The 143,832-nt window shown below is 46.2% G+C and overlaps 5 protein-coding genes and 2 pseudogenes across 5 annotated transcripts; 5 read left to right on the top strand and 2 right to left on the bottom strand.

Moving 5' to 3' along the window:
* The first annotated feature begins 16,854 nt into the window (after positions 1–16,854).
* On the top strand, positions 16,855–18,859 carry LOC115327001 (annotated as a pseudogene).
* Positions 18,860–33,086: 14,227 nt separating this feature from the next.
* Positions 33,087–34,099, top strand: LOC120843241 (annotated as a pseudogene).
* A 10,304-nt stretch (positions 34,100–44,403) lies between these two features.
* LOC115319592 lies at positions 44,404–48,445 on the bottom strand. The gene is made up of 5 exons (XM_040214520.1): positions 48,160–48,445; positions 47,508–47,605; positions 46,563–47,120; positions 45,724–45,841; positions 44,404–45,653 (listed from the first exon to the last, which is right to left on the bottom strand). The coding sequence occupies exons 1-5, from the start codon at positions 48,443–48,445 to the stop codon at positions 44,404–44,406; spliced, it is 2,310 nt and encodes a 769-aa protein (XP_040070454.1).
* Positions 48,446–49,091: 646 nt separating this feature from the next.
* On the top strand, positions 49,092–97,796 carry LOC120843233 (BEN domain-containing protein 5-like). Its single transcript, XM_040214519.1, has 9 exons — positions 49,092–49,284; positions 49,375–49,517; positions 49,612–49,705; positions 49,784–50,002; positions 50,816–50,929; positions 53,445–53,491; positions 53,557–53,785; positions 53,854–53,972; positions 97,470–97,796. Exons 1-9 carry the CDS (start codon positions 49,092–49,094, stop codon positions 97,794–97,796), a joined length of 1,485 nt encoding a protein of 494 aa, XP_040070453.1.
* Positions 97,797–106,401: 8,605 nt separating this feature from the next.
* LOC115323137 lies at positions 106,402–107,988 on the top strand (the record flags this gene model as incomplete). The annotated part of the gene is made up of 1 exon (XM_029983486.3): positions 106,402–107,988. A coding segment is annotated over one exon (1,473 nt), but the record flags the coding sequence as incomplete, so codon positions are not given.
* An 18,268-nt stretch (positions 107,989–126,256) lies between these two features.
* On the top strand, positions 126,257–128,402 carry LOC120843240. The gene is made up of 5 exons (XM_040502454.2): positions 126,257–126,650; positions 126,740–126,992; positions 127,724–127,895; positions 128,080–128,171; positions 128,351–128,402. Exons 1-5 carry the CDS (start codon positions 126,617–126,619, stop codon positions 128,400–128,402), a joined length of 603 nt encoding a protein of 200 aa, XP_040358388.2. The 5' UTR covers positions 126,257–126,616.
* A 12,046-nt stretch (positions 128,403–140,448) lies between these two features.
* On the bottom strand, positions 140,449–141,514 carry LOC120843232. The gene is made up of 2 exons (XM_040214518.1): positions 141,490–141,514; positions 140,449–141,422 (listed from the first exon to the last, which is right to left on the bottom strand). The coding sequence occupies exons 1-2, from the start codon at positions 141,512–141,514 to the stop codon at positions 140,449–140,451; spliced, it is 999 nt and encodes a 332-aa protein (XP_040070452.1).
* Positions 141,515–143,832: the final 2,318 nt, after the last annotated feature.

Raw genomic sequence — 143,832 nt, forward strand, 5'->3', positions numbered from 1 at the left:
TAGCTACAACGCACTTAAACACCGTGTGGGTATTGGTTTCAACTTGCCCGCAGTTGACACACAAATAGGAGTTAGCGACACCCCATCGTGCTAGACGGTCACGGGTATACATAGAACGCCCCACCCAAGCCGCCAATGAAAGTCAGCAAGGCCAGGATGGATGTCTAGGGAGAAAGCGCTAATCCAGTTTGCAGTCCGACTTTGAACCCGGAGTAGAAGGGGCCCCTCCGGCTCGCAAAGGGCCTCACAAAGACGTGAGATAGGTACCTCAGAGACGTCACGGTCAGACGTGGCCGTTTGTAACTGCTGGTAGACCTGAACTACCGTCGCGTAGAAAGACAATGGGGACTCCGCCGTCGGGCACGAGTTCCCTAGCCCCCGAGGCACCAGGACGCGACGGTGGGTGCTGAGCCAGTACAGCGTCAGGCTCCGGCCGGGATAGTCAGGGGCGTCTAGGATGTCCAGGACGTTCCGAAGGGCAAGTAAGCGGCTGAAAGTAACAAGGCAGGGGATGCTCAGGCACCCATCAGAGCAGGACATTCCAAGGGCCGAGCGAGCGACCAGCTCAGGGCGCCCCGCCCAGAGGAAGGCAAAAATCACGGAGGTTATGCGGCGGACGACAGACGGAGGGGGGAGAGCGACCCATGAGGCGTACCACAGCCGGGCGCACAGCACCGACTTCACGATATAAGCTCTATCACGCTGGGGCAGGGAGAAACGCGAAGCAGCAGCGGCCTTGTGCACGACGTCTGTCGAAATGCTGTTCCATGTTTCTGCCGACACACCATAGCAGTCAAAGAGAACACCTAAGACCCTGACAACCCTTGTTACCATGGTCCTACCCTGAAGTGGGTCGGCAAAACCTCCAAAGAGAACGGCTCTACTTTTGGACGTGTTCAGTCGGGCCCCTGAAAGGACGGCGTACTCTTCATACAACCGTAGGGCTGATAAAACTTTTCCGGAGTCCCGTAAGAAAAGAGAGACATCGTCCGCATATGCGGATACTTTGATGGATCTTGAGCCAGGAAGAGGGAAGCCACGTACCGAGGGTTGGTCGTGAATTCATCGGAAAAGCGGGTCCAGGCAAAGGACGAAAAGTATGGGTGACAGGGGACAGCCCTGGCGTATCCCTCGCTCAACGGTAAAGCACGGGGTAATCTGGCCATTGACAACGACGTCACTGACCAGATTTACATACAAAACCTCAAAGAGGCGCATGAAGTCTGGAGAGAATCCATACGTCCGAAGGACCGAAAACAAAGAGCGGTGGTCGAGACGGTCGAATGCCTTCTCCTGGTCTAAGGAAATGAAAGCGCCGGAAAGGACACTGGACTCTGTGAGGTGGAACATGTCACGCGTTAGCGTGAGGGACGAGAATATGCTCCGTCCAGGAACAGAGCAGGTCTGAAAAGGGCTTATAAGTCCTGGGGTCCTTCTGTACGCTTGGCGAAGAAGTCGGCGAGAAATTCCGCGGCTCTGATTGGCCGGCGCCAAGGTCAAGTGCGACGTTGGCCAATCACGCCCGCCAAATTTCTCGCCAAATTTCTCGCCAAGTGTCCAGATTAGGGCCCCTGGTAACACGTCGCGAGGGCGGTGAGCAAGAGTGGTGGCCAACAGTTTGTAGTCCGCGTTGAGGAGAGTGATGGGCCGCCAGGCCTGCGGTGGGGGGGGGGGGGGGGGGAGGGAGGGAGGGGGTCGCCAGTCTCCTTCGAAACGAGGACGATGCGGCCACTTCGGAAGGAGTCGGGAACGTTGCCACCTCAAAGGAAAGTATTGAAAACGCCGACTAGTGCCGTACCAACCTGGAGTCAAAGCTCTTTTTAAAACTCTGCAGGCAGGCCGTCGACACCAGGCGTAGAACCCATCTTCATGCCTCTGAGAGCCTCGTAAACCTCGAATGCGCTGACAGGGAGGTGAAGAGTATCACGCAGGTCGAGCGGGACTTCAAGTAAGGAACCACAAAACTGTTGGACGAAGACATCGGATATGTTCCGGGGGGAGTAATCTTCTATCCGGAACTAGGCTGCAAAGTGCTCGAAGAAAACTTTCCCGATGTCAGGCGGATGGGACGACTGGAAGCCATCTGGTGTGGCGACAGACGGAACCCAGCCCGGTCGATCCCCGCGGCCCCGAGAGACGCGAAGGTAGAGGAGGACCTCAGGGTCTGACACGGGACGGCTGTCCCAGGGATGCAATGCCGCGGTTCCTAAACTTTCCCGCAGAAGGCGAAAGTACCTCACCCGCAACAGGTTCAAGTACTCAGACATGAGGGGCGTGAGGGTACCACCGCGCTTAATGATCCGGATGCGTCGCAGGACGTCATTAAGCTTGTGGAGAGTTGACGCCGACTCCACTTGCTCTCGTGGACGCACAGAGAACGCCACAACACCTTCAAGCTGTCCCAACGCGCAGGATACGGGCCCATGACACGTTGTGCCTCAGTGAGCGCTTGGCGGAGTGATTGAACCGCTTCCTTATCCCGAAGAAGCCGCACGTCAAAACGCCAAAAAATGCAGCGATGCTGTTCGCCCCCAGGAACGGGCAAGGAAATCAGGACAGGACGATGATCCGAGATGTACCCCGCCGCAGAGGGAAACGAAAGTGTCTCACATCAAGTGAGACATGTAGCAAGCCAGGTTGGGAGGTACACCCAGTCTAAACGACTGCTCGAGTCGGCACGAGACCACGTGGACGCAAAAGAGGAGCCGTGTAACTCGCACCAATCGTCTCGTAAGTCGAACTGTTCAACGAGGCGACGAAGCTCACGAGCATTCCAATTGGCCCTACCCTGACCCGGACCCCGAACATCGCGGTTAGCGTCTAAAATACAGTTAAAATCCTCCAAAAGAAAGAAGGGGTGGGGCTCCAACAAATATGTGTCCAACTCTCGAAAGAAGCTAGACGATAAAGAGATATCTGCGGACGCATACACTTTCACCGCGCGCAAGCGATGCTGACCAAAAAGGAAATCAAATGCAATGACGACACCAGCGGGATCAAAAATGCTTCGACATCCTCGACTGAGTGCTCGACGCTCAGTCGAGGATGATAAGAACGCCGACGCCGTGACCGCGCGTGTCTCCGAAAGAAAAAAAATGACCGCATCTCCACGTGGTGAATGATGTTGTTGGAGCGAAGCTCTGGTGCTGCGGATGGTACTGATTTTATTGTTCATAGGTAGTGCTGATGGTGCTGATTTTTTTATTGCTCCTAGGTAGTGCGGAGTTCCGGGTTGCGTTTCAACTTCAATATTACTGCTTTATGGTCGGTGAAATGCAGAGCCAGTGGTTCTTCTAGCGGATCAGCTTGGATCCGCTATACGCATTTGAGCGTTTGACCGCAGCGCCTCTCGTTGAGCCAATGCATGCAAGGTTTGACGCGATATATACGCATTTGATCGCAGCGCCCTCTCTTGTATAGACGTTGAGCGGCTACATGCAACGTTTCATCCTTGAAAGAAACCCCAGCTCTTCAGTTACTACCACATCTCAAAGCCCTTACTCATCCCGCAGCCGTGGCCGAGTGGTTAAGGCGATGGACTAGAAATCCATTGGGGTCTCCCCGCACAGATTCGAATCCTGTCGACTGCGCAAATTTTTTTTTTTTTATGTGCGCACGGACACCCGCCGGGCGGACGGACGGACAAGGCTAGACCTTAAGGAGGTTCGCCCCTAAGAAAACAGTCAAGGCCGAAGCGATCACCAAAAAGCAGTGCTGTCGCGTAGAGAAAAAAGACTTTCTTGTTAAAAGACAACGTCTGCACCAACCGATCGCACGAAGTAGACGACCTCACGCTGCTTATCGGGGTTTCTAAAGCCCTGGACATTCTGCATGAGGACATGCAGGAGCATGGCCATAAAAATAAAATCCATTAAAAAAATAACCTAAGCGAACATACCGCACTAGAAGACCAGAGAGTCGGAGCAGTCCTCTGAGTCGGATGGCTTTGCGTGACCCAGGCGTTTTTCCTTTGTCGAGGTTCCGGGGGCGTCAGACGCGCTGCTGGTGCTTGTGAGGCCGCGTTTAGTTCCAGGACGGTCGCAGCAAGTGTCGCCGTCGTCGTCAGACCTTGGGTCCAGAGACGCGTCGCTGTCCGGTAGCAGCACTAATGTGCCGGGGGATGCCGAAGCCGAAGGCAACGTAGGTGACGGGGGAGGGTTTCCTTGGCCCGGGGTGAAGTCAGCAATCTCAGCTGCGTTGGGGCAGGCGATGAGGGGACTCGGGGTGGCGCCCTCGGCAATGAGGAGGTCTTGTCTGGCGTCCCCAGCCTGCAGAAAACGTGGGGCCGACGTTGCCGCGTGCGCAGGAAGCACATCGGTGGTTGAGAACTGTGCCGCCGGTGGTGAGACTCCGGGGGCAGTGGGCAAGCGGGTAATTGCGGAAGGCGGCTTAGCCTGCTCAGGGGGGCCGGAAGCTTGGGTCGCAGGCGGCTCGGAAGTACTGACCGGTGGCGGAGATCCACGGCGGGAATCTCTAGCAGCTGCCGAGTACGTCTTGCGCTGAACGCAGTCTGTGGTGGCGTGGGCGTGGCTGCAGCGTTGGCAGGGCGCAGCACATCCTTCTGTCGGGTGCCCAAAGACGCCGCACCTGTCACAGCGGGGAGTCTTGCAGGCGGGCCCGAATTGGCCAGGGGCGAATCCAAGGGGGGGGGGGGGGGGTGGAGGTGAGGGGGGCGGCCGCCTCCCCCCAGACTAAGTCGACCCCCTTCCCCCCTTCTCGGAGGGCAATTTGACATGGGTAGACCCCCGACCCCGACCCCCCCCCCCCCTCAAATAAAACCGATTACCGGCCTGCCAGGTGCTAGAAGGCTCGGTACTCAGGGACGAGGGTTCAAAATAGACTGGGTCGCACTCTAGCAGGCACACTTCTACTCTGAACTTGGAGAAACACTTCGTCAAATGGGAGAATAGTATCCTTACAAATTTTTCCGCCCCCTCCCCCCCCCCTGAAACGGAGTTCTGGATCCACCCCTGAAAATGGCCCTCCTGACCGCAGCGGCTACAGACCCGGCGCATGCCGCGGTAGTCCACCATGACACTGTGGCCCTGGGTGTGGATGAAGTTGGGCACAGCCTTGGCCATCTCCAGCTTGACCACCCACGTGCCCGTATGAATGTCCGGTCGGTCAGGGTAGGTAACGTGGCTCAAGCCCTTTACCTAGCCGTACTGCCCGAGGACCTGGACGAGGGCGTCCTCGGACACGTACGGCGGGAGTCGGTAAACCGGCACGTGGACGACGTGGGCCCCGACCGGTTGGAGTTGGACCTGGACGTCACCGAGCAACAGGTATCCCTCTGCTACCAAACGTTGGGCAGTGGTCATGGAATTGACCGCTGCCACAAAGCTTGCACCACCGTGATGCTGAAGATACAGAAGGCCGGCGTCGGCGACCACGTGTTGGAACGCGTTCATAATGGCGTCCACTGGCGTGTCCACCGGCACGTTGTTGACGAAGCACTCCGCCTTAGAATGCGCCGCTGACTACGTCGAAGCCGCCATGTCGAAGACCGAAGCCCTGGGACCGCGATGTGATCTGGGTTGCACGGAACGGTGAAAAACTGGAAGGCACAACGCTAGTGAACGCTAATTTTGACCAATTCCATTGTTACACAGTTTTTGAGCGTAATTCGGAGTCACCCCGAACAGGCGCTTGATATACCCCAAGGACCTGTCATATCACTTTCAAAATTTCTTGTCAATGTGAGCATTGTTGATACTGTGAATGCGATCCCCCTTTCAACCTGGCAGAGCTTCAGAAATCTCTTACAATATTATCATTCTCGTGATTGTTGTTTGAGCAGGAATTGCTTAAAAAGCCGAGTAATCACAACATCAAAAATCAAGGTTTAGCTCGGAGTCCGCGGGACTGTTTATTGCATTTGAAGCGTCTTTGAAGCTGTACGAGAATGATAATAATGTAAGAGATTTCTGCAGCCCATCCAGGTTAAAAAATGGACAGCATGCACAGAATCAAAACGCTGACATTGAGAAATTTTAAAAGCGATATGACAGGTCATTGCAGTATATCAGGCGCTTGTTCAGGGTGACACCGAATTACGCTCAAAAGCTGTGTAACGAAGAATAGGGTCGAAGTTACTGTTCACTATGGCGCTGAACACCGTTCCCATGATTCTTTTAGCGCGAGCCGGGGCGCTTGGGGGATGCAGCAAATGGTCTGTTGAGTTCGCCGCCGATTGAGATTAGGCTCCTCCCACCGGCGACGTCACGATGAAGTTTCTTCATCGCTTTTTCCAGCATAGACAGACAGATCACTTGGCAGCTGGACAATTTAGGACAGGGGTACGTCTTCAGTTGGGGATTATCCGGTACATTGTTCTCTCGACAATAAACGTACGCGCGAAACGCCAGAGGGTGAACAGGTGAAATGAGGGGTGTAACAGCAGAGAAAGAAACTCAAGGTCGCAAGCGACGGGAAAAAGGGTTTCAAAATCGGCGCGCAGGTTCCGCAGCGTTTGCTCACACTAGGGAACCTTCGTACGCGCACACGGCACGCCTGTGTGTGTATGAAATGAAGGCTCCCTAGCTCACACGGACAGCCAACGCCGCCCTGGTGGTTCAACTAATGTCTTGTTCAAAATGGCCGCCGTGGTACCGTAGCCTATCGTACACAAGATAACAGGAGCGGTTCTCAATGCGGAGCGAATTCCTCGCTGAACACGTCGCCAGCCAACCCATCAGCCGTGGAGGATCAGATGCAATAATTTAGGAAGAAACTTCATCTGCTGTTGGCAATGAAAACAAGCATATACTTTCTCCTCTCACTTCCGGCAAAGGTGGGTGAGCTCTTGACGCTGAAACCTACAGTGGAAAGATTAGAAGTCAGCTTGCAAGAGAGGGATAACAAGGTGGACGGGCTGACGGCAAGCTATAACTCGGTGCTAGAGACCGCAACAGAAAATGAAACTAAGATATCTAAGCTTGTAAAACAACACGGGGAATTAAGTGCGACTGTAAAAGGCCAAGCAGAAACGATTCAGGCATTGCAGGAGCAAATCAACAATTCTGAACAATACGGTCGCCTGGTGAACTTGGAAATTCACGGGCTGCCAAAAACTGCGGAAGAAAATCTGAAACGAATTCAAAGCGAGTTGGCAATCAAACTTGGAATATCTAATTTCAGAGACGCAGATATCCCAGCAGCCCACCGTCTCCCTGCTAAGCCGGGGTCAATCCCAATAGTTCTGGTTCAGCTCACGTGAATTAAAGGATTGCTGGCTCCACGCCCGTGGCAAACTGTGTGATCTTGCGCGAACAGCAGACGCACCAACGCTCTTTTTCAACGACAATCTTACGAGGCAAAACAGAGTGCTGTTCTAGATGGTCAGAGAACGAGCAGAGCAAAAACAATATAAGTTCACGGGGGTGAAGAACGGGAAGATGTTTGTGAAGAAGAGCGAGAACTCACCAGTGCTGCGCATTAACCGTGCCGCAGACTTCGACGCAGTAGTTTAAAGGGGCAATGCAACGATTTTCAGACTTTGGTCAATTAACTGCGGAAATTAATCTGCGTCACCTATGGAACGAAAAACCGAAAGCCGCATTTTCTTGTGAGTGCTAGTTCTTATTAAAAAAAATGAAACATATCGAAAGTCGAAGTGCCTCTCAACTCTCCACGCCGTCTTTCGAGTGACGTCTCTGGGGGTTCACGTGGTTTCCCCTTGGGCCCTCTATTCAGAGACCCCAGCCGCTTTCTCCGCGATTGTCGACTTTAAAAGGATTAGCCTCGTCGAAGGTCGCGGCGAGCGATGGACACAAAGGACCGTTCGCCACGGGGCTGACGGCGACTGTAGCAGCGGAGGGGGACAGAGTTTGTTGACTTCCGCGTACCCCCAGAGACGCCGTCATTTTAGTTCCCGTAGCCACCACCGGCGGCTGCAGATCGGCAAATAATTCGTTTTTTGCCTAGCAATTACGCAGCAGAATAGCCGTTTTTTTCGGGAAAGGTGACGCGTTTTCGGTCACTTGGGCTTGTATGAACAATATAAAAAATGCAAGCTAACAAATCTTTCAACATTAAAACCGTTGCACTGCACCTTTAAAGGGGCCCTGCAAGGACTTTTACTGTTTTTTTTTTTTAATTTGCACCGAACCTGAGCGCACTGAACGTAGTAACTTAGTGAAACCTTTCTTTTCGCGAAATTCGCTTTATTTTAAAAGTTATAGGCAATTTAGAGTTGCAAAAACAAGCAAAAAATAACCTCCTTCATGACGTCGTAGGTCCTGGCTTGAGTGGCCGTGAACTAGAGGAGGAATAGTGAGCTCATCGAGCGCTCACGGCCGCCGCACTCCGTGTCGACGGCGCCAGAGGGCGCCACTAAAGAATGTTCTGGATAGGCTGTATGCAGCGGGCAGCGGGCAGCCATTGCGTTTGCTTCGCGATTAAACACTAATTCGGCATGACACTTCATTGGCCACAAACGACAGCAAACACGGGGTAAAGATCAGTTCAGAATGGGAGCCGCCTCGCGCTGCCATACCGCGAAACGGCGAAACCGCAAGACAAAGACTCTCGCCGAAGGCCTTCGGAACGCTCGGAGCCGGTCGGATTCTCCTGTTCATACGACTGCAGCGCCACCGCGTACATCCGGATAGGCGCCTTATCCCACTACTCCTTTCTAGTATGCGCCGCCTTTTCCACCGCTTAACGGCGGGTATGTCGACGGGTCATTTCTTGTTTCCGTACTTTATAAACTGCATTTCTTTCTTTTTTTCATCTATCATAGTGAAGAAAAACTACTTTTATAAATAATTGAAACGGTTCGCGCCACTTATATTTTGTATTTCGACCAAAAAGAAGTTTTTAGTGACTCTGACCAGTAGTAAGCCCAGGACCAAAGACGTCACATTTTGCGCGCTTTCGGTACCGCGAGTCGCCCTCGTCGGTGGAGGAGATTTCCGTGTCGTCCGGTTAAAATATGACGCACTGATATTTAGCTACTCTTTCTGTGCCCGCGGGCTTGCCCGAACCCCAAGTGACGTGGAAACCGTATAAAAGGTAGACGCTTAAATATGATTGCAGGGCCCCTTTAAGTGCAAGCCATGGATTTTTTTCGGTTTCCGAGCTGTTCGTTACTACAAACTAATTTCGAAGAGCCTTCGAAATTTTCGTTTAGTTTTTTTTTTTTTTTATATTAATATTAGAAGTATTCGAAAGTACTGGGACCACTTCATGATTATTGTTCGAGATTTGAACACTGTCATCGATTCATTTGTTCTTACAGAAATAAATGCTACTGAGGGTATGATAACTCTGTTGTCTATTCCCGGTTATAATCGTTTTGCCTATACAAGAAGGTCTGGAAGGGGACGGGAAAAACTAATATCGAGATAACAATGACGCATGCGGAACAGGTAGGTCTGAAGATTAGCTGCCAAGATTTTTCTGTCATTTGGATTGCCATCTATCGCCCCCCGTCCAGCAACGCGAATTTGTTTTTGGAAGAACTGTCTAAAGCTCTATTGGAGTTCAGCCCGACAGGGGATTTGTGTTTGTTAGGCGACTTCAATATAAATACAATGGGTTCCTCGTGTCATGTAGTTTGTGATCATCTAAACTTATTCGCAACCCACGGTATCGACAGCGTTACAGGCACCGACACGGGAGGAATTTTTAGGCGACAATTTTGTTTCTTCTTGTATTGACCAGATTAGCCTCCGGATTCTCGACAGCGCCGTGGAAGCGGCTGTGATATCAGAAAAGTTGGAAGATCATTATTACATAGCCTTCCAGGTTAAACATAACAGCAAGGGGAAGGGCTACGATAATATAGATAGCTATTGTTGACCAAGCGCAGTTTAATAAAACAAATGAATGACTACGACTGGGATGGTCTTTTAACTTCGGTGGAAGCACCAATTCTATACGGTATAATAGTAGACCTATTTTCGCAATTTTCGCCATCATGCAAAAAACAAGCAATCATTAAAACGCGCAAGGAGGATCATGAATGGATTATGTCAGACATTTTAGGTGCTATAAAGTATAAAGATTTTCTCTGGAGACGCTGTAAACGTTCGCCAGGTGATTTAAGTTTAAAGGACGAGTTCAAAATAGCCAGGAACAAGGCGGCCTTGTTCTTCTAAACGCAGACATTTCAAGGGAGAATTTGAAAGGCATCGTTTCGATACCGCAAAAACATGGGAGTGCGCTAATCGGGTTCTAGTTAGGTCTTAAAAACTTACTATTGACGATATGATAGACAAATCTTTTGCGCCTGATACACAGAAAACAATTGACGAATTCAACGCCTCATTTTCTCGCACATCCTGGGCACTCCAGGGTAGTGATGACGTTAATAACATTACCTTGCATAAATATTATGAAGTCTCAGCCTTTCTTCCTCCAATATCGGAAAGGGAGCTACGCGATTATTTATTTTTGTTTAAGGAAGGGAAATGTCCAGGTTTTGATGAGATCCGGATGCGTGATCTCATGGGGAATCTTGAAAAACTTAAACCTACACTCATTGCAATCTTGAACAGTATCATTGACATGACAGATTGGCCGTCAGGAATGAAAACCGCCATTGTTAAGCCACTGTATAAAGGAGGGAAAGTGGACGGTGTTAAAAGCTATTGTCCAATATCAATTTTATCATGCCTTTCACAAATTCTGGAGAAACATCTGTCAAAAGTAATGACTATAGTTTCGTAAAACGGTTTGTTTTATTGTCTGCTCACCAGTGCGGTCTTGTTGTGGAACGAGGAACGCGGGCCCTTTTAGAAAATTTCAGCGACTGCATACTCACAGGTTTTGATAATATTATGCTAACTTGTGCAGTCTTCTTGGATGTATTACAAGCTTTTTATAGCATACATCACGAAATTCCTCTTTTTGCAAAACTGTACAGACTCGGTCTCAGGGGCCCTTTTCTTTCGACTCTAAAAAGGTACTGTTCAGGACTGTCCCAGGTTGTGAATTTTAGAGATCATAAGAGCAGTAGAGCTTGCCTCACGGCCGGGGTGCCGCAGGCTCAGTTTTGTCGCCTTTATTATTTAATTTATATGTGAATGATTTTCCCTCCGCTATTTCCGAGCGTAGAGTATTTCAATACGCGGACGACACGGTTCTGGTTTCAAGCCATGGGACTTATGCTGTAGCTATTGAAAAATTACAAAAAGACCTCGTTCTCGCAATGGGCTGGTTCCAGTCAAACTTAATCAGAGTGAATTCCTCGATGACTAAACTAGTTTGCTTTAAAAAAACCCTTAAAAAGGTTGAACTAAAAACTACTGTAGGTCTTCACACTTCTAGTTGCATGTCATGTGATTGCATTCCTATTCAGTATGTCAATTTAGTAAAGTACTTAGTGATACATTGTGATACCGATTTATCGTGTTCTAAGCATATGATGTACTTGTGTAAGCGGTTAAGAAGTGTTTCGTACTGTCTTTACAGTGTTAATATGTTCACGCATTTTTCCGTTCGGAAGATAATCACACACGCTTTGGCATATAGTTACATACGATACGGTATAACCCTTATGCAGGGTTTTCTTTTTTTTTTTTTTTGCGAAATAGAGTTAACTCTTTATTGAAGGTCATCCTGAAAAGTATTGCGTTTGACCGGGCCGAAGTCTCTAGCCTCTGTATATTTAAAAAATAAACTTAGCGCCTTTTCTGGGGTTATTTAAGGAGACCGTAGTACTGCAACACTTTTGGAACTCAAATTTTAAAACTCCGTTAAACCCTAGGCCGACTAATGAGACAATCATTTCGATTTAACATGCCGCGAATTCGAACTAAATATGGGGAACGTACGCGTATTTATTATGTGCCTCACATATTCAACAGCATGTCAGAATCCCCATTTGCTGCCACATCAAGACAAAAACTTGAAAAAGCACTACGGAATTAAAACCAGGCAAGATGTTGGTTACTATTTTCCCTCTTATTGTTTTTTTTTCCTCAGGACAGTTCGTATTGTTCTGCAGTGTGATGCCGTCTTTTGTTCTTCTGTTCTTAATCCCTGCTTAAAATCGTTTTATTTTTCTTGAATAGTGATTTCGATGGTGAATGAGCATTTTAAACTCATGTTACACATGGTGAATCCGCCACCCACTGTGCCGATCCAGGTACGCAAGCCCTTGAGGCTTACACCGGCTCGTCATTGTACTTTTTGAAAATGCATGTATTGGAAATAAAACTATTCTATTATGCTTTCTGATAAGTAAAAATAGGATATCGAAATAAACAGGTTAATTTTATTGACCATGATGTAGAATACCCGAGACGGTGGTAAAAGTTCGGAAACCGAGTCGAAGAAAAAAGACAGGGGAAAAGAACGTCTCAACCTCAGCTACTGCGTTTATTTCCTCAATGCCTTATAAGCTTATATACCAGCAACCTAATCACCGACCACCGACGTCACAAAGTCAACCTTTGTTATGCAGTCCTAGCCACACTGGTCTTCACCTCAGCCGTAAAAGGTGACCTCAATCCCAAACTGAAAACTCGGAACCTTGAACAAAACAAACACAACAAAACAAACACACCGACTCACTTCCCTTACAGCCGGAGTCTGAAAGGCTGTGCTTTATCTAAACGAGAACTGATACGTCCTCCAACTGAACCCCTGCCCGCAAAATGAGTCATTGCACTGAAGTTACAAAAAAAAAAAATAGATGGACGAAAACATTCCCCCCCCCCCCCCCCCCCCCCCCGTTTAAGAAACTTCTTAGAACTACTTCCGAGTTGCATTGAAACATGGCTGATACAGTTAGCCATGGATTTGATACGAACTGTCTCTCTTATGAGCCTCTTAGGGTTGTTGCGCTCTCCGTGGACAATGTACGTTTGCGAGCAAAGAGCCGTACATTGGTTGCACTCACTAATGTGTTTACCAATCTCTGAATTGGGTGAGTTTATTTTTACATTTCTTTTGTGCTCTACCAATCTATCATTTACACACCTTGCCGTTTGACCCACATACTTGAAACCGCATTCCAGTGGTATTTCATAGACCACCCCTTTCTTGCAGTCAACCGACTTATCACGGTGCGCTTTCTGACACACTTTCTGACTCGTCTGAAACGGTGTCAAACGGTTTAGTTTAAAGTCGGACCTAAACGCTACACCTATCCCAAATTTCTTTGAGCATGCTTTAAGGTTGTGAGAAATTGCGTGAAAATACGGAATAACCGCAAAATGCTTTTTCGCTTCCTTTTCTGGTCGTTGTTTAGCCTTTTGCTGCAATTCCAATTGTCTTTTTATGACCTCGCTGTCATAGCCTGCATCTTCTAACCTTGACCACTGCCTTTCTACCGCATAACCGATAAAATGGGCACACGACTTGTCCAGAGCGTTGCAGATTTGCCTACACCTGCTTTTACTGATTTAGCATGACAACTTTTCCTACTCAAAACGGGTTTTGCGGCCATTTTTCTGTAGTCCCAAGACAAAACCTCCTCCACGCCGCTCCCCTCACTGTCCGTTCCAAATCGAGTACATCCTCTATGCGAAATGAGCAGATCAATATGTCATTGACATATCTCCATACAAAGCCCGTACTTGAGGAAATACAATTCAATTTATCCGTTACGGTAGCATCCAAGTTGTTAAGGTATATTTCCGCTAGCATTGGAGCAACCGATGAACCTATACATACGCGATCTCTTTGTAGGAATTTGCGTTCATTGTACTCGACTGGTTGCCTGGAGATAGATCCAGAATGGACAGAAAACCATCCACCGTTCATCATAAGATGGATTGAAAATGAACCGAATTCAATTGCAAAGATTCACGAACCCTCAGCATTAGACGTGCCTTCTCTAGCCAATAATATGTATGTTATGTCCATTGAGACTACCGAACTTCTCTTTCCGTGAACTCCTTCCAGGATACTGACCAATTCATTCCAATTCTTACGGGCACGACTTTTCAAGCTGCAAAAGATTCAACCCTGGTTGAATAAATCGCGAGATGGTGTGCTGCCACGTTCCGTTCTTGTTCAGCACTACACGAAAGGGCATGTCTACTTCGTGATCTTTACACTTAACGTAATTCCTGCTTAACTCATAACCTTTTTTTTTTTTTGCTAGTGCGTTTAATGTCTTTTTTTAAAACCGTGACAACACTTTTTTCACTTTGCCAATATTTCCCCTCCGTTCAAGAAAAAGAGAATTCAAAGCGTCAAACGATTTCCTTTCGAACATCGTCGACGGAAGGATAGCGAACTTGCCGGATTTATCTGTCTGCAGAATTTTAAGCGAACCTCTTTCCAATTCTTAACCGAAACCACGCCCCGTAAATTCCTTCGTTCTGCTGGATAAGACTTATCTAGAAGATATTCCATTCTATCAACTGCCTGATCTACAAACGCTACCCTCTCGTAAAAATTGATCACCTTCGCAATGTCCTGAATCGGGGAGAAAACATCCAACCTCGAAGGTTTAACATTTAAACAAAGCTTTGGGCCTTTGCTTAACACCTGTTCTGCTTTGTCTGAGATGCCCGTATTGCAAGGGTTAACAATGCTACATTTAGATCCGTTCGTCACGTGCCCCGTACTTGGTGTACTCTCCTTCCTCTTTTCTCTGGGCTCCGTGCCCTTAAAACTGTCTAATACAATTCTTCGCTTCACATACCAAAGCCGCTCGAGGAGTTCCTTTTTTCCCCCCGAGTTCTAGCAAAGATTTTTTTTCTGATATTATCGGCCACCGTAGGGCAGCCAAGCTATAAAGGATACATCGATCAAGTTAGACGAAAAAGCAAGCACAGTGTGTGGTAGCGCAGCAAAACAAATAATAAAAACACTTCACATATATAAGGAGAAACACACGAAGGGCACAAAAATATTTTTTAAGGGGTATCAAGGCCTGAAACCTCAAAACTCTGGTAGTTTGTTTACCAAGGCTAGAAACAATGTTAAACAATTTGAAGAGACAATTGGTTCGGGTAACGCACTCCAGGCATGGAGATAGTACGAGAAAAATAAGAGTATTTGTAATAGTCAGTCCTGCACTTTATTTCAGTGATTGATTTACTGTGTTTATTTCTCGTGACCCTAGATGTGTTGAAGTGAAAGTAATCTTGATAATCTAAGTTGTAGCTCCCATTTATTAGATTAAAAATAAATTTCAGTCGATTGATCTTTCTACGTTTTTCTAAAAGCGGAAGGCCGGCCTGTACATAAAGCTCCGAAATCGAGGTGTTTCTGCCATACTTATTACAAATAAATCTTAATACCTTCTTCTGAATTATTTCTAATTTGTTGATATTACATTTTGTGTAAGGATCCTACACAGCGTCGGCATACTCGAGTATAGATCTAACAAACGTATTGTACGCGGTTAGTTTCGTTTTGCTCGAGCAGTCCTTCAATTTTCTTTTTAATGCCCATGATTTATTCATTGCTTCTCGGGAGATAGTCAATATGAGAGTTCGAACGCAGACCTGAAGTTATGATTAATCCTAGGTATTTGTATTTACATACCGTATTTAAAACTGTTCCTTGAAGAGTATAATTAAAATTTAGTGGTTTTGTTTCCCTAGTTGTCGTCATATGTGCACATTTTTAGTTATTTAGAGACATTTGCCAATCATCACACCATTCTCAGATCATTTCTAAACATTTGTTTAAGACTACTTGGTCCTTTGAGCATTTCACTTCTCCTGGTGGTGCCTGTATTCCTTCCTTCTGAGGAGTGTCCAGGTGCAATCACAGGCTCTGCGGAACTCCTCTATTCGTGTGCTTGTTCCTTCTCTGTAGACCTTGATTATCTTTTCTTATTTTGGCGCTCCAACCAAACCCCGATGTCGAAAGATGCTTGAACCAGACCGGATCGACTTAGCGTTCCCTAAAGCAAATAAATGCCGAAGAAGGCGATTTCTGCTCCCAGCCCAGCCAGACGGCGTCCCAGGTTGTCCAGTACAGTGAAGGCTTGAAGAAGTAACTTAGTTGGTTGCAGGTAGCTTGTGGATTCATAGGAAAAGGGAAATAAGCCTGCTTCCAGAATTATCAATGAAAAAACAGTGAGTGCGCAGGCGAGCTGGTGGAACTTGATCAGGATGTAGAATACCCGAGACAGTGGTAAAAGCTGGGAAACTTCGTCGAAGAAAAAGACAGGGGAAATGAACGTCACAAAGGTTGACTTTGTGACGTCGGTGATTAGGTTGTGGGTATATAAGGCATTGAGGAAATAAACGCAGTAGCTGAGTTTGAGACGTTCTTTTCCCGTCTTTTTTCTTCGACCAAGTTTTCCAGCTTTTACCACAGTCTCGGGTAATTTACATCATAATCAAATTCCACCAGCTCACCTGTGCACTGACTGTTTTTTCATTAATTTTATTGTTGTTTAAAAGTGAATAGGTCACGTGACCTTACGGAGTTTTAGACAATTTATCAATTTTTTGCTATTTTCTAACACTACTAGCCAATATCATGCGCCATCAAAATAGTATCAATACGTGGCTTGCACATGACGTCATTTCCGATGACCCCCAGAGAAAAAAGGAAGAAGGAGCTCCCCTCTTTTCAGGATCCTCCTTCGTGCCTCCCGGATTTGCACAGGCGGCGCTGTTCTCCTCCAAGATTATAGAAGATTAACCCGTCACTCGAAATTCATACAAGAGCAGCTTCCCTCTCCTCCTTTTACTTGGTGTTCAAAAGTATGCGATGTGACGTCAGTGCAAGGAGCCTATAGATATACATAGTTCCCACGTGACGTCACTTCCTCGACTTCCGGCCGCCGGCCGCCATTGCCCGGTACTGAGAAGCAGACGCGGACGCTGCTGCTGCCGCATCTGCGCCGCTCAACGTCTGGACGACGTCTGTGTGTGTGGTTCGATCGGCTCGATGGCGAAAGCCAATGACCAGGAGTTTTGTACCTCGTACTTTGAGGAGCTTGTGGGCCCTACATGGGCTCGCTATGAGGCGAAGATTAGTATGTGCGACGGCGTCGATCCCTACACACTACGCGTGGAAACGAATACGACATCAGATGCGGACTTGCTTCCAGCCACTACACACGTGGACATTACTAACTATCTGGTCTTATCGACAAGCTACATTTCCCTGCTACAGATGAAGGCCTACAAGTCCTTAGAGGCCCACAATTACTTCACAAGCGGATGGGTGGAGAGCCTCACGGCGATGCGGCTACCATCCAAGCGGATCGTCGTTCTGAGCGAGGTAAGTTGATCGTCGTTCCTTAATCTGCCTCCGTATGTGCGTCTGTGTTTATTTGTTCGCGGCAATTTATAATATTTGTTCCTGTGCTGTAAACGTTTGTCGCTAAAGGGTGAACCGCATGTAAGCGATTTAGCGAGCGACGAGGCGAGCGTAGGTGAGAGGAACGAGGGTCAGCGACGAGCGACGGAGAGTTCTCACGGTCGCTCGTCGTGTCGCTTGGTTCTGGGATTTCTAGAAATCGTCGTTCATCGCCCCGGCCGCTTGCTCCCATCGCTTTCATGCGGTTTGCCTCGTCGCGCGAGTGACCTACCGACAACGAAGCGGGTCGCCATCGCTTGTCTCGTCGCTCGCTAAATCGCTTACATGCAGTTCAGCCTTAACGCACCGCCCGGTCCCCACGAGTTGACGAGATCCATTTGCTGTAGCAAATGTGGTCAGATCCGAGTTGCACTCCCGCTTGAGAGCAAAGACCGAGCGACGCGACGGGCGACAGTGAGAAATCTCCGTCGCTCGTCTCGTCCCTCGCTAAATTGCTTGCATGCAGTTCAGCCTTTATTGCAGGAAATGTAATTGTGAATACAAACTGACAAGTTCGCAGTAAAGACATAAACAAAATGTAAATTCAGTACATCAAAATAATACATGCATATCGAGTTTTTAATCTGTCACTTCATCTTTAGGTCAACCACTCCTAACGGCTGCGAGAGGCGCCGCTGAAGGCCTGGTTGCTGGCCGACGCCGAAGGAAACGTCATCACAGCTCACTGCACCTGCATAACAGGAGCAGGCGAAGCCTGCTCGTACATTGGAGCAACACTGTTCGCTGTCGAGACAGCAGTGCGTTTCAGGAATTCAAGAACGTGCACGGAGAAGGAGAACGTCTGGCTTCCTGCAGACAGCTCTGGGACGCAGCACAAAAGGCTTCGGGACATTGACTTCTCATCTTCTAAAAGAAAAAAGAAACAAATGGATGGGATTCACCAGAGGCTCAATGCTGAAGTCGTGCCACCATCGCACCCAGTTGTGCCACCTGCTCCTACAGAGGAAGAGCTTAGAATCTTCCATTCCAGACTTTCGGATGCTGGAGCAGTACCTGCACTCTTCATGGTCCACCCGCAGTACAGTGGCAGGTTCGAGCCACCTTGCAGGAGAGAACTAAGACTTCTCCGCAACTTGTTATGTGCAGAAGCACGATCGGAGGACTTGCCAGCTCTCGTTTCCCGTGCCGACAAGGTGCTGGCCGAACTTGTTGTAAGTGAAGAAATGGTAGCAAATGTAGAAAAGAGCACACGGGCACAGTCGAAATGTGCAAAGTGGTATTCATATCGTGCAGGTACTGCATCAGTAATGAAAAGTGTCTGTTCAACTAGTGTGACCCAGCCCTCAATAAGACTTTTGAAAAAAGATCTGCTATCCTGAACAGAATACCTTCACGAGTGCAGCTACAGAATGTGGTCTCGAGCACGAGGATGATGCAGTCGCCAGCTATGTCGGTGTCATGCTGCGGCAAGGGTGTTGAAGTTAAATGTCCACATTCCTTAGCCATCAACACGATACAGCAGGCAGTAAATGACTCAGACTTCTGCCTAGAGGATGTCGACGGCAACCTGCACCTAAAAAGGAAGCACCCTTTTTTCTATCAGGTGCAGACACAGATGGCTCTGTGTGGCGTTACTTACGCGGATTTTGTTGTATGGAGTCCACTGTGAAAGCCTCACATTGAAAGAGTGCTGAAGGATGACGCATTTTTCGACAGTGTCATTCCAACCGCGATAGACTTTTTTAGACGTGCAATCTTGCCTGAATTGTTTTCTCAATATTTCACTAGAAAATGTACTCCGAAGTTGAAAGCGAGCGGGAACAGCTTTTGCTACTGTCAGGGACCCGAGGTGGGAAAGATGCTTGCGTGCGATGCCAACACTGCAAATACGGTTGGTTCCATTACAGTTGCCTAGGCATAAAGCGTGCTCCAAAACAAAGCAAGTTGTTTTGCGAAGATTGCGTTACTGCAAACAGTAGTCAACAGTGAATTTCATATTCTGCAGAGTGAACAGCAGCCCCTGCACATTTATTGGAGGACTGCTACAGTGGGATCTCGGCATCAAGCCGGATGGCAGAGTGGGAACATTCTAAAGAGCTGCTCTGCTCGCAGCACATTTGCTTCAGCGAAGATATGCAATGGAAGAAAAAAAAAAAAAGAAGACAACACTGCGGGAGCTTGACTGTCAACATTTATTCCTGAGGAACAGTGAAACAGAAGTCTGATTACATACTTATTATCCGCAGATTTCGTTCGAGACAAACATAAAAAGAAAAGAAAAATATTGCTGCGATAGAGATATGCTAGTAAATTAATTACACAATGCAAAAATAATCACACATTGAGCAACGATTCAAAAGACGCTGTAAACAAGGCAAATTCATGGCCGAGTTTGTATTCATTGACACTTAAGCAAGAGACACATAAGCGATGAAAACGGGCGCCACGCGGCAGTATAATAGCAACCGGTGCTGGCGCCCTTACGCCACTTCCGCACAGGCGCTTGGATCTGGTTGATTCAGATAAAGTAAAGCCAACACATACTGAAAGGTAAGGCAAACCATTGTCTGAAATGAGAAGAAAATTCTCCTCGCCACCCTATTGAAAAAAAGTCATTTGTATGAGAAATTCCTTGCGTGCAATAAACACATATGAATCATACAAGATATATAAGAACATATAAGAACTATATATATATAAGAACCATATAAGAATTATAAAAGATATATAAGAACAATATAAGAAACTTATAAGAAAATGCACACAAGATTCTTATATGGTGCTTGTATGTTCTTATAAATCTTATATAGTTCTTATATAGATCTTATACAATTCTTATATATCTTGTACGATTCATATGTGTTTATTGGACTCACAAATTTCTCATACAAATGAGAATTTTCGATAGGGCCAATGCCCTTTCTCTCTCAAAAGTTCTTTCCCCTCGCTTCAGTTGGATTGGGCGCGACACGTGACCGTTGTTTTCACATGATCCCGCGCGATTCGGTGGTCTGCTAGAAACCGGCGCCATCTTTGTGCGAGGCGTGGCTGTGGCAGCGTTGCCTAGAACCCAACCGAGAGATTTTTTTTTTTATTACGATTTTTGCGGCAACGCGATGCCATCATGCTGCGCTGTGCATTGTACAAACAGCATTGCGAAAGGGAAGAAGCATTTTACCGTTCCGACGAGAAAAGAAAATCTTCAGCAACGAAGACAATGGCTACACTGGATCGGTCGGAAAAGTTTTGACAGCCTCCGACGGAGAGTTTGCGAGGTAAGACACTGTAAAGCTCTAGATCGCACGACTTTTTTCTTTTGGTTTCGCCAGTGAAGATCGCCAAATTAGAGCATGAGACGAGACAAGCACGGAACTAAGTTACCGTATTTCAGGAAAAATGAATCCGACCTTCTGAGTAACGAAATGAGCCTCCCAGCTCTAAAAGAAACAGTAAATTGAGCTCGTTGTTTACTGCCAATGCCTTTCCCACACGCCACGAAGTACACAAAAGGTTACGACATTGTCTCTGCGAACAAGGATACAGGTTCTTGTGAAGAAACAATGTCAAAGCGGACCGAAAGGGAGTGGCGTCGAGGAAACCTAGTAGCAGGAGCATCCCACTGAGATGCAGTCAAATGTGCGATAAATGCTTTTGTTTTAAGGTCGTTTTTTTTTCTTGTACCACTAATTGTGTATAATTGTATACAATAATCGAAAAAAATGACACTTATAATTCTCTGCAATGACGAATTAGAGTGCAGCTCTAGAGAAGGATGGGGAGGGTACAGAGGGGAGGGTGTGCCCCTCCTCTGCTTCTGCTCCCCTCCCATTTAGCGGAAAATGTCTGCTAAATTTCCCGCTAAATTTAGCAAAAATTTCCTCGCTATATTTAGTGGGAAAAAATTGTCGCAAAATTTAGCGGGAAATTTCGAAAAAATTTTGGTGCTAAGTTTAGCAAAACAATTATCGAAAATTTCACTACTAAATTTAGCAAGGAAATCTTTTCGCTAAATTTAGCGGAAAAATTTAGCAAAAAGTTGCCCGGTAAAATTAGCGGGTAAACTTTACTCGCTATACACCTTTCCAAGAAACACTCGACCCCAGGGGCAGCAAGCCGTTTTCGAGCCCAGTCAGTGGGTTTGAGGCTAGACTCTCAACGGCGTCCCTGCTAACCCTAACCGAGTGGACTGTGATTTCGAGAGGCGCAGCCTTCGTAGGAGCAGTTTCAAACAGTGCTGGCGGCTAAATTCTCGTCTTTTCCCGCTGTATTTTGCGTTTCATGGTGCTCGTATTTCCCCGAGGTCACTAAGAAAGCATTGTACCACATTTGAAAAAAAAAAAAAAAAAAAAACGATAAACAATTTTTGTTGGGTACGCGCGCGACAGAACGAAAGCGACTTAAACGCATAGTTCAATATTTTTTTTTTTTTTTACGATAAGTTTTAACGGCTTCGCGCGATTCGCCGCATGTCAAACGACAAAGTGCTTAACTGTCGAAAATAAATTACAACCGAAGATCGCCGAAAGGCATGCATTTTTCACGCTCACAAATAACGTGTTTACCGATGGACAGGACACGGACATACAATTTAGCTAGTGTTAACATTCGAACAATAAATTGTACGTACCACACGATGTAGCGTTATCTGAAAACAATTTATTTGAGAAAGGTCTCAAATAACACGGTCACAGTCGACGACAGTCACATCTTGACGATCGGACAGAATCCAAGCTGACTTCGTTTTGGGGCGCGTTTTGAGAGAGCTTCCTTTTTTCACAACAGCACCAAGGCAAAGGAACGAACGCGACTCACCCGCTTCCCACCCCAACCCGGACGACTATTTTTGCAGATGACTGAGTATTCTGCGCGGATTATCTCTGGGAGGGATAATCTTCTCCATCAAAAAGAAGATTTTGAAGACCTACAGGGACGGTGCAAGTCAGAGAATCCAGGACGTGCGCAACGCAAGCGATAGACGTGGTTTTTGCTTCTGGGAAAGGACTTAAGGCAACATCGAGACTTCCAGAACTGCAACGACATCAAAAGGGCCCACTTCAACCGGACTTGGTGCGTAAAGCGAAAGTATGTTTTGGACAGTGTTAAGAGATTAAGCGCGTGCGGGAGAATGGATGGAAGACTAGTGGATAGAAATCTTGTTAGACAGATATATATGGGAGTTCCCCATGAAAACAGCAATCTTGTTGTGCCCCATGCGTCCCTTGTAAACCCATGTAGAGAAGCGGTATCCCGGGAAGACTGAGGAATTTTTAAGTAGAGGGCCGAAGTTTTGTTTAAATGTAAAACCGTCGAGATTGGACGTGTTCTCGTCGATACAGGGAGTCGCGAAAGTTGTCACTCAGGATGAGAAGGACCTTTTGTTGATCAAGCAATTGGCCGAATGGAAAATGTCATGGGCAGAGATTACCCAACGGAAAGAAGGAACTTCAGTGAAGTAAAAGCAGTAAAAAACGAGTTCGATTGTAAATCGCTAGAGATGTTGCAGACGGACAAAACTGGAAAGTTAGCAATCTTACCCAAGGCAGTTTTCCGGAAGAAGGCGAAGGAGGCGTTGGATTCCCTGTTTGTGGAATGAACCGGGAATATTGGAAAGTTGAGAAAAGAGATTTGTAGGTTCTTAGGAAAGAGGAATTTGAAGGGACGGCAAAAGGAATATTGAGCTCAAAACACCCAACATTGAGCCTGAAGTTTTTTCTAAAAGACCATAAACCCGAGCTTCCTTTCCGTACAGTGATAAATGAGAACGGGACTTGGCAGAAGGTGGTGCCTAAATTCCTGCAACAAGGATTAGAGTATGTAAGGCTTGAAGATTCGCTCTCACTGAGAAACTCAAACGAATTAATTGACATCCTGGAGGTCCATCATGGCAGGAAGTGTTCGATATTTTCTATTGACATAAAAGACCTTTATTATTCGTTGGAGAAGAGCAGACTGTTGAAGCGTGTAAAAGAGGCCCTGGAGCGTAATCTCGTAAAAATTCAGTCAGGTTCGGGCATTTCGGTAGACTGTTTCCTGGCGATGTTGGATTTGTATCTTCGTTCAACGGTGGTAGAATACGATGGGAAGAAGTTTGTGCAGAAAGAGGGAGTGCATAGGTTCATTGGTAGCACCAGCTTTGGCGGAGATATACTTGAACTCACTTGATTCTGCAGTGGTAGAAAGGCTAGGAAAAATGCCGTCGGGTAGCTGTATAGTCAGGAGATATGTCGACGACATTGTGGTATGCAACTTTCAGAGTGGAATTGAGGAGAAGCTAGAGTCCCTAACAGTGTCATCAGCTCCTGAACTGAACTTCACAGTGGAAAAACCAACGAATAATATGTTACAGTTTTTGGATCTAAAACTTCATGTGGGTGAAACCCTATGCTGGGAGTATGGAAAAGATGAACCCGAAACCAGTACTCTTGAAGAAGAGCTGCCACTCTAAGACGGTAAAGGCGAGTGTCGTTATATCGCTGTTCACCAATGCTTTGAACAGGTCATGTGTTCATTTCGTGGCTAAGGCAGTGAGGGGGCAGTGGCAACGATTGATGATCGCAGGCTACGAGGGAGATTTCATCGGGAGGCAAATGACATTAATGAACCGGGAAAAGGAAAAGACGGAGGAAAAATCGAGAGACAGGATCGCAGTGATGCCGTATTCTCACACCGTGTCACACGATATAAAAGCGTGTGCAAAAAAATTTGGCGTTAATGTAGTTTTCAGTTCGGACTTTAAGTTAGGCAACCTCAACCCGTTCCAAAGAGAGAAAAAAGGGTGCCAAAAGGGCCACAAGGAAAAGTCTGTGCCTTATGAAACTGGTGTCGTTTACCACATACCGATGACGTGGGATTTTAAGTGTGTAGGGCAGACCTCAAGATGCTTGAACGATCGTCTGACAGAGCACAAAAGAAACATAAAGACAAAATCGACTAATTCCGAAATTGCGACACATGTACAAGAATGCAGAAACTGCTCAGCCGAGTCGTCCGGTACGACAGTAGTATGCAAAGAGATCAATGACGTCAAAAGAGTTGTAAAAGAGACAGTAAAAATTAGGTCGATCGGCAATTGCATAAGCCAAGCGTCTATGCTTCTTAATGATAGGGCGAAAGCTTTTCTACCAGTATGAATTGAACAGGTCTCGTGTTTTTTCGCCAGAGGTACCTCCTTTGTCATGATCTTGTTCCGTTTGTTTGCGTACGTAAAGGAAAAAAAAAAGGTGTAACAGGGTGATGGGTTCGAACTGGAGTCGGTTCCGTGTGGTTCGCTTCTTCGTTTTTTGCAAAAATAATAGTGGCTGCGAGGTCAAAGAATGTTCCCTTCGGCTGACGTGTTGATGTGTCTCAAGCGTTTGTTAGTTCAAAGTGATTTTTTTTTAACATCATTGTGGCTGCGAGGTCAAGGCATGTCCCCTTGGTGCCTTTGTCTGAAGTGTTTTTTATGGTGACGATTTGGGTTGAGGACGTATAAAAGGAGGGAGAACTGAATAAAGTGGTTAGCTGTATTTGAGACGTCGTCGTGTTTCTTCCACCCACTCTCAGGTGGTCTGAAATATGGTAAACTTACACCAGCTCGCCTGCGCCGTAACTGTTTTTTCATTAATCGTACCTGAGGCAGGCTTAGTCCCCTTTTCTCGTGCATCTTCGATTCCTTCATCGCCACCAACCGCTCTACTACTGGAAGCTGTCACGGTCCTAGACAAGTTGGGACGTCGCCTTGCGGAACTGGAGGCTGAAGTGGCGTTTTTCGGCATATGCTTACGGAAGAGGTACGTTGACCCGGAACTTTTCAAGCATCTGTCAGCATCAGCGAGTTCTTGGTCCATATAGAAGAAGATATTGAAGACTTACAGGGACGGTGCAAGTCAGAGAATCCAGGACGTCCGCAACGCAAGCGATAGACTGTGGTTTTTGCTGGTGGGAAAGGACTTCAGGCAACATCGGGACTTCCAGAACTGGAACGACATCAAAAGGGCCCACTTCAACCAGACTTGGTGCGTAAAGAGAAAGCATGTTTTGGACAGTGTTAAGAGATTAAGCGCGTGCGGGAGAATGGATTGAACACTAGTGGATATAAATCTTGTTAGACAGATATATCAGGGAGTTCCCCATGAAAACAGCTATCTTGTTGTGCCCCGTGCGTCCCTTGTAAACCCATGTAGAGAAGCGGTATCCCGGAAGACTGAGGAATATTTAAGTAGAGGGCCGAAGTTTTTTTTTAAATGTAAAAACCTCGAGATTGAACGTGTTCTCGTCGATACAGACAGTCACGAAAGTTGCCACTCAGGATGAGAAGGCAGCTTTCGTTGATCAAGCAATTGGCCGAATGGAAAATGTCATGGGCAGAGATTACCCAACGGAAAGAAGGAACTTCAGTGAAGTAAAAGCAGTAAAAAACGAGTTCGATTGTAAATCGCTAGAGATGTTGGAGACGGACAAAACTAGGAAGTTTGCAATCTTACCCAAGGCGTTTTTGTGGAAGAAGGCGAAGGAGGCGTTGGATTCCCTGTTTGTGGAATGGACCGGGAATATTGGAAAGTTGAGAAAAGAGATTTGTGGGGTTCTTAAGGAAGAGGAATTTGAAGGGACGGCAAAAGGAATATCGAGCTCAAAACACTCAACATTGAGCCTGAAGTTTTTTCTAAAAGACCATAAACTCGAGCTTCCTTTCCGCACAGTGATAAATGAGAACGGGACTTGGCAGAAGGTGGTGTCTAAATTCCTGCAACAAGGATTAGAGTATGTAAGGCTTGAAGATTCGCTCTCACTGAGAAACTCAAACACATTAATTGACATCCTGGAGGTCCATCATGGCAGGAAGTGTTCAATATTTTCTATGGACATAAAAGACCTTTATTATTCGTTGGAGAAGAGCAGACTGTTGAAGCGTGTAAAAGAGGCCCTGGAGCGTAATCTCGATAAATTTCAGTCAGGTTCGGGCATTTCGGTAGACTGTTTCCTGACGGTATTGGATTTGTATCTTCGTTCAACGGTGGTAGAATACGATGGGAGAAAGTTTGTGCAGAAAGATGGAGTGTGCATAGGTTCATCTGTAGCACCAGCTTTGGCGGAGATATATTTGAACTCACTTGATTCTGCAGTGGTAGAAAGGCTAGGAAAGATGCCGTCGGGTAGCTGTATAGTCAGGAGATATGTCGACGACATTGTGGTATGCACCTTTCAGAGTGGAATTGAGAAGCTAGAGTCACTAATAGTGTCATCAGCTCCTGAACTGAACTTCACAGTGGAAAAACCAACGAATAATATGTTACAGTTTTTGGATCTAAAACTTCATCTGGGTGAAACCCTATGCTGGGAGTATGAAAAAGATGCCCGGAAACCAGTACTCCCGAAGAAGAGCTGCCACTCTAAGACGGTAAAGGCGAGTGTCGTTATATCGCTGTTCACCAATGCTTTGAACAGGTCATGAGTTCATTACGCGGCTAAGGCAGTGAGGGGGCAGTGGCAACGATTGATGGACTCAGGCTACGAGGGAGATTTCATCGGGAGGCAAATGACATTATGAACAGGGAAAAGGAAAAGGCAGAGGAAAAATCGAGAGACAGGATCGCAGTGATGCCGTATTTTCACACCGTGTCACACAATATAAAAGTGTGTGCAAAAAAATTTGGCGTTAATGTAGTTTTCAGTTTGGACTTTAAGTTGGGCAACCTCACCCCGTTCCAAAGAGAGAAAAAAGGGTGCCAAAAGGGCCACAAGGAAAAGTCTGTGCCTTGTGAAACTGGTGTCGTTTACGACATACCGATGACGTGCGGTTTTAAGTATATAGGGTAGACCTCAAGATGCTTGAACGGTCGCCTGACAGAGCACAAAAGAAACGTAAAGATAAAATCGACTAATTCCGAATTTGCGACACATGAACAAGAATGCGGAAACTGCTCAGCCGAGTGGTCCGGTACAACGGTAGCATGCAAAGAGATCAATGACGTCAAAAGAGTTGTAACAGAGACAGTAAAAATTAGGTCGATCGGCAATTGCATAAGGCAAGCGTGTATGCTTCTTAGTGATAGGGCGAAAGCTTTTGTACGAGTATGAATTGAACAGGTCTCGTGTTTTTTGCCAGAGGTACCTCCTTTGTCATGATCTTGTTCCGTTTGCGTACGTAAAGGAAAAAAAAAAAAAGGTGTAACAGGCTGATGGGTTCGAACTGGAGTCGGTTCCGTGTGGTTCGCTTCTTCGTTTTTTGTAAAGGTAAGAGTGGCTGCGAGGTCAAAGAATGTTCCCTTCGGCCGACGTGTTGATGTGTGTAAAGCGTTTGTTAGTTCAAAGTGATTAGTTTTTTTAACATCATTGTGGCTGCGAGGTCAAGGCGTGTCCCCTTGGTGCCTTTGTTTGGAGTGCTTTTTATGGTAACGATTTTGGGTTGAGGATGTATAAAAGGAGGGAGAACTGAACAAAGTGGTTAGCTGTGTTGGAGACGTCGTCGTGTTTCTTCCACCCAGTCTCAGGAGGTCTAAAAAATGGTAAACTTACACCAGCTCGATGAGCCCTAACTGTTTTTTCACAAAAATGTAGGTAGAAAACCGTGCTGAGCGGGTCTTCACAGTCCGAGAGAGTGGCAGAAAATTTCTAGCTAATAGAGGGCGCGAGAGTCGCACCAGCCGCATCAGCATCCGCAACATGGAGGCGGCCTAGGAGCGTTTTTTGGAAAGGTGTATATTAAGCGGCGGTCACACTGACGCCGACGCCGCTCAACTCGGAAACGGGCGCCTAAGAGCTGCGCTCTAAAAAAAGGTTGTTTCGGATCCTCAGCCACTGCAGAACACTGAAATCCGACGACATCCTGAATAAAAAGCGTTGTTTTGCCGTGCTTAAGATTTTTTTTTTGTGTAGGAGGTTGTGTATGACAAGAAATGTCCAGTAGTTATTTTGTGACAGACATCTTTGTAGCTGAACAGAACGTTTTCTGGAAAGGGCAACTACACCAGATAATGACAAATGTGCAATGTGTTGCCTTGTAGCCATCAATATTTTGTGTTCATCGTTGTATGTGATTTGTCCTCTGTAAATATTAGAACAATTTATTGACAATAAAAAAATTGCTCGTCTTTTGAAGTCTTTGCTGAAGGACCTCCCTGTCCTCATTTGTGACTCACGCAGTAAGGTACGTCCGCGGGTGTGTGGCAAAGCTTATACGCTTTTCGAGTGAACTCAAGGGCGTACGTTGCGCGTGAGAACGTCAAAACAATATCTCGAAACAAAGTAAGGATGAAAGACCGCCTGCCTAAAAAATGGGATAAATAAGAAACGCACTAGATGGCATTCGACAACGTGCCATGTTTTATTTTAATCGAGGGAAAACGAGTATGTGTATTTGATGGCAAGTTTTATGCTCGAGGCGCGTGAATAGCAAACGTCACATATTCCTCCGTGCACATGTGCACAGTTACAGGTAGTATTCAACGTTTATCAAATGTGTACAAAGTAAACCAAAATGCTGGTACGGCAAGAGGGTCGGTAATGCTAAAAATTACCAAAAAGATCTGGTTTTACACGTTTGGTGGTGCCTTTTATTTACCTAACTCAAGTGATGCCGAGTCTGTAAATGAACTTCGTTCAAGGTACGACAAACTTTTAGTAGAGCACACGCTAGGATTGTGAGCCTTGCCGGTGCGTGCCCAATTCATGCTCAAAGCGACGGCACGAGCTCCCGCAAGCATCACAGTTTGTGCCTACGAAACTCTATTTACACGCAGGGAGAACCGCATTCTATCGTGTGCCTTCTCTCAGCTCTTCCTGCAATAAACGGGTAAACGCAATATATTTTTGGCAGTGCATGCCGATGTCCCAAGATACTCAAAACTACATTGCCATTTCTTTTTTTTTTATATATCGTCAGCGTTCAGAGGAATTAAAGGAAGTTTTGTCTTTGCATCCGAGCATTTCCAACTCCGCTGTTAATATTACATTAGCTGATTGAGACGTCTTCCCATGCTTGGCAACTCCAATAGAGGTGCACAGGGGCTAGGTCCTCACGATAAAAAACAAAGCTGTCTTCATATTTGAAAAAAAAAATTCTCTAGTCCGCCGTATGCCAAAAAAAAAAAAAAACAAGTACGGCCTGGCACGCAGGCGCGCGCCTTGTGGGCCTCGCAAAAACAGGGCAGCGGGGGTCATGGCGCAGAAGGAGGCCAAGGAGGATTGCCCTCGATAGAAAGGAGAAAAACGTGGCGAGAGGAGAAATCACGCTACCTTTCAGTATATAGAGACAAAGCCGTGCGGTGCGTCTGTGGCGCGCCTAGCGCCGAGGGGCGAACGGCGCGCAAAGCCCAGTTTTACCACTTATGTGTTTCATACTTTAGCTTCACCGACAATTTTCATTCCTTTAAAAAAATGTGAGAATGCTAGCCATCAAAGAAGCAGAAAAACGAACTATTCTGCGTCACACAAAAAAGCAAAAACCTTTTTAGCAAACAATGACACCTACGGTTCGAAAATTCTGATAGAGACAGCCAGGCAACACGGAAATAACTGCCGGGAAAATGGGCACGGAGCAAGAAAATATTGGGAAAACCTTACAAACAGGAAAACGATATTTGAAAGCAGGTAACATAAAATACATGACTGTAAAGATGCCAGTGCAAAAAGGGAAGGCAAAAACACTTTCGGTATGAGCATGTTAGTTACGAATTTTCCACAAGTTTCGCCAATGCAGTCCAGAAGGCGCATGCAAAATGGATACAGTGCCAATTTATAGCAAAACCAGCTGGGCAGAGTGAGGGATTCAACTAGCAACGTCCCAACCGGTAGCAGCAAGTTTTGCGGTGTGCACACAGACACGGCAATTAGTTCCCCACCGAGGTAACTGCTAAAATGAGGTCTTAGCACTGTACAGGATGTCAAAATGAAAATCTTGAAAAAAGTTACTTCACGCACTTACGTTTGACTACAACCGACTGAGACAAGACCAGTTTTCAAGCCTCTTGTGACTGCTTACGACCGGCTGCACAGCAGTGCAGAAAGTTGTAAACCCTCACAAAAGGCTTAAAAATGGGTTTCTTTGGTCATATGCAGTCACAAGCATGCAGACCAGCCCTTACTTCAGTACCATAAACCGCAGCAGCTGAAAGGAACAAGTAACGGTTGATAGTGGAGCTTGTTGGTACATACTTGTATATATATTTGACAGCTTGAACAAGGGGAAGATATACTTTCGGTCTCGGGTAGCGCCGCAATTGTGTGACTTATTACTGGGGGCATGCGGAAAGATCATCGCAAGTAATCTGACAGATACAAGGGTCACAGCCATCTTCCGATATGTGGACGATTTTTTAGTACTTTGTGCCACAGAAGGTGACGACCAGAGTGAAGAATGCAAGGATACTATTCTGCAAGTGTTTCAAGAAAGTTGCCCCGACTTGGTGTTCACACATGAATCCCCTGTGGACAAAAATATCAAATTCCTAGACCTCGCGCTAATTTTCCAACAAGGGCACGTTTGCTGGAGGTACGAACCCCGGTCAGCAAAAGGGTTTCTGCCGTTTACCTCTGGCCACTCAAGAACTATTAAGAGAGGTATCGCCAGCACGGCGTTAGTTTCTGCCTTAAACAATCATGTAAACACCAGATAGGGCAGAGCTTTGGAAAACAGATGTCACGATTACGGAATTCGGGATACCCAACAAGTATCTTGGTACCCGTTTGTGAGACCATCTGCAGAAACTTGAAGAGTGCAAAGTCGGGCAAAAAAGTAAACGAGGAAACCCGAAGGAAGATCGCTGTGCTACCATACGTTCACGGGATTACGCACAAATTGAAAAAGATCGCCGCGAGGAATGAGATCCAAGTAGTATGCTCCGCGCCTAACAAAGCGTACTCCATGTACAGACGAGTTAACAACAGAACAGGCAAAGAAAAAACGTGCGACATTGCCCACAGAACACAATATGTACCATGCATGACAGGAGTGGTTTACAACATTCCCCTTTCATGCGGGAAGTGCTACATCGACCAGACGGGCCGATGCATTAACGACAGAGCCCGCGAGCACGCAGCATCCCTTAAAGGAACGTCGGCAGGGCATCTTGCAGCTCATTGCAGGACTTGCCACTGCAGTGCAGCGTTCAAGGACATAACCATCCTAGCCAGTAATAACAATACTCATGCGCGCGAGATGCTCGAGGCGCTTGCTATCGAAGAACAAGCGAGTGGGTGCGTCAGCACCCCGTCCATCACTATTCACAAAAAGGAGAGACAATATCTACGGTGCGTCACGGTCCAGAAAATGGCAGTATGAGCTTGTGGCGGGTGAATTTAAAATATTAGTTTAGGTTTAGGTAATGTGAAAATTTTGTAAACATACACATGCATTATTATATTAGTATAATAGGTTTTAATATGTAATAATTTTTGTTGGTGTCTGAAAACACGCAAGGAAAAAGAAGTTCCCACTAAATAATCGTTGGTAGTCAGCTGTCTATTCTCTCCTGTCTCAATTTCTCTATATCTTCCCCTGGTTCAAGCTGTCAAATATATATGAAAGGAACAACAATGTAAAAGTTGAAACTCCACACTTTTTTTTTAATAATCAAGATTGAATATTAGTCACACATCAACTTTTGGCACGATTATATCTTCCAGGTAGATAAGAGTAGTGTCAAAAGAAAACAATGAAGACATTTTTACAAACATATTAGACCTCGCCTCAATAAGAATACATCGAGCAAGTTGAAGAACACAGAGTTGCTGCTTTGAAATTCATAAAGCAATGTCTGCTATTCATTGACCCAGCTCCTAGATCAGAGCCGGAGAACAATCATTTCCTACGCACCAATACAATTGTGTGATGACAAATGATGGCATTCGGACGAAAGGCCGCAAGGCAATGCCAAAGACTCTGACTGTAGACAACCAAGATGGAATAATGATAGAAACTTCTTGAATATTGCTGGCATTTAAAAGGCCTACCTGCTGCAGGCTTTACGCAAATGCCCTTAGGGTTTGTTAACCTAATGCGTTAGCATGTGCCCGATGAGGCAAGGCCGTTTAGAAAACGGCCTGGAACGCTGCTGGGATTTGTGAGGCTTCTTATGCTTATGCACTTCATTGTGGTGAGCTTCACTATTAAGCTGAGCAAAGGCCTTGGGACCTATTTCGCACTCAGTTATATGCATACTTTGATTGAAAAGGCATTGTTTTGCACGAGCTAAAGGATTACACATGGGGCAGGCTCAACTTACGGGTTAACCGCAAGGCCTTCCGCACGTGCGCATTTGGTTCTGGCGGATAAACAACTAAACTGAGCAAAGCTTTTGGGGCATTATTTGCACTTTTAAGGTTTTTAAGGTGATACGAGTCTTAACATTTTTTATTTTTTAATTATCTCACTGAAATTTAGTATACTGATGAATTTCCCAGTGGTGATTTTAAACATGTAATTAGTTTTCAGATAGCTTTACTAGATCCTGAGTTATTAATAAATATAAAATTTTAATTAGGTCCTTCTTACGGGTCGTTAGCATCTAATTAAGGCTTTAGAACTAATTAAATAAAATTATAGCATGACATAAAGCAACAGAAATAGCATCACCGCACAAAGCATGTCTTGGTGAATGCAATTCTATAAGCAGTTGATATATTATAAAGAATTTTATGCTAACGACCCATAATGAGGGTCCAATTAAAATTACAAATTTCTTGATAGTTCAGGATCTAGTACAGCTATCTGAAAACTAATTGCGTATTTGAAATCACCATTGAGAAATACATCAGTATACTATATTTCAGCACGATAAATGAAAAATTAGAAACCATTAAACAATCTTGTTTCCCCTTAAACACTGTTTTCGATAATGGTGGATCAGACTGGTATTACGAGAAAAGGCTTTGGGGCACTGCTAGCACCTAAATGCCTTTTCACCTGTATGCATTTGATTATGGCTTTGTAGAGAGGAATTTTGAGCAAAGGCTAAGGGGCACTGCTTGCACTTAAATGGCTTTTCACCAGTGTGTGTTTGATTATGATTTCTCAGAGAGGAACTTTGAGCTGCTTGCACTTGAATGGCTTTTCACCAGTGTGTGTTCGCTTATGATTTATCAGAGAGGAATTTCGAGCAAAGGCTTTGGAACACTGCTTGCACTTATATGGCTTTTCACCTGTGTGCATACGATTGTGGTGGGTCAGGCTGCTACTCTCAGCAAAGGCTTTGGAGCACCACTTGCACTTGAATGGCTTTTCACCAGTGTGTGTTCGATTATGATTTCTCAGAAAGGAACTTTGAGTAAAGGATTTGGAGCACTGCTTGCACTTAAATGGCTTTTCACCAGTGTGTATACGATTATGACAACGCAGATGGGAATTTTGAGCAAAGGCTTTGAGGCACTTCAAACACTTAAATGGCCTTTCACCAGTGTGCAAATAATTATGGTAGGTCAGACGGGAATTACAAGCAAACTCTTCGGGGCAAAGCTTGCACTTAAATGGCTTGTCGCCAGTGTGTGCTCGGTTGTGGTAGATCAGATTTCTACTCCGAACAAAGGCTTTGGGGCATTGCATGCACTTAAATGGCTTTTCACCGGTGTGCGTTTGATTATGGCGTTGTAGATAGGAATTTAGAGCAAAGGCTTTGGGGCATTGCATGCACCTAAATGGCTTTTCACCAGTGTGCAAACGATTATGGTAGCTCAGAAAGGAATTACAATCAAACTCTTTGAGACAAAGTTTGCATTTAAATGGCTTGTCACCTGTGTGTGTTCGATTGTGGTACATTAGACTTTTACTCTGAGTGAAGGTTTTGGGGCATCGCATGCACTTAAATGGTTTTTGACCAGCATGTGTTTGATTATGATAGGTCAGAAGGGAATTATAAGCAAACTCTTGGGAGCAAAGCTTGCACTTAAATAGCTTTTCACTCTTGTGGTTCTGAGTGTTGCCGAGCACTTGGAATGAGCCAGACATGGGAGGATGCTGGCACCTGGATTGTTCATCACCATGGGCAGCCAGATGGCTCAAAATCACACGCTGATCTCTGGTGACATAGGTGCAGGAACAGCATCTGAACAAGATGTCCTCCATGACTTTCAGTGGGCAGCTGGTTTCCCGTAACAATCTGGCTCCATGATCTACAAGAAAATACCATATGTATTGACTTACGAGGAAAACTCAACCAAGATCCAGATGAAGCTGTCCTGTTTAATAACTTGCTGCAATTTGGAATTCGATTCACAGCACTCAATTGCAACTGGCACCATTAAGGGGAGTCTCCAGTCGTAAAAATTAAAATCATAAAAAGAATTTGAACATTTTTATTGTTATTTTTAAATCACACTTTACATATCTTCTTTCTTTCAGACTTTTTTCAGTATCTTCATAATTTTTATTTTATTTTTGTCAGAAGTCCTAATCTTGAAAAGTGAAATCTGGATCTGAATACTTCTTGGGAGCTTAATACCTCATTACTCAGAGAGCCCACCAAAAACAATATTTCAGAAAACTGTTAGGTATGATTTTTTTCTAATTGGCCAATTGCTTCGATTATGGCAAGTCAGATCGAAAGTCTTCAAAAGTCAAAGTCAAAGTGAACATTTTATTGATTTATACAGCATAAGGTCGATCTGCCAGGATCGAAAGTCTTCCTGAAAGTTATCACGATTAGAATTTCTACATGTGATGCAGTCATGTCTCACTGATATGGATGCTCCACTGTATATATCAATTTTGGGGGACCAATCCCTCCTCACACAACCCTGCTTTGTGAATATTAAAACCTGCAGTCCAGACTAAGGACAGCTAGTTTTGGGAACAAGCTGCATAAATACATGCAGGTTTGTCTCATTATTACAGACACAAGAAGGTTCACTAATAAAAAAGAAAAGAGCTTAGTTAAGACATTGGGTTACTGAGTTCACAGAGTTTCACTATTTTTGGCTGTCAATTGCACTTGCTTCAAACTGAACAATGGCTCTGTTTATTGGGGCTTTCCAGTCAAATGCCTAAACTGTACTTCTCTCCTTATGTTAAGATGTTCCTCAGGTTTGTGATATGTGACCTTTTTCTAGATTGTCTTGCCTCTTCCGTCTATGCACATTTACGGGCAGCCACGCTTTGGTTGAAAATCAGTCCATTAACCGTGTGCACACCTTGGCAAGGCAATAATTCCAGAGAGAGCACTTTGCTGGCTCAGGCCAGGACAGGAAACTTAAAAAACACATGCAAAGAAAAAAAAATATTTTTAAGCAGCCTGGAGAGGAAAAGGACGTCCTAAAACGGATTTATAACAGGAAAAGTATTTGTAGAGCTGCATTTACGGCGGGAAACAAATTTGTAGTTGGCACCCGCAGGAGCCCGCGGAAGAGTGGCCGCTAAGGTAACGTGGTGCTTGCGCTTTTTTGGGAGCTTCCTATGGTCTGTAAAATTTACTTATTAACCTTTGTTTGGAGTGCAACAAAAGCATGAAGATTAATAGATAGCGTTCAGAACCCAAAGGAAACTCTCGAGAGCGCAACCACCACGTGATAGACCTCTGCACCGCTCAGAAAGTAACGGCAGTGGCGCACCAAAGTGTTCCCCTATGGCGGCGGTGGCCTGGAGAAACGCATTCAATCAGTTCAACCGGCAGCCTGCCACGCTAAGCGTCCGGCGGCGGCATAGAAGTTCAGGGGACTTCAGCGGCGGCACTGAACGCCTCTGGCACTGGCACACAGGTCTACCACGTGACCAGTGGCAGCTCTCGCATTTGCAGACTACAAATTTGTTTCGTGCCGTAAATATAGCTCAAATATTCTTTTTATTATTACTCAATTACGGTACACAATTATTAACCTGGCAAATTCCTAACCTCCTGAACCTTTACCCTGCCTTAGTTGACAATAGCTCCTCACTGTTGTCATTCAGAAAATAAGCAAAAATGTATTTTCTTCATCCATAGTAGTTTGCTCTTTGTCTGTTCTCATCATACATATCAATGTATTTGTAATTATGTTGCTGTCATATAATATTTCACTAGATAATTCTATGACCTCATAGGTAGTATATGTTGATTGCTGCCTGTGATGTGAGTAAATAAAACAGGCAAAATGTATCTATTTATCTATTGTAGTTTTTGTTTTGTTTTGATACGTATTGATGCATTTGTAATTGTGTTGCGCTTATATAAATTTCTTTTGGTAATTCTGTCCTCGTAGGTAGTATATGTATCTTTTTTCACTTTTTTTTCTCTTTTTGTTGTTTAGCTGTATATTTGCCTACTGCCTGTGTTGTGAGTGTAGCCTGGTACTAGGGGCCTAGTCAGCCGACTTTATTGTCGCCTCATTTCCCAACTCCAAGGCAATCTCTGTATTGTCATAAACTCCAAATGAACAATAAACAAATTCATTTTATATCATCCTTTTCCCGTCCTGGCTGTTTTCAAAAATGTTTTTGTTTGTATGTGTTTCTTAAAGAGGCACTGACACCCCAAAGGATGTATCTTTTGTTTTCTAAAACAATGCAAGTTGTAGTCATAGACACAAAAACTACACTGCAAAATTTTTTTTATATGTGCGCACACTTTTATTTTTGGTGTCATTTCCCTTTTCTCACCTCCTCGCTTTTCTTTATTTGCGATGTCAAAAATTATGAAATTTAGAAGCTTTGTGTGACATTTCTATAATATTTAATAACGGAATTCATAAAACATGTTTATTTAATGCAATTGTGAATGCACTACGGCCCCTCTTTTTAAAATACCGAAACTCGAAGTCCGGAGTGATGTCGCCGCCTGGTTTTTTATCAGCGCCTCCTCTAGGGTAATTCCCATCAGATCCCGCTCTTTCCCAGCAGGGCTGGACTGTCCGGCTCTTTGCCTGACACCAGGCGGGGTGCACGCGTACCATCCCAGCGATCCAAGCCAGCGGAGCACACAAAGCTGCTCGCACAGCTTTTCACACTCTTCCGTGGGGCGTATTCAAAATAAAACATCAGATGCAGGGAGTGAATCTGGAATTAAATTTACACTGACGTGAGGGAAGCAAAAATGACAAGTTGGGGGCAATTTAAAGAAACTATGATAAAAGTTTTGTTTCTAATACCATAAAAAAACGCATGTGCAATGGTTCAGTTTTATTCCTAATGTTACTTAAATGGAACTTAATAGCACAAACGTCACTATGCAAAAATGAAGATGGTATCTTTAGTTGATCCCCGCAGGGGGCACCTGTGAAAGCAGGTGTTTGGAGAGTGGCGTCTCCACGGACCCCGAGCCCCGCAGGGGGCGCCTGCACCTTAGGTGCTAGGTGCTTGGTGAGTAGCGTCACCACGGACCCCAGCCACATGGGCCACCATACCCGCACGCAGGGGGCACCTACTTTGGTAGGTGCTTCGTGAGTGGCGTCACTACGAACCCCGAGCCATGGAGGTTCGCCCACCCACGTCTGGCTGTGCGTGGCGTACCCGTGTCCGGGGAAAAGGGGACCCTGGTGGTTGAGCTGAGCCCGGGGTATGTTTGGACCCTTCGGGGCCCCCCGGGCAAGGCAATACACCGCTTCGACCCCTGCTTCTCGCAGACGGGTGTCCTGGCTTGGCTCGACCAGGATGATTCAGTCAGTCGCCTCTTCTACCCTCTTCTTCCTTCTTTTACTTTTCCTTCCACCTCTTTCTCTTTTCTTCTACACTCTCTTCCTTCCTTTTACACCTTCTTAGGCGGCAAGGGCTAACCTTGAGTGGGAACAGGTCCTGTCCCTGCATCCACACTCGGTTATAGTGCCCGGGCAGCACTGGTAGAGTAATTGTGTCAGCCAAGCCTTTCTTGCTATGGCACATTACCTACCCCGTTGTTGGGCTCCGTGGTGGGCGGTGCACCCGGGTACTGAATCTCCTCCAATCTCTCATGGGTTCCAAAGCAAAACCTCCCTGATCGGGCCCTGAAAAGGGTCCGCACCGAAGTCCCTCTGAAAGACACGACCTCATCTCCCCCTACATTCCCCAAATTTTTGGTTATTCACTCTGAAGACGATATACCACTCTCCAAGATGTCCCCCTTTCTAGTTGCGAAAGTGCTAGAAAGTGTGGTCGGAAAGAACTTCAAAACCAAAAAGATGCCCTCAGGTGACCTTCTCGTAGAAATTGAATCCAGACAGCAGAGTACTGCACTCCTTGCTTTGAATTCTGTGTCCGATCATAAAGGGAATGTTTCACCCGATCGTACACTTAATACTATTCAGGGCGTTATCTCCGAAGATGACCTGATTGAGTCCTCTGACACTGAGATGCTTGAAGGGCTCTCTGAACAAGGAGTTGTAGCTGCGAGGCGCATCTCCATGCGTCGGGACGGTCAAGAGCGGAATACTAAACACATAGTGTTAACCTTTGAATCTACCACGCTTCCCGAGGCTGTTAGGGCTGGCTACCTCCACTGCAGGGTTAGGCCCTATGTGCCTAATCCTCGAAGATGTTTTAAATGCCAGAGGTTTGGCCACGGCTCTCAGAGCTGCCGTGGTAAGGCCACTTGTGCCAAGTGTGGGAAAAATGACCATTCTGCTGACTCCTGCTCCAACGAAGCCCATTGTGTCAACTGTAGTGATCCACACCCAGCGTATTCTCTCTCATGCAAGACATGGAAAGAAGAGAAAGAAGTGCTTAACTTGAAGGTCAAAGAAAACCTCTCTTACCCGGAAGCGCGCCGTCGTTTTGCGTTCTTGCGCAAGGGTGGCTATGCGCAGGTGGTGCAGCGGGGACCTGCACCACTGAAGGTTGCAGTGGCAACCCAGACGTCCTTTCTGGACTATGGGAAGCCACGGCAGTCACCCACGTCCCAGCTGAAGATTCAGCTTCCGGGGCATGCAATCTCGGCTGGACGGTCTACGGACCCTCCCAGCCAGAGTGCGAACCCTCGCACTCCAACAGGGCAACAGCCTGTATCTTCTCAGGTTGTTTCCCAAACCCTTCTCCTTCCAGGGAGAAGGGTCGACACTCTCGCCCACACTCCCTGGAGAGAGCATCATCGAGGGAGCGGCATGGCTCTCGTGCCGCACCTACAGCGTCTAAGGGACAGGAACGGGTGGACTTGGGCGACGCTTCGCCCAGCACCTCCTCTGCCCCTTTGGCTGGGTCTGGTCGCGGGCGGCGCATGGCGCCCCGTTCCCCGAACCCGAAGAAACCTGCAGAAAAAGCCTTGCCTCAGGAAACTGAGGCCATGGATGAGTGTGAAGTCTCCACTCCTGCGTCTGACCAAGACGACATGGAGTGGCAGACTACTAAGAGTAAGCACAAGAGCAAAAAACCGGTGATCCCACCAACGTGATGTTGTACATTCTTTATTGCCCTGCGCGGCAGAGTTGACGTTTTTACTTTTACTTGTACCTTACTACTTTTACTGATTTACTAATTTTTAACTTAGTTTTAGAATAATGGCTAAATTTACTTTTATGCAGTGGAATTGCCGCGGCCTTTTAAGGAATATTGACGATGTTAACTTTTTTATGGACAACCTCCGTCCTATAGCTCTCTCTTTACAAGAGACACACCTTAATGATCATCATGTGTCTATTTTATGTCGACACGAAGTTTTTAGAAAAGATCGTTTCACATCAAACTCATCTGGTAGAGTAGCGGTAATCGTCCAAAGTGGACTTGCTTGTTCTCAGATTCCTCTTTCTACACCCTTTGAGGCTGTAGCTGTACATCTCCTTTTGGACCGCCTTACCACCATTGTTTCCATCTATATTCCACCAAATGTTCCACTGCATATTCATGATCTTCATCATTTAATTACTCAGCTCCCTCACCCCTTTTTACTATTAGGAGATTGTAATGCCCACCATCCCTTGTGGGGTGGCACACGCCAGGACTCGCGAGGTGGGGTCATTGAACGGTTTTTACTGTCATCAAGTCTCTGTCTTTTGAACAGCAAAGAGCCTACCTTTTTTAGCGCAGCTCACAACTCATTTACATCCATTGATCTTTCCATTTCATCTCCATCCTTGGTGTCTTGTTTCACATGGAGCGTTTTAAATAATCCTTTTGGAAGCGACCACTTTCCGGTTGCTCTGGAGAGCGTGAAATATATTCCCAGTCTTATGAAACGGACTCCACGTTGGAAGCTAGAAAAAGCGGACTGGGCTCTTTTTAGCCAAAAATCCAAGCTTGTTCCCTCATTGTTCTCTTCATTAACTCATGACGATGCCACAGCCTACATCACAGAGCATATAATTGGTGTTGCTCTTTGCTCCATCCCTCAAACTTCTTCGAACATCCCCAAGAAATGTAAGCCATGGTGGAATGAGGAATGTTCCACCACAAAGAATAACCAAGATAAGGCTTGGGGTGTCTTTCGTAGATACCCGACATCTGTGAACTTAATGGAATTCAAGAGACGCAGAGCTTGTGCCCGCTGGACTCGGAAGCAGGCTAAAGGAAAATCTTGGCGAGGTTACTTGTCCTCCATCAGCAGCTATGTTCCAGCAAAGGAAGTGTGGGACCGACTTCACAAGGTCGAGGGGAAATACCGCTGTTTTACAATCCCCCTTTTTCCGTCTTCTGGAGCCTGATTGCTAGAGCAGGCTAACGTGTTGGGCACTCACTTCGCTGCTGTTTCAAGCTCCGCACATTACTCTCCAGCATTCCTGAAGCGTAAGGCAAACATGGAAAAGACGAGGCTCTGCTTCACAGGGGGAGCGTCTGCACCTTACAATCAGCCATATACAATGGTTGAGCTCGAAGTGGCTCTCAACTCCCGCAAGAATTCTGCCCCTGGTTCCGATAGAATTCACTACGACATGATCCGACACTTATCTAGAGAGTCACTTAGTGCTCTTCTGACATACTTCAATGGCCTGTGGCGTGATGCCTACTTCCCTGTTGAATGGAAGCGCGCTGAAGTTATGCCGCTGTTGAAACCTGGCAAGGACCCCTCCCTTCGTGCAAGTTACAGACCAATAACATTGTCAAGTTGTCTGGGGAAAACCTTTGAAAAATTAATTAACAGACGTCTTATTTATTTTCTTGAGCAACATAATATCTTGGATATTAATCAGTGTGGCTGTCGTCCTGACCCAGGTGAAAATCTGAAGTGGTTTTACAAGTGGTCCCACTTGTGAGCAAGTGGTCCCACTTTATTTCTAAGTGGTCCCATTTTACTTCCAAGTGGTCCCACTTGGGTTGAAATGGCCCACTTGCTCCCCACCACTTGAATCTAAGTGGTCCCACTTAGAGTCCCAAGTGGCCAGGTTTAGAAAACCACTTTGATCTGAGAATACCACTTTGACTGAACTGGTCCCAGTTGCACTTCAAGACCATTCCGACTTTGCCCCCCCCCCCCCTTGTACCTCTTAACTATATACAGTGTGTTTCCATTATCATGAACCAGGCATTGAAAAAGACAAAGTGCTCTGGCGAATGGAATCAACTGTATGTTGTTAGCATGCACGTTGCCTAAAGGCCAGTAACTTTTTGAGTCTATTTAATTATTTAAAGGTAATTGTCTAACTTTCTAAATATTTATTTAAGGGTAAAGATGTCAATTGGAAAGTGTTTAAGGAAATTAAGAAATACCCGATACAGAACAACAGCAATACCTTAACCTATTTGCAGCATGGGTCACCTTGCATGCTTTTCTCCAGCCTTGAAAAAATGCATGCGAAATGCAAAAATATACCATGTGATAATGCACTTCCCCCATCATGGCACTGGGGAGTGTTGTGAATGACTGTTCTTTGGAGGACCGAAAAAAGAAGCAGGCAAAGCATACCATGTTCCAAATACCCCTATTAGGTGTTTCTAGGGTTCCCTACAACTGTCCAATTGCCACCTTTCCACTTAAATCAATGCTTAGAAGAAAAAAACAATAGTGAGTGCTGGAGAGGAGAGGAACAAACCACCAACCATGGTAAGAAGAGGTGGTTTCCTCCTCTCCACTCTCCTGCTATTCTTGACATACTTTTGCATTTTTAAGGGAGAAACTGTGCATGTTTTTAGAGAAAAGAACACATCTATAGGTTTGTATTGTGCAATCTATGGGCATCCTGAATGCAAGTTTTAAACTTAACGCTTCCTGTCAGTGGAGCAAGTTTGCCTTAAAAACAGAATGTCAGTGGTGTGGGAACAGGGGATGGCGTCTAGTCTCCCAGAGATTGTAAACAACTATAGACCGGCAAGCTGTTTACAAACAAGCGCGCGTTTGCCCATACCGGGGGTGGGCACTGCGCGTGCGCAGAAATCGAATTCGCGTGAAGTGAAGCGTCTGCGCATGCGCAGTGCTGTCGACAACGCCACCGCAGGTGCATGACGTCAGGGCCGCGTGTTGGTCTATAGTAAACAATGTGGGGAGGGGGTGGGGTAGAGCTCAGCCCTCCACCTTCTGAATACTTCAGACGCCACTGTTCAAGCTTTAAACCCTGAAGAGCAAACTTCCATGTTGTATTGAGATGTCAGCTTCAGCTTTTTCTATGTACTATCATTGAAGTCAGGATATAAAAATATACATGCATGCAAGAAACTGTTATAAAAAAACATATGGATTGAATCCAACAACTGCAGAAAATAAATTTATGTGCCAAAAAAAACTAATGCTACCTATTGCACCCTAAAGAGGACTATGAGCAAAGGCTGTGCAAAAATAACAAAACACTGCTCATTCTACTTGTTTCAGTTACAGTTTCAAGGGCCATCTAATTCATTAATGAAAGTGCCTTTGTGCAAAGCACATTTATGAAGGATGGACAATGGACCTTTTGTAGAAACATCGGTTCGAGAGTAAATGAATCCAGTAACCTCTCTCTCTTCCTTCTGGCCGAACAGAGGGAAGACGGTTTCGTTGTGGCGACTTCGGGGCGAAGTTACGCACGATTGGGACAAAGGCGAGTTTGGGGGAGCAGTATCTAGGTCACAGGCGCCTCAATGGGTGAACAGGATGTAGCTGACGTTTTGGGTGTGGAACGGGAGAGGCCTTGCGCGCGCGTTGTTTTCTCGCCACTTAGCCTCGAACCCATTCGCGTGTCTAGGTGGCAGCACATATTCGCCAAGAGGTCCATTCAATATGATAGTCATTGATTTATTTGGTTACAAATGACGCTGTCTCCTACAAAGACTAAAGAAATGAATACAGAAAAAAAAATGTTCAGGGGTTTAAAGAAAGTCAAAAACAAATCTGTACACACAATTTGCACAACAAAACCTAACACCTTTAGCATAGTCTGAATAATGAAATATGCAAAACATTGGCTGCAAAACAACAAATCCAGGATAAAATAACAATAAAAGACAGTGTCTGCAGTTTTGCGGTTACATGAGGTGGGCAGTCACACGCCCACATTCTTTAATGCTAGCTTTTAAGGTTTTATTTTCGGAGGAGCTTAGGAAATAGCTACAAAGCTGTTGCTTTGTAGGTATGTTTTTAATATCGGTGGGTAAATTTCACGTAAATTAGTTATGTCAACAAAGTTTGGTTGGTTGCACGTCAAAAGATCCCCAGGTGGTCGAAATTAATCCTCAGTCCTCCGCTGGGGCGTGCCAGATGCCCGTCGTTGGTTTGGCACGTAAAAACCCCAAATTTGACTTTTAAAGTTTGGTTGTAATTTACCCACCAATATTTAAAAAATGCCTCCAAAACAACAGCTCTGTAGCTACTTTCCAAGCACCATAAAAAATAAAACGTTAAACACCAACAATAAAGACTGTGGCTGTGGAACTGCTGGCCTAAGAGGAAAATTAAAGGGGCACTGAAGTCGATTCTCAGATCAAACTTTTGTGGTGACAACTCAATCTAGACGCTCTAAGCATCTAAGAAACCCGAAATTACAATCGTGCATAGCTTATTTCCTCGTTAAAAGCATGTTCAAAAATTGCGACACGCCCTTTTTGGGAAGAATTTTCTTCCGAGTGAAGTGGTCGACGAAGGACGCTTGCCGGCGAGTTGCAAGCAATGGCCTCGCTCGCAGTGAAAAAGAGGAGTCTTATCTGAATATGTACCTATCAGACTGTCTTCGAAATGAGTTATAATAAAATCATCCAGAATTTGCACGTGCTGTTAAACTTCCATCGGTCCTCACGATGTAGTCCGTGAAAAAAAAAATCCACATGTTTTTCTATTGCCCCGAGATAAATAGGCAGGTCTGTAATATAGGACTTGGTATATGTGGGAACTAACAAATTTTAAATAATAGAAGATCAAAAACTACCTTTTTCATAAATGACTTCAGTGCCACTTTAAGGTTACAACCGGAAACTCAAACCAAAAACTGCATGCTACCTCAAACTCATTTGGAACAGTGTTGGATAATCTACGACCACTCGTACCTGTTACACAGCTGTGCAAAAATGACAGCACCATCTACATCTAAAAACATACATGGAGTTGCATTACCACGAAGCTTGTGTACTTTCTTAGTGGTTTGTTTTGTGGCAAGCTTAAGGTGCTTCACATTTCCAAAATCGGACACGTCGTAGACATACGACACGATGTACACGCTTTGGCTCCCATCGTCACCACTTGCAGAGAGTATGTGTTCTGCCCTTATGTACTCGTTCCCCAGCCTAAGAGCCGTCGAATCTCGCTTCGACGGAAGCCTGTACTGGGTTATGTGGAGCGTGTGTCCAGCAACACGCACGCGATCATACTCAGAAAGTTCCTGTGCTGAGGCCAGCTCCTCAACGAGTTCAGAGAGATACTGAGGCGGCTGTCTTGGCTTACCGAAAAGGTGAAAGTCGGTTGGCTTTTCACGTTTCTTCAATGACAGGTGTGCATGCACTTCGTCTGGGGCTATAGATTTTAGCTCAAAGAAGCTATTGCGGCGAAGAGTACGCGACAAAATCTGAAAGGGCACACCATTCGATGAAGAAACAAGCTTCAAGAGATGACCCATATTGCTTTCGAACGGGAAGCACGAGAGTGCCCACAAAGGCCCGTGAAGCAGCACAGCCTTCGGAAGGTGCAGCAGAGTATGGAGGTTAGAGGTCATCTGCGCCTTACCGTACAGGCATTCTGTCATCACTACGAATTCTGTCATCTTCTCTGTGCTGACATCAACATCTTCTTCTAGTACCACTGTCTTGGTTAACAGGTACAGAGCAGACACAGAGAGCTCAAAATGCTTGTAGTACTGTCCTGGCAGTACGTCCTTCACGCAAAGCAGACAATAATAAAAAAGCCAGCATTGCCACTCGGCCGCCTTCCAGTACCTGCGGAGCTTCAAGGCTCGTGGCGGTCGATTGGTGCATTGAGGTGGCTTCAGCTGACATAATCGTTCGCTCACGATAGACTGACGTGAAGGGTCTCCAATATAAAAGTCTTCCCCAACAGCCGAGAACCAAAGCTCAGTTAACTGGCGTGTCACGCCAAGCAGTTCACAATGCATGTAGTCCGGAGTAAAACTCCGGACTATGTCGAAGCCTGGCACATTCAGGAGTGGTGAAGGGCCTTTCACGCCGCGGACTGTACTTTTGGTCGCTGCTGCTTCAGACATGTCCGCAACCATTCCGCCCTCGGTACTGTCGGGCATCACACCGGCACTCACTGGATACTTCACGCAACCTGGACAAGCGAGAGGAAACAAGAAAAAATAAGTAACCCCCCCCAAAAAAGATCAAATTTGTTTTCTTACCATTTACACAAACTCCAGGGTGAAGGCACCAGGAACACCCGTAATAGCCATTAAACTGTATGACATTTTGCATCGCAGCCCTCGCGGGAGCATCTGGAACACATCCGATGCAGTAGACCTGAAACAAAATATGTTTATAAAACCAGCAGCTCAACTTATTCATACCATTCAATGAGCTCGTATAGAGTTCTGCAGAAACTGTCCATGACATGCAGGGGCTAGTCATAAGATTGCACCCCGAGATACCACTGTTATGTTTTTCGTAGAGATGCACAACAAACCTGATGGTGCCAAACAAGGAATCGCGAAAATGTGTAGTATAAAGTCTATAAAGTTTTCATAAGCAAGAACGAATTTGGACCAACGAAAAATACCATGTATTTTTTGGGAGCTACACTTGTATACATTAATTTTTTTTTTCTAGAAGAGCCATATTTAAAAACCGAAACTAATCTAATTTTTGCTCAAATTTGGACTACATCCGTTGGTGCATTGATCTCAAACTTTTCAAACTGGAATCAGTCATAGTATGCGAGAAAAACCTTTGTAGAGACACCATAGGACATGGCTCAAAGCTATACTGATAAGCAAATATTCCCGCAGCGTTAGAAGTGTTTGGGAGACGGGGGAATAGGCGGGAAGGAAGCAAAACGTATGCCTCCTCTCATTTGTTTACTAGAAATCTTATAAATGTCCGGGGCGGCGGTTCCCTCCTTGACCCTCTGCCTTATTGTTCTGATACCACTGCCTCCCAAGCAATGCCCACATGCAACATAAGAGCCTTCAATACTTGCATGCACTTCCACAAGAACTTCAAAAATGGCATGCAGGAAAGTTACCTTGGAGTTTACTGTTGTTCCGTCTGCATTCCAGGTAATCCCATCTTCGGCTAGTCCTTTCATTTGCGTCGCGAAGGCTTGCAGAAGTAAAGTCATGTTGGGGTGCTTTGCACCGTACCATAACAATGGTAGAATGACGGAGCGCCAGCGCAAGCACGGCGGCAGTTCGTTCAACGTCAGCTGCACAGGCCAGATGGCGTAGTTGGCAGACTTGAAGATCGGGCTGCCGTCAGCGTTCATGGAAACTGTCAAATCGTGAGGTTCACAACCGAGCTTGGCACGCTGTTGATGATAGAAGTCCCCATCAGTTACGTCTGACTTCTCTGGGGCCCTCGGTGCGTTTACATTCGCCAGGGATTCCACTAGCTTGTGTCGTACATCTTCATCTGCCAGAACCGATGACAGCTGAGCCTCCAAGGGTAGACCGACGAAATAGCAGCCTTTTGACATCAGATCCCGCCCCACGTACTGTTTTCCACACACCGAGCATGTGGGCGATATGTCCTGTCTGTTTTTCAAGGCACCCGTTGTCTTCTCTAGGAGTGTTTCGCAGGTGCACTCTAAAAAAAAGGGTATCACCTTACACCCTTTTGTCCCATATAATACACCCCAAAACTTCATTTCGACGTAGAGCGCCCTATTTTCGAACAGACGGCACCAAATTTTACCAGGAGCTTGATAACGGTGCGATATAACTTATTAAATTGCTAAAATACGTATCAAAGGCCAAAGAAAGACACTACAGAGCCTTTGCAGTACGGCCAAGAAAACTCCGATAATCATTTTTGTAGTCAATAATACGTACATCAGCTATCTTAATAAGTTGCACCACACGGCTATCAAGCCCCTCGTAAACTTTGGGGCCGCCTGTTCGATTATGGGGCGCTGTACGTCTAATTGAAGTTTTGGGGTGTATTATATGTGACAAGGGGTGTAATAATACACCTTTTTTTCTGAGAGTGTGGGACAGTAAAAGTGGAAAGTGATGTCGTCGGGGGAGGCGCTCGCAAATTTCCGGAACAGGTACAGCCGGGGACAAAAGTCTCCAGGACACGCGAGCTGCGACTGAAATGCATTGCTCTGCCATCTGTCGGCGAGTCGCCTGGTTTCGAGATCACAGAAAAGCGCATGCGCGTCCAACTCTGCCTGCCAACATGTGCGCTTTCCCGCTCTTCTGCGGCGCGGCGCCTAATTCGGAATCGGGCGCGTTGTACCGCGTCGGAGATAGCGCTTACTGACATGGCACCTATAAAGGAAGAAGTCACGGCAACTCAACTGAGCGATAAGCTGAACTGGTTATAAAGCAAGGTGCGCTGACACGGCGAAATGCGACGCAATGCCCCAGGCGGTATCTCGAATTTCAGAATATGTAGCAGACGCTCGGTCAGCCGCCAGCGCTATCTCCGAGGCGGCACCACGTGCCCGATTCCGAGTTAGGTGCTGTGCCACAGAAGAGCGGGAAAACACACATGCTTGCAGGCAGAGTAGGACGCGCATGCGCTTTTGTGTGACCTCGAAGCCTGGCGACCCGCCGGCAGATGGCAGAGCAATGCGTTTCAGCCGCAGCTCGCACGTCCTGGGGACTTTTGTCCCCGACTGTACTTACTCTCGGGAAGGCAGCTCGTTCCCAGCAGACGGTTTTGCAGCTTTAAAAGCTTTTCAATGCTGCTCCATGCCAGTCCCTCTTCAATGGCATAGTCCATTATCAGAACTAGAGCGTCCCCAACAGAAAACGAAGTTCCGTTGCCCAGTGGCGTCGCAAATTCGACGAACGGTCGATCCACGCGTGGACTGTGGTACGAGCCCCGAGCACTTTCGCGCTCGGCTGTGTCACTTTCTTCGGTGCAGCTGTCTTCCTCTGCATCGCTGGTACAGTCTGACATTCCGGTCGAAGGTAGAGTTTCAGAAGAAGGAAGAGGTGGTGTGGAGGAGCCAGTTGGCGATTTTCCAATCCTAAGCCTATGTGCTGTAGACCTCGGCATCTGCTCGTATGGGGCAGCATCCGGCTCTAGATACCGCTTCCGAGTCTTGTGCTTCGAGAGCATTTCTGTCAGCTTGTACTTGCGCAGATAAAAATTAATTGGCAAGGCAAGTCTAAACGCTGCGAGGGCGACAACACCACAAACCAACGCACGATCCGATAGATCGCAAAACCGTGACAACAAGGCCAGATTGGATTGGACAAAACCTAAAAACTGGTCAACAAATAGAGTGATGATGATGATGACACCGACCAACACTTTGGACTCACATAATTTAGTTTTAGAGCGTATCTAATTATTTCATTCTTTCCGATTGAATTGCTTTGTGTGAGATGTTAAAATATATTTATATTATGCTAGAATATCAACCTAATCAGTATTTCAAGTTGGCTACGAATCCAGTGATGCAGCCAGGAACCAGGCTAGCCAGGCGGCCAGGCCACATGAGAGCCGGAATCGGGCCTTCTTTGTTTACTTCGAAAAGTTCGGCTTTTTTTGCTTTCTTGCTCTTGACGCACGTGTATGAATATATCGAAAGTTTTCTTAAATGTACGCTCTAGTTAGATTTCTGAATGACCATGATAGGAAGATCTACACAATTCCTGGCACTAGAATTAGAGAGTTTAACCCAGCAGATGCGGAAGACTTCGATTCCCAGCTGGTGTATTCTGCACTTCGGGACGATCCTGACAGTGAAGAGACCAGCGGACATTATCCTGCACAAATCTTAATGATGGCAGGTGAGACTGTTTACTTCTGAAAATCCATTTTTTGTTTCAAACCTGACCATGTAAAATAGACGCTTAACTATCGCGTCAAACTTTTCTCAGAGACTCAAGACGCGCTGCGAGAAAAACAGCTTTCCAAAAGGATACGAAAAGCAAGAATTCATGCTTCTGAGTACGAGAATGAAGAAGGAAGTGAGCCAGAGCAAGTGAAATCCCAATCAACCGTGCCGCGCAAGGGGAAGGCGGTATGTTTCGAACTGGGATCGAGAGGCCTGGATCAGTAAATAGATCAATGCTCTGATTGTATATAAGCGATTAATCTACTTTCAGGAACAAAAGAAACAGAAGGAGCAGCAGCAAGCTGCGAAAAGCAAAGCATATGCTGGAATCCTTAAAGCCCAGCTTGAGAATGTCAAGCAAAAAAACAAGGAGTGTACTGGCATTACCGTATGTGCATATCTATTCAGATTTTATGCACATCCAACTTATAATGTGCTCTATATTAACTGAGATTTAACATCTTTGCAGGCTCCCAAGAGATATAAACGAAACAGTGACACCGACGAGAGTGGTACAGACGACTGCCTTGTGGCATCGTCAGAACTGGCGCTGGCCAAGAAAGATGCCGGGCACCGGCGGCAGCGCTACAAAGAAAAGTGCCTGGAGAATGCGAGGCTTCATGAAATTATCAAATCTCAACAAGCATGCGTTGATGGGAAGCTCCTCTCAAGTAGGGTTAACAGAATTTTATTTTTGTGTGTTGACGCTTGCTAACGGTTTCTAGTGATCAATATATGGTAGCTAGAAAATCCTAGCCTTTGCCATAGGGATACTAAGGGGAGATTGCATGAAAGAAAGTGGTGGAAAGGGAAGGCAGTGTCCTGCTTTGATACATGAGGCCCTTATTTATACCAGGAATATAAGTGCCATGCAGGTATTGATCACATATGTGTTAAGAACAAGCATTGTTTTTGTCCTATAGGAAACACATGAATTAGTGAAGTAAGGAATAAAACATCAAACAAAAAAGTACTGTTTGCATAGTGCAATTGGTAGGATCAGTTATTATCAAGTTGCTTTGGAACAGATATTCTTTTTTAGGCCTGTCAGCTTGGCAGATGATCACTCTTGAGTAGAGCAACGTTCGAGCTCGGCAGTTTTGCCGTATTAGGCAAGGGCTGGTGTAGTGTGCCATATCTTTTTAAGTCGTATTACTACCAGGCTTCATATTCATACCTATTCATACAGGCTTTATAATACTAATCTATCCATACAGAAAGTGAGATGCTGATGATTGACCTGTGTCAATCATCTGCATCCACAACCATCGGCCTGTCCGCCAACATGCATGCGTCGCTGGAAGCACCTCATGCAAGACTTGTTCTCGTTGACGCGTCGTTGCACGAGCATATATATGATGATGTTAATTCAAAGTTGCATGGCATTGAAAACATATAGGAGCATGCATCATATTGGGCTCTTTGACAATGCGGCTATATTCTAGGGTGATTGGGCGAAAATAAAGCTTTTTACTATGTTTTAGTGCACAGACTACTGGAGGAAGTGAGAGACCAGCCACTAAGCAAGGCTCGACTTCTGAACAAAGAACAGCAACAGAACAAGTCCCAAGCACTCGGAAATGATCAACCCATCCTCGGTAAGTTGGTTCATTGACTTATTTGGTGATGATATATGCAAAAATGCAGCTAGGTGTTTTATTGGAGTCACCTCAGCTACTCCAATAACTCACAGGGATGCTGCTAAAGGAGGATTGAGGTTAAATGAAGTTTGAGAACTTCCATTAGCAGCTACAAAGTGTAGCCCTAAATCAACCGATGTATTGCGAATAACCTGTCCATGTACATGGTAGTGTTTCATTTCTGCAACAAAGCAAGGAAAACACTTGGCGGAAGCAGATTTAAAGCTGAAGTGAATAGAAACATAAATGTTCTCTTAATGACAACAACAAGGAGGCATCTGTGCTGGGCAACAGGCTAGCTGTATTCGAAGTGCCTTGATGGCAGGAAGTTTTCAGTCTCCGAGCTTACCATCATGGCTGCCCCATTCAGGTAGCCGGGACACCATTCCCAACTGGAACCTTATTGAAACATCTGGTTGCCATGTGATTTATAAACTTAAAAATCTGAAGTTCGGTTTGCTTGCCTGTGGTGAAAAGCCATTGTATGGTAATTGGCTAGTGAATAATGGTATGACTTGTAGGAATCCAGAACAAAGGGCTTATAAAACTTGTGAGGTCAAGGGGCCCACCGCCTGAGTGGTCGCCGCGCCGGCTTTGTTTGCAGAAAATGTGCAGCTACAGAGGTCGTGTGAAGATGTTTTCAGCTGGACACGTTGTGGCTTCCCTGGCTCTGGTCAGTGCAGCGGGTTGTAGCCTTCAATACGAACACTCACTTGACCCCACTATGTGGGAACCCATCTTCTCAATAAATGCTGGTTTGGGTGAACATTGAATCAGTGTGGCTATACAGTTTCCGTAAACAAACTCAGCACAGCAACTGCTAAGACAGTCAGGAGGCTGCACAATGACAGCGTCAATGTTTGCGAGTGTTTTTATAATGACCCCTTTTGTTCTGGAGCTTACCATGTGTACACGTTTGTGTGCTTGCATGTTTTTTTGGGTTTTTTTCACAACTCTTTATTTTGTTTACTCTGTATTTTGTGTGTATTTCAATTGTGTGTGCTTAACCCAGTAGGCCTTTGAGCTGTTGGTTAGCACAAGAAAAAATTAAACATTGATTGATTGATTGATTGATGGAATATGCATCAAAATACCATTTCATTGCATTTCAGACGTTGCAATAGCATGTAGTGACGAGCGTGCCTCCCCAGCAGGCTCCAATGCAACATGGGCACTACCGCCATCGCCTGGTAAAATTATTTTGATAGTTTCAGTAGAAAGTTAGCTCGTATTTCTTCTGAAAGAATTTGAGGGTGAATATCAAAATGTAACTTAATGACAGTATCACGTATTCCAGATGCTGCAAAGAGGCTCCCACCAGTGGTTGACCGCATCGCAGTGGCTGCAAGCTTCAGGACGCCTTCAGGCAGCAACGGAGAGCGCCTTGTGCAGAACCAGCGCCCGGAACTGCCTAGGGTTGCTTATGGTAACTATTGGCCTTGTTGCCAGCTTTGTGGCTTTGACATACTCACTGATAATTGCAGCTTGCTTCTCTACACTTTTAATAGCTTGGTCTTTAATGCTAATCACAAATAAACTAGGGGTGTGCAAATATTCATAACTTCTAATAATGGCTACAATACTGCCCTATTTGATTTAGTGTATGAAATGAATAGTTGTTTCTCCAGTTTCTAGTATTTCTCAAAGAGTCAGAGTCAGTGTTGGAACTGTTACTTGCCACAGCTTTACTTTCACATGCCCTTACTGAAGGCCTGCCATACATGCCGTTAGATGTCACTAAGCTCTTTCGATTAGGTTCCCTATATACTGGATAAAAGGTTTAGGTTCCCTACTACCGAGGCATAATTGAACCAGCTGTACCAGTTTGTCTCTATGTGTACGGTGCTGTTGTATCTATCTACTCCTACGCCTACGGCTAACTGCACACTTTTTCTCAACACTTATCTCGAACGCTCTGAATCATAATCTCCAGCTGCTTCTGTCTCAATCTGGTTTGCGAAAATGGATGTGATTACGAGGAAAGCAACTGTGCAAGAGGATTTTTTTCTCTACAAAGTTTTTTGTGGTCTGTGATGCCATATGAGCTGTTCGTTGTTGCTGTTCTTTTTTTTCTTTCTTACTCACAGACTTTATACTCATCATTCCAGTGTCTTTTTTCACGATTTCTAGAATGTTTCCACAGTTACGCCAAACTCCTGCCAAACTTGCTCATTGTGCTAGTTTTTGTCCCTATTTATTCCCACCTTATAATTTAGTCATTTTCATCTAGCCTTCTGCTGTCACAATGGTTTTCTAGGAAACTGTAACAAGCTCTATTATGTATAAGCAGTGTATCCAATGTTTGAAATCTATTCTAAAATTATTCTAATCATACACTATTTGGTTTCAAAAATCACTATTTTACACACCCTTATAAAGAAATGAATGTGCATGTTCCCGAATTAATTGCCCTTATTTCATATTGATAGAAATGAGCGAAAGCTAAAAAGTTTTTTTTTTTTTTTACTTGCAGAGTGCAGTCCTGGAGCACCAAATTTCAGTTCATGTGGCAATGGCAGGGTAAGCAAATGTTTTATTTAGTCATGCTTTCTCAAAGTAATGCCTGAATTTCGCTCCTTTTGCAGTTTCACTTGAAGGATGGCGTCACCATCAGCGAAGTACAGGCCGATAATATATTTGACTCTAAGAAAAACAAGCCTGCACTAGCAGTCAAGGAGATTGCACAGGCCCTGTGGGGCTCAGAATTGCTTGCACAGAGGACCTATGGAGGTAAAGTGGCCCCCATAGACAGGAATAATCCTGATGCGAAGCCACGGAAGGAGCTCAGCCCAAACAAAGTGTCCCTCGTCATCAGTGAGAATACTTTAAACATGCTTCCTTGCATTTCACAGTACATATATGATGGTCATACTACTTTTCAGGAACACTCAGCCACTGGGGAATGGCGAAGAAGATTGATGTGGCTCCGGCACTTGCAAACCTCTCGACCATACTGTCCGAAAAAATACAGGATGCGAGAACAGGCATGAAGCGCCGGAGCGCTTTACAACAGACCACTTAGTGCGGCTCGAGACCTTTGTGCGCGAGGCATTCGTCAACAGGCAGCATTGTGTATCTGTTTTCTTTGATTTAGACAAGGCCTATGACACCACTTGGAAGTATGGCATCTTGCACGAACTTTTTATGTACGGATTACGCGGTAGAAGGCTTCAGTGTATAAAGAGCTTTCTGTGTAAACGCACTTTTAGAGTTCGGTTGGGAACAACATTATCAGACTGGTTTGTTCAAGAGAATGGTGTTCCTCAGGGTGAAGTCCTTAGTTCCACACTCTTTGCAATAAAAATTAACTCTCTTAGCAAAGTCATTCCTCCTTCAGTATCTTACTCGCTGTATGTCGATGACATTCAGATATCTGTAGCGTCATGTAATATGTCTAGCTGTGAGCGGCAGCTACAACTGGCCATAAATAAAATGACTACATGGGCTGATGAGAATGGTTTTAGGTTCTCTCCGGATAAAACTGTTTGTGTTCCTTTTTCTTTAAGGCGTGGCCTCTGTTTAGATCCTACACTTCTGTTAAATAGAAACAACATTGCTGTCAAAACGGAGCACAAGTTTCTAGGAAAGAAAGGAGGGGAGTTCGAGGGAGTTAGACGGCGTGACAACACACAGCGTGCGCTAGCACCCCTTCGGAAGGAATATCCTCTCTCAAAGAGAAGGAGCGAGCAAGGGGAAAGAGAACGGGCTGCTACAAGAGTCCCCTGGGGATTCGAAAGGATTATGGGAAGGGGAAGCCTTCCCTCGGGCCAGACTTCCTTTCCGAAGGGGGAACGTGGATGACTAGCCACGAGAAAGTTAAATCCGATCCTGGAGTTTATGCGTTTACTTTACTTCTTTTTTCTTTTTTGCTTCACAGATTCTTTGAAATTGCTGACGTTCCCTTTTCCTTCTTTTTTTGTTTTTTTACGTTTTCCTATTTACTTCCAAGTTCAAAAAGTTACCTGACTGTTTCATAGAGGGCGCTGGCGGGCAGCAGAGTTGCGCGTTCATGCATGGCATGTGGATACAGCTCCTCACGTGATTGAATTCAGCGAATAGCAGCGCCGCGCGTTCGAGGCGCGCGGCGCGCTCAAAGGCCGGGGAACGTACGCCGGGGCGCTTGTAACGTCTACTTTGCTGCACGACACTTGATACGGCTCCTCACGTGATCGGATCTCGGCGAATAGCGGCGAGGGCGGCACGCGGCACGTGGAATCAAAGGCGCAACTCTGGCTCCCGTAGGTAGCCTATACAGGAACTCTAGATCGACAGACCGACACACCATGCCGTGGCTTACATTTTGCAAGATCAAGTTTTTACAAGCTTACGGTTGAGCATGTAACCTTCAAAGGAGGTTTAGATTGGTCTTGTTTACACTTCTGATACAAATGTCTTTGACGCAGGTCTGATCCGGTAAGATAGAGGACACAAACCAATGTGAGACAATCTGGGTAGCTAAAACGATAATAAAAATATCTCGCCATTAATTTGTTTAGCTGTGGGAGACACTGAAAGGTGCATTCCGGAGACAACCAATTTAGTCAGCTGCACGCACTGGCGACCGAAAAACTTTTAACTTAAAAATATATAGCAAAACGATAAAATCGTGGAAAAAGCGTGGAGACAGCATTTATTCTAGATTTGAAGTTCCGCGGGCACGACGTTTTTGCGAACTCTCGAAGCTTACCCAATATTGAATTCATACCGCGTTTTATAAATCGTACAAATAAATTGCAAAATAAAAAGCCCGCGACCATACTCATTCAGGGCACAACTTTTCACAAAGTTTTTGTTACACAGCGCCCTACCTCGCTCAACCGAAGTTATTAGTGCTGAGGAGTCAGGACATCGTCGGAATTTTTCACTTGGTATGATGACCCTCTCTGTTCGCGTTAGGATATTTTAGGGTAAAAACTTCTGGGAGCCATCTTTTTTTTTTTCATTTTGTCAGTTTAAGAAGTTTCTTGACTGCTTCATGTACGGCGCTGGCGTACTGCCTGGTGGGCCGAGACGCCATTCCGTAAATTACATTTTGTGTGTTATAGTTTCGACAAGCTTACGGCCCTGGCGTAAGCTGCGAGCAGATTTTAGGTCGTTTTCGTTTATTATGTCCCTGTTATACGAGGGATCCGACCGAATAGAGGTAACATTACAACGTGAGACGGGCTGGGAGGTGGATCGAAAACAAGAATATTTAAAGGGGCGATGGAATGATTTTAATGTTCAAGGAATTTGCAGCTTGTAATTTTTGTATCGTTTATCTTAAAAAAAAAATAGAAATCACATCGATTTTTTTTTTAAATATCGCGATTCCCTTTCGTTACATGCAAAGCAAAAAACGGTAATATCTCGGGTCTTTAAACCACGTGCGGCGGCTGGTGTGACGGATGTTTGGGTACATCTGGGTGAGTTTTCGCGACGCCATCTGCATGAGGCGCACAAAACCATTCTCTATGATGCTGTGGTGAAAGAATGCGAACACATGCACGTTCAGACACAAAAGGGACGATGAAAGGGGGCTCGACCTTAAAAAGACTATTTACAGAACCCAGACACACAGGTTAAACCTGTGCTGCTGCTTTTATGCGAATGACTCTGGTGTAGATACCTGTGTCTATTTCCACTTTCAAGTCTAACAGGATGACGCCATTCCACGCGGGTACGAATGAGTGCAAAAGGCTCATCTTGAAAAATCAGATTGTTGGAACAGTGTCGTGTATGAAATATCTCTAGCTTGTGGGTCTACGTATGTAGGTCAAACATAAAGACGCATTAACGACAGATTAAATGAGCATAAAAGGAATGCCAATACCAATACAACGACCTTTGAAATAGCTAAACGCGTTCACGAGCAACTCTGAAGTTGTGGTTGGGGCCCTTTTTTATGGAATAAAGTGTACAAAATACAAAACATGACTTTTTTTTTGCAGGGTTGTGTTTTTATTTTTTGCTTCACGATTCCGGGTTCTGTTAGGGATTGTCTCTCTAAGTTTTCGATGTGTCAAAGTTAGAAAATAGGCTTACAATGTGTTGTACTAGGTTTAGGGTTTCATGACGCAAGTTATCGGGAAGGGGCGCGGCATGGCAGCACAGGGAGGGCGCTCCTGAACGATAGAAGGTGGCCTGCAGGCGGACATTCCCCAGAAGAGAAACAAAGGTCCCGAGCCCCGCAAGTTCACTTTTCCCCGCTTCTCTGGCGTTCATGTCCGCCCATCGTCTTTTCTGCGTCCCGATCAATATTATAACGTTAACAGAACGCCCGTCCACATTTCGCTTTAGTGCGATGACCGGCTATTCAGATGCTTGTTTTACAGCAATCTAGGAATCCCACGCATTCATCGAAAGTTCGAAACACATGCTCCAAAAACAAAACAAAAACAGCACTGTGATTAAGTTTAACAAATTCCGTTTATGTTTTCGGGTGTTTGCTGCAATGCACTCTATTTGACATGTCACAAACTCAAAGGTATGTACATATTTTCTGTGAGGAGGTCTAGGCAGTCGAAAGTTGTTCTGGATTGAAACTGTTCCTACAGTAGACGGATAGTTTCGCCACCGCAGTGCGGAAGCTGACGTGGGATCTTAACGTTCATCATGCAATAATAATAAATTTTGCCATGAAACGATACTGAATTTAAAGATTAAGCACTTCAAAAAAGAATGCTGACAGAAGTATGTGAACTTTATGCTCACATGCAATGCCTCTGAACTGTGCGTTTTTTTTTTTTGTTTTTTTTTTTTGTATAGTTTTAAAAGTACAAGCGAACTCCTCTTGCAGTCGCTCCTACGCAAAGCTTGCTGACGCAGTTTCGGGAAACCGGGATGTTGATATACCACGGGTATACCTTCTGAACTGTCGTGACGGATATTTGAATGGGGTGCATGTGTTGGACTCGAGCACTGCGTTGGCACTGCACTTAGGCTTAGCCGCAGTCGATGCCTTGCGGGACATTCAAATTTTGGCTCGAGCTCAATCACTGCAGTGACGGCCGGAACAGCGAAATGTACGAAGTGGGGAGTGCGTACGGAGTGCGAAGTACGGCGCGTGCACCTTTCATTCACAACCGCTGCGCATTGCTGTAATGATCATTCGCGGCACATCATCTACAAGAAATACATAGGGCGGGCGAGCTGGTTAGAAAAGAACATGCTGTATTTGCAAACCCTGGGACGGAGAGAATTGAAAAAAATAGACAACACAGCTCATTGTCTCAAACTTGTGGCCGCTTTTTCTGTTCAAAGTGCAAGAGCAAGTTGTTTTTATTAAACATTTTCTGCGACTACTCGTGCGTGGCCAGAAGTGCTAATAACTGTTTGATAGGTTATAAACTGGAGGTATCTGACGATAGTAGGAGAACAGTTTTATTGTCCCTTTATCGCACTCCTGTACGATGATAATCCGAATCCAATGGGGCAGTGGCCGGGATCTAAATCGGTAATTGCATAAATATACGTTTCTCAAAGCAAATTTTTTTTTATACACAAGACGTGCTGCAATATACAGGACGTCAGAACAAGTCTGGTCAGTGTTTTATTAATTGCTCTGCTCTCCCATAAAATCACGATGGAGAATACATTGCGCGGTCTAAAGAAGACGAAGTAATTATGAAAACTAACGTCAAGGTGATCTCACCCGAGGCTCTAAAATGTTTTCGCTGACGCTTTCCCGGCGTACGCTCACAATGGAGGCAGGTGCGCCAGGACCCGGCCGCTCCTTATAATCCCTTACGTCCTCCAACCCGATTTCGCTAAGCTAGGGGAAGGACGGACTCGACAGGTTTGTTGTTCCCTTCTGCCCTTGGATGGGAATTGACTTTCCTCTAAAGTCCCGTTCACAGCCGTGTCATCCCGTACCCTTATGGCGTCACCGGCGACGTGGTACGGCTACGGGTGTTGTAAAAAAAGAAGAAAAAAAAAGGTTATAAAAAAGAAAAAGAAACAACTAGAGGTTCAGGGCGAGAGAAAAGTACGCTGGGGAGGGGGAAGCAGGCGGAATGGTGGATAGAAGGGATGTTCCTTCCTCTCCGCTCCAGCAATCCGTCTGCTTCCTCCCCCCGTCCTACCTTCAACGGCGTCCGCCAGTGTCACTTGTTCGTGATTTACAAGACATCTACACACTAAAAATTTCAACACCCATGTTCGTGTTAAAAGGGTGTTTTTCCGAGCTCACACCCTTCCTACACCATTTTTACTTGATTTTTGAATATTCAAGGGTGTACGGAAAGGCCTACACCCTTCGTACATCCTTTTTACACCCTACGGCTACCGAAATCGTGTTAAGAGGGTGTTGCGGTGGTACACCCATGATTTCCGAATCGTCGAACTCGGAAACCGCCGAATTGCAGACATAAGCGCCGACAGCAGAAGTCAAGAAGCAGCCTGCTCAATTTAGAGGATTTCGTGAAGTTCAAGTAAGCACAATGGGCAGCTGACATCCAAGCCAAGCCAACGCTCAAGTTGTTTTCAAGCCAGATGAATGCCGGCGTTGTGTACAAGCTCCTTGGTTGTTTACGTGCAAGCGACCACGAAAATATCATCGGTTACTCACGCACTTCTGCTCAGAATGGTGAGACCACATCGGTTCTATTATGATACATTCCGTCTCATCCTGAGATGTACTAAAGCGAAGGCTAGACGTGCGAGACGGTTCGGGCTCACAGCTTTACTGTGAGCCTGTACCGTAAAGGTCGGTTCCGACACTTGCGTTTGAGTGTGTTTGCCTGCGTTGCATTTAGAACCGAAAACGAGTCACCGGCACATCTGTGCTTCGTATGAAGCGTGGATTCCAATTCAAAGAATCATCTTGGCACGCGATATAAGCAGCAGGGATGTCCTGGTTTCTCGCAGCCGCAACGCGGTCAAACGCAACTGTTTGAACCAGGCTTTACGTGGTTGTCCTGGGCTTGTCCCTCGCGCTTTATTCTTTCGATTTTAAGTATTCATTTTCAACTCGCTCGCTTTTACCAGTACTAGTAGATACTCAGGCTGCACGAGGGTTCGCGCAGTGCGACCATCTAGCGATGCTATGAGCTTGTGCTCGAGCCTTGGCTTTAATGCATCTTAGTGGGGAAGGCAATCATCGGGGATATATGACACACGATGATGCCAAGTCTGTTCACGGCGGACTCTCGTGCTGCTCTGATTGGAGGAGAAGGGGCGTGTAAAAAATTGGCAAATGGAACATGGTTAGCGACAGCGCAAATATATGTTGGAAAAAGTTCAGAACGTTAAAGTGCAGCAGCCTGAAACTTTGGAGTTAAGCAATTAGAGAATCATTTGAAGACATCTTTAGAGGTTCAGCCTTCTCTCCCCCCACACCAATATCGAAGGCTGCTAGGATATTGGTTCAGGCTAAGCCCTCTGTCTTTCAGTCAGCGAACTCGAGCCGTTCCACCTGACCTTGTTATTTCATAACAGATATGTTAGAAAATGGAATGCAGATTTTCTTTACACGGCCAAAACATAAAGTGTTATCAAATAATACCTGCCATATTCATATTCTACATTTACAGACCGGGGCTGCCCCGCCTGTGGAGGGTGAAGATGCGAGCAGCCTCGAAGCCCACCAACAGTGGCTGTGTGCTGAGAGCGAAAGCTGGTGCCTGACGAAGGCCAGATTGATCTTCGAAAGGATGCGACTGCCTGCAAATGGCTACATGTGTTGATATTGATGGGCATATAGACTGCAAAGAATGCTTATCCCTACCTGATGGATGCTAGGAGGGTATGCATTCCACATTTTTTTACTGATCTCTACAACAATTGCTAAATTGCGCTTCCCCGCTCCGTGATTGCGGCTGCCGGCTGACCATCTTGGGACACGGAAAATTAACCTTTTGGAGCGTTGCAGAGGCTGGCCGGCAGCGTGCTGCAGACATGTTTTTTGCTCGTTTGTCGTCATTGGGAGCGTTAAAGTGGCCCTGCAATAACTTTTGGACTGGTTTTTAATTTGGACCGAACCTGAGCGCACTGAACGTAGTAATTTAAAAAAACTTTTCTCCAATTTCGCTTTATTTTAAAAGTTATAGGCAAATTAGACTTACAAAAACAAGCAAAAAATAACATCCTTCATGACGTCGTAGGTCCTGGTTTGAGTGGCCGTGAAGTAGTGAGCTCATCGAGCACTCACGGCTGCCGCACTCAGTGTTGACGGCTCGAGAGGGTGCCACTAAAGCACGTGTTGACTAGGCTGTATGAAGTGGGCGGCCAGGCCAGCTCGCATTGTATTTGCCGCGCGATTAAAGACTAATTCGGCATAACACTTCATTGGCCACAAACGACGGTAAACACGGGGTAAAGATCAGTTCAGAACGGGAGCCACTTCGCGCTGCCATACCGCCAAAGGGTCAAATCGCCAGCCAAGCCCGCGCCGAAAGCCTTGGGAACGCTCGGAACCGGTCGGATCCTCGAGCCAGTATACGACCGCAGCGCCACCGCGTACATCCGGGACCTTTCTAAGCCCATTGTTCGTCGGAGCCTCATCCCACTACGCCTTTCTAGTACAGTAAAACCTCGTTATAACAAAACGGGATATAACAAAGCAATCATAATTCCCCTTGCTTGCTAATAGTGGGAAGAAATGGACATTGGCTATAACAAACTAATGGTTATAACGAAATAATTACGACCGCTCCTTCAACTTTGTTATAACGAGGTTTTACTGTATGCGCCGTTTTTTTCACCGCTTGGTGGCGGGTTTGTCGACGGGTCTTTTCTTGTTTCCGTACTTTATAAACTGCATTTGTTTCTTTTCTGATCTAAAATACTGAACAAAAACTACTTTCATACATAATTGAAACGGTTCACGACACTTATATTTTGTATCGACTAAAAAAAAAGCTTTTAGCGGCTCTGACCAGTAGTAAGCCCAGGACCAAAGACATCACATATTCCGCGCTTTCGGCAACGCGGGTCGCCCTCGTAGGTGGAGGAGGTTTCCGCGTCGTCCGGTTAAAATATGACGCACTGATATTTAGTTATTCTCTCCGTGCCCGCTGGCTTACCCGAACCCAAAGAGACGTGGAAACCGCAAAAGAGGTAGACGCTTAAGTATGATTGCAGCTCCCCTTTAAGTCCACACTCCTTTACCCCTACTCTGACGCTCCGAGTTTCATACTCCAGGCACAGCAACTAAACGGCGCATGGCGTACAGGAGCGCGACACACCGAATCTATTGACAAGCCGCACAAGCTCCTTCCCACCGCACGGTTATGACGAACCTGGCATCCCGTGGATACGGGTGGGAGAAGCCAAAATTATTTCGGTGGTAAATTAATTAAAGCCAGTGTAGAGCGGCAGGGTACAAAGTAAAAGAGACGGCGACGTTATGAAGTTTCTACGAACGTTTAAGTATTTCTTAGAGGTTTGGAGACTCGCTTCGAGCACGTGCGGGGAAAGGCACCTTGGCTGATCTATTTATTGACCGTGCAAGCTGTTTATATTTGAATTAAAGACAACATTCTTGAACTTGTTTGTCGACGCACGAAACCCTCACACTTGCCAGATATTTCGTGGTTCCATATTGCAGCGAGACGGAATGCGATGGAAGCTGTTGATGTGCTATGCCGATACCGGAACACTGTCGTTCAATAGATAGCACGTCAATTTGTTTCAGGCGAGACATGAACATGATGTTTCGGCTTTCCATTCGAAGTATCTTGATTCTCCGGGCAAAGCATCCTAGAAAGGGCAGCGCTCCGACTGTCTTCTCATCTCAACAACTTTTCTGTCGCTGTGCTGTCGGTAACCTTCCGTTCAATAGACGAATTCGTTTTCAGGCGAGATGCACGAACAAACCTTTCCCGCAATGCTAACTGATGCTTCGGCTTTCCAATCTATGTATCTTTATTCGCTGCAGCTGGACTAAGCAGTTTAAAAAGGGCAGCCGTCCCACTGTCTTCTCGGCCGGCAACGTTTCTGTCGCCGAGCTATCAGCACGCTCGTTCGATAGATCACTTTGTTCTCAGGCAAGGCACATGAACAAACCTTTTCCGGAATGCTAATTGCTGTCTTGGCTTTCAAATCAAATTGTTTTTACCTGCTGGATTAACCACTAATGACTGAAAAGGAGCAGCTGTCCGGCTACGCCTTTTGTTTCAACAATCTCAACAATGGCACAGCCATCTTGTTTGTGGACGTGACATCACGGAGCGCAAAGAAGTCACTTGTGCTCCAAGAAATGCTCGGAGCACGAAGAGCACGCTCGAGTGTCAGTCTCCGGCGGCGCTCCCCTCTGTTTAGTGAAAGGAGCGCCAAACGCTCGCAATGTGTAAACTATAAGAATTTCCTTTGAAATCGCATAAAATGTTTTGCAACAGCGCGGCACCGCAAGAAAAAGGCACAACTTGTCGAACGTCGAGTCTCGCCGGTCTTGCGGCGTGATCAAAGCTTCCTGGGCCTGCCAAACTGCTGCGTCTCTGTGCCTTTTCACGCTTGGATACTTATCAAGAATCGATGCCATGGCAGAGCTTTGAAGGTATGTCGCACATAGGCGTCTTCTCTATCACCCAGCTGTTCCAGCGAGTTGCTATCAATAGGAAACGAAATCGGTGGTTGCTATTATGGATTAACCATGGCTATGTTCCAAATCTATTTAAATGGATCACATGACAGCACAAATAGAGCAATGCTGTGGAAGAAGGTAGGTTTTCGAAGGCAAAAGTATGAAGCGGCGATATCTGAAGTTTTTCAAACGTGGCCCGTCCATATGGTTGTGTGCAATCTGTCGTCGTCGCCATAGCTTCCTACCCCTCCTTTGTCGCCACTGGATCATGCCCGCTTCTGGACTGCAAGTGCCGCAAGTTACAAATACAGTCGTAAGAGTAAAGTAAAATGCTGCTCCAGAGGCACATGCATCTTCATGCTCTTTGCACTCACGAAACAAATCCACACGGCGTTAATTCTTGATCGGTATTCAAGCGTGCGAAGACAAAGATGCAGCACTTTGGCATGCCAAGGAAGCTTTGATCATGCCGCCAGAACGGTAAGACTTGCGTTAGACGAGTTGCCCCTTTTTCTTGCGGTGCTGAGCTTTCGTAAAAATTTCCACGTGTTCTCAAACGCAATTCTCACCGTTCGGGGTTTTAACAAACTTCTTCGGTAAATGACGACGAACGAGCAGAAAACATGTCTTCAGCTTACTGCCGCCCAGCCTCTGCAACGCTCCAAAACGTTGACTGACAATCTTTGTCCCAAGGTGGCCATCCGGTGGCCGCACCTGAGCTGCAACGACCAAGCGGAGACACGCGATCCAGCAAATTGTCGTGGAGATCAATGGTATTGCTTGCACGGAGTACTATTAGTCTTCAGAGCAAACACAAGTGTCGCTGCGGTCGCCACATCTTGATTGGGTCAGGTGTACCGTGACGTCTGGTGACAGACTCCGCTTCGCGTTCTGGCATCTGGCTGGCTTCCCTGCGCCCGTTTCCTCGCGATCGGAGGTTTGTGATCATGCTGACCTACTGTTCAGCGCTGCAATGCAATTTCCAAAAAGAAGCTGGTATCATATTCTACCACCCGAAAACTTTGAGATTAAAAAGAGCATGGACAGTCAGACTAAGGATGGGAAAGGCACCGTCAACATCGGCCGTTGTGAGCTGTAAGCACGTTGAGAAGCGGGGCTTCGTTTACCCAGTGTAAAAGGCGCTGGGTGAGACTTATGCCGACAGAATTTTCATAGCTTTTCCAACCGTGTTTGTCACGTTTACCCTTATAATTGGGTTATAAGTATGGAAAGCTATCGGTGGAGGCAACTCCCGTCGATGAACCCCCCCGCCCCCTCCACACGATATAAGGCGGTTGTGCAAGGGGTTGTGGAAGCGGCGGTGTAAGTGTTTCAGACACTGAAATTCTGTTCTTTGCAGATTCATGAGTTAAGCACGAGACACATGCGCGAAAAATCCATCCGATCCGACGTCCGATTCGACAGTACGACTGCCTGATCCGAAAAATTTGGTCGCTTCAGGCGTCAGATCGGCGATCCGACATGCGTCAAACGCGCCAGATAGTTTTGCACGGCGGACGGATTGTCGGATGCGTCCAGCCAATGACAGCACAGCTAGTGCGGACGTCATGATGACATACTTGGTCTGTCGGGACGAATAAGAAAACGGGACGGGCGACGGGAAGCCGGACGCGTGGATCCCGCTGATCCATTCGAGAAAGATGGCCCCGGCAAAGAATGCACGCGCTAACAAGAACGAGCTCCTAGCTTCGCTCGTGCGAGCTAAACCATCAATTTGGGACCAGAGATCTATGAACGCGGACCTCCGCTGGAGTGCTTGGGAGTTGGATCTCCTGGGCGGAGCCGAACGGATCGTTGTGTCGCTTGCAAGATCGGAAGTGTGTGCGTGTGTCTCAATTCGGAGCGCCGTTCGGACTGTCGGATCGGACGATTCTGCCGTCCATTTGTCTCGCGCTTTAGGAGAACATCAGACCCCGCTTTGCGGGCATACAAATGGCATTTAAGTCAAAGGCCTTTGGGCGGTCTCACTTGTAATTTTCTCCCCATGGCCCAGAATATATTTAACATGTTGCTCGAGCAGAGTGCAGCTTTTTCGCTGAGACGTTTTTGTTTAGAAACAAAGTTGAAAAAAACCTCTTAATTTAAATCATCAACAGCGTTGATTGTGCAGGATGTAAATATATTGCAATGCTCCTGCAAGTGTGGTGGCATTTCTTCCTTTTCATATACCATCTGTGATTCATGCACTGTCTGCCCTGGAAACCATGCTCGGAATGTTGGTTGAAGTTTGGCCTGCAGCTACAGACCATACCTCAATAAGGCCGCATATAATAATTCACATTTCCTACGTAAAATGCGCACAAAAAAAAACAAAAAAAACGAAAGGAATATGTTGACAGCTAACGCCGTCTCGGCCTTTGTAGGGCGAGTGAGGGGGTAAATTTTGTCCTCAGCAGGATGTCGCCCCGGCTCGCTGTAAAAGGTCGCCTCCCAAACTTCTCGGTGCTAATACTCTCACCATACAATGCACCTGTTATTTGTTTGGCCCCTGGTCATGAAATCATTCTCAGTTTGCCATTCCATCTCACCGAGAGCCCGATTTTGGTCATTGAGGTCTCAACCGGCTTGCACTGAAGAAGTATTAGCGAGTTCGTTTCACGGCACTCGTGCCCACGCGTGTCCACTCGCAGCGTGGAGCGGGTTCGTTTCAGCCGGCACTCCACAAGTGGTTGCACCCTCCGAGTTCGTTTCATTGCTGACACCCCACGCGTGCATGCACTCGCTGCACTGAGAAAATCGAGATTGCGCCAAAATGCAATCCCGTCGTGCCTCGCTCCGGCTAGGCCGGCAAGGTGCTGGAGCAGATGACGAAAGTTTGTCTGCTACGATGTGTCGCAGAACTGAAAGGAAAAAAAGTAGATTTTCTGATGGAAATTGCGTCCCGCGGGCATCGGAATCAAACGCGAGCTTGAACTGTGAGCGTCTCCTATTTCATGAAGGAAGCAGTTGACAAACTGTGCTTTATTTGGAGGTTTTAAGTCGCTCTGTTGCCATAAAAACGCTGAAATATACCAGTGTGTAAAGAAATGCTCAGAACAAATGCATCAGCGGCCCCCGAGATGTTTATCACCAACGTGTGCGGGTGAAAAATTGAACATTTGTCGACAAAACTGCCCCAGCAGAAACTTTGACTGCCCAATAAGCATCAGAGAAAGCTAAATTTAGTGATTTTACCCGAGGCTTGGGCAACATCATCATGTTTAACATTTACCTACTTCAGGTAACTTGCCCCGTCATATTTTGTTCGAGAAAGCTCTCGTTCTCGACGCCCTCACCAAAGCTAATATCTGATCCACCTGTAATGACGATCAAAATCTAAAAGTTTTGCTGGGTATTCCAGCAGACTAGTTTTAATGTGTACCCTTTCAGTGGTCCACGCATAATGCCATGCTGAAATGGATCAAGCTTCTGCTCGGACAGCATCATCCATTTTCTTCAGTGTAAACGGTTATGAGAATTGAAAGATCGCAACCAGCTGCTTTGTAGACAGCTGGTTGCGGAAATTTACGCCGTCTGTAACTATCCCTATGACGGCCGTGTTGCTTGAAGTAATCGCAACTATAAACTAAAGGCTGCAGCGACCAACGTTTGTAGATAATCGTTGGTAGCGACTGTACTCTCGCATTCCCACCCATCACTCCGAACAGCAAGGCGCCAGTTTCGGTTTGAGGTCGGTATTCTTTCTACAACATAGATGGCGGCAGCATCAGTCTTCCGCACTTGGTGCATTTGGCGAATTGGTTTGAGTCTAGTTCTCAGTGCAACACTCTGCGAGTGCAATGCATTCTGGGAGAGAACTCGAACGGTGCCAGTGCGTGTGAAACGAACTCGCTATAAAATACCGCTACCAGACGCATCGCCTGCTAACATGAGGGAATAATAATGAGTTTGTTTGCTACTAGGTAGGTATCATTCTCTGACAGAAACAAAACGACGAACAGACTGGCAAGTCATCTGCGAACAGAGCCAAAAAGGGACAATCGTCTGCTACAAAATGTGTGCTGCGCAGAGTGAGATCAAAAACTAATTGAAATATGGAACATCGGCTATTTTACGGATGCAATTGTCCTGTGCTTCGTTTGGCTATGCTGATTTGTTTTCTGGCTGTGTGTAACTTGACACCCACTGGTGCTAAAACAAGAGCTTGGGACAAGCACCCACCTTACCACGATATCAATCTCACTATTCGAAAGAGTATTGGATTTAATTACTGAGTGCCTTTTCCATTGACAAGAAGGCCCCAGCATTTTTTAAGAATGCCAGTAGGGTTTTGTTGTTGCATCTTTATACTCGCAACTCATTCACTTTGCCAATTTCGTTTTTCTAGCCTGGCTCAGCTGGCAAGCTGAGCAGCGAGTCTGAAACTGTACCAATATTGTTTCCGGTCAGACTGTCCATTATTATTTATTGTTCTTCCCTGCTATTGTGATATGTCTGCACTGTAGTCATGACAGGGGCTTGAATGGTGGCTCCTACTTTCTACACATGGGTCCTAGGAAACATTTTGTAAGTGATGAGGTGCCCACAATCATGGGCGTCAGCAAAGTGGCGGAAAAGGGGGGCGGGATTATTCTGAAGGGGTGTAGCTTTCAAACCTATAACTTTAAAAGAAAACAAGGTTTGCCCCCCTCCCCCTCCTTTTCCTGCAAAACATACTGCAGGTGCCCATGCCCGCAATTTAGGCCAACGGTTCTGGAAAGAGGGTTTGTGGAACCTCTCTGTAAAGGCATTTTAGGAGTCCGCAAAACTCTGCCGGCAATAATTTTTTTTTAAAATATGATTTGGGGCATTGAGTTGAGCCCAGCCCGGCCATGGCACATTCACAGCTCTGGGAGAAAAAGGAATCTACAGAAGAATACCTCTTTTCACTCTTCCCCCTTTTTATTCTTGGTAAACACGTTTGCAGTCCACCCCCCCGCCCCCTTCCCCTTTTTTTACATTGCCTGGCGCCTCCCATCACTTCTGCCAGTCCGAAAAGGGTTTGCTTGCCACGATTGGCGGTTTCCTTCTTTTCTCTATAACATCCTTTCTGCAAAAGTGAAAAGAGTGTAGACGGAGCTTCTTCCCCTCACCGTACCATCTTAACCTGCAACATACTATACTCTCGGGAACAAGATAATAGCCTTGTATCTTTTCTGTCGCCACAAATGCTGTGCTTAGCATGTTTTTGGCAGAGGCTTTTGCTGCCACCACATGCCACGCTATGAAGTGAGTGCCTCGGTGTGTGCGTGCCACCTGTCGCATAAAGCAGTGCACTTTCAAGCTGCGTGGATGCAATGACGGCAGAAAAAACACCAGCAGAGCGGACAATACAGAGCATGTTATTAACAGCACCGGTTAATTCCCAATAAATCACAATCTGAATCATTACTGTAAAGCCATTTATTTTTGCAAATCGGTCACAGAGTACATAATCGCGGCCACTAAATTTTGCGAATTATAGACGCCTGCATTCAAACTCTTAAAGAGATTATAAAAGCAATTTCGAAAGTTTATTTGACGTCTGAAATGGGCGTCGGGCTCATCTCAGACACTGTTGACCAAGTTCCAGCCCGAACAGAAGTTTGTGTGCCGCACCAATCAATTAAACAGTTGTGGTAATATTCGCGCGGGGACGATGCCTGAGACCCCCCCCCAAGACAGCGGCAGAAAGGTGAACTAAAGCGCGCCGTCAAAGCGTGACGACAACGGGCTCCTCGTCAGGCGATTGCTTCAAACGGTTTAAACGAATGATGCGCTCTTGGTTTAGATTTCGGTAGTGAGATGGCATACAAAAAAGTAATTTGAATGTTGGATAATTTTTTTAAAGCTGTAGTTCGGAATTAATAGGTTTCATAGTGTGTATAGGAATAGGTTCCATAGCATGTGTAGCGTGTGGGATGACAAGGAAGAAGACTTGTGGAAATAAATGACAGCTGTATGCTGTGCTGGTTTTGAGACGGTGGTGTGTATGTTCCTTTTTGTTTCCTTGTCTCAAGGAAACAAAAATTTGACAGCAAATTTTGAACCCTGCTACTGCACACCTTTCTGATCCAAAACTGACTTCAAGACCCAGTAGGTTTCAAAGCCGGTTTCAAATAAGAAAACCAACGCAAAAGTCAACTTCGAAACCTGGGATGTTTTGAAGTGATTTTTGGCATTAGTTCCCAAAAAAGATATGTCATCAGTTTGGTGGCCGGGAGCTAAAAGCATTTCATGCTTAAAATCATACTCATCAGTGCGGCCTTTATTATTCTCTGACTGAATCAATTCTGCTTTTATATGCAGGAGGGAACCATTTGGCTTTTCGAAGGCTTTACTGTGGTCATGGCGGCCTACTGGCTTTTCGGCTTCGCCCATGGCCAGAAGACGTACAATACGAGCTGCCTTCTTGAGAGGCTTTGTCTTATTCTAATCTACTCACAGCTATGGCCAGTTGCAATCAAGGTGATTAATACAATCAAGAAAACACCTGTAGCCTGATTGCTGATCACATAGTGCAATTGCCAAAGTCTGTGAAACTCCTGCCAGGATTGTTCCGATTTTCGAAATCATTAAAGGCTTTGTTTGTTTTTCTTGAGATGGCAGCTGCAAGTTGTGTGGCTCACATACCTAAGTATGCTTCAATTCATGACCAGCTTTATTCATTTATATTCATCACATTTCTCTAGTCCTCCGTGTTGTTTCCTAGTCATCAAACTAGGTATTAGGCACCTGTATGGAGTAGTTACATTTTGTTTTTACGTTTTTATCAAAGCGATTTGTGTCACCCTGTCTGGAATTCATCACCCTTACTACGAAATGTCAAATTAATCTCACGTTGAGATACTTTTTAAAAGTGGAGATGACCGGCATTAAATGTTGTGTTTCTTTATCACTCCTGTTCATACTTTGTATATTACTTCAGTCAAAAGACACCACCAGTGTTCAATATGCCCCGTCCGAGCACAAGCTTTTCAGCCTGGATAAGGTGAGCGTGAGTGAGCACGTACTAAGCAGTACCGAAGGTAATGAGCGTGCACTGCTGCATTTTCAAAGTTTCATAAATGCTCTTTTTTAGAAAAAAATAAAAGCCAGGCATTGTTGTGGTATATTCATAACATTGTGGCTTTCTTGAAGAATGCGGGCATTCTGAAGGTGTTGCCGAAGGCTTGCCAGGGTGACAGCGCGGTCGAAGGCGACAAGTGCGAGCTAGTACACGCTCTATCGCAAGCTCTTGTTCTGCGAAAGCGCTTCTCAAAGTCGCTCTTGCATGCGTGTAGCCTTTGCTGCCCTACAGTGGTAATGGTAGGCAACTCCGGCTGACACAAGAAATCATCCCATCGCTGCCACACTCCGTTTCCCTTTAAAAGGCTGGTGAACCGAAATTTGGATTCCAGAAAACGATGCAGAAGCCGTAGGCGGGACGCTACAATCCCTAAAACACTACTCGTAGTCACAAGGCGATATCTCGAATGGACGGCCGTATTTGGAGAAAGAGGTTGAGATTGAACGAGACCGATGAGGCGCGTGACGTCGAGATATCTCGTTTTCTCCTCTCTCTGCTTCGCCCTTTCAAGGCGGCGAGGTGGAGGAGACGCGAGGTCGTTCCCTTTCCTTCTCGAAGAAACAAGACAAACAAATCTGTCAAATGCGCCTCCTATTTTTAAAAATAAGGTCATCCATTCGAAATATCGCTGTATGAGTGATGTTTTGGTGTTTGTAGCATCTTGTTACACGCTTTTGCCGCCGTGTTTTATGGAATCCAGATTTCGGTTCAACATCCCTTTAAGTGCAAGTGAAACTGAAATGCCAAGAATGAGCACGTTGTCCTGAACGACAGTTGCACTGCACAAGCGCGCATGCTTAGCAACATTCAAAGCATGGAGCTTGCTCTTAAAGCCTCTGCATCAGGCTTCCTGTTGCAGCTTGTGGTACCGAAGCAAGCTTTTGGGCAGACACTTTTTTATAAGCAGAAACTTCACCTGGCACCGCAGAGCTCCGACCGGTACTCAGAGTACTTAGTTGCGGTACTTTAGATAAAACAGAAGGGCAACAGGTGAAGTAGAAACTTCACCTGCACCCCAGTGCTCCGACCAGTACTCAAAGTATTTAGTTGCGGTATTTTAGATAAAACAGAAGGGCATTGAGCAGTGCAAACTACGATTATTGTCAGGTAAGAAGTATTCAGTTGCAGTAATTGTTTTGCTTTACATACAAAAAGGCTGGAGTATACTTAAATGCTGGGCTAGCCCAATTGCTACCAGGGGCCCTATGCTACACGACGGGACCATGCGGAATCAAGGGACCGGGAGCCATCCAGCGACCTGGATGCAAAGATGGGTTCAGCTTCCACGGGATTGGTGCCACCTGGATCTTGTCCCAAAGGGCCAGCAGCAGCTGGATAGCCTCGCATTGCGATGCGGGGATGGGGATGCCGAGCGAGCTCGGGGCATGCCGCCCACTCAGTGTGAGGGCCAGGTGCTCCCACTGACTGGCTAGGTGCATGTTGACGAGTTCCTGGAAGGTGTTGTTTACACTTAGCCGCCGGAGCTTGGCGTTCGACGCGTATGGCGGCACCCCCAGTGCCAGCTAGTACCCCTTGTGAATAATCACGTCCATCTTGCCCTTACCTCTCGACAGCAGGTTGAGATACGGATTTGCGCAGGCGATGTGGCTCACGACGAGTGGTTGGGTCAGCCGGATCAGGTCCGACTCCTCGAGCCCGTGTCTGTGACTCGTTATACTTCTCACCATGCGCATGACTTGCGTGGTTGTCTTGACGAGTCGGTCGACCGTGTACTTGGGTCCGCCGTCCCGCTGGAGGTGAAGGCCCCAGGATCCGAACCCGCTTCACCACCGGCACGGGGGTACCATCCTTTAACGTGAGGCGGATGTCCGCCTTCTTCGTCTTCGGGAATTGGCTTGCCCGCGCCGAGGAGCAACAGCTGAGACTTATCGGGGACGCGCTGGAGGTTGCCGGCCTCGAGGTAGTTCTGCACCGTCTCAATGACTTCTTCGAGGAAGTCTTGCCTCCCGCTGTCCGATCCCGACGTAGCCCAAATCGTCAGGTCGTCCACATAGAGTGGCATAGAGTGTATGCTTCATCCGGGGAATCCGTTCCAGTAGAGGAGGCGGCTTGCACATCGCCAGGTAACAAGGTGGGTGACAGGACCGAGCCTTGCCGATTGCCCTTGCTCGGTATCGGGATGGTGCTTGTGCGGATGGACTCGATTCCGATGGTGGCCATCCAGTTGCTCAGGAAGTCCCGCACATAATCATACATCCAGGGCCCGCACCCAGTTGAGGCCAAGTTCTCGAACACCAGCGTGTGACTGACGTTGTCAAAGGCGCCCTTTATATCCAGGGCCAGGACCGCCTGCGTTGTCGTACAGGAGATTCTGTCAAGGATATCCTTTTTGATCTGAAGCAGGACATCCTGCGTGGAGGTGTGACCAGAACCCGAAAATGGTGTTCATGGTGGCATTGAGTTCAATACAGGATGGTCCCCTCAAATATTGCTGTAAACAGCTGATCAGGGCATGGGCATTTAAAAAACTGAAATGGAGTGTCCAGGTCTGTGACGCTCGGCGGTATACCTGATAACTTCTATTTCTTTTGGATCCTTTTCAAGGGAGTATATTTTCCACTTCGGGGCACTTTTCTTGTTTCTGGCACTTACTACTGCAGGAACTGTTTCACCCTCACTTTCTTCTTTGCTTTCACAGCACTCATTTGATGTTAATGTGGAAGGGAATTGGCCCGATTCCACTCTTCGTTCCTACGTAAAATGTGCTGGCGTCCAATACCTGCCACAAAAAGGGTACTTAAGATTCCAAAAATAACTAAGAGTCTGTAAACATATGATGCCAGCATTTCTTTTTTTTTATTTCCAATGAGCAACATTATATTATGCCAAAACTCTCCCTAAATGCACACTGCATTTCACAGCGCGCTAAACTCTGCCGGAAAAATCGGCGCCTGCACGCAAAGGGGCGTCGTTTCCTCAGCAGTGTATTTTACCTTGTGAAATTTTAAGGCGCTCCTTTCTTTTGCAGCTAGAACATCCTTAAAAATACTAAAAATGCGTTCGCCACGGACGACCGAGTCTTCCACCGGCAAACGCTGTCGTTTGCATACGATACGCCTTGAAATTTTCACCCCATGGTCGATCAGGCGCCGATTTTTCCGGTTGCTTTCCCATACCTTGAGCCACCCAGAAACACCGCGCGCCCCCGTAGAAAAAAAAAAAAAAAAAAAAGAATGGAACGGCATTGAGTGTTTTGTTTACTTACCGACTTTGTGCGTGGACCGCGCCACGTTGCGCTGCCTGTTGCACCCGCGTTTTGGAACTAATTCAGTTGACAGTTCCCTCCGAAGATGAAGCCACTGAAGCCACGGCGGTAATCGGACTGGTAGGCTGCTCCCTTTCGAGCGGGCGGAAGAAGACTACGAAGAATTCGGCAGCGAACGGGCGGAAACTAGATTACGTACAGCTTCAGTAGTCGACGCTTTGTTTTCTCGATTGCGTTCGCGGCGTTCACCGTGGACTCGCGCACTCGGCCGTAGCCGAACGGCCGAACCAGCTGGACGGCTGCCGGCGCGCGTACCGACAGCGTCGCCATAGCAACCACGCCGCGAGTGTGGTTGCCAGACAGAATTCACACGATTTTTTTTTTCTCGTCACTCACGTTGAGTTACTATAAGTTAGGCGCGTATCATTATAATACATTATGCTGTAAGAAGTTATTAAGGGATATGTGTACCTACCTAAGACAAATGCAGAAAAAATATTATTGAAAAATAAAATTAGCGTAATCTTTTCATATCTTGATTAAGACCAGCGTGGTCACCGGGCTAACCGATGCGCGAAATAGGAGGGCATATATACCGCTCGGGGCACTTGTTGGTTTGTATGAGTAGGATGTATGTACTATTTGTTGGATTTGTTGTGTACTGTGAAACTGATCAGTGCTTGTATGCTCTTGTGTATGTACAGTGTTGTGTGTATGTCCATGTCGTAAGTGAATGTAACCGCGCGGTGGGCAGCAAAAAATCTGCTGTTTTCTTTTTTCAAATGTTGATCACTTTTTTTTTTCGTCGCTAGATGGGGGTTGTCGCCGCCCAATTTGAAAAGTGTGCCGGTTGGTGGTCTATAACTATTAGAGGGCTGGATGCCATTAGTCCATCCGTCGTGTTGATCGCTCCGAGTTGTTCGGTTCCGCTGGTAGCTGTGTCGTCGTGTTATGCTGCCTGATTGCAACAAAAGGAGGTTAGGCGGCTTCCCCAGCGCGTGTTCTAGGTGCTGAATGCCGCTGTTCACGCACAAGCGTTCATGAGTGGATAACGCACGTAACAAAGGTGAGCACAGGCAATAGTTAATCGAGAGCCACACGGAGCGCGAGTGCGATACCTCCTAGCCGCTGTCGACAGAGGGTGTCGGAGCGATTCGTTGTCAACTTGTCGTCCACGGCAAGTGGGCGTTTTGTTCAATAAAGCCAGCCTGTCAGTGTTTTGTAAAGCTATCCCTTCTTTATAAGCGCTTCTGATGCGATGAAAATGCGACCGGCATCGAGCAGGCCGAGCGAGACTTCGGCGACAGTCTTGGCTGTTCATTCTCCAGCGGTTTCGGCCTTACTCGTATTATTTGCGGTGTTGGCGCTTGGACATAGAGATGTTTGGAAAGTTTTTTGCGCCTACAGATGACACCAAACGAGCGTGCGAGCCGTATGCTCTTGCTCCGGCGAGAAGCCGCGTACGGCTCGCCAGGCTCGTATCGCCTGTCGCATACTGGCCGCCATATTGTTTTTAGGGTGTTAGCAGTTAACACGATTTTCACCACCTCCGGCGGCTAACACCCTTACACGAATAAAGGCGTTAGCCAGAGGACGAGCCATTTACACGAATAAGGGTGTAAAAATTTTAAGTGTGTACACAAATTATCGTTGTTGGTGGCAGTCGAACAGAGAAAGGAGTACGCCAAGCGTTTTTAGAATAGGCCCTCAAGGAGCTCGTCAACGAGACTGATGATTCAGGTAAGATGCGGCGCTTCATATTTCTCTTAGTGCAAATTGCTTAGAGCGTACTGGTTCCATCAAATTATATTTAAGGCCATCGGAATAGTCTACTGTCGACTGGCGTTATAGTCGAATAATTCGTGCTCGAAAACAAAAGTCGCTTAGTAAACGGCTTGCCGAAATTGGCGAGCTCATGTTGTAAGCAGGAATATTCTCGGAATATTTATTTAGGTTCACAAATGTTAAATACCGAAATATTGACATAGATATTGGCTTGTCTAGAAAATTCTTGCTTAAATAAAAAGACTACAAAATGAAAGAGCTCTCAGGGGAAATTCAGTAAACCATTCATGTATTAGTCTTTCAAAACATCTCAATCGCTTGGTTACTAGTAGATCTAAACGTCGGTAAAAAAACAAGTTAGCACGATTAAATATTTTTTTCTTATTCGATTAATTGATTGATTAATCGGTTTCGTTTATTACCATGAATAATAGATTAAAACAGTCAAAATGAGATATTTTACTTTCGCTGAATATTGTTATAAACGACGTGATGTACGATTCAGGATTTTAAATCAACCTTGAAGTGTAGTTGAGATCAGCCAAAAGGCTATCACCCTCCCAATTTATTACTCCAGCCGCGGAGGCAAAGAGGTTCCTTCATATTCTCCGGCAATAGCGAACTGCTTTGATTATGCGCTAAACGGACTCTCGCCAGGCGCTGAACGTTACTGGGACACTATAGCTTCCACTTGCATTACGGCAAAGAAATCTCTATCATTGTTGATCTCGACTTTGAGGAAATGCGAAGAGATTTTTCCTTTATTCACTAGATAGAGTCCTTGTTGTTTTTTTTTTTATGCTTAAAATCTACTATATTCAACCTTTTACGCTTCTTCAGATTTACACTAATTATTTATAAGAACAATATTAATTTCAGACAATCATTTTTTTTTCCACAGGTTCTCAACAAATTTGAGCAGCGCAGTAATAAGATGCCCTATGAAAGCCTCACTGTATTTTTCGAGCCGAAGTCCTAGCAGATCCTTGAACTGACATGAAGAAGGTGGGCTCACGAAGGACGCCTCGCTATTCCTCAGACATGCGCAGCTGGAGCAGAGTAGCTAAAGCAACCGATGAAGAAAACCTACCCATCACGAAAATGCAGCGAAACTCGTGTAGACGTCCTCACAGAATACGCGGTGGGTTAATCACTTTGATCTACAGAGCTCTTCAAGCGAGTGACGCAGCTCATAACACTGTTTAAATCAAAAACGCGATCTGCGCAGGACAATATTTTCCTTTTCTTGTGCGTGCCTGGCGGGGTTCCGTATGAGTCCTGACAAATTACGAAGTTAAACTGGCCCAGTTTTCTAGCTTAGTACATGACCAAATCTTGTGCGACGTTTCGAGAATTGGCGTTGCACCAATTGGGTCAAATTGAGCTAAATTCACATTCGAATTATATGCATCCCCTAAACATTTGCCCGCTTCGTACTAGGCACATGAAGGTCATATGTATGTTAAAATAATTTAAACACTACCTGTTCACTTCATCTTGTGATATGTGACCATTTGGTGAAAGGCCTCAACAGTCTATGCAAAGTTAATGGCTGCGAACATCGAAATCATTACGTGACTATTGTATTTTCGGAGGTGGCCGGTGTTGGTAGTGAGGTGGTTGTCCGAGAGGTGATGTCGGGTACCGGCGCATGGCTGCGTGGATTGCCTTGAATGCCAGTGGTGGCGATGTCTTGCCCTGTCAATGTAGGGAAAGGAGCGGCAGTTGCTGCCGCAGTCGTCGTCGTGGCTGGGGAGTAGACGCCGGGCTCATCCGCGAAGGCGACCCGGTAGCGGCGGGGGCCCGCGTCCTCGCGGGCCCCGCCGAGGGCGAGGAAGGACACCGGTGACTGTCGACTTATTTATTCCAAATCCGAGGGTCTACTGTTCCAAAAGCGACACTAGCATGCACGAGCTGAGCACGCGACACTGCGTGTGGGGCACGCGCTTCTCTGGTTCAGAATTCGCGCCGTACGACCGCTCAACTCAGAATACTACATTCTCCCTTTCTTAATATATTTTAAACAAACACAATGGGAGAATAAGAAGCCAAACAAAGAACACAAAGCACTATGAAGCAAGCCCCTATTCTCCCTTTCTTAATATTTTAACATTTTCTAAAACAAAAGCTAAGTACTACAAAAACACGACTCTGGTTTCGTAATGAAGACCCAAGAAGTAAAAAATCAAGTCCGGTGAAAAGGAAGTTTCATTTTGATAGGTTCACTCAAATTTGAAGAAAACGCCGGCTCATGCATGCGCATGTTAGTTCGTTGACAATGTTCAAGCGTTATTGTTCTCAAAACTTTCTTACTTTGATAGTCGAACTCAAAACTCTTTAGGAAAGCTAAGCCTATTACTGGCACCACACGTCTTGAACGCAAGAGATGCTAATTCTTCCGCATACGGCGGTGCCAAGGAACGTGGCTGCTCACCAGCGAAAGCGAAGCACAACGCAAGGTGGCTTTAGCTGAAATCTCTTTGCGCGTGCAGGCGCGTGTTTTCTCTTAAATTGTGTCGTGAAAGTCATATGCAGCAGAATACCCAGGCTTTGCAGGGGAACCAGGCGCTGCAGGAACATGAGATGCAGCAGAAAACCGGGCCTCATAGGAAAACCAGGCGCTGCACTCTTTCATCTTGGCGAAGTGTCAGTAAAGGCGGGTGGCCATCTTTCAAACAGTCATGTCGGGAGGCAGGAGCTTGCGGCCATCTTGGGCACTGACTTGGATCGGCGTCGGAGCATCACAAAGATAAAAAAAAGAACAGCTTGAGCGTAACTACGCTACACTTCTGAATCCTCCGGACCTCAGCCTGAACGTACAACACAAAAACAAAACTCGATTTGAAGAAAGTCCACGTCATCGCAGGGCGGACGGGATGAAAACAAATGATGCCTCTGAAGGCCAGCTGCTCGGCCAGGGCTTATTTCTCGCCTGGAACAATGTTCACGTCATCGCAAGGCGGACGGAACCAAAAAGATAGTGCTGTCTCGCAAGACCAGCTAACTCTCTCAGGGCTTATTTCTTGCCTGGAACAATTGATTCTGGAACGCGCTGCGTCCAAACAAAAAAAAAAAAAAAGAACAAAACAAAACAAAAAACAGTGAAGTACAAAAAAATGAGCTCGGCGTTCGAAACGTTAGGCGTACAGGAGTTCCGAGACGCTCTGGTTCGGAGAAACGAGTACTACCTGGCTCGAAGTAGGCCGCACGAAAAGAAACAGACAAAAGAAGAAAAACTAAACGCAAGCTCGACTGGCCGGAAATAGTCATAACAAAACGCTGCAAGGCTGCGAAGAAAAAACAAAACAAAAAACGTCCAAGATGCGCCGGTTCTTGCCAACTATGCGACCGGGACGCAGGGCTTGCCTTGAAATTGTCGTTGCCCTTTTCGAATCCCATCCTCGTCGCCATATTGTATTTTCGGAGGTGGCCGGTGTTGGTAGTGAGGTGGTTGTCCGAGAGGTGATGTCGGGTACCGGCGCATGGCTGCGTGGATTGCCTTGAATGCCAGTGGTGGCGATGTCTTGCCCTGTCAATGTAGGGAAAGGAGCGGCAGTTGCTGCCGCAGTCGTCGTCGTGGCTGGGGAGTAGACGCCGGGCTCATCCGCGAAGGCGACCCGGTAGCGGCGGGGGCCCGCGTCCTCGCGGGCCCCGCCGAGGGCGAGGAAGGACACCGGTGACTGTCGACTTATTTATTCCAAATCCGAGGGTCTACTGTTCCAAAAGCGACACTAGCATGCACGAGCTGAGCACGCGACACTGCGTGTGGGGCACGCGCTTCTCTGGTTCAGAATTCGCGCCGTACCACCGCTCAACTCAGAATACTACAGTGACATTAAAAGAAAAATTATGCACTCACACAGCATACGGAAGCAGGCAGTCTCTGATTATTATATCTAAATATGAAAAGTAATAGAACGTATAATCATGACCCATGTTTGCATACTTTTTTTTAAGTCTGGTACTTTATTATATTGCAGGTTCCAGGAGAAAGATAAACTCATCCGACGGTCCTATTCTCTGCAGAGGACGTCTTCTATTCTGCAGCTGTCCAAGTCCAGGTGGAGGACCTGTCGGTGGACGTTGGCGACGTCATCCCTGGCTTCAGCGTCATAATCTATTGGACTTTGGATATTTAATATGCAACAGGGATCAAGTCCGCCTTGGCTCTCTTTGAACGCACGATCGGGCTGAACGAAACACCACTGAAAAGGGTTGCCCTGAAGCTTCTTGGCAGGCTACAAGCTTTTATTATTATTTTTTAAGCTTTTGACCTGTCTCAAATTTTTTATTTTACAATAAAAACGTGGTTCACAATATTGTTGGCTGATATGACTGGCAGGACTTTTTTTTTTTAAATATCTGGATTATGTGTTTCTAGAAGTTTTCAGTTAAATTTTGATGCCGGCACGTTGCACGTGAGTATTCTTCTCTTATCCCTGAAACCTCCTCGAAGCGCCTCCTTAAAGGACTTGACACGCAAAGAATTCAGAACTCTCTCGTATGACAGCTGGCCTTAGGAATCATCGCCCCTCCAGCACACCTGAACAAGCCAGTTAGCTGAGTCTTGGGGTCTGAAAAATTGCCCTCACTATTTGGAGCTCCGCGAGTTCCATGGTGTACAAAATCGACCCCAAAAGTGTGGAGTCGCGGGAACTTTTTTGGCGATGTGCATAGTCTCCGACAGCACTCGCAATTAGGGGGATCACGCGAGTCTCTAGGTGTAAAAACGGGCACCACAAAGCACCCAATTTAGGGGGGATCAAGTGATTCCCTGAGAGTTATAAGCGGTCCCAAATACTGCCTGCATTTACGGGTGTCACATGAGTACCTGGGTGTAACATAAGGCGTCAAAAAGCACCCTACTCAGAAGGGATCCGTTGATTCCCCGAGAGTTGAAAATGGTTCCAAATAATTCCTCTAATTAGCAGTGTAATATAAGTACCTGAATGTAACAGAGGGCGCCAAACAGCACCCGAAGTAAGGGGTGTCGGTTGAGGCCCGTGGACTTTGAGGGGGGTGCTAAGTGATCCCGTATATCTGGGGAGTACTTGAAATCCCCAACTTGAGAAGATACCACAAACACCCCAGGGGAGTCACATATGGGACACGGTCTAACTCCCCTGAGGGGAGTACCCGTATACACCCTTTCTTCTTAGAGTGTACAGGCCGATAATATATTTGACTCTAAGAAAAACAAGCCTGCACTAGCAGTCAAGGAGATTGCACAGGCCCTGGGGGGCTCAGAATTGCTTGCACAGAGGACCTATGGAGGTAAAGTGGCCCCCAAAGACAGGGATAATCCTGATGCGAAGCCACGGAAGGAGCTCAGCCCAGACAAAGTGTCCCTCGTCATCAGTGAGAATACTTTAAGCATGCTTCCTTGCATTTCACAGTACATATATGATGGTCATACTACTTTTCAGGAACACTCAGCCACTGGGGAATGGCGAAGAAGATTGATGTGGCTCCGGCACTTGCAAACCTCTCGACCATACTGTCCGAAAAAATACAGGATACGAGAAGAGGCATGAAGCGCCGGAGCGCTTTACAACAGACCACTTGGTGCGGCTCGAGACCTTTGTGCGCGAGGCATTCGTCAACAGGCAGCATTGTGTATTTGTTTTCTTTGATTTAGACAGGGCCTATGACACCACTTGGAAGTATGGCATCTCGCACGACCTTTTTATGTACGGAATACGCGGTAGAATGCTTCAGTGTATAAAGAGCTTTCTGTGTAAACGCACTTTTCGAGTTCGGTTGGGAACAACTTTATCAGACTGGTTTGTTTAAGAGAATGGTGTTCCTCAGGGTGGAGTCCTTAGTGCCACACTCTTTGCAATAAAAATTAACTCTCTTAGCAAAGTCATTCCTCCTTCAGTATCTTACTCGCTGTATGTCGATGACATTCAGATATCTGTAGCGTCATGTAATATGTCTAGCTGTGAGCGGCAGCTACAACTGGCCATAAATAAAATGACTACATGGGCTGATGAGAATGGTTTTAGGTTCTCTCCGGATAAAACTGTTTGTGTTCCTTTTTCTTTAAGGCGTGGCCTCTGTTTAGATCCTACACTTCTGTTAAATAGAAACAACATTGCTGTCAAAACGGAGCACAAGTTTCTAGGAGTTACTTTCGACCGTAAACTTACCTTTGTTTCGCATCTCAAACAACTCAAGCAAAAAACTCTGCAGGCATCGAACATACTCAAAATTCTTTCGCACAAGTCGTGGGTCTTGGGTAGGAAATTTCTCCTTCATCTATATTCTTCGCTCATTCGATCCCGCCTTGACTATGGCTCAATTGTCTATGCCTCTGCGAGACCGTCTGCTTTAAAAATGCTCGATCCAGTATATCACCTTGGGCTGCGTTTGGCATCTGGTGCTTTTCGCACCTCCCCTGTGCTTAGCTTGAATGTTGACTTTCATGAAATGTCAGTTGAAAAAAGGCGACAGCTACTTAGCCTCAACTATGTTTACAAAATTTTGTCGGACCCCAGCTCCCCCACTTATAGTTGTATTCAAAACTCTAGGTTTTCTCGCCTCTTTAACCATAAGCCAACTGCTGTACGGCCCTTGAGCTTTCGTGTCGAGAGTCTTCGCTCCTCCCTCAATCTGACTCTTGATTTTAACCTCTTGAATAGTTCATACCATACTGCCCCATGGAATGTCAAACCCATTTTTTGTGACTGGTGCTTCACAAAATTCAGAAAGCAGAGTCTCACCTTTAATTTTACAACAGGAATTCTTTGCATTGGAGGAAAAATACAAAGATTATAATCATTATTACACTGATGGTGCAAAGTCGTCAATGTATGTTGGTGCGGCTGTATACTCTACTCTTTTTTCCAAAGTCGCTTGTCTAAATACTCTTGCCAGTATCTTTACTGCCGAGCTGTATGGGGTCATGATGTCGCTTGACCATATAGTTCAGAGTAAAATAAAGAAAGCCATCATCTTTGTAGATTCTCAGAGTGTTGTTCGGGCTGTATGTTCTGTTTTATCAACAGAGAATCGGCTGACCCGGACTGTGCGTGTTAAGGTACAGCAGGGCCTACAGGATGGTCACGACATTAGGTTTTGCTGGATTCTTAGCCATGTGGGCATTGCAGGCAACGAGGCTGCAGATAAACTGGCCGTCTCTTCGCAAAATCTTCCCGTGTCACATGTCCGCATCCCCCACCAAGACTTAAAAATGCCTATAAGACTTGCAGTCTTGCAATCGTCGCAGTCTGAGTGGGATATAGAGGTTAACAATAAGCTTCACACCATCAAGCCAGACCTTGGTACCTGGGAAACATCTTACAATAAAAATAGATTCCACGAGGTCCTCATATGCCGCCCGAGAATCGGCCACACCTACCTCACCCATAGCTACCTGCTTACTAGTGAAAAACCTCCAGCCTGTGAGCGCTGCGGTGAACCTCTGACTGTTCTTCATATTTTATTTCTTTATCCTGGTCTTCGGCAGCAGCATAAATTCTTTTTCCTGATCTTTTCAAGTATCGCATTCCATTCCACCCTGCCTTGCTGCTTGGTGAGCGGCCGCTAATCTCATTCAAACGTCTTTTCGATTTCCTTGAAAATACCGGATTTTTAAACAAACTTTAGAACTATTCTGCTCCCCATAGTTTAATTCTACTCACCCTTTTTTACTGACTCACCTTGTTTGGCGCAGTATGGCCATTGATGCTCTTGCGCCATTAAAACCGCAAACAACAAACAACAAAGCATCTTTAGTTGATGGAAACTAATTTATTTACAGCTATTTCCAACAAATGTATAAGCTTGCCACTTTCGGTTGTCCGCTGGGCATGTTTCATCCTCATTCTCTTTCTCACCTTCTTTTTCAATGAATTCAACCCAAAATAACGACATAATTTTTTTGTGAGATCTCTAGAGGGTACAAACCAGTATAGGTCTTTTCAGCGTGAAGCGCCCAGGTATTTTGAGCAGATATGATGGTACCTTCCCGTGTTTTCCCGGAAACACCTTCTATATCCTAGCGATGCACCGACGTTGTCGAGGGCAGAGGCTGTCGCAAAAAGGAACCAATCTTCAAGCGTTTTTCCCTGGCGCTCCTTTTGGCCTTGCACGTTCCTCAGCTCCGCCAGGTTTTCAGACTCCATCGACAACAAAAGTTTTAATGACTGTTGTCGGTGAGTCCAGATCTTGCCGAGTTCGGTGTGAACACCGTCGACTTGTTTCTTCCCCATGCTTGGCAGTGTGGTCAGTCGTCTGCCCGTCAAAAAGGAGGGACAAAGTGACTTCGGTTCTCCGGGATCATCGTAAACATGCGTCAGCGGTACCGAGTTCAACACTGCCTCAATTTTGGTCAGTGTTGTTTGCAATTCGTCGAAATTCAAACATCTGGTATTAATTGCTTTCTTCAAAAAGAGTTTCATTGATCTGAGGTGCTCGTAAAATCCGCCCCACCATGTAGGGCTCGCTCAACAATGAGCTTCCAGACAATGCATACATTGGAAAAGTTATCAGAAACCTCAGGATCACGGATAGCGCTCCAAAGTTGTTGAAGATCGCTGTTAGCTTCCTTGAACAATAACGAGTGATCGCTGTAAGTGGCACTAGGAATTCCTTTGTAAGATGAAGCGCCCGAGTGCTAACAAAAATAAGTCAGTTGTCATGTCTCGAATGAGCACTAAGTGGATCGCCCTGGTGACGGTGCAGGTGAACAAAGTGAAATGCCGTATTTGCACGAATATAACAAGACCACGAATATAACGCGAGGGCAGATTTTGATGCCCTGAAAAAGAAAAAAAAAATATTACTATTATAACGCGAGCAGAGGCTGCATACATTTCCCGCACTCGGGGGATAGCAGAAGTGAAAAGGTAATGGAAATCGAAAAAATATCAGTTTATGTTTTGACTGCACTCATCCTCACTGCTCAGGTCCTTCCGTTTACAATCCACTTGGCGACTACGCACATACGCAGCAGCACGGCGCCGCTTGTCTGGTAGTTCCGTTTTCTTCAGCGTGAGCTCCTCGGCAGCCCACAAGCAAAGCAAGGTATGAAGCAGAAGCACCAACGCACAAACACCAGACCACTCTGGAACAGAAACTAAAAAATACGCAGGCAGAAAAAAAGACTGCGGAAGCCGATACACAATCACACTTTCTTGTTCTGTTCCCACCACATAAACAAACACCTCGTGTTGCACAATAGGTGACCGGCGTTTGAGCCGGAAGTTTCGTCATCCGAAGTGAGGCACCACGTGACTTCACGCTTCCGGTTCGTCCGATGCCGGTCGTGGTTCGTCCAGCTGCATCGAAAGCCCTTCTAGGCGTGGTAGCCGTGCTGGCCGTGCTGTATTCGCGGTAAAAATGGTTCACAGTTCCGCGGCACGTTGTTCTAACGCAAGCCATAGAGGGCATAAGATGTTCCAGTTCCCGTGAAACAAACCGTGGAAGCAACGATGGGCCGTCGCTGTTAAGCGAGTGATGGAGCGAAGTGACCTGTGACGGACAAACGTCGGTGACCGTTTATGCGCGGCCAATATTGTTACAGGCCAGTAGAACGTGTTCTGTCTTCAGGTAGGGGCCGCGGGAAATAACGATCTCTAGCAGTCTTTTGGCACCCACCAAAAAGGTCTCGATTAATCCGCGAAGGGGTGAGCACTGCTTGTCGTACATCCGCGAGAACGCGAGATGCGATCTCGCAGGCAATCAGTTCATGGCATGACGTTTCGTCGACATACAGTCCCATCGCCAGGCCGTTTAATTATTATATCGGCAGATCGGATTAACTTTTTCTGTAATGAGCCGCCGCAGACTGTTCCCGCGAAGCGGCCGCGTGAATGGGTGGCTTACTATAATATATAAATAAACAAAAGAACAGGTCAGCTTGCTGTAATATAAAGAAGTAAAAGCAAATGGGCAGCACCTTTATATTGACTGATAATAAAGCGGTAGTACGACATTGCGTAGCTCATATCAAAATCGGTGCTCGTTCATGCATGCTTTCTTACTCGACATCATTAAAAAAACGGAAAGGGGGGGGGGGCGGGGGGGGTATGGTAGTTCACGGGGGACAACTTAGTTGAAGTACCAAAAACGCGTGAGTGTTAAAAAGCAAGGGAGGAACGGCGTCTCAGCTCGGAGCGTGGAGCGAAAGCTTGCGCTGGGAACCTCCTGGGTTCGGTTCCCCACCGCCCCCGCCCGTTTCGATCTGGATGAGTTTCGTACCGGCACGCGTTCGTGTGATCACTACTGCGTGATGCACGTTAAAAACCTCAGGTTAGCGGTTGTACTCCACTGGCTAAATTTCTCATCTACAGCTAAGAGACCGATTACCCTATGAGGCGCATCTCCATCAAGGCTGTGTAAACATGCAGAGCAAACAAATTTTTAGTGTTAAAAAGCAAGGATTGTCACGTAGTCAGATGTCATCGAAACTAACTTGTGTACGGAACTGGCGTTTCAATCGCGCGAGAAAACATATTAGCTGAGTTTGAAACGCCCGTCTGACCGACTCTTTTCCTGCCTTCAACTTTTGATTGTTTCAAGATTTTCTTACCCAGTCTCAGGTGTTCTAACAAAATGCGAAAATTACGCCAGACCTCCGATCGGGCATTTCAGCTAGCCGCGTCCTACGGCTTACGTTCGCACCTATTTCAGTCGTGATGTGATCTAACATAACCATACAAAATAAACAGAACCCAAATGAAAAACGCTGGCTCAAAAGGAAAACGAAACATCTAACCTGAGTTTTCATGCGAAGACCCGGAAAGCGCGGTGCGAGTACAGCTTGCCGCCGGCCGCACTCGCTCTGCGCTTTCGTGGCCGTTCCCGATGCTTCTGCGTACCGACTACTACTTAACATATCCGTAGAAATAACTTGAGACGTTCAGAAGTGTCACGATCTTTCTCGAACGTGGACGAAGGGGGCCGAAGCACCCGCCGAGGAGAGACGACACGCAGCCTGGTTGTGAGGGTGGACGATGTCTCACCGGAGCACGTGTGCTCACGGTGTTTCTTAGCGCGGTGAACAATGTTGCCCGCCGAGGCAGGCGGCCGAAGACGGGCGGACTGGAGGGGGGCGCTACATACCTGTTACAAGAAGTGCGTAAGTCACCCAGCAGCAGAGGAAAATGGCCCGGATTGATCGGGTTTCAACACCCGCACACGCTTCCATAGCCGTCCTGGGGCTGCGTCGGCTGCTAGCCGGAAGTGAAGAATACCCAGAGTGCTTTGCGGCTGCTGCCAAACGCCGGTCACCTATTGCGAAAACAGGTCGGTGGTCCTGGCTTGGCTTGACTTGACTCAGCCTTACCGCATGGTGCGCTGCGTTTGTACAGCGTGTGGACGTTGTATAAACAGAAAAGCGATAAAAATGCTTTTTAGGTTTTCTATTCGCCCATTCACATGGCCCAATAGCTAATAAATTCCCTCCCACACACCCACTTCTTTTCCCACCCGATCTCCTCCATTGAGCCGGAGCAATGGCTTTCTCCTCTGGCTTTCTCCAGACTCACGCGCCTCGTAGCTGAGCTCGATATCGAATATAACGCGAGGTGCGTTTTGGAGGACATAATTCCGAAAAAAAAAACTCGCGTTATATTCGTGCAAATACAGTCGGTCTAGTGAAGTCTGTGTTCTCCCTTTACCAGCAGCGGTACTGCAAAATCAACCCCAGTGACCTCGAAGGGTAGAGCTTGTCACTCGGTCTCCATTGGAAGCAGAGCTGTCACTTCTGTCGACGGGCGGGCATTGCAGCATTGGCATGTTATGCATTCCTTTATTTTCCTTTTTAGCAGTCGTCGTGCTCGTAACACCCAGAAGTTTTCTCCGAGTTGTACCAAGGTGTGTCGCACTCCTCTGTGTATTACTTGGCGGTGAGTCTGTCGGACAAGCAGTTCTCCCAAGCGATGTCTACTGGTCAGGAGGCTCGGGTGTCGTTCAGTATACGGCTTGTCACTGCGTTGAAGCCTCCCGGTGACACGGAAAAGGCTACTGTCGTCGACATGCACAGAAATGTTTTGCAGAGGCGAGTCCAAAGGGATGCGTTCACCTCTTTTAGTACATTTGATTTGACAGTGAAGGTCCTCTTGCTGCGCGTGTCATAACCATTACTTTTCAGCCTAATCATACTCAGTGGCAGTTAGTTAACGGTGTTACTGCACAGATGCCTTAGCTAGTTGACATAGCGTAGAATCCATGCTGTCACCCGAAAGACGTGTTCCATCGCTGTAGTGTTCAATCTTCATCACTGCAGGAATAGCAGTGTTGCTTGCTGCTCGAAGGACTATAGTTCTTTCCTCCAACGCTCTTGGTGGAGAATCACCTATAAGTGGGGTGTGTGGCCAGAAGTTCTCGTGCATTTTGATCCAGAGTTCCTTCCCACCAGAGAGAACTGTCAACCAGTTGATTAGCACTGATCCCTCTTGTCATGAGATCTGCAGGATTTTCTACTCCGGGGCAGTGTCCCCCCGAAGAGATGTCTGTGAGGCGTTAAATCTTGATCACGCGGTTCTGGACGAACGGCTTCCACTGATATGGTGCTCCTGTAATCCAAAAAAGAGTGATAGCTGAGTCAGTCCTAAGATGTGAATTATCTGGCGTTTGTTTTAAGCTTCTCATGACGCAGCTCTGCAACCTGGCTGTTAACAGTCATGCCATCAACTCTAGCCGCGGTAGTGTCAGCTGCTTGATTGCATCAATTTGCGACTTGCTCATCAAGATGGTCCATGTAAAATACCCATTAGCATCTATGACACATACAGATTACTGCTCCGTATGTGCTCGGGCTGGCGTCAGCAAATACGTGCAGGGTGGTTTTCTTTACAATCCCCATGACTCCGGCCCTGTAGCAACGTTGCACTTGAATGTTTTGCAGCTTGTTCAGCTCACTGCACCATTAAATCCAGTCAGCATCCAAGTCTTGTGGCAGTTTTTCATCCGATTCTATGTGTCGTTGCCAGAGTTTTTGGAATGGAGCCTTTGCTCTAACAGTGAATGGTGACAACCACACAAGGGGGTCGTACAGGTGTGCTATTGACTTAAATACAAACCTCTTCGTACTCATCCTAAGATCTGGTTGTGTAGTCGTAGAAGTGGTGAAAGTCAGGTGATCCGTGTTTAAGTTCCATGTCAATCCTAACACCTCCAGGACACCTGTAAGATACCCCAGGCGCATGGCTTCGCAGCAATCACTCACGAAGCAGTCGTTCATAATCTGATTATTTGTGGCTCGCTTGTAGAGTGTCATAGAATCAGCTCTGAAGATGGATTTCGCGTCGAGGTAAAGCCTTAGTTCTTCCTCTTCGGTTTCTGCTCCCATCAGGAGGTCAAAGAACATACAAACAATCCGCCAGCAGTGTCGCAGTATTTGGGTATTCTTCCATGTTCTTCAGATTATGCTTGAGTGCAGCCACGAGCAGGAAGGGGCTGGCTGTTGTTCCAAATGGAACTCGGTCTCAGTTCATTTGCTTCCGGCGTCGTCTGGTACCACAGGAGTTGCAACGCGTCCCGTCATCTTCATGTACCGCCATCACCAGGAATGCTTTTTCTATATATGCCACCAAGGCTATCCTGTGAGTTCTAAAATTGAGCAACAACGGAACGAGGTCAGCAATCAAGTTAGGTCCGCCTTCAATGTTTTAAGAGACTTTGACTTGTGTTCGAGCGAAGAATTGTCAAATACAATGCCAAGCCTAGTTGCACTGGTTGACTCTCGAATCCCAGCCTGATGTCGCATGTAATAGATTGGATTCTAATCGTGAACGTTATTCTTCGTTACCGGTTCTGCCTCCCCTTCTTAGCACTACTGTCTCATGACATTGTCGTACGCGTAAAGCAGGTCCTGTGTTCTTGGAAGACAACCGGCCAGCTGTACTAGACATTTTAAAGCGCAGCTCTTAGGCACCCGTTTCCGGCTTGAGTGGCGTAGGCGTAACTGCATGTTACATTATAGGATGTTTCCCATAATGACGTCACGTGTGACGTCATTGTGGGAAATGCTGGTGCCCACGCTAGTGCCTGGGCGTATCTGCTGCCAGGTCCAATGCTGGTAGATAAGAGGTGACAGACGACCTGGAAGCAGCTGACTCGGCTTTACATCGATGCTTTGCAAATGACTGTTCAAAGCGCTTTCACCCATTGTGGCAAAAACAATTGACTTTCGACAGATCACACTTCACTCGGAAGAGTCATTGGTATCTGGTCTCACCCAATGGCAATAGTTTGTGTTCCAGCCAAGAAGGCTGGAACTTACACTTTCCGGCTTTCAATCTCGATTGAAAGTGTCTCACGCCCACCAACACGATCCTCAACACACTCAACACAAAGCTAAAATGGCGATGAAATAGGACGCCTTGGATTGAATTTACCCTTAAGAACAAACGACATGCCATGCTGCCAGACGACGCAGCCCCATTTACCCATTTGTAGGAGGAATTTCAAGGAATACAAGAATCGTTTCAACTTTCAAAGATATATTTTCTTGCATATTATCCACATCAAAGCTTCAATAAAATCCAAGCCAAAGTAGGGTGTGGGTAATACGCGAATTTGGACGCGAGTGTGGCTTCACGGCGGTACGCACCGAGCAGCAGGGTTGGTTGGGACGTATAATCCCCAAAATCCTTCTAAGCCGCTGCATCCTAGGTACTTCCTCCCGTCTCTCCTTAGTTTATCTTTTTTTTTTTCGAGTTGCCATATCTGCATTGTCTGCGGGCCAAAACGCTGCACTGGCCGCACACCCAGCGAAGTGCGAATGAACCTATATATCAGACAATCACGTCAAAGGTCAATCTTGCCACATTTGTCCTCCCGTTCCGTTTGACATGAGCTGTGCTCGGCGGCAGTCCTTTACGGCGGAGCAGAGACTCAAAATAATCAGCGTTGCCGAGGAGATCGAAAACCGTGCGGCAGGCCGAAAGTATAATGTCGGCAAATCCTGTATACGTGAGTGGAGAGCAAAGAAGCAGGATCATCAAAGTGCAACCCGCGACCGCAGGTCCTTCTGTGGTCCCAAGAGTGCAGCCTACCCCCAAATCGAAGCCAAGCTGCCGGAGTCAAGTCAAGACGCTAAACGTCGACACGGAAGACGAGGTCGAGATGTTTGAGCTTCGGGGGACACGTCCGAAGCCGGTGGAAGTAACAGTGAAAGTGAACACGATTCCTCTGACGATGGAAATAGACACCGGGGAGGCGGAGTCTTTACTCCCACTAGACCTGTACAAGAAAAGGCTCCCTAACCTGGTCAAGAAAAGCGGAGTTGTTCTTCGAGCATCTCTGGGCAACAAGGTAACGCCAAAAGAGTCAAAGTACAGGCTAGCTGGTGGAAGTCAACCATTTCGTCGTTTACCCTGAGAACGGGGGGGGGTTTTTGAAGAGCAGAAGTAACAGACCTGTCTGTTTTTTTCTGTTACTTCTGCTCTTCAAAAAACCCCCCAGTCTCAGGGTAAACGACGAAAAGGTAACGCCGGTATATGTGTCACAGGTAGAAGTGGAGTACCAAGACCAAGTTCACCAGTTGCCACTGCAGATTGTAAACTTAAGGGGGCACTAGGGTCTTGAAACATTTTTTTTTATTTCTGGTCAGAATGCCACTAAATTTTGCATGCTAGTGTGTTTTCCTATACAGACTCCAAATATGCACTCAGATTAGAGCTACCGTTTATAGAAAAAAAGTTTTACTGGATAATATGAAACTTATTATGCGATCTCTTACGCAACTTTAATCAACTTTCTCAACTCATTCTGCTGTTTTAATGACATGAAGTGATAGCCAAAGAGCTGCTGAAGCGGATGACATTCTCGGTTTTTTTCTAGAATGACATTATCTTATTGAGATATGTCAACAAAATGTTACAAAATTTTGAACCGAAATAATGTAATCTAATTAGCCAATTATAATTTATACCTGAGGCTTATCAAAAAAAGAAGAATGTCAGCCTGCAGCTAAGCCACATGCGAATAAGAGGGTATAAAAGTTTTGATGATCGGACAAGAAGAAGGAAGGTTGTAAAAAAAACGAAGCTGAGAAAATCGCGATTGAAGTTTGACAGTTGATGATATAAACACTATCACTAATACTGCAACACTATTTCCCTCACATGTGCATCTGTTCTTTCTGCTTTCATATCTGTAAGTCATTTTTAGGTATGTCTTTTGAAACTGAAGATATTGCAAGTTACGCAAGACGACTCTTCAGGTTCCATAATCCACAAATTTTTTTTAATTTTCTTTTCTTGATAGAGCATTTGAATATTGAAATAAGAGCCTGTAGCAATAGTATGAAAGTACCTTTGATAAGCTTGGAGACAATGGGAGGTGACGTGCGCTCAGTGAGGATATAATTCCATAAACAAAAATGATTGGCTCTAAGAAGAGCCGTTTTGCTAAACGCCGCGCGTTGTCTAGGTTCAAAGCTGTCCCGGGCTGTAGTCGTCGGACTTCTCCAACCTGTGCCATTTGGAGAGCTTCTTCCTTGTGGCTTGGCTGTCCGAGAACACCTTGTTTGACTTCAGGAGCCGTCGCCGGTCTTTCTCCACGCTTCGTCGAGTGAGGCAGTTGCCACAAGCGTAGCCCAGCCCAGAAGCTACACTCTCGTTGGTCTTTCTCCTGCCTTGGTTGAAGACTGCTACAGCTTCGGCAACAGCTCTGGTCACGCTGAGCAGTGATGCGTGGCTGTTCTTGGACGTCTGCGCCCAGATGACAGAGTGTAGACACTCACTCGCATTCTGAGTTTTCCCATCGGAACATCGTTCCAGCAAGTTCTCGTCACTTAGCCGAGCAAACACTGGTTCTAGTGCTGCTCGAACCGCATCAGGCAGCGGAGCCTTGTGTGCTGGTGGCACTTCATTGTTTGCTTGGGCACGATTGTACTTGCACCAGGAACTTGCTCCACTGAGGCAGAGGCTGTGGTCAGGGGCACCATCCGTCGAGCACATGTGCCGGAGGGTCGCTTGCACAGCCTTCTTCATCTCAGGCACCTCGTGGCTGTGGCTTCGGAGGGCATACCCATAGTATTGTTTTATCTTCTTGATTTTGTCTTGGGTGAGCTTGCCTCTTCCACCAAGTGCCTCACCCTGTGCTTTTCTCTTTTCAACCACGTTGCGCAGCGCAGCACCCATTCGTTTGTGGACGTGGTTGAGGCAGTTCTTTTCTATGGGCACAAAACCATACACCTTCTCTTCAGTGAGTGCATGAAAGGTGCGGCTGTCTCCGTCGGAGAGCACGGTCATGTAGCGCAGCCCATGTCTTGAAAGCGAGCGCCTGAACATCACAAGTGCTGCCTCCACCTCCATGCATCCGGCACTGCAGTCAACGTTCTTTTGGCACTCGTGCTCTGCAAGCCACTTGGCGTAGCCCTCCTCAGAAGCCTTGGGTCCAATGGAACAGCCGAGGCAAAAGTTAGAAAGGACGACGTGGTCGATCACCAGGCCCGTGTACATTTCAATAATGCACCCCACTCCAATGTGGGAAGATCGCCCCCGGGTCATTCATGTGCCATCGAAGATGACGTCAATGTTGTTGACAGGTTGCAGAAGGTCGCTGTAGAGCTCCTTGACGACCTCAGCACTTGGAGCTTCAGATGCTGCCGCAATGGACTCGCACACACGAACCACCTTGCGCAGGTGCCCCTGGAACATCTTGCGGCGGAGGCCCCTGTGCGACAGGTTCATACAGGCACAGAAATCCGAAAGTGCAGTCACACCTTTCCCAATGGATTGGATGCCCTTCAGGGCCCTCAGGTTTACTTCAAAAGGCGTGATGTTCGCCGCTCCTTCGACCCTCGGTGACGAAAAACGGGCCTCGCGGAGGTCGCACCCGGTGCACGAGAGTTCTAGCTCCACAGCCAGCCCATACTGCCTAGCCAACTTCGTCAACTTCACGGGCATGCCGCACTCCCCGCATGTGGTCTTAGCAAACAGACCTTCCAAAACTGCCATGTCGATCACGACAAAGTCGGTGCCCGCACCTCCGTCGACATCCGCGAAGTTCACGTCTAGAAGATCGAACTTCCATTGAGTTGCCGACTTGTTCTCGATGTCACGTTTGACATCGCTGGCGCGTTCCGAACGCTGCGCATTCTCCTCGGGCGTGTAGAACCTCGTGTCGATTCGATGGGACTTACTCGCCGCGGGGCTGGGTTGAGCACAAACTTGATCAGGCGATCGGGCAGCTGATGCGGAGGGTGATCGCGGACGATCTACTTGGATGGCCGAACATCAGGCGATCGGGCAGCTGATGCGGAGGGTGATCGCGGACGATCTACTTGGATGGCCGAACATTCCGCCGCCGCCGCATCTTGGGATAACGTGGGCGTTCTCTTCAATGGACGGCGTCGCTGCTTTCCGAACGCACGACGCGTACTAGACTTCAATCACTTATCCCTGGCCATCACTTCTTTCGTAAATGCAACGAAAGGTGAGGTCAACAACCAAGAAAATCAGCAATTGCGAGAAGCGAAACGAAGAGAACTTGCTTGTCGTCGAAGCTAACAAAGCAACGAAACGAGAAGCAGACGACGCTGACGACGACGCCGTGGAGGGGATCGCGCGAGAGCGAGGAGGAAGGAGAAATCGGAGAGGAGGCGCGCGCTTTCACCAATAGCGTAAGCGCGCTACGTCACGTGAGCTGTGTAGCCAATCGGCTGCCGACTTCTGTGACTCAGTAAACACACCACAAGTCCGGTTCAAGAAGGTCTTTCTCTTCGAAAAAGGCGCGAAAATCTGGCCGGGAAGACAAGCTACAAAATGAAACCAAGATGGCCGCTATCGGAGCGGCAGCGGCTGAGCACCATGCGCCCGACGTTGAGCCACATTTCGCGTCTCCGCGCTCATTTGGGACTCACTAGCCACTGGTAATTACGTTTTTTTTTGTACCTCTAGGTTGAATTAGACCACGAGAATTAGCTGAGACAAGGTCAGATATATAAGGAGTCCTGAAGTACTGTTTTTGAAAAATCGACATTTTCGCGATTTTTTTTTTATTTCAAGACCCGCGACCACCCTTAAAGGGTCCCCCGCTTTTGGGACGTGACTGGCTGGAAGTGCTGAGGCTTGACTGGGCTACCATCAAGGCTGTCCAGTGCTTGAAGAAGGGAAACAAGAAACAAGTCATCAGGCTTTTAAAGGACTTTGCTCAAGTGTTTTCAGATAATCTGGGCCGTCTCCAAAGCTAAAGAGTGGGTACACTACAGAGTTCCTCAAGCCAGGACCAGTGCCCCATGCCCTGAAGGCAGCTGTCTCTAAAGAACTGATGGCTTTGAAAGGTAGGGATCCTAACCCTGGTGGATAGCAGCGAGTTTGCGTCGTCCATCGTGCCGGTTGTCAAAAAGAATGGAGACATAAGAATCCGCGGCAACTACAAGCTGACAATGAGCCCGTGCTTGGAGGTCAACAACTATCCAGTCCCCAGGATGGAAGAGATATTTGAAACACTTGTAGGAGGGAAAAGTTTTTTGAAAGCTGGACCTCATAAAAGCCTATTTACAGATTGAAATGCATCGTGCAGCATGAAAGTACCTCACCATCAACACCCAGTTAGGGCTGTTTCAAGTGAACTGTTTTCCCTTCGGCATAGTGTCTGCACCCTCCATCTTTCAAAGAACCATGGATCAAGTGCTCCAAGGGTTACCACAGACAACCTGCTACCTGGATGACATCCTGGTGACAAGCAGAATGAAGGGTGAGCATCTTGAAAACTTCAAAGCGGTCTTAATATGGTTACAACAAAAAGGAATGAGTATTCAGAAGGAAAAGTGTAAGTTCTTACAGAAGGAAGATACATACCTCGGTCATGTGATCAGTCAGAAAAGTCTATAAACCATGGACGATAAAGTAACAGCACTTAGAGATGCACCCATTCCAAAGAACAAGGCAGAGTTGCGTTCATTCCTTGGGTTTGCTAACTACTATGGCAAATTTCTACCAAACTTGGCAACTACCCTGTATTCTTTGAATTGTCTACTGCAGAAAGATGCAGCATGGGAATGGAGCAGATTGTCAGGACTCCTTTGACTCTAACTTGTGAGATCAGCACCAGTCCTATTTTGACCCACGTCCACCCATTATACTTGCATGCGATGCATCAGCATGTATGGAGTAAGTGCATGTATGGAGTAAGTGCAGTCCTGTTCCATGTGTTTGAAGATGGAACAGAGCGGCCAGTACCTTTTGCTTCGAGGACCCTGACTGAGCATGAGAATTACAATTGAAACCCGATTTTACGAAACCCGATTTTACGAATTTCTGGATTTAACAAACAAATTCGGATTCCCCCCGCAGTTGCCCATAGGCTTAATGAGTTTACGAACTCGAAATAGCGAAACAAACTCCGCCGCCAAACCCGATTTAATGAAGCATTCCGAGAAAAAAGATGCATAGAAAAAGAGGTTTTTCCAAATTTATGGCGTCTAGAATGTATGGCAGTGTGCTGCCGGCGTAGGAGCGGTACAATCGACGCAGCGGATGCATTCTTGTTTTGGTTCCTACGAAACTACAAACCGAAACCGCACGGAACGACAGACTGCGCATTTCTTTCGAGGCTTTGGATCAGTTCCACCAGATGGCGAAAGCGGCGGCAGGTGCTTGATCTCGCATGTGACAGATGGCAGCACTGACGCTCTTTAGCTCAGCTCCCCTCCGCGCCTCCGCTACTCTCGCCACTAGCGGTTTCCACCACCCAATCGCCTGTATCTTTCAGCTCTTCGCGCACTTTAGTTTTCTTTCTTCTGCTTTGCTCTGCGCATTCTGCGTCGTCGAAGGATGGAGCCTCCAAAGAAGAAAAGGAAAGTACTGACCCTTGAAGAAAAGGCGAACATAATCCATGCTGTCACGAGCGGACGGAAAAAATGTGACGTGGCCGCGGAACACGGCATCCCGGCGAGCACGCTTTCGAACATCTTGAAGACGAAGGACGCCATCGTCCTTGCGACTTCCTCTGGGAACGCATCCAAGACAAAAAACCTGAAGACGACCCCGCACGAGAAGCTGGAAGAAGCCCTCTTTATGTGGTTTAATGACATGCGAGTCAGAAACGTTCCACTCAGCGGGGAAGTGGTGCAGCAGAAAGCGATCGGTTACGCGTGTTTGCTCGGCTTTGACGAGTTCAAGGCAAGTCCCGGCTGGCTCTCGCGCTTCAAAGAGCGCTACGGGATTGTTGGCAATGTGTCGAGCGGGTAGTCATCCAGCGTGAACAAGCAAGGAGCCGACGAGTTGTTGTCGGAGAACGTGCCGGAGATCCTTGGGAGGTACGCCGTGCAAGACGTCTACAACGCGAACGAGAGCGGTCTGTTTTATCAGATGCTGCCGGGCAAGATGCTTGCTCGGAAAGGGGAGCCTTGCCACGGCGGCAAGCAGAGTAAACAGCGACTAACACTGTTGCTGCGCGTCAACATGGATGGCAGCGATAAGCGTGATCCGCTCATCATTGGAAAGGCCCAGAATCCTCGGCGCTTCAAAGGAGCTAGAAAACTATCGGCGGAGTACGTGTGGAATACCAAAGCCTGGATGAGCCGCGCGATCTTCTCGGAGTGGCTAAAAAGCTTCGACGACGACATGGGCCGCCAAAAGAGGAATGTGTGTCTGCTGTTGGACGATTGCACGGCGCACCACATCCCGGAGCTTCACCTGAAGAATGTGGAGTTGCGGTTCTTTCCCCCCAATGCGACTTCCGTCATTCAACCCCTAGATCAGGGGATCATCAACAGTGTGAAATGCGCATATAAGCGCAGGGTCATCGAGAAGCTCCTGCCGAACTTGTAAATCAAACGTGAGACCAAGATCGACGTGTACATGGCGATCGAGATGGTGACAGCATCGTGGAGAGCAAATCGGTCCTCGATCGTTGTTATGCTGGCTTCCACACTTCTACTTCCGAGGCTGCGTCGGGCTCCACAAGCCCGCAACACGACCAGGAAGAGGCATCGCCCAGTTGTTGGGAAGAGCTTCGTCGGCGTGACCAGGTGGCCGCAGATCAGGACTTTGACGACTTCGTGAACGCCGACGCAGACGCGGACACTGATACAACAGAAGTTCTCGACGACGAGGAGATAGTGCAGCTTGTTTCCGGCGCACAAGAAAAGTATGAAGAAGCGAAAGGTCCGGATGCTGTTAAAGCTCCTGTGCCCACCCCAAGCAAGGTGATGGACGCCGTCGACCCTCTGAGGCGGTTTGCTGGGGCGCACGAGGGTGCCGAGGACGCTTTGACCTCACTCGCCAGCTATGAGAAGTGTGCGCGCCCGCTGCTCACGAAACGAGCGCAGGCGAAAATCACGAGCTTTTTTGACTAGGCAATAAATTTGTCGTTCTCTCAAGAGCTGCGAGCTTTTTTCTTATTTTTTTTACACGCGCACGCAGTTGTGCTCTTGCTCATTCACGGAGCTCTTGTGCGCGCATTTCTTAAAAAGTTTCGGCCCGTAGACTGCGCGAATGTGATACCGCGGTAGTTCGTAGGATGCCTCTGCGCTAATACTTCAAATTGATCCAATCCTACGCCCGAAAAATGACGTTCCTGATTTGACGAAGTTCCCGATTTAACGAAATAATTCGCGGGTCCCGGTGACTTCGTTAAATCGAGGTTCAACTGTATTCTTATTTAGAAAAAGAGGGCCTAGCTATCATATATGGAATAAGAAGATTAGACTACTATTTGCATGGCTATCACTTCAGGCTGATCACAGACCATGCTCCCATCAAAGATAGGCCTGTCAGTCAGCCGCACACTGCTACACAATCGTCCACCGGTCTTTCGAGGAAAGTGCTAACGCAGATTGCTGTCAAAACTGCCAAAAGCAACGGACGACACCAACACCGACGCTGTCGACGAAACGTACGCAATCTACTGGGAGTATTTCCACAATGTCCATTGCACGGCAACATCCAGATACCTTCTCCTAGGTCGGATCATGAAAAGAGTAAAGCATGGTTGGGGCCCAGAACACAAGCCAATCGATCCAGAGTATGTGCCCTTTCACTTTTGTCATAATGAGCTTTCACTCTATCAAGGATGCGTCATGTGGGGTCTACGGGTGGTAATTTCAAAGACTGCGAAAAAGGGTCTTCGCAGAACTCCATAGGGACCATTATGGCACTGAGCGCACTAAGGAAATGACTAGGAGTTATATTTGGTGGGCTTCGGTTAATAAGGACAATGAAAGGGAAATCGGAGGGTGTAACGTGTGTCAGCTGCAACGAAAAAACCCGTCTGCTGTTCCCCTACATTCTTGGGCATGGCCGACGCGTCCATGGGATAGGCTACATGTGAAGCTGCCGGGACCTTTCATGGGAAAAATGTTCCTTGTCCTAATGGATGCTCACTCTAAATTATCAGAGGTGTTCGTCTAAGAGAATACAAAGTCGAAGGCCATCATCCAGAGTGCACAAAAGTTCTTTGCACGTTTTGGCTCGCCCACAACCATGGTTTCTCACAATGGGCACCAGTCCGTGTCTGAGGAATTTCAAACTTTCTTAAAGAACAAGGTTGTCACGTTTCCTTCTGTAGTACAGGAACATCCTGCACCCGACAACAAGGGAGTCCACGGTCCAGTTTGTGCTACAACGGAGTGTCCGCACCAGACTGGACCTCCTGAGACCATCAGTTGCAGACTGTGTGGCCAATGCACACTACCGCAAACAGCGGCAACACCCATGTGAAAAGCGGAATTTTACTGCAGGAGACAATGTCTATGCCAGAGACTATCTAACCGGTTGCAAGAGGCAGCCAAGAACAGTCACTGCCCAGACTGGTCCAGTATCTTTCCAGGTGCAAGTCTCCCCGGGTCAGGTGTGTCAAAGACATCAGGATCACTTGCTCTCAGCACCTTCGCAAGACTCCGGACCTTCCGAGCAGCGTCCAGACGAGGCAGCAGAGGTGCCTGCCGCAGATTCGACAGACAGCGCAGGTGGCAGCTACCCTCCACAGGCATCCTTGCCTGCACCATCCACAGTCACGAGCCCAAGAAGACGCCGTACATCCCAAGATGCTGAAACGCTGATGGATGCAGATGAGTGTGACTGAGAGCGACAGTATCCCGTGTGAGATTGGTGCAAGCCTTGGAGGCTGATAGAACAGTGAAAAAAACACATGACAAACTCTTTTAAACAAACAATTACTTGCTGTTAATGGTTCAAAGTTACTTGCTGAGTATGTTCCAGTTTAAAAAGGGAGGAAACATGTGGTGTCCAAGGGGCGCTGCGAAAGCGGGGGCGGTGGCCGTGCATAACCTTGTGCACACGGCACTTTCAGTTGACTCGGCACGAGCAATGGCGGAGTGCGGGCAGCTGAATAAAAGTCTTCGAAAATACAACACTACCAATAGCTTTATCCTATCTCTCATTTCTTGCTTCAGGTAGAGACACTTTATTGCAAGGCATAAAAGAAAAAGCTCTTGTGGCTCTCAGGTTACCACAGGCAAAGTGCCACCTTGCGAATTCCCAGGTTCAGTTCTTTGCTGAAAGATCCCAATCCTGAGTTCTCTCCAGGTACATTCCCAAAGTTTACTCATTTTTCTTTTGTAAGTGTCTGGGTTTCTCAGGTGGTGTTTGTTCAAGACCGTCACATAAGCTGTCTGGTCAAGAACGTGACAGCACCCGAAATGTAATGTGAGTAAAAACATTTTGCGTTAACAAAAAATATATATATTATTTTATTATTAAATGTTTAAAAATAGTGAGCAACTTGAGGCAGCATATGCCTCAAATTAAAATGTAAATTTATTTATATTTTTTATTCTCTGAATGTTTGGAAGTGGCACACACATATTATTCTTTCAATCAATCTTTATATGTGAGTGTCTTCGCTCAGTGGAAGTGCCAGGCTTGGGCAACATAGATATAAAAATAAAGCGAGGATTCCAAGTGCTTTCGTGAAATCGGTGCGTATTCGAAGCAACTGGCCACAATTCAGCCCCGGGCTATGCTCGGTGGCCATGGCATAAAGAGTCTTTTATCTCGTGGAGATCCTTCGAATCAAAGCCATGCAGTCAACCACACAGCACTATGGCATCTTCGTAACCACCATCACGCAGAACACCACAAAAGAGCAATTGAATTACAAAACACAAAACTTTGCCAAGGTGTTGCCTCTTAAGAGCATGCAACGAATGCCCGAATTAGAAAGGATTTTCGAACCCTGTCAAGGTGGCCAGAAGTGCCCGGAATACAAAGTATAGGAACTTAACACTAAACTTGCCCAACATTCACTCACCACTGCGATGAACCTTCTGTAAAATTCGTAGTTTGCTGCTTTCGTCTTCTGCAAGCCCAGCCCTTTTCACCATGCACACCTTTATTTGGGATTTGAAGTTTCTGTATAGGCTCCCTACAGGAGCCAGAGTTGCATGTTAAGCCATCTTGAAATCCCAAGTGATGCGGTAGAGCCACTTCTCGTGCGCGTAGGAGCCGTGCTCCGTCGATTGCAGCCGGGCACATAACTGAATTCGGCGAATAGAGGCGCCACGCACGTCGCCGTGCTTGGAAAACGGGAGGAGGAGGAGGAGGTGGCAAAAGCAGGGTAACATACGCCGGCGCACGTGTGAAACGTTGGCGAACCGACTTTCCTGCATGGCGCAGGATTCTTTGCTCCTCACATGATCGATATCGGCAAATAGCGGCGCAGAGGCACATGGAAAACAGATGCACAACTATAGCTACCTATAAAGGAACTCTATTTGGACCCTACTGAGGACACCTCTCTGGCAGAGGATCTCAGAATTAGCACAACCCCAGCAGTTTGGGATCAGCTGTACAAGAGCTGCTCTAGACTTCGACCGGCCGTAGCAAAGCCATCGAAAACATTTATTAAAAAGGTGGAAACGATAAACTTACCGTGACTTGTAGACTGATTCGGTTCCATACGAAGTGTTGGATGCGGTCAGGCTCCAAGGGCACCTGCTAAACGCCGTCTCACTGAAGCCAAGCCGTTTTCTCCGAGGCTCCCGTAACTGTAATCGTGTTCAACATTTGGTGAGCAGGAGGTTAGTGAGCCCCAATCGGTGTCTGTCGTCTCCACTGTAAATCAGAATGTCTGCCAGTATAGTATGACCGCTAGCCTGGGGTCCTTAACGTGCATCGCACAGTGGAGACACACGACCACACGCCGGTACAACGCTCATCATGATAGAAACTCGCAGAGACGGGTACTAAACCCCAGATCCCCGGGTTGTACAGCACGAGCTTTCATCCACGTTATCCGAGCTGTGGTGCATTAACACGTCTGGTCACCGACCCCTCTCCACTCTTATAACCGAGTTCAGAACCAGTGGATGAGGAATATTTCTTGCTAAACTGAAGGCAAGCTGCAAACAAACAAAAAGGCAGGTCCAGAACTTGTTGGAAAGTAAACAAATGCGTTACGTTTGGAGTAACACTGTTAGCTATAATGAGAGTGAGCGCAATGTCCACTATCAAATTAGGTTTACCAGCTGTCAATTCGTCCTTGCAAATGTTGCAAGCACTGCTAAACGCTTTCCTAGGTACAAACATGTAGTTTACAATGCAGTGACATATACTTCGGTAGTCGAGTGCCCAATATTTACGAGACCTAATTACTACAGCTATACTCGGCATCAACTATTCTGCGCAGCATTGTGGAACCTAGCATAGCTTCCACAGTGCAGGTCATCCAGTGTGGAAGCTAAGCAAGGATCGGAAATGTAGAACAAAATAGAGACGCGAGGCATAGTAATAGAAGTATTGCTAAATTACCCTAGAATCATGGATGAAGAAAGAATAAAACAATTAAAACAGGGACAACACTACCACATCTTTCAACTAGCAACAGACGAGTAAACTTTCGAACAGCGAGCAGCCGGCTATACCCAGTAGGAGTATGGGAGAGAGATCTTCAACCCATCTTCCTTCTTCGAGGCTGCTTGCTTCATCTCAAGAATGAATTTGCCTTGTCTAAGGCTCCGCTCGCTCGGTTTGCACCTACGCAAGAGCCTCCCTCATCCTGGAGTGGCCTCCGTCCTTGGAGTCCACTGTAACACCTGGGCCTCCATCTACCGCATCATGCAGATATCGAGGAAAGAAATATCCCTAGAGCTCCACCTTCTGGGGAGGGTCCTTCCCAGCCATATGACGAACTTGTTTGGCCCTGGCTTCCGCTCGCATCCTTCGTACCTGTTCATCGTCGACGCCGCTTCTCGCCTCCTTGAAGCTTCATGGAAAAAAGTGATCGCTGGAGTGACTGCGTCCTGCCGCAAGCTGAACGAGACGCAGTTGGAACCGCCAGTCCTGTTGTACAACACTGCTATCTCGTCCGACACCATAGAATTGCTCTCCAAAGGCCCCAAGTTCGCCCCAGACCTTCCTACTAAGAAGGTTGACCAACTCGCCTCAGTACATCAAGTCGCTGCAGCCATTCCAGAACCACAGAGGCAAGATTTTCTCGGCTCCGCCATCCGCGCTGTGTGCTTCCACCCACCCCCCAAGCCAGGCAAGATTTCTCTACTCGCCGCTGTTGAAGAGCTTCGTCAAGAACACCTAAAGCTGTTAGAATCCGATAAGACGGGTGTGTTTGTTGTGTTAGAGGAGGGAGATTTTGGAGATAAGGTGAACGCCGCCCTTTCAAAGAATTTTCTCAAACTGAAATCGCGACCGTCTGGGACCCTCAGGTCAAGAGCCAAACAACTCTGCTCGTCTTTGAACCTTTTGTCCTTAAAAACCGCCATTAGTAGTCCAGCGAAGCAGTACCTTTCAGTTTTCTTCACTGCAAAAACACATAAGACTGGAGTTCCCTTCCGAAGTATTGTGTCAGAGAAGGGTTGTTGGCAGAAGCAGCTCGGGCTCTTTCTACAAAAGCATCTGTCCTGCATCCACCTCCCTCAACCCTTTAGAGTGTCTAACTCAATAGAACCCATCTCTGTCATCAGTTCCCAACATTCCTTCTCCTTGCCCCACTCTATTTTTCACTTGACATAGAAGACATGTATTTGAATCTAGATCCTACCACTTTGCTTGCCTCAATCTCCGACGCCATCTTTGAGCACGGAGCTGTGGATTTTCAGAATTCTTCCGGTGTCCCCGTTGCTGGATTCGTGGACCTGATTCATCTATATCTCCAGTCCACCTTAGTCGAACATGAAAGAGGGATCTACCGCCAAAAAAGGGCGTTTGCATTGGTTCATGTCTCGCCCCTGTTCTCAGCGAATTGTTCCTTTTATTTGTTGACAGAGCTATAAAAGCACAACTGGACATCTCCGCGCCTGGCTGCCATGTTTTCAGATATGTAGACGATTACCTAATCATTCATCCTGCTCAAACTTCTCCAGATAGCATTACAGCTGTTTTTTCCGCTTGTTCCTCAGGCCTTACATTCACAAAAGAAGAACCATCGAATGAAGGTCTTCAGTACCTATATTTGCCGCTTGATGTCAGTGCCACTGGACTCTGCTGGGCCTTTCAACAAAGGTCTGCCAAACCTGTCTTACCGTTTTCTAGCGCCCATTCGAAGTCGGTAAAACACGGTATCATCAAATCGTTGCTTTCTTCATCCTTCACGAAGTCTTGCTGTTATCTTTCAGAAGATAGCTTTAAATTACAGCACATGAGGCTCGTCAGGGCAGGGTTTCCCGTCGACCTTCTCCGCTCTGTAATGGAAAGGATGATTCGCGGGCCTGATCGCCACTCACCAGCCACAAAAAAGAAAACCCGATTCACCGTCATTCCTTACGTACACAATTCAGCCCACCGGATAAAATCCATTGCCTCAAAGTTCGACACAAATGTCGTCTTCTCGTGCCGCATGCGTCTTAAACAACTATGTCAACAAGTGAACAACAACCGGATTCCGATTGGCTGCACCGTCAAACACGAAAAGAAATTCATTCCATGCAAAGAGAAGAAAGTTTACTCCATCCCCTTGAGCTGCAGCCATTAATACATAGGACAGACCGGCAGATGCACCAATCACAGACTCCGCGAACATCACAACGAAGTTTCTAAGGCCTCTCCAGATTCTTATCATCCCATAGTCATACATGCCCGTTCGTGTTTACGTAGTCATCCCCTCTTTGATGACACAAAATCCTGGAGGGGGCATGACAGCAGATTCGGCAGGGAAATCATAGAATCATTCGCGATGACCACAGCAAAAAACAACGTGTCTAATCCTTCCCTCCTGCTGACGAAAACTGTGGTTGAATTTTTAAAATCTGAGATAACCCTACCACACTGACTTGCACTTCGCGTTTCTTTTCTTTCCTTCTCTTCCCCTTCTCTCTCCTTCTCTCCCCTACTCCTACTGGTTATAGCCGGCTGCTCGCTGTTTGAAAGTTTACTCGTCTGTTGCTAGTTGAAAGATGTGGTAGTGTTGTCCCTGTTTTAATTGTTTTATTCTTCATTCATCCATGACTTTAACCAACACGCTCTTCTCCAAAGCATACACTAGAATCAACGAGAATGGTGGGAATGTAGATGAAGACGCCCCACGTGCTCGCCTTCCCCGTATAAAAGATTTGAAGTAAATGACCAAAATAAGGCGTTCCCAAACGAGCAAGAAAGATGGTGCATTTGTTTGAGGTTTTTGCTTTAAAACAGCTACCGCTGCAGACTCCAGCACATGCAGCGCATGAAACTACACTTGCAGAATGATTCTTGGTGCTTTCGGTTCGGGTTGACGGCTTTCGGTTCAGTTCCGCAAGGAGCAAAGGCAATGGCTCAAACCGGTTTGGACCGCTTAATAGACCCTTTTCAAAAGTCAGCGCCTCTAGGGACGGTTGCGCGAACTTCACAAAATCCGCCATTACTGCGTCGTCGTCAAGCACCGAGGGTGTTGAACCATACCGTTCTGTTCGGCAGTTTGACATGCCAACTCATTGCTGCGTCCCTCAATGCACCCAAAGAGGGCCAAAAGATGAAAAACAACAAAAGGTGAGTCTTTTTTTTTCCACGTTAGAAACACCAGTATTCGAAGAAATCAGGTCATGCAGATCCGCGCGGAGTGAGCGGCGATCACATTAGGCCTGTCTGCTGCTGCCTCAACGCTTTTCGAAGCTTCGAGAGCGTGTTCACCGCTTCAGAGTATAAAGTTTGCACAAATAAAAATAATCTTTAGAGGATAACCCTTGTCCACGTGACATCGTTTCAAAATGCGTTTGAACTGCTCGAGTAATCGTGCGATGAATCCCGTAGCTGCGAGCGATTCCTGACCAGTATTCGGAGTTTATTTCTGACAACGCTGCGTTGTGGTGTCCGTTCACATGTTGTGTGAAGTTTCCTAGTAGGTATGGACACGTAGCTTCGGATAATACCTCGTCTGCACAAGCAATCACGCAAAAAAAAAAAAAGAACGAGCGCAAGGAGTGCTCCCACGTCGCATTACATGGAATTCGATAGAACATTGTTTTACGTTCAAGACATCGGCCTTCTTCGTCTCTTTAGTGCCTGTATCGGGAGCTCGTGCTGCAACTTCTAAACATGTTTTCAAGCGCGCGCCCGGGGCGGTATCGGGCCTCCGAGACGGTTTGCTTTGCTCGTCCCCGCAACGTTCTGCTAGAGCTGCTCTTCAAGTGCTTTGGCCACATTATCTCGTAACGTTGCCCGTGAGCATACAACTCGCCCGATCACAGCCGCAAAAGGCACAGCATGCTATAGAATACATCACAGCATACCTGTAGGCCACAACATGATTAAATGAATGACGTGTTGTTGAGAATAACACTGGAGAGTAAAACAGGCATGTGCATGGGATGCATAGGAGAGTTGACCTTATTTAGGTCACTTAAAGAGCTTGTAACAAAACAAATAGAGACAAAGAGACACGCCCGAGTCTTGACAGAAGGCTATTTAAAAACAACCAGTATAACAGCCCGACGGAAACAAGATTTTATTGCAAAGCTCCGTCTGCATGGTTTAAGTTCTACAACCACATTTTTCTAACCGCAATAATTCTATTCCCAGGTTTCCTACTTTGGGTTTCCAAGAAGCAAGGACCTCCACAAGAAGTGGATTGTTGCCATCAAAAGAGACGAAGGGAAGCATTTCAAGGTTACCCAGTCCACTAAAGTGTGCTCAAAGCACTTCAAGGAAGAACAGTACCTGCCTGGTTATGTGAATGGCCGAAGGTTTCTAAAGGAAGGTGTTGTGCCATCCGTATTTAGGTTTTCGGTCACTAAAGTGCCTAGAAGGACACTCCACAGAAACGCCACTGCACCACTGAGCAGTCCAGTGAACGTGGCAGCTGCAGTTGGAGATGAAGCAGGCACACCAAGCTGCGAGGACCAGCTCCCACCAGACCCAAATGCATCCCTGCTACCTCAAGAGGAAGTAGCCGAACAAGCTGCCCTGGTTAGACGGCTTACATCTGACCTTGAGAAGTCTCAGGAAGAGCTCAGTAAAGCTCAAAGAGAAGTTCTGAAACTCAAGAGGCACATAGAACTTCTAGAAGAAGAGAACAAAAAACTAAAACAGAAAGTAAGCCGCAAGTTTTCCATCGAGTGCTCTAAGGATGCCCCAGAGGACGTCCAGTTTTACACGGGACTGCCCGATTATGGAACATTCATGTTTTTGCTCAAGTTTGTGGACCCAGGCCAGAACGGAGAGAATGTGAAGCTGTGGTCAGTATCCTACTCTCAGGACAGCAAGCAAGGTCGGCCCCGAAGCTTGCCCCCTCACGACGAACTCTTCCTTATCTTGGTTCGCCTGCGCCTTGGACTGTTTGAGAAGGACTTGGCCTTCCGATTTGGAATTTCTATTGGCACGGTTTCGCGCCTGTGCACAACATGGATTAGCTACTTATACATGCACTTTGCAAGACTAGACTTATGGGCAACGCGGCAGCAGGTTGATGAGGACATGCCACCTGCCTTTAAGGAGAAGTATCCTACGGCAAGGGTGATCCTGGATGCGACAGAAATCAAGTGCCAGGTGCCCAGCTCACTTGTTCTCCAGTCGGCAAGTTTCTCCACATACAAGTCTACAAATACCTTCAAAGGACTTGTAGGCATCTCTCCAGACGGAGCTGTGACGTTTGTGTCACAGCTTTTTTTAGGCTCGATGTCCGACAAGGAGTGTGTGAGACAGAGCGGGTTTCTGCAGCTTGCTTTTGACCAGCGTGACTCGGTCATGGCCGATAAAGGGTTCCTGATATCAGATCTGCTAACAGAGATTAATGTGGAACTCAACATCCCCCCGTTCCTTGGCCAGGGAACCTTCACAGAGAATGAGGTGAAGGAAACGGAAAACATAGCATCACTGCGAATACACGTCGAAAGAAGGATTCAGCGTATCAAGAGCTTCCACATCTTTGATCGTGCAATCCCACTGTCATTGGGGCCAGTGGTGAATGAGATATGGACCATCTGCACGATTCTAACAAACTTTCAGGGCCCTTTGCTACGCCAGCAAGACAGTGGCAATGTGGACTAGCAGTGTGTAAACGCCATGTCCATGTGTGTTTGGGAGGATTCTTGCTTGGATCAAAAAACTTTTAACTTTGTTTCTATCTGTGCTTTACATATGCTCTAAATCAAGTGTAATAAACTCCACAATATAGTTAACGAGATAAGAGCACGACAATGGTTTTATTTTTGTATTTACATGCATTTACTGCTCCCTTTGCATATTTGTGAAGGAGATTTGGGATGCAAGGATGGGTACTAAAAATGGCACAGTAAACAAATTGGTGCTGCACAGTTGGCCTAAACATAAAGCAGAACAATGTTTCGTGAAAAAATTATAAAAGACAACTGCATCGTTACAAGTGACTGGGATAAATAACCACATAACATATTCAAAAGATTTGATGCGACATGTCCCTGGCACTCAAGAGTTTGTGGATTTGAATACCGGTCAGGGTGGCTTGGAATGTGACAAAGGCTTAATCCCGAGAAGGCACAGTTTAACAGGTTAAACCAAGATGAAAATAATGCCACAGACCTTTGTTGCGACATGCTAATGGCCTTCCATTAGTTCAGCGCATAAAACTCCACATTAAGGGGCGACACTGGCTAGAGATTTAACTTTTGAACTACTCAAGTGATCGGAATGAAATTTACATCAGATGTAAGTTTATTGTGCAAAATTGCAACTCTCTAAGACAACTTTACATACCTGCATAAGATATGCCACTCTTTGTTAAGAAATCTGATATGCAAATGAAGCCATTAAGCACCATTTTGACGGTTTGCACTATATAGTGGGAGGTGTGGGACTTCGGGCTATCTAGTTTTTATAGCTCAATTGTAAATATTTCAGGAAGAGTTATTACCTCAAAATATGAGATGCATATCTGTCCTACATCAATTTGTGAAACCATAGTTTTTTTCTCAATGAGGACTTCAACTTAAACACAATAAGCTAGATATCCAGATTCCTCATTAGATTTCAGTTCGGAAACATCTTGACTGTGGTATCGGAATACTTTTACCTTCAAACAAAAGACTCCCTCGTTTGAAATTTGCAGCAAAAAGTGGAACTGGAAAAATGCATTCAAACATTGAACTCTTACTTCGTTACTGCCTCGCAATGTGTTGAAAATATTTATATCAGCGTAACTATTTAACATATGGTTATCAAATTTAGCATAAAGGCTGAACTCCATGAGACGAATATGCTGCGAATAACCGACGAATTTTGCCCGGCGGCTTTTGCTCTGTGCGTGGAATCAACACAGTGGCTGCTACATTGCGCGCAAAGCGAGCGTGCCGTCGGGCGGCGTTCGCCAGTTATTCGTCACATAATTCGTCCCATGGAGTTCAGCCTTAAGGGTTTATAATTAGGTTTTACAACGAAAAACCTCAAAATTAAAAGATGCATTTTTAAAACAAAATTTTAAACTTAGTCCCATGTCCTCCTTAACACAGAATGTTAAACTGCAATGAAAACGCTGTAAAGCTGCTATAAAAAAAAAACAGTGAAGAGAAGGGCATCAATCCAAAAATGTAGGTAGCAGACAGTGCGTGCTACACGGAATTATGATAACAGAAAGGTGCTGACCGGCACATGCTGGGAGCTTATGCCTAACTTCGGCAAGCATGCATGCACACTGAGAATAAAAAAAAATGTCTTTAGCATTCTTTTTGAACCTGGGGAGCCAAGAGTATGTAGTGCAGGGGTGGCCAAGCTGTGGCTTGTGAGCCGCATGCGGCTCTTCGCGTGCTAAAGTGTGGTTCGCGGCTCCCTTTTCAACCCCCCCCCCCCGTCCCGGCCACACGAGCAGTTCCCCAAAAAGAGAAATGGAACATGTATTAAATCGAAAGACGGGTTGCGGTTTGGTAGTCTTGTGCTACTACTACCTTACATACAGTTGGACTCATTTTTACTCATATAGATTGATAGTAGTTTGAGTTTTGTTTATTGCTGAGGACAAAAGGTTGCCCCCCCCCCCCCCCCCAAGCAGCTCTTGGAAGTTTCGTGGTTTTGTTTGCGGCTCTTAGGCCGGGTCAGCCTGGCCACCCCTGATGTAGTGCATACAATGCATTTCAGACACCCCATAGCTCCTTATAATAAACGAATAAAACTTTCTGTGCTTCCCAGGTTTCGTAGAATACTAAGGATCCTTTTAATTTTTACATTTACCCTCATATGTGTCACACTTATGTGCTACTTCTGCACAAGTACGGAAGTAGCACTGAAAAATAAAAGTCATCCAGTGCCGCTTTGCACGCCAACCACTCATCCTCGGAGAAGTAAATCCTTTCTACGATCAAAACTTGTGAGAGTACACTACAAAGTCCCCCCACTGCAGCCCGGACAGTGCCATCTGTCCAAGTATCTGATGGTAATGCTTGGGGTCCCTATTCAGCCTGTATACACCTGCAGCATTTTTCGTCATGTAAAAGTTGATAGCTGCGTTGAGGCCTCCGTCCTTCAGGGTGTACGGACACTTTACCTCTACAACTCCATGAGGAGTTGCTTCGGTTGGGTCCCAGACAACCCTGTCTGGCGATGCACCAAGCCATGGGCATTCCGGGTGGACAAGGATGCCACAGGGGAAGGTCTGCACATCGTGTCCCAGGGCACGCAAGCAACTCTCATAGCGCTGGACAGCGACGGGCTCGTACTTGATGCCGTGCCTATTGGAAAAAGGCATTCAAGGGTCAGAAACCAGCTGCTACAAAGGGATCTGAAAAAAGGGCTCAAGTATTAGAAACAGATACGACAATGAGCATAGGCGTAGACTATGGGAGGGCATCGGGGCTCGTGCTCCCCCTGGTGAGATCTGGGGGGGGGGGGAGGGGGGGTAAAGCCCCCCCCCCCCCGCTATGATCGTCCTGCCCCTACCGGGAAAATGGAAAGTCTACGCCGCTGACAATGACTACACTATGTACCAACCGACATTAATCGTGTTCACTGTTCAGGCACGGTCATTTCACCACTGCCACTTTGTTGGGAAATGCATCACAATGGTGTTCAAACTGACTTCCGTAAGTTCCTTTATAGTTCATTATAACTGAAATATTCTGCAATAACCAGCTTCTGGTCATCTCGTACACACAAACTCACATCTAAAAACAAACCAGCGTGCTGCTAGCAGCCCTCCTAGCGGTGCCCTACATGCGAAATAAAGTGTAGGCGAAAGGTCACAATCTCGCATTTACAATTCACGACGATGCGTTCATTTTACATCGGTCCCATTTTCCGTGGTCCTGACTGCATTGATATTGTTCCTGTCTCATCTTCTTTGCAGTGTGTGACTACTCTAAAAGTCTCAGCAAAATGGACAAGCCTTGACAAACTGCAGAATGTTGCGTGAATATGTGCGGCAGCCCATACTGTGTGAAAGAAGCTTGTTTGTCGTTTCCTGTCATGGCTACCACATTCTGGGCAGGCCCTCTCCCTCTTTACCCCGCCAAATGCAGTGAAAGGCCGAACGTGCGTGGCGGCCTGTAAACCGCTGGCGTGGTCTTCTTTGGGCTGCTCTCGTTTCAAAGCGAAGACGCTCGGAACATATTCAGTGCCTCTTGATGGCGGTTCATCGTTCATGATGGAATATCAGAAATATTTTTACAACAATGTATATGAACTCAACAAAGTGCTTCCCGCGCAGGCAATCGGAGTGCGACGGCACCCAGTTTTTCTTTATGTGCCCCGGCGGATTTAGCAGAAAAACAATGGGTGAAAAACTCTTTCAGTACAGTCCAAGCTTACAAAACACCACAGTGCTGTGACAAGAATGAGTTTTGCATTGATTTTTACTGAAATGCCATAGCAGTGCCTACCTCACCTGGCTTGTTTCGCCCACACCCATAGACCGAAAGTGCATCCAAAACACCACCAACGTGGCGTGAGATAAGAGAGTTGAGATGGGGTATATATTTATTGCATAATCATCCTCACTATGCACCACCCTGGGTCTCCATGACACGGACTGCTCTCTTTCTGTGGTGATGCGGCTCCTCAGAACCAATGACAACCGCTGTCACTACGGCTGTTCTGAGCAATTTCGTTTCTACCAGCAAAAAGAATCACTTGGTGCCATTTTTCATGATTTGCGCAAGGCACTTGGCCTCCAGTGGTACTGCAATTTTGAAAAAAAATGTTTATTCTGCGAATTCCTATACCAAGCCGAAGACCAGCACCTGGCGTGCCGAGCGAAAGACTGGGGATTAATTTTGACCATATGGGGATCTTGTGTCTCCATTACCCAGTATGGTAAGTCTTTGAGCACAGACATATGCCTCGGACATCTTGGCCATTCCTCCAGATGCGAGCAATCTTGTTACCTGCGTGGTGCCTTCACTGCAAGATGCTTCTGTGAAATTGCGGGCACTTTGGGATTCAAAATGCGCCAAGCAGCGCTCCAATTTCGAACAATGTCAACTAAAACAAATCTCAATCTATTCAACAACTGTTTTATACAAGGAAATATTAGAATCACCTGACTGCACGGACACGAGAGAGGTCCTTGCTTGAAGTCAAATTGTCGAGTCCTTTCAGGGTCCAGCTCTCTCGTTCGACAGCTTGCCCAAAGCATGAGGCAGTGAGTCGGGTCCGCCGGGCTGGCTTCCACAGTGGACTCTTGGCCTGCTGTCGGGTGTTCCTTTCCAAAATTGTGGCCTCCGTGGGAGTCACCAGCAGAAACTGAAAAAACAGAGGACTTTGTTAGTGATTACAATCAATGACACCCAGTACATGAGTGCTGTTGCATCAGAATCTGAATTTCAAGAAGAACATGGTCGGACCTGTCTGTACTTAAGGGGATGGTGAACTGCAATTTGAATTTCAGAAAACCATGCAGGGCGGGGGTAGGCGGGACGCTAGAATTCGTACAACACCACCCATAAGGTGATACCTCGGCTGAGGCCGACAAGGCGTTGTGACGTCAACATATCCCGTTTCCTCCTCTCTTCGCTTTGCCACCTCAAGGCGGCGAGGCGGAGAAGACGCAAGGCTGTTTCTGCTCCTTCTCGACTTTTCTCAGGGAAACAAGAGGTCAACGTATCTCAAATGTGCCTCCTTTTTTTAGAAAAATACGGTCATCTATTTGAGATATCGCTGTATGAGTGATGTTTTGGTGTTTGTAGTAATTTTGAGCCATGGTGCAGCTACAAATATGCCAGGATTTGTATAAGCTCCTCTCATCTAAGGTGCTATATGTCAGAGAAACCTAATGCTATTTTACCACTCATAATCCTCGTTACAAACTACGAAATTGCAATGCAAATGTTTGTGCTAATACTTGTCCCTACAGCCGTAATGCAAATCAGGGGCCTGCATTAATTTGCACAATGACTCTAGCGGCCCTATGAGATTGTGTCGTCTAACAACTTCTGGTTTGGTGTCTCGGCGGAATCCATGCTTGTGAACCTATGCCTCATGCTTTAATGTGCACGGAGGCAGGGTTTTCCAACTAGCTTGAGTTCTTTCCATGCTGTGGCCGACTGCACCATTCAGAGTACTCAGCAACCTAAAGGAACATCAGATGGTGCTTGATTTTAACATATGCTTGCCATTATTCATAGATGAAGATGCACTCACGCTTTGGCAATCAGTTCACCACCAGCCAAAATGGCCCTGGCGGACTCACTCGGGCGAACTTCGAAGAAAGGAAGAAGGAATCAAGAGTTTAGCGACTGAAATATTTCCCAGATTATGCTTCTTAAGTTTTGTTGCCGCTAGAGCCACTCGCAATGCTTCCGAGATTTTGGAACACCGAAAACGACGCTAACGAAAATTTGCTTACGTGGAAGTAAATAGAGCAAATGGTGGAAAAGTTTTACCAGCATGGAAGCAAAACCCGAGGCAAGAATGAACAGGTATTGGGTGATACTGCTTATACTAACTTGTGTTGCAAGGATCCAAGCCAAAAGCAATATTTAATTCATTCGTGCTTGCTTTGCTTGTATTAGAAACAAACATCTGAAAATGAATGAGGACGAGATTACTTTCCTAAGGTGTTGTGGTTCGTTTCTTCTTCCTTTCATACATTTGGAATATCATGTGTGATTCTAAGTACCCGGGGAGGAATCGGTGGCTGAGTGGGCTAAAGCGCACAACCAGCTCGACTAAAGTCCCTCTATCCTGGTAAAAGTGACGCCATTCATCGTTGTAGAAATGCACGAGGCACGTGCCACCATGATCTTCCCAAGGGCTGCACGTTGCAGGTGCCTCGTGCATCGACGAACCTTGCGCTACTTTTGAAACATGAAGCGGCTTGAAGCTCAACGCGTGTGTAGAGGAAGCTCGTGCTGCAGAACCCAAGGATCCTTGGTTTGAGCCTTACCCCTGCCTGTTTCGATCTGGATGAGCATCGTACCAGCGTGGGATCATGTATCACTACTGCGTGGGCACGTTAAAGACCCCAGGCTAGCAGTCGTACTGCACTGAAAAAATTGCTCATCTACACTGCGAGTCAGTGTCACCTCATCCTGGCAGACCAACCTTACGTTGTGTAAACATGAACGTCAAATTTAAAAGAAAAACAAAAATGACATGGTACCTTAAGAGGGGGCGCACCTCAGAGCCCCATAGAGAATACATGAGGTTTTTCACCAAATTAAAAAAATTCTCACATAATAACGGCTGCGCGGATCTTCTTGAAAATTTCGGCTTTAAAGACATTGAGTCATTATCGAGACACTAAGCGCAACAAATGTTTCATCATAAATTTAATTATATTCTTTAAAAAATCATGAAAATGGTCAAAATCGGCTAATTCGGCACTCTTGCGTTCGGAGCGAATTTACAAAATTATCTAAATTCAAACATAAGACGTATTGCGCTTAATGTCTTCTAAATTTATTACGGAATCGAATAATATTCAAATTATTCATGTAAGTCGATTTGTTCCGTAACTACAGCAAATATAAAGAACCAAGGTGTCGGTGCTTGTTTTCGTCGTTTTTAAGGTACCTCTCTCTCCCGTGCAGTGGCGCTCGCTGTCCACGAAATGCGAAATCGTCCGTTCGGAGATCGGCCGGATCGGCACTGTGCGAGGTGTTCTTCCGCGGCCGTATTCCGCGCCCGTATCCTGTTTCATTCTGCACGCCGAGGCGTCAGTGTGCGTGTCTTGCTTTCCTGGTTCTCGCTGGGTAGGTCTCCGTGTTTTCGCAAGTGGCAAATTCACCTTGGAGCTATGGGTCGAAGACAACCGTCCTGTGGCAAGCGGACCGCGAGGTGTTCCACAACCTCGCGGTCCGTCAACGCGTTGTGCTTGTTTCTACTTTTTTTTTTCTTTAAAAAACGGGCTTTTTTTTGACGCAAAGTTTTATTTTATCGTTATCCTTCACACAAACGTCCTTCGGCCTTGGGGTCGTGGAAATCGGGGATGAAGCGTGCACAGAGTAGATCGTTGTTTGCTTCCTTTTTATTTTTCACGGACGTCCTGTGACCTCCGTACGGTTCGTGGTCACCGCAATCTAACGCGGGGAAAAACGGGTCGCCTGCTCTGTAGTCAGGGTATTCCTAGGGGAGGGTGATAACTCGCTGTTCTTCTGGAAATTCTCATATCACCCAAAAAGGTGGCATGGGTAATGATTACGGTATGTTTTTTTCCGGTGTTTATTTTTGAGCGAAAATCGGTGCATGTTTTTCGGTGCTTATTTTTTAATCACCAGTGTATTATGGGTTGAACGTCTTGTGATGACGCTAAAAAGCGTTGATAACCAAAGAAAAATGCGATTGGACAAGAACATTTCAAATTTCCAATTCTATTCACATATCCATTACGCTGTTCTCGTGGGAGCATCTATCCTGACGAAAAATGCCTAAGTCATTGAGCTGTGAATGCATACTCAGTGTACAATCTTTCGGCCTAGAGAGGTATTGCGCACGCTCGAACGCGCTTCACAGCCCATTAGACGAAGTTGGTGGCACCCAGAAGGCGAGTTTTTGAATGGTCTGTAGTAGGCAAAAGAAACAAATAACAATCAACGCATATCAGCTCTTCAAGCGAAGAGGCGCGCGTTTCTAAGGTCAATGGTTCCGGACGGCACTAATGTTGTTGGCGTTGTCGTAAGATGACGTCAGATCATACGAACTGACGTCATCTTACGTGATCACGTGACACAAACACGTCATCTTACATGATCTCGTTACACGAAATGACGTCATCTTACGTGATCACGCTGCACGAAATGACGCCATCTTACGTAACATGTCATCTTGTAAGTCAACCTCTCCCCACAGCAGCGCGCTCCGCGCTTTCCGGGCCCGTGCAGTGCTGTAGTCGAAATCAAGCTCCCTATGGCAAGCGAAAGCTTCTGAAGTCTCACATTGAGAATACTCGCAAGCGACCGTCTGTGGAAGCTTCGCACGTTGAGGTTTTTGTTGAGATCGAGCCATCGTGTTCCATTAACTATAGTTGAAGTTATCGTTCAATAAAGCCCTAAAAAATATGAATGTAGTTGGTATAGACATCAAGATCTAATCAAAAATGCGGTTTGACGTCGTTTAATTAACGTGTATATACAAGTGTCGAAAAAAATGAGATATTTGTGCATAGATGTTTAAAAAAGTGTTTATTATTCGACATAGGACTTTGGGAGAAGGATGTGTTCAGATTTTTCTTCATGAGCGCAAATATACCTGACGCAATAAATAGTGACGATTTCATCGTCCCAGTGGTGAGCAGGTGATTTCTTGCTCGAAACAATGATGCCATTTCATAAACCAAGTTCTGTGACATGTGCTTTTCCAATGTCTGGTCACTATTTTGTAAACCTTTCAGTCCAAACGAGTATACTTCTGTTTGTTTTTGTTAGCTTAGGAGGGGGTCACAGAGCCTATCTTTTTGTCTTCCTCTAGGACAGACGTACAGAGTTATACCGCAACACGCATCTGTGGAGCACACAGAGCTATCGCTCTCCTGTTGGCGGTACAGTAGCAGACGACACAACGCAGCTCCGTAGTCTATCGAGGGCACGGCTAGCCGCGGCCCGTAGCGCGACCGTTCAGACTAGGGAAATGGTTTTGAAGAACCGAGAAATGGTATCTTGTGTACAATAATCACATGTCGTTAGTATACTACTATTCTACTTGCTAAGCCAAATAAATATTTGCAGCTTGTGAGAATATGTTTGCGTGGCGATTTACCGTTCACACTCCTGACGGATGTTAGCGAATCCTTCATGTTCGTGGCTCGCAGTTATCGGTACCCCCTCGGAGTGACTTCACCGTATATATATTTTTTCTTGCTTGCAGGACATCATAAAAATAACAAACACGCCAGAAAAAAAAAAATCTTATCAAAACACGTGACAGCTACTTTTAGGAGCAGTACTATGGCACCTGCAGCGCGTCTCCGACTGGTGTGTTTAGCGTCTTATGCTGGCCATACATCAAAAGTGGTCCCGAAGTGCAACAAATGACATCACAGAAGACGGAGTGTCACGCTGTTGCATCTCGCGATCCTGGCAATGCATCGTAGAAATGCTGGCGAAAACCACGAGGGAACACGAGTGTCGCTGTCGTCATGGCGTCCCAACGAAAAGCAATTATACAATTTCGACGTTTTTGTAATTCGGTAATTTAAATTACTGTATACAATTTTTGAGAAAATAAAGACATCATAACCAAATAGGAACTTCCGTGCTAAAACATGCAGTGCGAAGTGAAGACAACTACTATCTTTTTTTTTTTCTTGATGTCCACAAAAAAAAGGCTATGCAGCATCGATCCTACCGTTTTTTTTTTTTTTTTGTTTTTTTTCGCACATTATGTGATGTCCTCTAATACGAAAGTACCGACGTAAAAGCGCTGTAGAGACGATATAAAAACAAAAATTTAAGTGAATCGAGCTTTGTAGTGGAACGGAAAAAAATAAATAATTAACGACTTTTTACGGTAAACACTTCACCTCTAAGTAGAACTTCAAAAAAAGTGACGGTTACGCGCTTTCATGCCCATTTCAACAAAGTTGGAAGAACGATGTATTGCATCTTGTGAATAGACATGTGGAGCAGCATGTTTATGTTAGAGGCATTCTGTGTAATCGCTGCGCAGTACCTGCCAAAAGAAGATATTATTTTGGCACAGTCTCAATCGTTTCCGTCTGTGTGTGCTACGAATACAGCAACTCTTTTCGGAGAAGAAGTGATGAGGAAATGGCGTGCCCTTGATGATACGATTGTGATTATGAAATAAAATTTTTAATCAGCCAATAATTGCGACCTGTCCGGTCGCCTGGAACCCCGACAACAACTATCGTTCTCTGGAAAGTTCATTCTAATATTTACACGTTTTGTGGAGTTCATGGAGCGAATAAGAATGTTCCAACAATGAGCTAAACCTACACGAGTTCCCGAATCCAACACGGCGCTTTTGAATTTTAGCGCCGTAGATAGTTCTGCGAACAGTGTATACTTCTGTGCAAATATTCGTCTAACAGTTTTGCAACGTTGGAAAGCATCGGAATGATTCAGAATCACTGCAGAGTTGATACTCGGGAAGATTAGACGGGCACTTGGGAGAAACGGACCGTGGCATTTGAGACAGGGGCACAACCGGGGGACAAACGTGCTACAATCGCATACCCTTCCAAGATCATCGCTTGGGCGACAGCGCGCGCGCGCCCAAGAAACCTTTCTTTTCTTCTTTTTAGGGGTGGTGTGGGGGGGAGGGGAGGGGAGGAGGGGAGTGGTGTAGGCGCTGATTGTCTTCCTCCTTTGTGGCTTTTGACAGACGCACAACGAGACTGGCAGAACAAGCGCATGATTCATTTCTTTCGTGGAGGCGTTCTGTCTGTGTATGCGAACATGATTTTTTTCCCCTTTTAGTAGTTAGTTGTTCTTGCCTTGACTCGGGTCCCAGTGGGTGCGTTGTCGTTGTATGCCCACTATTTTTTTTTTTTAGTTTGGGGTAGTTTTTGCGCTGATAGGGTATCTAGGTGGACAAAAAAAAAAAAAAAATAGCGCCTCGACAAAAAAAAAAAAAAGAAGTTGCGATCAGGAACGTTTTCAAAGCGATTTTAGGAGCCTGCAGTGTTACCACAGGTGCAGAATTGAGAGCGTAACCCACGCACTTGAAGAGAAGGGGAAGCTCTCGTCTTATTGGAACTCTCTTTTATGGGTTTCCACGTCGCGATTGTCCTTCAAAATCAACTGTCATTTATTTCTCGCTCGTGGCTTCCAAGCACTGGAAGCCACGACTCGAGCCACAATAGTTTTGCGAAATCAAGGTTTCGCTGAAATGGATAACTCTCACGTACAGTTCGACGCGCAATACCTTTGCCGTATTGACTCGCGAGAGATGCCCCCAACACGGCTGAGTATGGTGGTGCTCCAGACCTAACATCTAAATTTTGTTGCCTTACCTGTTACTATTTCGCGCCCATTTTGAGCCATATCAAAATGAAAGCGCATGATGAAATAAAAATGACACTCGTTTTCCACTCGATGGAAATTTCACGCCAGCTCGCTGTCTTTGCTGGTACCTTGAGTGTTTCCCAGCGATGGGGAGAGTTAAAAAAAAAAAAAACACGTACGATGGCATCTTTTGCACACTCATTACTTCTATAACACTGAGCCACCTCGTATCCTTTTGTTTTTCTTTCATGGTACTAATTTCTTTCTGCGCATTACGGCTGTTACGACGCTAAGTCTGTCTGCCCTTCGAATTTGAACTTAGGCTCAGATCAGGGACGAAGCAGTTTAAATCAGGAAAATATAATTAACACTGTAGCAAAGTAAATCTATCATATCGATCGGAAATACGATTTGGCACATTCCATCTGAACACATATTGTGCACAGCGAATGCAATAGCGAGTCAGCGTGCAAAACGCCGCCACACTGAGCTACCATAACATCTCGGCGATTTTTGCATAGCACCGAGCACGGAAAAGAGAAAACAGTTATTCATTCACATAAACGAAGCAAATTTATTTAAATCCCGGACACTCCGTACGTCCAATCTAGCTAAGGTTATCAATAGACTCGACCATGTCATTTGTCGAAACAGATAAAAGACGTTGGCAAAAATGATTAGACTGAATAAGTGAATCTAACGCACGTATTTTACCAACCGACGGTCGCGCGCCTTCAATACCCTTTCCAATTGTCATTGCGCACCTTGGACACACTTTGGGGAGCAATGCATATTTACATCGCCGCCCGAGGTCTCCATTGAACGTGTAGTGCTGACCCAAATAAAATGCTAACCTGACTCTCAATCGCTCACCGCAAAGGACGATTTCTAACAGGCGGTACTGTAGGTCACTTGAGATAAGAAAAAAAGAAGAAAAACAAGCTATAGAAACGAGCGTCGTAAAAAAGGGGACCGGCATTTTTATTCCTACCTCCGAACAGAAACGAGCGTCACCCACTGCATCACACAGCGCAGAGGCTCGACTCGGCCACCGCGCGTATTATCACTGACGTCCGATGCTATGCACACTGAGCTGACTGACCGCAGACATACCAAGCGCGCGCGAGGGAGGGAGAAACTTCCTCCGCCGGGAGAACACGGCACATTTCGGGATCTATTTCACGCAGCGGATAACGCGGGCCTTTTCACACCTCGATACTGGCGCCATCTAGAAGTTGCGCGTTCAACCACGTTTCGAGCCGCGCGCCATCTGGTGGCTGAAACGGACGAATAGATAGAGGTACCGCGCCCTCTTAAGGAACAGGTCCTGTTCCACAGGAAAGTTGAGCCCGGACATGTCCCAGCCTGTGCAGGCCTCGAAGAAGGCAGGACAAGAAGGTAGTGCGGCACTCCTTCCTTGCACGTGAGCCAGTTCCGGGCAGGAGAAAGTCTCATAGCCGAATGGCACAAGTGACTGTTGGTATGCTAAGGGACTGCCAGGGGGAGCCATTCCAAACTTTGTCTTGACTGTCTTTGTGGTAGCTGCTCGGAGGCGCTTAGCAAAGGGCGAATCTTGGGTCGAGAAAAAGTAATCTCCGAGCTGCCGGGTCAACGCCACTCTGTCGTTGACATCTACGATGTTCCTTTGAGCGTCATACAGCCTTGACGTGATGGGTGTTTCGAGCCCCTCTTCCCGAACGCTCCTCCAGTCCACTAACTGCAGGCTCGTGGAGGCGACCGCTTCTCCCCTTGGACGCCGCCACTGTTGAGGCAACTCTGTGCAGGCCACTGCAGGTGGAGCCTCATCATACTTGTTCGCTCGTAGCAGAGCCAGTAGCTTCAGGACAGCTAGAGAGTGGTTGCATGCCCCAGATTTACCCGCCGCACATTCACAGTTTGCGTCACGTACGTCCCCACTCTGCTGGATGTGACAGACAACCTGGTATGGCATTGCGGTTTTCCTCTGGCTCCTAAAGCAGCTGGCCTTGATGAGCACTCCGGTGGTGGATCTGAAATAAATTTGCGTTCTTGTTTACTTATGTTTACCGCATAGATTGTACAGTGAGCAAACATACTATGTGTTCACCCACATTGTTTTTCAAATAAGTAAGAGGCATAAATTTAGCAGTGCTCACTATGTGTGAGAAAAGACGCGACATATATGCGATTGCTCGTTTAATAAACGCCGGAAGCTTTTACTACACCGAAAGTTAGGACTGGTTGTCGTAACTTTTGAGCTAGCATGCTCGTGCTGATAGTGCACATAGTGCACGCTCGCGGGCACCACACACGTCAAATCGTCAACTTGAAACTTGGCAGCACAGAAAGCAATACGATAAAAACTGGCGCCTTTGCTAAAAAAAAAAAAAAAAAAAAAAAAAGCTATGAGGCACGGCGTACAGAGGCGAAGTTCACCGGCACGACGCAAGAGCGATTCTGTTTACCTCTCACCCCCCGCCTCGTACTCTTTAGTCCGAACGCCACTGAGCTTCGCAAACTTATCTCAAGCTGTCAGAAAGCAACGAGCCAGAAAATACCAAATTTATTTCATATTGCAAAAGAGGCCGAAGATGCGCGAGTATATTAGGCCTCTTTTGGCGTTTCCTTGTGCACGGCGCAGCGGCAGACGGCACAAGTCCGCCTGCACGTAAAACACATTCACGGCGTGATGCGCGCGCGTGTAGCTTTGGGTTGGCTCACGCTTAGGTCTGAACGGGCGACAAGAAAGAACAGTGCTTACCTCAACACTTGAACCGACGCCGGATCAACATAGGCCTCGGTGAGGAACTTGTTGCTTCGGGCAACCTGCCGGCTCGAAGCGAGTGTCGAGGCGCGGTACGCCTCTATCTTAGTTTCGTCAAAGCTACGCGGAACTGTAGTAAGGTCACTGCTCCACGGGGAGGGCAAAATCACTCGTCCCTGAGGACCGTAGTCCAAGGTACCGGGAGTACTGCCACAAGCATCTACCAAACTCTCGCTCGCTCGCACCCGAAACGACGACGCAGTAATGGCGGCGGTTTCGGTATCTCATAGTTGCTTGACTGACTTTTGTAAAGGGTCTATTGAGAATATATTTTCCACATTTTTTGGCAAAAGCCTAAATTTTCATTGTGACACAAGTACCTGTCAGTATAGTTTTCTTTTTATCGTTCATAAAATCTATTTTTAATTTCAGGTATCAAAAATAAGAAATCATGTTACTAATTTTTACCCCACAGTAAAAAAAAATCTGGATTAACAATTAAAATGCTGCGTTTATATGACTCAACATCCATTTATTTACCTCAGTCACATCTATTTTACCTGAATCGAAAGGGTGTCACAAAGTGTGGTAGGTTTACAAAAATACACGCGATTGGTACAACCATGTGTAGCAGTGTTAAAAGATGGATAGTAGTTGTGCTCTTGAACTAAGCAATCAATTACAGTGCATAAAATCACGAAAAGGCCACCTCGTTGTTATATAGCGTAATATAGTTTACGAAATAAGTTGAACAATATTTATGATGACACAACTAAGATAAAAGCAATAATATTTTCAAAATGTCAGGAAAGTTCTAGGACGAGCCATTTCAGTCTACCTTTTAAGAAACATTGAGCGGCAAATCACAACTCTCGCTTTCCTAAACGACGTTAATTATACACAGCAATGCAACGCAGGCAAAGAATTATGCAGAAAGGAGTGCTCCAAATTGTTCACTATAATCTGTACACACCTTCGTACTCAGATCGAATCTGGCCTAAAATAGCGCGTGTCTAAGCGAACATTATCTTATAAAAGATAAACAACATAGCCCGCCTGTTTAGGTTTGTGCCTGACAAGACGCTGGTCAATTCAATTTGCAAAATAACACTGCCCTTGCTAGTTGGTGATTTTCTGTCCAATAGAACAAAGCAGTATTTAATGCTCTATTGGACACGGCAGCTACTTAATTAGTCACATTTTCATGGTATGTGTGCGTAATTGTCATAGTTCTGCCACATGCCCCTGTGTGCTTTGTTTTTGTCCAGCCCTCACACAAACATACATGAAATTGATCGAAGATAGGCGCCGAAAAAACAAGGACAAAAAGAGACGTAAACACTGGCGCCAATATTTACGTGTCTTCCTGTCCCTGTTTTTCGGCGCCGACCTTCGATCATGAATCAACTGGCCTAAAGTGCCATCTTAATGTAATAAAATTGCTGCTCATCACATAAAAGAAGCAACAGCATACTTCTATATATATTTGAGAAGTTACACATGTGTCAGGAATGGCTGTAGGACCGTTTGTCGAATGACAATTCGTCCCACGTCAACTGGTAGCAGGGCTATTCGTCACGTAGTGCACTATGGCAATTCCTCAAACTGTTAACAGATATTTCTAATAATTGTATCATTTCTGATGCTTATCGAGCATACCGTAAAATAACGCAGAAGCACCCAGTATTAAAATCTCTCAAACTTGGGAATTCTGCAAAGCATACGTCAAGCACCCACTCTCTCCAAAGCGCCTGCATCAGCCGAAAATAATCACCCCGTTGCAGTAGCCACGAAACCGGCAGCGGCGATGACGGGGATATCCGCTTTCTCGCGATCGAAAGGGAAAAACTAGGTACTTGTGATGAGAGCATTGGCCCCTATTCTGCAAGACTCAGAAGTCAAAAGAGTCGTCTGTGTTTAGTGACAATGAATAGGAACTGCTTAATTTATTTTTATAATTTGGGTGTTGATTTACTTAGGATCTATATCTTTAAGGTTTATCGGCCCTTTATTTCAGTTGTCAAATCTTCAGTCAGTAATTAAATATGGGATGACCCAAGTCACCAGGCTCAGTCTAAAATGGACTGTACAAATCGACGCCTGCAGGTAGCAATCTAAACTTTTCGTCAAAGGTGTATTTCACAGGTCGTTTTTTTTTTGCAAACTTAGAAAGCGTAGCTCCCTTTCTGCAGAAAACAGGGCCAAGAAATTTGCCTGGGTCAACGGCGGGCGACGACGCAGACGACAAAGTCGAGTTGCGGGCGCGTATCACGTGCGTATTGATAGATGGCGCTACCTTCTTATCAAGACAACTCGCATCCACCGTGGTTTATTAAAATGAATACAATCTTTTTGTAATGTGCCTTTGCCTAAAAAAAATGCAAACAAGAAAAGCCAAACTTAAAGAAAAAATATGTCTGCATAACCACGGCGCTTTTGCTGCCAATGGATTTCGTCTGTCGTCTGCTTTCTTTTGCTGGTCGGTTGCACCTACCGACGCTGCTCGCGACGCCATCTATGAATATGCGCGCCAAATGCGCCTCGCAACTCGACTTCGTCGTCTGCGTCGCCGCCCACCGTTGACTCAGGCAAGTTTCTTGGCCCTATTTTTTACAGAAAGGGAGCTACGCTTTCTAATTTTACAAGAACAAACCGACGTGTGAAATACGCCTTTGACGAAAAGATTAGATTGCTACGTGCAGGCGTCGATTGTTACGGTCTATTTTAGACTAAGCCTGGTGACTTAGGTCACCCTATACATTTTTTATTGTCTTCAATAAGTTTACTTATGAAGTTCACATAACAATTTGAGACTGACACGGGAGGACGATACTCGAAAGTACGCCAGCTGCTGAGTATGCGGAAACATGATTTTTCGTTCGCTGTTTGGCAGTGCGAAACCCTGGCTGCACAGTAGGCCATAAAAGACTTTGCGATCATAAGATAGATCTGAAGGCAAATACACGACATGTGCAGAAAGAGAAGGATAATAAACTAAATTCTTCAAAAGAATCCAATACACTATGCCTTACTGCAGAAAGAAATACATAGATATGTAATATGATATTCCTATTGCGGGACATGGCTTCACGAAATCCGGAGCAACTACCCGAAGTATGTTGAACATTAAAAGGGAAACTGAATTTTGTAGACAATGAATTAAATCTCCAGAAACCCCTGGATTTCAGGTGAAAAATAAACCCAGAAGAACACACTCCAGCTTCACTCAGAAATAAACTTAAGAAAGGAGAAACCTTGTTATGTCACACACTTGGTGCCAGTGGGCAAAAATAAACTTTAAGATGCTCCAAGCCCTTCTACCTCATTGTTGTGTCCACACGGCAATGCACTCAAGTGCCACTCATGATAAGACAGCACACTTGCAACACTTTGAGCACCATGAATGCTAATAATGCCCAACACAGAGGCGGCAAGCTGTGCCTTCATCGTAATGGTCATCAGCCCATAACGGCAGTGGCTTCCTGGGTAACGGTTACCATTACCAGTTGACCAGTGCCACCCAGTTTTCTCCTGTTTCAAAAGAAACCAGCTGGAAAAGAGAGACGGGCTATAGGAAACCAGCAAGACAGCATTGTCAAATTTAAATGTAAAGAATCTCGGCTTAACAATTTTTTTTTTATCCTGGGTGGATGGATAAACTAGGGCAGAGGACTTCGATGCGAGCAAACCCTTGAGCCATTCTACCTAAATCATAACTAAATTTTGTTCTTGTTTTATTTCTTTTTTTTTGACACCTTTCTAAGCCGTTTTCACCATTTCTCCAGCAATCTTAGTTTGCTTAATCTTTTGGAAACCACTTATTCCTTCTTCAACCCCTCCAATTGCAAAGCAACGAAAAAGTTGGACTCAGTCTGGGTATGTAAAAGACTTATCTTACCTACAATGCTTCGCCGTTACCTTCGCCTGTCCGCATAGTTTACAATTCATATCTGTCTCCTCAGATCTTGATCTATAAGTCCCGGCTCTCAGTACCCGTCTTTGCCAAGCAGAAAGCAAACTTATTTTTGAATTGTCAAAAAAGTTATGTTCTCTTAATCCAAATTTTTCTGCATAGTAGGCTTCGTTTCCCATCTCAACTCTCTCGTATCTCTTTCAGCTTCCTTCACTGCCCTCTCAACTGACTTTGTCCTCTTCATTCTTTTCTGGCATTAGCTCAGTACTTGTTAAACAGCCCGCTTCCAGTCTTCTTTCTCGACACCCTTCATGTATTGGCGACGAGATCTTTGGGTGGCGCCGCCTCGCGGATGCTTTCTGTAACCTAGTCAGTAGGACGCTAGCGGACGACGCGATATGTAATCGTATGAGACATTTCTGTTAGTTTACAGCAGGGACGATTGATAATTATTTTTAAAATTTTATGACGTGTCATGAGCTTTTGTGGGACTGAACGGCAGCCCCTCCCAAGCTCTCTTGATAGATACCAGCTTTAAGATGTTCGAGAGCAAGCCTAGAACTTGGTAGCGCGCGCGCAGTCCAACGCGGATGCGCGGTTGCGCTGGTAGTGCTTGCTAACTTTCTTTTGTTCTGGATTTAGCGTGTGGCGATTCTTTGTCTGTTGGTCCTGATTAGTTTAATCTAATTTTAATCTAGCAGCGTTAAGTTCGCATTCAGCAGGGCGTGAGGGGACAACTGTGCACGCGCGCGTTGTCGTTGTGGTGGTATGGAGCTCGCCGATACCGACGCTTCCGTCCAAGGTAAGGAATTAGCACGGCTCTGGAGTTGTTTCCAAGCATTCGTACGGAACTGCGTGAACCAAGTCTGAATTATTATTGTTCCTTTGCAGTGACGCTTCCCCTCTCCAGTATCAACGAGTACGTGGCACAGGAGTTTGCCACATCTCGACTTCTGCTCGAGGGAGAAGCCGTACTGGAAGCTGGGCACGTTGTGACGTGCAGTGTTAAAGAAAAAGTTGACAGTAACAGCACGTTTGTAGGTTTCGTGCTGCAAACATCGGCTTTAAGCAGAGACCCGCACGAGGTCGAGATCGTGGTGAAAGAGAAGACAGTGGCAGCTGCATCATGCTCGTGCAAAGCAGGGTACGCATGTTGTGAACTCTTAATTGATCTTCCCTGCTTTCGGAGGTTCCCTTTCCTGACCCTTTCAATGTAGAATGTACGCTAACACACCTCGCATGCTCGTCCCGGAGGGGTAATATTTCGAGAGGGGGTTCCTCCGCTGAGGCAGAGCGTGCGAGTATTTCATTCTGAAAGCTAGCAAAAGTCAATTGCTTGGACTGCAACAACTTCCCCATTGCATGAACCTTCAGTGGAGCTTGCTAAAATGAAAACGATACTTCGATGCAAGCGAATTACAAACATATTGGAGGAAACCAGTCTAATGTTATGTTGATCATACAAATTAAGCTAGAAAGGGCAAGTATGCTCGGCTTATTGTTCCTCATGGGTGCCACTGTGAATAGTGTGACTAATGCCAGCTTCTACGACCCTTTTTCTTTTTTGTGAGGGGGGGGAACGGAACGGACGGACAAGCCAGAAGATTGACAAACACGTGCGGGAAAGGTTTACATTAACCCATGATGCCAGGAGAAGGTGGTGCAGACATCAGTGCGTCGGAGCCATACCTTCCACTAACTTCTGCCACTGCCATAATTTATACCATACCATTTTAAGGCTTGTATGTAAACACGGTAAACATGGAAGCAGGATGTCATCTCATTGCTTCGAAAAGAGTGCTTTTGGCGATTTTGTATATCTCAGAAATTCATTGTAAAGGGTTTACTTCACAGTAGCACTGTTTTCATTTTTAGGAGCTACAAATGCAAACACATTGTGGCCATGCTCCTGTACATCCATGCCACAAAGGTGTTTGAAATCTTGTCGTCGACCGACCTGCCACAGCAGTGGGGGAAAAGTCAAAAACAGGGTGTGAAGGACAAGTATGCGCCCAGGCCAATCATTGAGCTTCCCTGCGTAAAGAAGGTATGTATGTGCAAGAATACAGCATACTACAGTGGATGGTAGTTCTAAGAGGCAGCAAGGAAGTAATGTAGGCACAAATGCCCAGTACATGCGAGCCGCAATTGAGGCGTATCTCTGCGCCATCTGCCGATGGCTCGCCTGGTTTCGACTACCATATAGCGCATGCCTCTCCGACTGCTTACAGGCACGTCTGTTCTTCCGCTATTCTGCAACATGGTGCTCGCCTCAGAATCTGGCAAGACGTGCCACTTCAACGGCCGCCGTGATAAGTGCCTGCCATGGATGCTGCGATTGGAAATAGCACGAGTGGCTTGTGGTGCATATCGCAGGCCAATAGTGAGTCTGATTGCTGAGTTTGGCAATTCTGTGTTTTCCTTCATATGTCACGAACTGTTTTTCTTGTGTGTGTGTGTGGCCAGTGACATTTACTGTTGATAGAAAAACTCCATTTATAGGGCCAAGGTCACGCAACACCAACTAAACTGGACAGTGCTTGCCTGGCAGTAAACCCAATCCAGGGCTAATGTGCTTGCTTATTCGAAATTCTAGATCAAGACAGCGAGTGACACAAGTCTGGAGGGAGACGTCCTGGGCAAGCTACTGCAGGGGCTCCCATATCGCTCTGCTGCTCACTGTCACCGCGAGGAAATCCCCGTACATGGTTAGTCCACAAATTACTTTGATTGTTGGTATTGTGCCCGTAACATTTAGCAGTCACCTATAATGAAAAAAATATTATGGAATTACACTGCAGTCTAAAAGTTTTAGCTTAAAGAACGCCTGTCAGCTGCCACATACTGATTGACAGCTTGAAGGAACAGTTGCATCATTGCCAGTTCTGAGCTACTCTGAAAACATTTTGAATCTGTTGGGAAAACAAAAAAAACATGACCAATATGGGCTCCTTATAGTGTTGTCTGCAGGATAGATTAACTTGGATCATTCTGAATAATGGGTAAGCGCCCTGTCACGTTCCGCGTCAGGGAAAGAGACAAAAAAGAAGTGTGATATGCTTGTGAAGAAGCGAAAAGTACGAGAACAGGAGATTCAGCGATGACCAATAGGACGGGTAGACTTGGCTATGACCCGGAGAAGCATCAATGACTCTCGGCAACAACCCGAAAGGCGACAAGAAACTTCCTGTATGTATCCATTCTTGGCAGTGGCCCGAACTGGCACCGGGAGGAACCTCTGTACCAACCTATTCTCGGCAATGACCCGAGGCAACCTGAACCACGGCAAGGGTCCCATCGCAAAGTGACAAGGACGCACATCCAGCAGTATAGATTAACTTCGGCTGAAATATCTTGGCTGAGGTGGTCATCTGGACGATATATGTGAGAATTTACCAATGTCTAGTAGATATATTTCATTTCATTTCATTTATTATACTCTCAGGGCCCGAAGGCATTACAGAGAGGAGTGGAAATATATACATCAATATAAGGTGAACAATAAAAACAAAACGCAAAAAACAAACAAAACACAAGGTACAGAATCGCTATGGAACATTGTTAAGAACATCAGTTATGGCGGTTTTAAAATCAGCAGCGTCAGTAAGTGAGACTACGGATGCGGGAAGGCGGTTCCAGTCGACGGAGGTCAGAGGTAGGAAGGAGGCATAAAAGGTGGAAGTGATGCAGTAGGGGATTCCTACTTTTAGGGGATGATCGGTGCGCGGCGATATGTATGATGGTTCTGAAATTAATGAGGCTCGAAGTGCTGGGTTAGAGTGATAAATTTTGTGAAATAAGCAGAGGCGAGCTATTTTTCTACGAAAGGAGAGATTGGGCAAATGCAGAGACGCTTTCATAGAGGTGACGCTGGCTGTACGATGATAGTTAGAAAGTATAAAACGTGCGGAGCGATTTTGAATGGATTCAATGGATGATGCTAGGGATACGCCAGGGTTCCAGATAGAGCCTGCATACTCAAGTTTGGTGCGCACTAAAGTTTTATATAGGAGAAGTTTAAGTGAAACAGGGGCAAGGGAAAAGTTTCTTCTGAGATAGCCTAATAAGCGATTAGCGTTGTTAGTGATATAGTCGACATGGATGTTCCAGGAGAGATCGTTGGTTATATGAACACCGAGATATATAGGTAGACACAGAAAGCAAGGTGGAGTTATTAATACAGTAGGAGGGACAAGTGTTATTTTGACGGGACACTCTCATAGATTTACATTTAAAGGTGTTAAGTTCCATAAGCCAATTATCGCACCAGCGGGTGACGTTGTTAATATCGGTCTGAAGAGCAGATATGTCAGAGTCGTTAATGATTTCCTTATAAATTACACAGTCATCAGCGAATAGGCTAATAGAAGAAGATACATGCGTGGGAAGATCGTTAATATATATAAGAAATAGAAGTGGACCTAATACGGAACCTTGTGGGACACCGGACTTGACAGGTGAAGTTGAAGAATTAGTTCCGTTAGCGTGAACAAATTGGTAACGGACTGATAGAAACGATTCTATCCAAGCGATTATATTTAGATCTATGTTAAGTTTACGGAGTTTATAAAGAAGCAGCGCGTGAGGAACCTTGTTGAAAGCTTTTGAGAAATCAAGAAATATGCAGTCAGTCCTGGAACCCCGGTCAAGTGTTACGTGAAGGTCATGAGTAAAGGTTAGGAGTTGAGTTTCACATGAATAAAACCTTCGAAATCCATGTTGCGCTGAGTTAAAAAACGAATTTGAATCTAGAAAATTTAAAATGTTAGTGTAAATTATGTGCTCAAGGATTTTACAAGGAATGCTCGTTAAAGAAATGGGACGAAAGTTTAAAGGGTTATGCTTATCGCCACCTTTGTGGAGAGGGATCACCTTCCCCACCTTCCAATCTTTTGGCAATTCTCTTTGTTCGAGTGATTGCGAAAATAATTTAGATAAGATAACGCATGAGTACGTATTAGTGTTTCTCAAAAACTTAGCATTAATATTATCAATGCCTGCGGTGGTATTGGTTTTAAGGTTTTCAATAATATTAGATACACCTTCACAGTTTACAATAACAGGAAACATGGGCAAAAAATCATAAGTTCTAAATACAGGACAATCTGAGGTTACCGTGCATGAAAAAGATCCAACAAACACATCATTTAACAAAAAAGAACACACTTCACTTGGCACCTCCTCTCCATGGGTGTCCCTAAGCACTATGCCAGAACTAGAAGGAGGGTTAATAACTTTCCAGAATTGACGCGGATTGTTAAGCAACATTGACGGCAGCGTATTGTTAAAGTAATATAATTTTGCCTCTTCGACTGCTTTCTTATATACGTTAGCTGCAACATGGTAAGCCTCCCAGCGTTGTACATGGTCCGATAGCTTTGCAGTGCGAAATAATCGTTTCTTTTTATTTGACAGCTTTTTTAATGTCACGCTGTACCATGGAGATTCTGGTGAAGAAGATACCACGCGAAGGGGAACATGGGCGTTCATGAGTGACATAACTTTCTCTTTAAATAAACACCAGTTATCATCAACTGAGCGCTCAGCAAAACAACCCATGTAGTCCTCTAGAAAATGGCAAAGTGTGTTGTTGATTGAATTAAAATCAGCCCTAGCATAGTCCAAAAATGTTTTCGTCTGATTGCGTCCAGGAATGTTTAAAAAAAAAGTGTAGTAGGGAATGATCACTGAGACCAGGCATGTAAGTTAACGAGGAGATCAGCTCAGGCGATGTTGTTAATATGAGATCAAGCACAGCAGCAGTTGTTGTAGTCGTACGCGTCGGTTTTGTAACAGTCTGAGAGAAATTAAAATCTAAACAAAGATTCAAAAACTCACTACATTCAGAAGAGAAGTGACTAAGGTTGGCACCCTCGTCTGACCATATTATAGATGGGTAGTTGAAATCACCCAACAGTAGTATCGGTGCATTCGGGAAACGAACAATGACTGAGTTGATCGCATCGTGCAGATTCGTTATAAACGCAGTATTGCTAGAAGGAGGGCGATAACACACGCCTAAAATGTATTTTTTATTTTTTAACTGGAAACCAACCCATAGCAGCTCGAGTTCAGAAACAATATTGATAGAAAACGATGGTACATTTTCTGCTACCGCGACCAACACCCCGCCACCCTTTCTTTCTTCCCTGTCGTGACGATAGAAGTTGAAACGTCTCTGACAGTGCAAAATTTCACAGTTGCGTATCTTACTGGACAACCATGTCTCGCTTAACACGACAACATCCGCGTTAGAAGAGTCCACAACTGATGACAGATCGTCCCGTTTATTCATAATGCTTCTAATGTTCGTAAAAAGAACAGAAATATTATTATTAGGCAAAGTATTGGTAGTAGCAGCCTCACGCCTCCTTGAACGTTATGACGAAGTTGAAGCTTGATTAGGATTTACGATGTCACGCTCTGGCTGAGCGGAAGCACGGTTAGTAATTTCGGCGTTACGTCTAGGTAAATTCTGTTCTGGCCCGTATGAGTTCACTTCACTGACACAGTCTGTTTGAGGTACATAGATATAGCACTTATTTCCAATCAGCAGTTTGTCGAAGCGCAGCTTGAAAGGTATATCTTGTGGTCTTGCAAATTCTACTAGCTTTCGCCGCGCAAGTCGCACTGATGGTATGAAATCCTCACTCACGGAAAATGATGTTCCTTTGAATTTGTAGGCCTTAGAAAGTACGGACTCTTTATCTTTGTATGAAAACATTTTTACAATTATTGGGCGACACTTTTGCTGAGAAAACATACCGAGACGATGCGCCCTTTCGATACACGACGGTGCAAGAACAACTCCTAACTTGTCGAGGCACTCGTCTACAACAGTCTTTTCCGACTGCGCCCATGTTTCCTTATCCTTATCGGGGAAGCCAAAAAAAAGAAGATTTGATCTGCGCGCTCTGCTCTCCGCGTCATCGCAGCGTGCCCTGAGCTCCGATATCTCGTTAGCAGCCGCGGCTATCTGTGGGGAAGGGCCCACGTCGCTGTTAACGCTGACTGATTTTACCGTAGAAATATCACTCTCTAACTGGTCGACGCGTGCAGCGAGATTACTCAGCGATTTCTCGGTGGAATGTTGCTTAGCCTTTAGGTCTTTTACTTCCTGGAGGATGTTGCCCGGTCTGAAGCGTCACAACTATTTCATAAACTTTGTTGAGTAACTCCTCTTGCGCTTTGGTCATGGGTCCAGGGTTGGTTTCAATATCCCCACCAAGTAGTAGAAACAACCCAAATCCCTCACTTTGGACATATGCATCAACAACGCTAAACAGCTCTAGAAATTCAAGATACAACGTAAAGCATGCCTTGGGGCCTGGCAGCACAAACAAACACAAAAAGTTGCTTTTGAATTCAAAGTATTTGAATTTACTAACCTGCAACGAAACGACAAAAAACTTAGGCATCCTGATCCGGCACTTGCTGTCAGGCCCACTGGCGAAGTTGAAGGATGCTGCCGCTTTTCTACCCTGTGGCGCTGAGGTCGATGTGGCTCTTGATGGAAACTCGTTGGGTTCCAACGAAAACTGCACCGTAGGGGTCACCTGCTGACCAGTCCACGAGTGGCCAAGCGATAACGGAAACTTGTTTACACTTGTAACTGCCGATGTCGCCGATGAAACATTGCAATGTCGCCGATGAAACATTGCAACATAAATACTTGAGCGCTGATATGTCATATTTTATTAATATACATTTACTCTGGCCAACCACAAGAGTGAAAGAAAAGTATGCATGCGGTTGGAAGAGTAAATAAATGTATATTAATAAAATATGACATGTCAGCGCTCAAGTATTTACATATCTACAAGATGTGGGTACTCACATCCATCGTTCAGGCGACCACTTCAGTGAATATGTTTCAACGGAAGTTAACCTATATTGATGGATGTGCGTCCTTGTCACTGTGTGAGGGGAGGGACTCTGGTCATGCTTTGGGTTGCCTCGGATCATTGCCAACAGTAGGGGGGTGCAGAGGTTTCTCACAGTGTCCGTTCGGGCCGGCGCCGGGAATGGGTAGGTACAGGAAATTCCTTGTCGCTCTTCAGCTTGTTGCTGAGAGTCACTGATCTCCAGGTCACAGCCAAGCCCACCCGTCCTATTCAGTCATCGCCAAATCTCCTATCCTCGTGGTCTTTGCTTCTTCATGAGAACGCCACAATTCTTTTTGTCTTTTTCCGTGACGCAGAATGTGAAAACTTCCTTTGCTTTGCTTAGCTCAAAAATTGCAAAGTAATAATTTTCACCCAAGATATTCAATTATTGTACTGGTGGTAGCTGCTAGGGGTAAGCCACGGCACCATGACAGAACAGCACACGACAAAGCAGCACGCGACAAAACAGCACGGTCAAAACAGCACGCGTCAAAACAGCACAGCGTCAAAACAGCACGGCGACAAAACAGCACGCGTCAAAATAGCACGCGACAAAACAGCACAGCGTCAAAACAGCACAGCGACAGAAGAGCACGTGCCAAAACAGTGCGGCGTCAAAACAGCACAGCGTCAAAACAGCACAGCGACAAAACAGCACAACGTCAAATGGGCACAGCGACAGAAGAGAACGGCGTCAAAACAGCAACGCGACAAAACAGCACTGTGTCAAAACAGGAGATTGACAATATAGCTAGGGTTTGGCATTTTCGGTTTTTATTATTTCTATATTCGGCGTACCTTTTTTCTGTTTGGAATAAAAACTGTTCTTATTCCAAAGAGAATTTTTGCGGTTTATTGCGGTGAATATTTGTAGACTCATAAACTTCTCGATTCTTTTCTGTGTTTTGACGAAAACCGGTATACTGACGAAAATGCACTATTTAAAAGCGCTTGTTTAAAATGTATACTGAGTAAACCAGGAATGTGGCTGTCTGTGGCAACCGACGTGACCTGTTCTGCCAGGCGCACTGGGACCCTATCGTGATCTGACATTATCGTCGTGTGCTCGTATTTGTACGTACACTGGACGTACATGAGCTTCACTACCACTTCGGTCGGAGAGGCAAATATCAGTATTCAAAAATTTGCTAGCATTGTACTCAGTGCGTTTTTTCCCCCATTTTCACGACTGCGAGGGGTGGTAAATTCGCGCCGACCACAGAAACGACAATAAAACAATCGCATTGATGTCCTCCTCTAGTAGACGGAAGCTAGGGGTGTTAAAAATGTGCGGCATTTACGGACGTCCTTGATTTTCATTGTTCAGTTCACGATTAAACTCTCTTCTTTGAACAAAGAATTCGGCACACAACTTCATATCAGGTGAAACACCCAGATATCGTCCTGAAGACCCTTGGGCCCCCGGAGCTTTTGTTGAACGTCGAACCGATCTCGGAGACACACTGAAAACAAGCTGAAAGCTGAAAAAAAGGAAGTGGCGTACGGTCAGTAATGAGTCGTAGCATACCCCCCCCCCCCCCCTCCCGGCCTCTCCGAACTCCCTCGAAAATACTGACCTTTTTCAGTTAAAACCGAATTTGAAAAAAATAATTCGGCGTAATTTTCCCGGTTTTATTCTCTTTAAGCCGAAAACGCTGAACCCTATATATAGCGTATATGTAGTTAAAAAAATAAAAGCCGTTTGTAACTCCGGTTAGAGCGCAGCTCTTGAGGAGGAAGATGGAAGCGTACTGGGGGATAGGTGACTCCTTGAGGTCACGTGACCTAAGGGGGCTCGCGTGACGTCAGGGGGTCACGAGACCTCGGGGGTCGCGTGACTTCAGGGTTGTCACATGAACTTGGGGGGTCACGTGTCCCCAAGGGGGTCACGTGACCTCAGGGGGGTCACATGGCCTCAGTGGGGTCACGTGGCCTCAGGGGGTAACGTGATCTGAGGCGGGTCACGTGACGTGAGGGGGTCACGTGACCTGGGGGTCACGTGACCTGGGGGGGTCACGTGACCCCGTAGTTACGCCGACGGCGACACAGACGCCGACGCCGACGGCGACACAGACGCGAACGCCGACGCCGCTCAAGCCGGAAACGGGCCCCTAAGAGCTCCGCTCTAAAATGTATGTCTCATTGTAGGCACTGTAAAGGAATGGAGGGTCTAAGCTAATTCGTCGAAAGCCAACTCGTCGAGGGCCGATTTGTCAAATCCGTTTTCTTGGGAGCAAGGACGGAGGGGGGGGGGGGTATATTCGACGGGCATATGAAGGTGCCCTGGGCAGTACCGAAGCCTTTGCTTTAGCGTATTCTGGCTATTTCTCGAGCAGTTCTGCTAATTTTGACGCGCAAATTTGCTAACAATGTCGTCTACAAAAAAAAAAAAACTAATTAATCGGATGGCTTGTTTATGCTTCACCGGTTTCCCCTCGATCGAGGCCTTCGTCGGAAATAATCTGTGTATTTAATTCAAAACGACTTCTCGCCTGCAAGCTGCAGCCGCGAGTTTTCTGCACATTTTATTCACGGCGAATGAACCGCGCAGAATCGGTGCCCATGGTACACCTTGAATACGCTCAACATTAAAGTCACCTTATCTTACCGGTTTTATCAATGCATTTGTAATCGACGCAAATCCCGCTCTTTTCTTCTTTATTTTTTTTTTTTTTGGGGGGGGGGCGTTTTACGCTTTGGTGGTATTATGAAACGACGAGTACTATGGAACCTTACCGGACCGCCGCAAACCAGACGGTTCATAACTTGAACTTATGGATTTCTTTGTTCCAATAACTTTTCCGCTTTCTCTGGTCCTACAGAAAAGACCAGACAACGCGGCCAACATCGACGCGAAGATATCACCTTTAACTACCCAATCTCTTCAAGTATGCCCCCATCCTTTACAACCTAGCACCAAAATATGAAAGGGTCAGGGAGGTTCAAAATTATTTGCGCAGAGAAAGGTGAAGAGCGCGCTCGAAGTTGCTACATGCGTGCTGTTTTGTCACTGTGCTGTTTTGACGCCGTGCTGTTTTGGCACGTGCTCTTTTGTCGTTGTGCCGTTTTGACGCTGTGCTGTTTTGTCGCGTGCTATTTTGACGCGTGCTGTTTTGTCGCCGTGCTGTTTTGACGCTGTGCTGTTTTGACGCGTGCTGTTTTGACCGTGCTGTTTTGTCGCTGCTGTTTTGTCGTGTGCTGTTCTGTCGCGTTCCCGTAAGCCACCATATACCAGTAGAGGCCCAGGTGCTTTATCTATACAAGGGATGGAAGGTGCGAAAGCCTAATATTAGGAAAAGTTGACCCTCAAGGTATGCAATGAATTTACTGCCACACATAGATATGCTTTAATTTGAAGGACCAGCAATCGAGCTTGCTTGTTTCCTTTCACCGATAGTTGAGCCTCATTGGTAAAAACCACTAACTGTGATGTGCTGCATATGCTTTCATGTGGACTCGATAAATCTTGTTGAAATATATATAAATTAATTATGCTGAAATACTCAAAATAGGGACCGAGAATGGAACCCTCTCTCAAGTGGGATGTATCCTACTGCTTGACAATGACGTACCTCTGCGAGAAGCTGGGACGGATAAAGTTGTGTCATGATTTTGTCTTGTAGCTTTTCAGTGCATCGAGCCAGAGGAGTCGCCATCCCCACCACAGAGGCCAGCGACACTAACCGAGGCATTAAGAATGATGAGCAGAGATAATCAAGCATCTGATGACAGCTTCTACGAAGCCCTCCAAGAAATGTTTTCAAAGGCTGTTGTGGAAGAGATTGCCACACTTACCATCCAACAAGCAGAATCGCCACTATGGATGGAATACAGAACTGGCCTGATTAGTGCATCGGTGGCCTACAGCGTCTACACGAGGGTGAAGACCTTGAGGACAAAAATGGGTCCCCATGATTTGCGTCCCTTGTTTAAGGTCCTCATGCGAGAGTCGACCTTCCAGTCAGCTGCAATGGCAAAAGGGTCGCAAGACGAAAGCACTGCCAAGAGGAAGTACTTGCAGGAGTCAACCCACGCCAACCTCACGATCCAAGACAGCGGGCTTCTGATAATGGAGTCGGAGCCATGTGTTGGGGCAAGTCCTGACGGGATCGTCACTTGCGACTGTTGTGAACGTCGATTGATTGAGGTAAAGTGCACAGATGGCATGCAAGGTTTCAAGAGCAGAGAGATGATAATGAACAGTGATAATCATATGCTTAAGAAAACAAGCAGGTATTATTGCCAGGTGCAAGCGCAAATGGGTATTGCTCAGATTCGAAGCACAGACTTCTTTGTCTATCAAGACGAGCACACGCACATACTTTTTTCTGTGCATTTTGATGAAGTATTTTTCAGAGATGTAATTGAGAGGGCGGTTTTCTTCTTTAAGGAGTATATGATACCACTTATTACTGCGGTTTAGCCTCCTATGCACTGGGTTTGTGTGATTCTCCGATTTTACACGACCGCCAATTCAGCACTGTGAAACAGGATGCTGAACTGAAATTTGGATTTACAAGGCTGCAGAAGTGTTCCAACAGGATGCTAGAAGCCCCACAACATAACTCGTACAGCAGTATCTCGAACAGCTTGCCATATTTTTGGAAAAATAAGGGTGCCATTGAAGGAGGAATGTGACATTGCGATTCTCTCAGAACTGTTGAGGATGAGAGCAAGCGGCCACGCCTCTCTCCTCTTTGCTTCAGTTCACCTCCTCAAGGAGACGAAGCGAAGGGTAGAGGGGATGTCTCATCGGCCTCATTCAGTCGGGCCTTTTTTTTTTAAAATACGGCCATCTGTTTGAGATAGCGCTGCATGAGCGATGTTTTGGAGCGTGTAGCATCCCGCCTATCACTCCTGCTTTGCTTTGTCATTTAAATTTCGGATCAGCATAAGCACTGCTTCGTTTTATGCTTCTCTGCAGTCATTGTTTTCAGTGCTCCTTACACCCACTGGTTTTGTACAGTATGTGGCCACTCATTGAAGACATTACCTTGGGGCGTCTTTCCACCATTTTGGAACCTTGCATGTCATTTGTTCACGCAATCACAACAGTCGCAACTGGAAAAGTGGTTGTCTTAATCTTAAAAAGTTGTGATGCACGTACTATTATTAACAGTCATCCCACTTCCCTGTTTCATGAATTTTTTTTAAGGTGTTCTTTCAAAATTGTGTACACCCAGATGCCTTTTTTGTTTAAAATGTTTTAGACTGCTGTGAGTTATATGTTATGAGTGGAGGACAAGTAGATGAAAACTATTTTGATATGTCAAAGGTGTTTTAAGAGTTAAATATACCTCTTGTGCAAATTATTTTTTTATGGTACGTACATGTCTAGAATTATGTGCTATCGCGGACACTGTTAGCTATAACACCGCAGCGGCGGCCGTCCCGTACTCCCAGCGCCTCCTAGCAGGCGCCGTCCGAAACTCCGCGCATGCGCCGTGTGGCGGACTCGCTCTTCCCGTTTGCGAGCACACCCTCGCTTTGTCGTCTGCTAGGCGCAGAGTAGGCGATGCCGCAGTGCTGCTCGTCTGGTACCCTGGCCCTACCGAACTGGTCTCAAACTCATTTTAAACCTGCGATTTTGATGGGGGGAGATTGCAGAGTCATTAAGGCATTAGCCCTGTCTACGTTTTTTTTTTTTTTTTGCTCTTTTAGAAACAGGATTTCGCGATGCATCTTTCACAATATGCGCTCGCAAACCAGTATGAGCGCAGCAGGTGTGATACAGAAATACACTTATACTCCGTTTCACCTTAAGTCCGAATGCAGCGTACGCTACAAAACGACATAGCCAATCAAATAGCGGCAAAGGTGCAATGTCACGGAGTGCATCACCGGGGGACACAATAAGGTGCAAAAAGTGAGCTTTTGTCGCTTTTGGTTGATCCTATCGTCTCGTAGCGCCCGCTGCGCTTAGACCTAAGTGAAACGGAGTATAACCGCAAGTTTGTCTCATAAAAAAAAAAAAGAAAAAAAAGTAGTCTACCGTGATATTCCAATTAGTGGCGATGATTATCCTTAGCCAGCGGAGTCAGGGAATCAACCGTGGACACCTCTTACGCGGTGGTTTGCTGAACCGTGTTCAGGGAAAATTGGCAAGCGCTGTGGCGTCGTCTGCTCTGTGCCTAGCAGACGACAAAGCGAGGGTATGCTCGCAGGCGGGAAGAGCGAGTCCGCCACACGGCGCATGCGTGGGGTTTCGGACGGCGCCTGCTATGAGGCGCTGGGGGTACGGAACGGCAGCTGCTGCCGTGTTATAGCTAACAGTGTCCACGATAGTACCTGGTTCACTTAAGCTGTTAGACTTGACATCCGCTAACAGGCCCAGGTGATCAATTCTTGGTCCTCTTACGCTCAGCTGCTCACCTTCACTTATGATGTCAAGTTGTTTAAGTGTCTTTTGTTCTTTTAGACTATGGTATGATAAAGGATCATGTCACTCATTTCCCACTGGTACAAGCATAATCGATTGTTCCTTAATCCCACAATCAGTAAAAGCTTCGTGCCTCCATCATAGGATTAGTGATTACACCCGTTTTCTTCGATTTGGAATTCAGTATCTATGACTAGAGCCTTGGGCATTGAACATGCACAAAAAAAAAGCTTGTAGAACTTGACGTCAAACTTTATTGTTATCACTATTTCGAGCAAAAGTTACTGAGAAGCTAAAAGTAAAAGAAAACGTGTCGCTGGCATGGAACTCGGCTTTCACGGAAACAAATATTTGTCGTCTGCAAACAGTGGCTTCGATATATTTACAATTCCTGCAAGCGTAGTGACAATGCTGTCAAGGAATGCAAGCAGATCAAGTGGGAACCGCTGCTGCAAGATCTTGAAGCGTTTGATGCGCTGAATGCTTCTTTCTACATGCACTCTGGCACTCGCAATGCTGGCATTTCTTTTTGCGTCACCAGGCGACAGCTGCTTCTTCTGGCCAAGAAAAGGTGGCCGGATCATCTCGAGCCCATGCTCATAGCACAAGTCTTCAATTAAAAAGCCCCTATCTACCATGACCTTGTCAATGTGGGGCTCACATTTGGTCAGAACTTCACTTTCCCGGGTTATGTGTGTGTCGGAGGTCCTACCTCCGTAGGCACGGCTCACATAGCTAATGAGGCCTCCAGGGGTTGTGCAAATCAAAATCTTAGCAGTATAGGTTTTTCTGTAAATGCTGTACGTTAAGATCTGTGATGGCAGGTCTTTTGGTCGCTCAATTGCAATCTCTGTGCAGTCCAAGACCACCCTTGTCATGCGGTATTTATCGAAGTGCTTCGTGAGGCATGCAGTGACGTGGTCCTTGTCAGGCCAGTAGATTGCATGCCCTAGCACAGATGCTAGCAGTACAATGGCCTCCTTAAAGATACTCGACGCCGTAGTGCGGTGTACGTCAAACAGGACGGCCAGCAGCGAAAAAGACACATTGTGGTAAAGCTTGGTGAAGACGAGCAGGATGACATCCTCATTGCTAAGTGAGAAGCTCCTCTTCGACTGTTTCCTCCGAGCGTCGGTGAACAAATTGGCAATGTTATAGAACAGCTCCAAGCTTGAAATGCCCGTTAGCACTAACAGTGCCTGTTCGTCCTTAACAGTGGAGATGGTAATCAGTTGTCTTCTCCCCTCAGTCCATCTGTTCACTTGAACACCGATATCTCGCTTGAGGTGACACAGCTCCTCTTCAACATCTGGAATTGTTCACATTGGCAATTGGGAATATGCACATTCGATAATGCAGAAGCCTGCACAATTCACAAAGGTTCCTGCTTTTCCCTACCATTGTCGAGTAAAAAATGGGGAAGCTGCAACACTCTGTCTACTCGGCTACCTTTCTACATGAACAAATGGTGCAAATAGAAGCAATATTGCATTTTTACACTAGTATCTTGAATATCTGGTGCATGTAATTCTCTACATTTAATGCCCTTCAGGTCAGCCTATGCTACCACTTTCAATCAAACAGAATAAATGCATATGCCATCTCCAAGCATACAAAAAACAGTTTAAGATTGGAAAAAGTACAGTCATCTCTGCAGCTGTTAGCCATGGAACGATCTTGAAAAGAGCATGTGTGAGTAGATATTTCTTTAATACTGTCACGAATGACTGGTGAAGAGGCGAGACAGAACGAAAGAAACTGAGTGTTTAATAAGGCGAACTTGTGCCAAAACAAAATAAGGAGCGCCGCAGGCGTCGGCGTAGCAGCAGTGTCAAGCGCTTGGGCAAGATTGGCTCCAGCTCGTCACACAGAGCCCGTATTATAAATGTCTGGCCTTCGAGCAATCGGCGTAGAAAAGTTCGGTGCATAGGACATTCTGATTATGAACATGAAGGAAGGTTCTCGAATTTACAAGAACGTTAAAAAAAAGTGTGTCCGCTGCCCGGGTTTGAACCTCGGTCTTCTTCGTGGAAGCCGCGCACGGTGACCACTAGGCTATGTGCCCGCTTTTTTTTTTTTTTCTTTATTGCGCACAAGTCGCACATCACATATTAAAAACCCATGTACTCCGACTTGGAGCCGTCCGTAGGATTAAAATTCCTTCATTCCTGTTAGTTCTTCTAACAGGTTAAACCACTCTGGCGGGGTTTCAAAACGTTCAACAACGCTCTTCACTTGGACAACAAGTTCAACAAAAAACAGGCGGGCCGACTTAGGGTGCTGCTCTGCGTGGCGCACCGCCATGCGAGACTTCCAAAGGCTATGCAATCCTAATACCATAAACATATCATAGGGTACGCTTTAATGCTTTTCCACCGGGAGGAAGCGAATTGAAAAAGGATTGACCTGTAAATCCTTTTTCAAAGTCCGCTGCAAAACGTCCCAGAAGAACACTGCATCCCAGCAGTACAAGAATGCATGTTCAATCGTCTCCGGTTGTTTGCAAAGTAGACAATTTACACTCCATGGGACGTAAATGCCTCGTCTATCGAGCCATACCTTCACAGGCAACGTTTCACTATGGAGGCGGAAGAAAAAGGTTTTGACACAAGGCGGGACGCACATTTTCTTTACCCGGGCAAGAACATCTTGTCCCGGACACGAAACATAAGGAAGTCTATACAACGGAGCAGGGAATAACAACTCGAGGAGGTCGCGCGTCAACTTTTTGCGCGATACTGTTGATAAATATTCCCGTGAAAATCTTACGTCCAAAAAATGAAAGGCTTCTATAACTTCCTTTATAAACCCAACTGGATTGGCTGGGGGCCCCGAGTCTGACGCGACCAAAAAGGACGGTAGGGCGTCCCTGAGCCTTGTCTGAAACATCGTTCGTAAAAGGGGGTGTCGCTGATCACGCAGAAAAAGAAACCGCGACACAGTTTGACGAATAAAAAGATGCGACAGTCCAACCCCTCCCTTGGACACACGACGAAACAGATTGTCCCGACACATCGGCTCGCTTGATGACAACCAGATAAATAGTGCGAACAGGCGGTGCATCTTCTGGATATAGATTCTGGGGCAGCATAGCACCTGTAGGACATACCAAATCTTCGCGGTCAGGAAGATGTTACACACGGTTGCTCGCGTAAAAATAGACAGGTCACGATTACGCCATGAGGCGGTGCGTTTCTTTATGTCCTCAACGGCATTTTCCCAGTAAGGCTTTGTTTTCCTCAGGTGCTGTAGTGGGACTCCCAGATACTTGCACGGGGTGCACTGCCATCGAATACCTTCGTACAAAGCTGGTGTTGTAGCCCAAGTACCGTGCCAAACGCCGGAGCACTTATCGAGGTTCACTACGGCACCCGTGGAGGCGCAAAATGACTGTGTCAGTTTTAAAACTTCCTCTACGCTTCTTTTGTCACTACAAAATACGGCAATATCATCTGCGTAAGACAACACTTTTGTCTCAACTGAGTCCATTCTAAAACCGTGCACTTTTTCACTTTGAATAACACTCAGACAAAAGGGCTCTAAGTACAACGCAAACAACAACGGTGACATGGGACACCCCTGTCTCACGGAGGAAGATACAGGTATTTTAGGGGTCAAAGAATTATTGATAACTAATTGTGTAACACACCCAGCGTACGACATGCGTGCTCCCTCCAAAAGAACTGCCCCTACATTACCGCGTTCTAGCACTTTCCAGA

Source organism: Ixodes scapularis, unplaced genomic scaffold, assembly GCF_016920785.2.
Source record: "Ixodes scapularis isolate PalLabHiFi unplaced genomic scaffold, ASM1692078v2 PGA_scaffold6__148_contigs__length_123643588, whole genome shotgun sequence".
Lineage (NCBI taxonomy): Eukaryota > Metazoa > Arthropoda > Arachnida > Ixodida > Ixodidae > Ixodes > Ixodes scapularis.

Excerpts from the sequence above, each read along its gene's own strand:
- LOC120843233 (XM_040214519.1), top strand. The coding sequence starts at position 49,092 with ATGTACGCTCTAGTTAGATTTCTGAATGACCATGATAGGAAGATCTAC. Across the intron at positions 49,518-49,611 it reads TGCCGCGCAAGGGGAAGGCG|AAACAGAAGGAGCAGCAGCA; the intron begins GTATGTTTCGAA and ends CAGGAACAAAAG. Across the intron at positions 50,930-53,444 it reads AAATGATCAACCCATCCTCG|AGTGCAGTCCTGGAGCACCA; the intron begins GTAAGTTGGTTC and ends TTTTACTTGCAG.
- LOC120843240 (XM_040502454.2), top strand. The coding sequence starts at position 126,617 with ATGGAGCTCGCCGATACCGACGCTTCCGTCCAAG. Across the intron at positions 126,651-126,739 it reads TACCGACGCTTCCGTCCAAG|TGACGCTTCCCCTCTCCAGT; the intron begins GTAAGGAATTAG and ends GTTCCTTTGCAG. Across the intron at positions 126,993-127,723 it reads TCATGCTCGTGCAAAGCAGG|GAGCTACAAATGCAAACACA; the intron begins GTACGCATGTTG and ends TTTCATTTTTAG.
- LOC115319592 (XM_040214520.1), bottom strand. The coding sequence starts at position 48,445 with ATGTCAGACTGTACCAGCGATGCAGAGGAAGACAGCTGCACCGAAGAA. Across the intron at positions 47,606-48,159 it reads CCTTCCCGAGAGTAAGTACA|ACTTTTGTCCCCGGCTGTAC; the intron begins GTCGGGGACAAA and ends CGTGTCCTGGAG. Across the intron at positions 45,654-45,723 it reads CCCTGGAGTTTGTGTAAATG|GTTGCGTGAAGTATCCAGTG; the intron begins GTAAGAAAACAA and ends TCGCTTGTCCAG.
- LOC120843232 (XM_040214518.1), bottom strand. The coding sequence starts at position 141,514 with ATGGTAGGGAAAAGCAGGAACCTTT. Across the intron at positions 141,423-141,489 it reads AGGGAAAAGCAGGAACCTTT|ATGTTGAAGAGGAGCTGTGT; the intron begins GTGAATTGTGCA and ends GAACAATTCCAG.